The 143,698-nt window shown below is 42.3% G+C and overlaps 4 protein-coding genes and 1 long non-coding RNA gene across 11 annotated transcripts; 2 read left to right on the top strand and 3 right to left on the bottom strand.

Moving 5' to 3' along the window:
- Positions 1 to 24,414: 24,414 nt before the first annotated feature.
- On the top strand, positions 24,415 to 68,932 carry MTAP (methylthioadenosine phosphorylase). 2 transcript variants are annotated; one of them, XM_059142449.1, is made up of 8 exons: positions 24,415 to 24,643; positions 36,613 to 36,699; positions 38,020 to 38,188; positions 41,349 to 41,516; positions 55,589 to 55,691; positions 60,194 to 60,433; positions 64,730 to 64,852; positions 67,444 to 68,932. In XM_059142449.1, exons 3-8 carry the CDS (start codon positions 38,085 to 38,087, stop codon positions 67,480 to 67,482), a joined length of 777 nt encoding a protein of 258 aa, XP_058998432.1. In that variant the 5' UTR covers positions 24,415 to 24,643; positions 36,613 to 36,699; positions 38,020 to 38,084; the 3' UTR covers positions 67,483 to 68,932. The 2 variants fall into 2 exon arrangements, with proteins under 2 accessions (XP_058998432.1, XP_058998431.1); XM_059142448.1 differs by lacking the exon at positions 24,415 to 24,643 and adding an exon at positions 24,653 to 24,892 and having other exon boundaries at positions 38,130 to 38,188.
- Positions 60,965 to 86,550, bottom strand: LOC131812653 (uncharacterized). Its single transcript, XR_009346428.1, has 3 exons — positions 86,496 to 86,550; positions 78,419 to 78,562; positions 60,965 to 62,941 (listed from the first exon to the last, which is right to left on the bottom strand). It is a non-coding gene; the product is annotated as an uncharacterized LOC131812653 (long non-coding RNA).
- Positions 86,551 to 92,298: 5,748 nt separating this feature from the next.
- Positions 92,299 to 119,799, bottom strand: LOC131812651 (cyclin-dependent kinase inhibitor 2A-like). Of its 5 annotated transcripts, none has more exons than XM_059142454.1 (3): positions 119,664 to 119,799; positions 94,604 to 94,910; positions 92,299 to 92,437 (listed from the first exon to the last, which is right to left on the bottom strand). In XM_059142454.1, the coding sequence occupies exons 2-3, from the start codon at positions 94,905 to 94,907 to the stop codon at positions 92,412 to 92,414; spliced, it is 330 nt and encodes a 109-aa protein (XP_058998437.1). In that variant the 5' UTR covers positions 94,908 to 94,910; positions 119,664 to 119,799; the 3' UTR covers positions 92,299 to 92,411. The 5 variants fall into 5 exon arrangements, with proteins under 5 accessions (XP_058998437.1, XP_058998435.1, XP_058998438.1 ...); XM_059142452.1 differs by having other exon boundaries at positions 119,565 to 119,704; XM_059142455.1 differs by lacking the exon at positions 119,664 to 119,799 and adding an exon at positions 98,686 to 98,710.
- On the top strand, positions 118,607 to 125,241 carry LOC131812129 (uncharacterized). The gene is made up of 4 exons (XM_059141231.1): positions 118,607 to 118,619; positions 119,577 to 119,819; positions 119,895 to 120,536; positions 120,773 to 125,241. The coding sequence occupies exons 1-4, from the start codon at positions 118,607 to 118,609 to the stop codon at positions 121,297 to 121,299; spliced, it is 1,425 nt and encodes a 474-aa protein (XP_058997214.1). The 3' UTR covers positions 121,300 to 125,241.
- A 3,249-nt stretch (positions 125,242 to 128,490) lies between these two features.
- On the bottom strand, positions 128,491 to 134,120 carry CDKN2B (cyclin dependent kinase inhibitor 2B). Of its 2 annotated transcripts, none has more exons than XM_059142450.1 (2): positions 133,511 to 134,120; positions 128,491 to 130,980 (listed from the first exon to the last, which is right to left on the bottom strand). In XM_059142450.1, the coding sequence occupies exons 1-2, from the start codon at positions 133,664 to 133,666 to the stop codon at positions 130,720 to 130,722; spliced, it is 417 nt and encodes a 138-aa protein (XP_058998433.1). In that variant the 5' UTR covers positions 133,667 to 134,120; the 3' UTR covers positions 128,491 to 130,719. The 2 variants fall into 2 exon arrangements, with proteins under 2 accessions (XP_058998433.1, XP_058998434.1); XM_059142451.1 differs by having other exon boundaries at positions 133,393 to 133,528.
- Between the last annotated feature and the right edge of the window lie 9,578 nt (positions 134,121 to 143,698).

Genomic DNA, 143,698 nt, shown 5'->3' with positions numbered 1-143,698 from the left:
CTGGAAAAATACACTTTATTCCTATGGGAGCAAGGCAAGGGGGGAATGATACAAATCTGCCATGACAGAATGAAGAATTGAGACCCCAAACTCTACCTATCCTCAATGACCCATCTGCGTAGGGCAGATGGTGAAATGGTTCTTGGCAGGACTGGGGTAGAGGAGGGTTAAAAAAGCAAACTGCAGTTAAAATGGCAATAAATCAGATTAGGCAGTTATAAAGTCATAAATTGTGTTTGCTAGCATCCTTCATTCGTGTGTTTGTAGGGTAATTACAATATATCCACACCTTCTCCTGTTACTCTGTTTCCTCCCTGTGAAGACACTCTGCTGTTAGCACTGAAATGTTTTAAAGCAGTCCTAGCTCTGGAGTTTGAAAGAGGCTGAATTTGAATCACAGATCTACTGTGGATTTGCTAAGTGTCCCTGAATGAATCCTTCTGTGTTTCTTGACCTCAATTTTGTCATCTCTAAATTAGGATAATATCTGTGCTGTAGAGTTCTTGGGAGGATTTGATATAAACCTACAATCCTTCTGGCCCATAGTAGGGATCTAAAAATGGGTCACTGATTTTCTTATCTTTTCCTTAGCCTTTCTCCCTTTTCCTCGTCCTATTATCCAGCATCTACCACAGAAATGTGTTTGTTGGTTCAGCATGACCAGTGGACATTTGACCACTTATCACTAGACAAATAATTTGGACCCTAACATTGGTGGGGGGTGAGGGGAGGGTGGTATTAGAAACACACCATCTGGAGGCTGGCAAATATCTGGCTTTGCTGTCATTCCTGTGGGATATCGTTGGGGAAATGTTTAGTACAGAATTTCAAGGCATGTCAGTGACTAATTATACAATCAGTTTTCATCTAGGCCACAAAGAAAAACGGATTTCACCCCCTGGCAGGGGGCTTTAGGTGAATAGGGTTTAGAAGCTTTAAATATTTCTTTAGAAGAAAAGATCTCTTGAGATCCTATACTTTACGTCTGATTTAATATTCAGCCCCACTTCAGCTTCCTAATATACATCATCATTTCAACTCCCTGATAAATTGTGCAATCAGCGGACTAATATATGGTCTGTTTCAAGAAGCTGTGGTTCATCTTTTCTTCACCACTGTGTTCTTAGCCCTTGACACCATGGATGTTCTATAAATACTTAACAAATAAGCAAATAAAACAATTAATGCCTAAACTTTAATTTTAAACAAGCAGAAGGATTTCCTAATTAAAAAGAAACTAAATCCATTAGTTTCATTTCTCAACTCCAAATGTATTTTTACTACTGTTTTTCATATTGTCTTTAAACTTATTTCAAATCATGGTCAGTCCTAGGCTAATCTTTGAGATTTACTGTGGACTAGCTCAATTTTCTACTTTGCGTGCATGTAGCATTTAGGGGTTAAAGAGGAGGCCATTATAATCTACCTGGGATATATTTGAATTTTTAAAATGAATAATAATGTTAAAAGGAAGCTCCCATTATTCCACACTTCAGTCTTTAAACAATTGGTCTTCAACTCTTTAATTCTTGTTAAATGGAGGCACCTGGGTGGCTCAGTGGTTAAGCCTCTGCCATCAGCTCAGGTCATGATCTCTGGGTCCTGGGATCGAGCCCTGCTATGGGCCTCTCTGCTTGGCAGGGAGACTGCTACCTCCCCACTTTCTGCCTGCCTCTCTGCCTACTTGTGATCTCTGTCTGTCAAATAAATAAATAAAATCTTAGAAAAAAATTCTTTAATTTTCATTAAGTGATATAATTGCCCTGGGAGTTATTTATCTTTATTGTACTTTCTTTAGAATTAAAAAAAAAATGTTTGGCAGTCATTTAAAGGAATTATCATAAAATCATACTTCAGAATTTGAACTAAAGTACTAGCAGTTCAAAGCTTCCAAGGAATTCACTAATCTGTGAAGTTGTATATGTGTGTGTATAAATATAATAAGTGCAATATATTATAATTTGTTCGGTGGTATAAATACATATGTAACACATAGCTATATATAATATTTAATCATATAGTTTCATATGTAATGTGTATATAATGCAGAAGTATAAATGTAGTTTCAAACAATGCATTAAATCTTGGAGTGTTCTTTCCATGGAAAGGTTTCTAGGTAACATGGACTTTTATTATAATTAATTTAATTTGAAAAAGCTCGTAAAACTATAAAGAAAAAATAAAATCACCAATAAGGGGGATATTCCTATCATCTTTTTTGTCACCATCCAGGAAAAAAGAAGGCCTATTAAATTTTTGGTGTATTTGTTTTTTTTTTCCCTTGAGAAGATATAGACAGACAGATAGATATGAAGAGATATATATATACACAAAGAGAGAGATACAAAGAAACACACACAGACACACACACACACAGAAGGAGAGAGAGGGAGGGAGGAATAAGGAGAGATGGGGCACGGGAAAATTAACAAAATTGGAGTCACACAGCATCAACAACTTCATTCTCGGCTTCTTTGACTCAACAACACACCGTATACAGACAGCATCATTTTAGTAACTTTATATAACATTCTATACTGTGTATTTACCCAGCCCTCTCCTGTTGGAACTTCAAGGTGTTCTAAATGTTCTAAGGCTCCAAACCAGACAGTAATGATGCTCTGCTCCCAGCTGCGTCATCGCATCCAGCAGCAGGCTTCAATCTAACTGAGTCCTCCTGCCCTTCTTCATCATATTTATAAGCCCAGCCAACCAGTTGGTCACTAATCAACCAACAGATTGTTGCTTCTTTGTCCAAGGTCCCACCCCTGGTTCAACCAGCCAGGGTCAGCAAAGATCCTGTGTTCACAAGGTGGACAACAGCGCCGCTATGGTGACTGCAGTTGCGTTCATAGGCAGGTGAGATGGTTTTAGATGGCACAGACTCCCATGAGGAGTCACTGGTTTTGTTTTGTTTTGTTTTGTTTTGAGTTTTTTTTTTAAAGATGTATTTATTTATTGCGGAGGGAGCACGAGCAGGAGTGGGGGCAGAGGGAGAGGGAGAAGCAGGCTCCCCACTGAGCAGGAAGCCCGATGCAGGGCTCCATCCCAAGACCCTGAGATCATGACCCAAGCAGAAACCAAGTGTCAGAAGCCCAACCGACTGCACCACCCAGGCACCCCAGGGTGACATCGAGATGAGACCTTTAACTGTGTGCCTCAGGCAAGGGTGAGGCCATTTACTAAAAAAGAGAATCTATGTAAAGTGCAGATGGGAGAAGAAAAATTCAATCACTTTGGTTTTAACATGTTATGCTTTTTAGCATATAAGGGCAAGAATCCAGTAGGTAGTGAGATTTTCAAGTCTGAATCTGAGGGGGAAGGAGGGAGAGGGGTTCTCACCAGCAAGAAGATGCTACTTAAAGCCAGGTGCCTGGATGAGCTTAGCTAGGGAGTGATTATAGCCTGTGAGGAGGGCAGGACCAAGAGCTTGCAGCTGGACCACTCCAACATGGATGGCTCTGGAGGCTAGGAAGGAAGAAAAGGTTAGACAGGAGGATGGCCCAGAGAGTGCTGTGTGCAGGGAGGGCTGAGAGGAGTGTTTCCAAGGGGATGATGTACGTGCCAGATATGCTGGGAAGTTGCATAACACAAAGATTAAAAATTGACTGCTGATGCTTGCCAAGGGGGAGGGGGTGGGGGCAGCCAAAATGGGTGAAGGGGAGTGGGAGATACAGGCTTCCAGTTATGAAATGATATACATCACAGGAATAAAAGGCACAGCACAGGGAACAGAGTCAGCGGTGTTGTAATAGCATTGTGTGGTGACCGAGGGGAGGAGCTACACTTGTGAGCACAGCATAACTACAGAGACATTGAATCACTTATGCTGTAGGAGGAGGAGGAGGAGGAGGAGGAGAATGGGGCCAGGGAGGGGAAGGAGAAGAAGGAGGAAACCGACCACTGCTTTTGGCAATATGGAGATGGCTGGTGATGTTCGCAGAGCAATTTTAGGGAAGCAGTGTGGACCAATCCCTACTGAAGTGAGTTAGAGCCGTGAGGTCAGAGAGTGTGACAGGGAATACAGGAAAGTCTATTAAGTTTTGTGCAAAGAGGAGCCCAGGAAGGGAACCAGAGGAAAGGTTTGCTACTGCGCTATTGAGATGGGAGGTCTGTCTGTACCGACGAGGGTGGTCCCGTGAGGCAGAGAAGTGAAGGTGCAGGGAATGGGCTCAGAGTGGAGAGACGGTCCTTAGGAAGAGCAGGAGCTGCTCATTCTTTGGACCAATGGGAGGACAGAAGATGAGGGTGTGGCACAAGGAGGCTGGCGGATTGTGTGGCGATGCATGCAAAGAACATGTCCTTTCTCCTGTCCCATCTACTGGGCTGCTTGCATGCGGGTGTGCAGAAGACAGAGAGGAATATCGCCAGGGTCTGGGTTTTGCCAGGGAAGTACAGCGGAGGTGGAGACAGTCGAAAGAGTTGAGGAGGCATCCAAGGACATTGTGGTGACATTCTGTGGCATCTAAGCTGGGTGAGAAAGTAAGTCAAGAGGGGAGAATTGGGCAGGGGAGAGGTCATGAAGTGGATCCCTGAATACTAGAATGGTGTTTGGGGGGTGAGGAAGAGATGCTGTGGATATCACAGAGTGGGGTGATGGAAAACCACATTTTGGAGTTTACTGATGTAATAATAAGATCTAAGGTGTAACTGGCCAGAGCAGATGGGTGTGGGTGGGAGGTGGGTGGAGAGGAGCCACTGGCGTGAGGTTAAGATGCTGGAATTGAGGGACGCCTGGGTGGCTCAGTTGGTTGGACGACTGCCTTCAGCTCAGGTCATGATCCTGGAGTCCAGGGATCGAGTCCCGCATCAGGCTCCCAGCTCCATGGGGAGTCTGCTTCGCTCTCTGACCTCCTCGCTCATGCTCTCTCTCACTGTCTCTCTCTCAAATAAATAAAATCTTTAAAAAAAAAGATACTGGAATTGATGTCCTAAGTAAGGGGTTCAGAATCCTGCCTGCACGTTCAGATCAACCAGTGAGCTGAACAAACAAACCAACCAACCTAGTGCCTGCATCCCATCTTGACCAATTCAGTCAGTATTTCTGGGGTTGGGGGCGGGCCTGAGCACAGGTCATCTTTAATAACATCCTCAAGTGATTCAAATATGAAAGCTGATTTGGGGACCAACCAACAACACAGACATTGAAATCACCAAAAATGATGTCAGGAGCAGTCATGGTTGGAAATGCAGTGAGCCGGTTGTTAAAATCAGCCAGGCATGAAGCAGAATGACAGGTGGGTAGGAAATGAAAGCAGTCTAATACCACCACAAGAGAGCTGGCGTGTCTGAAGGAGAAGCCGGGATGAGAAACAAGAATACCTATTTCCCATTCCCACCCCTGGGACACGGGCACGCGGGGTGTGGAAGCAAACATGGCCGCCAGGTCTTAGAGAGAGAAGGTGAAGGTATTCGAAGAAGCGTGTGGGAAGGGGATTCAGAGAAGGGTTTGAAGGGAAGAGAGATGTTGCTCTTCAAGCTCTGAGTTCCAAAGGCCACACTGGAAAGGACAGCAGTTTGGGAAGGAACAGGAGAGTGGCTCATCCAGAAATGTATGGATGAGAGGCCCTGTGTTGGTCTGAGAGGCTTGCACTTGTGGTGACTAAGGCCAGTGAGGGTATGAGACACAATCCTTAGTCCCACAGCCTCTTAGGGAAAGGGGGAAATTAATTCTAAGTGCGGCTTCCTTCCTGGGATAGAGTGCTTAGGTAGTAGGTGGTGATGAAGCAGATGGAGGAACTGGGGGGCTAAGGTAGTGGGAGGGGAGCCCGTGTGTCTCTAAAGCCCTTTTCTGTCAGACTGGAGACAGTATCCAAGACGGTAGGAGGATAGTCCTACAAAGAATAAAGGATGGGCCTCTCTTAAAATCCTGGACACAAGCAGTTAAATGCTTTGAATCTCAGGACTTGAACTACATTGCAATTATCTGTTTATGTGCCTGTCTACAAGTAGGCTTTCAACCGCCTCAGCAAAATCTTTTTCTTATTTATCTTTTTATCCCCAGCACCCTAGCATCGTTCCTGGCACAGAGGAGATACTTAATGTTTGATGTACTGAAATGAAATGCTTAAAAAGCCAAAGACAAAGTCTTTCTGTGTCTAGAGTGAAATAACCAAGGGAGACACGTATTTTGCTAGAATTTCTGGATCATAACCTTACCAGGCTGGACCTATTGCTAAGTACACTTATATTTCTAACCGTAAACAGCACTTTTATTTTTTACTCATTAAAAGAATTAAATTAAAATAGTTTCTGCCAGGAATTGGTGCCATAATATATGTGTTTAAGTAATACATTAAGAAATCAATATTTCTAGCTTGCACTAAGTACATTAAGCATCCTTAATTCGGGAGCACCAACAGTGTCTGCACTTAAGATTAATTTCATAAAAAGAAAAGATAAATTAGATCAGCTAAGCCAAGGAGACAATGAGACCTCAACATGCTCTTCGGTTCTAAACTCTTTGCTCTCTACTCAGAGGATCAGCTATCTGTTCTCAGCCTCTGAATAGAATCCTGCTGTAGTTCTCCCTTATTTATAATACCTTATCTCAAAAACACAAATAATAGTTGTTTAACGTGGTAGTTTGCTAGAATGTTATTTTTCTAAAAATCTTCCTTATGTTCTATATCAAAATAAACCCCAAAGTTAAGAATCTACATGTGAGAATAAAAAAGAAAAATAAAGAACAAGGTAATTCTGGGGTGTCTGGGTGGTTCAGTCGGTTAGGCCTCTGCTTTGGCTCAGGTCATTATCTCAGGGTCCTGGAATCAAGCCTCGAGTTGGGCTCCCTGCCCAGCAGGGAGTCTGCTTCTCCCTTTCCCTCTGGCTCTCCCTGCCACTTTAATCTCTCTCTTTTTCTCTCTCTCTCATGTGGATAAATAAAATCTTTTAAAAAAAAATACAAGATAATTCTATCTTGATGCAACCTAGATGTAACAGTAGAAATTAAAAGGAAAATTTAGAAAGAAATTTATAAAATCACAAATTTGTAAATCACAAAACAATAATTAAAAGGAAAAATATTTTCATCAAATGAGAAGAATGATTGATATCCATATTCAAGTGTATTAAGAAAAAAATCCTAATAAGTATTCAGAGGCTATGAGTAGTGACTTTCACACAGAAGGAGATATAAATTGTAAAGAGAATTAACAAAACACAACAATCAAAATAATAGCTTAAGCCTGTCAGATGAGCCAAACTGGTTTATTAGTAATCCACATGCCAGTGAAGATGTGATACAATAGACTAGTCTCCGCTACAGCTTGATTTACACAGCGTTAACAGAGCTGTCTCGCTCTCTGTTCTCTGGAACAATCAGCTCTACCGTCCATGCTGGGGTAAAGACGATATTCATGTGCTCTCATGTACCCGGTGAGCACTGCACTCCATCACAGGCGAATGCTCCCATGCTGGAGAAAGAACAACAATTAAATCACAGAAAATCATGTTTCCTGTGTGGATAAATGCAGAGGAACCGGCTAGAGACAAGGTCTTACAACAACTGGGTATTTTTTTTTTCACTTATCATAAATAAAATCCTTCAGGAAATCCTGCCTTGAACATTTTTGCTGGATGTCATAGCATTCTCTCTCTCTCTCTCTTTTAAGATTTTATTTATTCGTTTGAGAGCGGGCACAAGCAGAGGGGAGGAGTAGAGGAAGAAGCAGGGTCCTCACTGGGCAGGGAGCCTGATGTGGGACTTGATCCCAGGATGCTGGGATTATGACCTGAGGGCAGATGCTTAACCAACTGAGCCACCCAGGCGTTCCGTAGCATTCTCTTTCTACTTTCGCTCAATAACCAAAGCTAAATCTGAGCGCCATCCTGCGTAAGTACAGTTTAAATTCCTTTTTAGTGACAGAATCCACTGATTTCTCTTGCAGGATGCGGTGAATTTTTAGCAGACCCCAAATATGGATTCATTACTCCAAACTAGTCCTTTTCGCTAGCTCATTCCTACAAATCAATATATTTTTTTTTACTTTTAATATATTCAGATTTAAATATTTCAGGGATTTTTCCTACAAGTCCTAAGCAATGACAACAAAAATATGAGACAGGAAAAGAAGGAAAAAATGAAGACATAAATATTAATTTTCAGCTAAAATAAAGCCCCATAGAATTACCTTTGGGTTAGAAATTGCTTTTTTTTTTTTTTAAGAGTTTATTTATTTGACAGAGATCACAAGTAGGCAAAGAGGCAGGCAGACGGGGAGAGGGGGAAGCAGGCTCCCCGCCGAGCAGAGAGCCCGATGCGGGGCTCGATCCCAGGACCCTGAGATCATGAGCTGAGCCGAAGACAGAGGCTTAATGATGAGCCACCCAGGCATCCCAGAAATTGCTTTTATTCTCTGGGAGTGCGAGTGCTCACAACTATTCGGACTTGGCAGATTTTTTTCCCCCCAAGATTCTCATCTCGGTGACCCGGGTAGTGTATAAGATGTCCAGCAAGTTGTTCAGCACGTAGGAGGAAATCACTGACATCCTCCCCGTGTACCAGCGGCCAAGCAAATCCATTTAGAGGCTCTAGAACTGCCTTCTGAACGAGTGACCAGCAGTTAGACAGTGTGGCCTCTGGGACAGAATGGTGTCGACAGACAGAGTTGAAGCTTTGCTGATGCTTCTCAAGTTGGCATTAAGTCATTTCAACTCTCAGTCTTGCATCCTCTGAGTGGCCGGATGAGGAAGAGAACAATGGTTAAAATCTACTCCAGGGCATTTTTATGAAGCATTTTAAGATTCTCCTAATGGGATTTTTTTTTTCCTACAAAGGGCAAAACACTTAATTACATTTACTATCTTTAATGCTATAGTAAGGGGGAAACTTTTATGTATATGTATTTAAAGAAGCACTGCTATACTGAGGAAGAAAATGTATACATAATATACATGACATATATTATCCGATGCTGGTTGAGACTTCCCTTAAAAAAAAATAGTGTCTTAAATTTATTTTAAAAAAAATGTAGAAGTTTAGAAGATGTTTTGTAAATACATTATGATTTGGTGTAAGATTTGTAACTTAATTTGAACAAAGGTAGAGGAAGGATCTCACAGCTCTCAATTTTGACGTTAAGATACATTTTCTTCAGTGTGTTTGGTTTTCCTCAAAGTGATCTTGAAATGAAATGAATGAGCATCTGCTACCTGGCATGGGAATGAAAATTTACTTGCTTCGAGCTATGGGAGTTTTGCTAGGATTTAATTTCTATATAAAGTGGAAGGTTAGAATGTATTCATCTCTACTTGGTCCTGTCCAGCTATAAGATAGTATCTCTTCTCTAGGAATTATTCCTAGGCATTCTCACAGAAAATTTGGGGGGGGGGGATGAACTCTCATTTCCTTCTTTCCAAAACCTAATTGTTTGAGCCTCCCCCCAGATCAGAATTCATGGCTGCTTCTTCTGGGCCTGGAGCTGCCTACTCTGCCCCTTGAGTTTGCTCATGTGCCTCTGCGCTGAACTGCAGTTACTTATTTGCAGACTGATTTCCTCCACCAAGTTATAAACTCCTTGGGGGCCAAAAGTGGTGTCTTCTTCATTCAAGTGTCCCCTTCCTCCAGGTACTTAAGATAGCCAAGAGACTCCCTAAAGGGTAGAATTTCCCAGAACTTCCCACGTAACAGGCTTCCTACATTTGTTCAGTGAATATTAGATGTAACTCAGAAGTTGCAACTTGGTTTCAGAGATGAGCATAGCTCAGTGGCACAGTGGGCTTTCTCTCTCCAGCCCCTGACGCCCAGACCAGCCTGCTTCCCGTCTTATCCTTCTGTTTTCTCAGCACCTCAAGCAGTGCCTGGTAGATCATTATCACCCTTAACACACACAGTTCTTACTGCATTCCCAAGGTTTTACAAGTGTTAACTTGAACTCTCACCCCAATCGGCTATTATCCTCCTCATTCTACAGATGAGGAAATTGAAGCAGAGAGTGTGACAATATTCAACACCAAAATAGCGTAGGGTCAGAGGCCACGCTTCCAGACCATATTTCCTCCTGCAGGGAGCAGTGTTATTCTTTGGAAACAAATTGAAATCTAAGGGTCATTTCCTGGTAGCCGACCATTCTTCAGGATTGCGAACCCTTTTCAATGTATGTTTCAGTTGCTAATCAAACAGAAGAGCTCAGAGCCTGTTTTGCCAAAAAGGCCAAACTTTATTAAAATAGTGGTGTTCAAAGACTCTAAACCCGCCTTGCTTTCTGAACCCATTTTCCCTCGATTCAGCCCTGGTGAAAAAACAGAGTGCAGCCTGACCCAGTGATAACCCCATTAGGGAGTTTCTTTCGGTGCAAACAGCAATTTAAGCAAATATGCCCTTCTGTTTTTTCTAGTGCCCTTTGTTATTGTAGTAAAATCCAAATTGGGCTTCATGTGGGAAATCAAACAGCCTAAGACAGGGGCACTTTTCATTACACGCAGAAATGCAACAGAATACTTTTTATTCCCATCCAAGCAGTTATTGTTTATCTGCACAGCTAAGGAATAGAGGATCGAAAAAGCAGCCAAGTGCTAGACCGGCCCCTGCTCCTTCACCCAGATGCAAGTCTCCCATCCCATGTGCAGAATCCGGGCAAGCGCCGTGCCTCTCCGAGCCAGCTGGTCTGGGATTGCCCTTGTGGTTCAAGTACTCCAACTACAGACGTTGTTCCTACTTTCAACCTAATTTTTAAAAGCCAACTAAAGTAGTTAAATGTTTAAAAAAGGTGAAGACCCGATAAAATGTAAAAGCAAAAGCCTCTGAGTATTCTATTGACACTCAAATAAGGTAGCCAAGGGACAACGCAGGAAGCCATTTAGTGCTATTAATCAGTAATCTGGCAGCATTGTGTAGGTGTGCGAGTGTCTTTCCCTTGGCTAACATCTATGAACTGATCATTGAAAAATCTGATAAAGGAACATTCTAAAAGCACACAGTGAAATCCAAATGATTCCCATCAATTACAGCTCACCTTTTGTAAGACTTACACTTGACATTTTTAAAACGTTTTCGTTATCGCCTTGCTTCCAAATGAACAATGTACCTATGGTTAAAATTCTACCTTTCTTTCAGACCTAGAAGATTTCATCCTTTACTTCCTACTGATTTTACTTCTCTAGTTTTTAAAATAAAGATTTCCTGCCCTGCTCTGTGCTCAGTTTGAGATTCTTTCTCTATCCTCCCGCTCCTCCCCCTGCTCCCTCTGTCAAATAACTACACACACACACGCACACACACACACACACGCATACATACATGCATGCAATCTAAAAAATAAAGATTTCGTGCCCTCTAAATGCTTTATTTTTAATTTAGAATCTTGTTCTGTAATCCTGAGCCTGAGAAGTACTGCCATCTGCTGGCCATTGGTATATAGTGCAGTATGAACAGTTTGAGGTCCTTGAAGAGAGGACTGTGGAAAAGCACTTGCGTTGTTAGAAGCAACCCACGTAGAGTCCACTTGTCACTTTAGAATTGACTTTAGAGCACCTCTGTGTGTATGTGTGTACGTTTGTCTTTCTCATAGAAAGTCAATAAGACAATATTGACTTGCTAAGTTTAAAAAAAAAAAAGCTAAGTTTTGCTGCCCCCTGCTGTTCAAGTGCCAGCATTTCTGAGCTTTCATTCTTGCTGAAGCTAAAAGCATAATTAATGTGTTTGTTCTTCTACTTATTTATTCATATAGCCGTTCAGTCGGTTATTCGTTTAATGACTGAGTAGAAGCCGTACTCTGCACCTATGCCCCATGCTTTGTGCAAGATGCCTGAGACACAAACCTGACCAATGAAACAAGCAAAGAAAAACGAAGAATTTCAAGGCAAATGACATAAGGATCTGTTTTAAAGTGTCCCTAGATCTAGTCCATAAATTCAGTTGTATCAAATCTGTGACCCCTGCCTTAATAATCGTCTGAGGAAGAAAGGGACAGGGAAGGGAAGGGGGCGGGAGAAAGAGGGGGAGTAGAGAGTGGACGGGCACCTTGAGCATGACTGGGACCCAGTCGCGGCCGCACCCTGGAACAACCCTTTGCTTCCTTTTTACTTTAAGTGCATTATAACCGTAAAACTTTTCAATAAAAAGCTGAATGAACTTAACAGGAGTGTGTTCCTTTTGGAGCAAGATTTGTGTCTAACGTCTTAATTTATTTCTGGCTGTTATGGGCAGATGGTCTAGAATAAAATATTACATCTGGTATAAAATCTGTGGGGAGGTCTCTGGAATTCTCAGCAACACCATGTTTCCTTTTACTCACCTGTGCTCCATTTGGCCAAAAAGAGACATTTTCAGTTTGACCAGAAGTTACGTCAGCGATGGCCGACACTCATTACCTACTCTTCAATTCAGCCACTTGGAATCTATGGCAGTACCACAGAGCTGCCATATCTCTGGGAAATAGTATCCATGGACTTGAAACTTGGCACCTCCTCCCCCTCCACCTCCTCCCTGTGCACTTTACCTAGCTCACTAGGGGTTGTCTTTCATCACCTCTTCTGGGAACTTTGTCCTGATTCTTCCTGAGCTTGACCAGTCTGATTAAGAAATCCTGTCTTCCATTTTCCCTCAGCACTTTATAAATACATTTTTCCACTGCACTCTGTAAAATGATTATTTAATTATTAATAAGCTCCTCTACAGCCTCACCCTCCTTCTGGATGACCTTTTCCACCTCCTTGCCTTTATGGAAACCTAGTCAACCATTTCCCTCCATGACTCTCTCCAGGGGAAGCCACATGTTGTAGCATTCCCCATATATCACGGGACTGCTGGTTCCTCGCTGCCAACATCCGATTGGCTTGCTTCCTGATGTCTGTAAAACTAATACTGTTGAGAGGTCTCTGACCAGCCTTGTGGCTGTCTCTTGCCAGCCCCTCCAGCAACTGGATCCTGGCTCACCACCTTCCCCTTTCCCAAGCTCTGTCATCGTTCCAGGAGCTGCAGAATGATCTCAGACACTGCACACAAAAAACACCTTCTGTCCTATCTGATGACTTGATTCAGTTGCTCACTTTTTGGATCTTGCCATGCCCTGGGGTTACAATTCTTCTAAAACCTGGAGTTTCAATATCTCCCTTCAGAACCTGCCCTCTGTCCATCTTTCACACCCTTCATTCTACCGCCTCAACAAAGCTGAGACTTCTTTGAGCTGTTCATTCAGCATCACTGAGCTCCTCCTTGGCTTCTGCTCCCTGTAAAGCTGGATTCCCATGGTTGAAAATGCAAAGTCATCCCCAATACCCTCCATTACTTGAGATTCTATCAAGTCGGACAACAGAGGCCTACCAGGGGAAATTATACACCCCTGCAGACCGGTACCATTTCAAATTTGTGGCTCATAATTTGACATGGTCTCTCAACCATGCCAAAAGTATGCCATCTATCTTCAAAGCCAATTTGTAACCCTATCTCTCACTTTGTTGAGAATATTAGAACATCAGGAGGGATCTCCTATAGGTTCACAACAGCTATCTTGAGCCCCCTGTCTTACCTTCTTTTTTCAGACCCATATCTCCTTCCTCTGATATAGAACTATGCTCCCCATCAGTAACGTCTGATCCCATTCCTCTGGGATACTCTGGGACCCTGCCTCATTAGACGTCCCTCTCATTCGTATCTTCCATTTTTTCCGTCTGTGTGAACTTCTCTCCCTCTGCTTACAAACATATTCAAAACTCCCTCATCATGAAAGAAAAGAGGAAGAGAACCAACATTGACTTCCTATCCTATGTTTCAGTGTCTCTCCTTTTTCATCCAAACTTCATGAAGGAGGTATCTGTTGTCTCTTTTCCTCACTTCCAGACCATTCCTGATGCTCTTCAATCTGGTCAGTTTCTGCTCTGGATGGAATAATCACTGTGTGTTGTTTTTATGTTTCATATTCTGGAGTCAGATGGAGTTTGGAGCTTGGTATGTATAAAGAAGTGCTTATTTGGTTTTAAAATTAATATTCAATTTATTAGGGCCACAAAATAAAAAACAAGTCATAAGTGTTTCTTAAACATTTATGTTCAATTTACAAATTGTTGTTCTATTTCTATATTGGGTACAATGAGAAATATTATCTTTGGTTTTTCACTGATGATTGTATTAACTATTATTGGTTAATATTTCCATAATAAACAGAATACTTTTCCTCAATTCTCTTTTACAATTATATTCAATTCAATATTTTAAACGTTTTTCAAAAATTTTCCATATTTTATTTCATGTTGAAGCATTTCACATTCCTGATAGGACAAATTTATAACACCTATAAGCAAAGAATTTCCAAGAACACAAATATTTTTAAATGAAATTATTTAAGTACTTATAGAATTACCTATATTACTCAGAAATATGGTAAATCAATTTTAGGGGGTTTGGGGGGGGGGGGCGGTTAGCCACAGCTTACTGTCATCAGGCCAGAAAGGAAATGCAAAGATTTCAATAGCAGCAGCTTCTTTTACATTCAGATATTTCCCAACTTTGTCTATTCATCCCAACAGAAATCATTACTTCTGCACCATGAATAGTTGCAAGAACCACTGAATTCTCTCTAATTTATAACCAGCAATCACAAAGGCTCATAATGGCATTTTGTAAGTTTTGTCCAGGGAAGAAAGTTGATCATGGCTTATCTTACTTGAGATTATTTCTTAGGAAATTTGATTATCTGATAAATGTTATCAAAAATAGTATAATCACGAGGTCCCTTGGGGGAGGCTCAGTCCATTATGCATCTGACGTTGGCTCAGGTCATGATCTCAGGGTCCTGGCATCGAGCCCTGCGTCAGGCTCTGCACTAAACTCAGGGGTCTTCTTGAGATTTTCTCTCTCCTTCTCTCTCTGTCCCTCCCCCTGCTTGTGCTTTCTCTGCCTTTATTACAAATAAATAAAATCTTTAAAGAAAAAAAATAGTATGGTCACCACGGAAAAGTCAAGGCTCTCAACCAACTGAACGCAACAGCCCCAGACTGTTCCCCAACACAAAAGGGAACCAAGGGTCATGAGAGAAAACCAAATATTTATGGAAAGCATTCTGTCAACATTTCCTTTAAAATGTGCAGTCTTGTTATTTGAATTGTAAATTACCACATTTAAAGTAAAGTGCTCACGTGATTCAGTTACTAACTTATTGCTTAGATCTGAGCATTTGGAACCTACAAAAACCTGCTTGGAGCCAATGACACCAAGACTCAGGGATTCACTTGGCACTCCTTTTCTCGGACCATCACTCTTCGCCCTAAGTCCTCCTCATCCAGCTGCCCCAACCCTGAACTGCAAATTCACTATTCTGAAGTATGTCACTTTCTAGAAAAATTAAGAAATATCAGAGAACATTCAGCTTTTTCAAGTATAAAGTCAAAGTTCACCATTTTAAGAAGACACACCAAGGAATTCGACTGTTCAAAATGGAAAATCCCCTAGCCCCATCATCAGATATATACTATGTATATATAAATATATAGGTATATGTGTCATATGCATATATGTGTATACATCATACATATACACGTATGCACATATAAATCATCATATATAAATCTATGTACATCTTATCGTGACCCAGTGTCTCATCTTTGTGGAAAATGGAAAATGACCTGACATTCCTTAATCTGAATTTTCTTCTTTACAAAATGGGCACAATAATATCTACCTTATCGATTTTCTTAGGAGATTAAATCATTAAATGTAATTGACACGTAATTAATATAATTGACATGGTAGATATTATTTCAGTAAATGTCCTTTCAGATAGTGAGTTTTCTTGCTAGTTCCGGTTCGAAAGGATAGCTGACTATTTCCTTAGAATTAGAATGTAAAATGGGGAATTAGAAGGAAGTATTTATACATGTATCTATCTGTTTAATGTGGGTTTTTTTTAAAGATTTATTTATTTGACAGAGAGAGAGATCACAAGGTGGGGGTGGGGTGGGAAGCAGGCTTCCTGCTGAGCAGAAAGCCTGATGCGGGGCTTGACTGGAGCCAAAAGCAGAGGCTTTAACCCACTGAGCCACCCAGGAGTCCCTGCTTAATGTGTTTTAATTTCAGAACACGGGGCAAGTCAAAATGCTGAAATATGAATGGCTCAAACTTATAAGGAATTAAATAAATACAAGTTAACCACAAAATGGATTTTATATATATAAATATAATGCTTCTTTTTGGTGAGTGTGCAGGAAACAATTTCACTTCCTTCCCAGCAGTGCAAGGTGGCAGTAGTTTTCTCTAAGATGATTTGACTCTATGAAGTGCTTGCAAATGCCCACTCCTTTTGATTCCCCACTCCCACTTCTAGAAATTTATCCTTGGGAAAAAAAATTACATTTAAACAAATATTTATATAAAATAGAAATAACACAAACATCCAATTAAAGGAAATATTGATTAATTAATTGGCTACACAAAGTATCTTTTATAATCCAATATTGCATAAAAATGTATAGTGAAATTATCTTTATCTTTTAGCTTGAAATCAATTGTACATTAAATTAGAATAATAGGAGCGCCTGGGTGGCTCAGTGGGTTACAACCTCTGCCTTTGGCTCAGGTCACGATCCCAGGGTTCTGGGATCAACTCAGCCTGCTTCCTCGTCTCTCTCTGCCTGCCTCTCTGCCTACTTGTGATCTCTGTCTGTCAAATAAATAAGTAAAATCTTTTTAAAATAAATAAATAAATTTGAATTATAAGGCTAATCTGTGAAACTCTATGCATTTGATACACTTTACAAAGTTTAAATAAGAAACAGAAATTTAACATGAAGGTATTAATATGTTTATTTCGTTTCTAAATTTCATCTAAAACTTTCCCTGGGATTGCAAGGCACTTACTTAAGGATATCATAAAATTTATTTTTAAACTGGGACACTTCGGTGAGGGAAAGTAGTAATAATAACAAGAATTAAAATGCATTAATTGGTTTATATCAGAGATCAACTACAATTGTCCCAAGCAAACCAGGTCATCCCATATTTACCCAAGTATAGGGAATAGTTCACTATTCGGGTGAGCAGACCTTCCTGGATCATGTGTTCATGACCACATATAGTTAGAGAGGTCAGAGTTCAGACCAGGTCCCAGGACCTGAGTTTTACCTGCTTTCTACATGGTTCTATCAGTGCTACAGGTAGACCCCCGAAGTCTTTTTACAATGGCTGCATCAGTCAGGGCCTTCAAGTTGATACGCTTCGTAATGATTTTGCAATTTATACCTCTTAGGTTCTTATTTAATTCTTTCTTACTCCTTTTTATTTCCTGATTTGAGTAGGCCGAGTTTCCTACCATCACCAGCATAAATTGCTTTTAATGTTTCCAACCAGCCACAACTCTGTAAAGTTATTTTAATGTCATCTCATTGGCTTTGGCTTTTCCTTCCTTTGATCTGAAACCACAAATTTTTGTTCATACTAAAGATAAAGGTCACCAACAACTTCCTAATAATCAAACAATCAAATCAAATCAATCATTTTCATTCCAGATCTTAATGGGCCACATGGTAGTTAATCACCTGAACCACTCTCTCTAGCAACTTCCGTTCCTTTCATACCACCCTCACATACACACAAACACACACACACACACCCTCACACACGCGCACGCACGCACTTGCGCGCGCGCACACACACACACCCATCACTTCCATAATTTCTGGGCTCATCCCTTCAGACCCAGCTCGAATATCACTTTCTCCAGGAAGAGGAGGTACTGAGCCCTGCTCTATACTCTCAAGGGACGGAGTAGGCTGTCTCAAACCTCATTGTACCACTCCGTCTCATAATCTCTGGGGCCTGCAGCCAGACTGGAGTTTCTTATGGGCTGAGAGTGTAGAAGTCACGCATCTTTCTATCTTCAGAACTTAGCTAAAAACCAGTGCACGGTGGGAAGCATAATGTAGGAATCAAGAGTTCAGGCTTTGCTGTGACGACAGATTTAGGACTGAATCCCAGTTACCCCAGTTATAAAAATTTGAGAAAACTTCATGTGACAATAGTGATACTAACTCCCGTCCTTGTGCTTTCTCCAACTTCACATCCCATCCGGAGTTTGATTATGCTAGTTTGCTTTAATCTTGTACGACCTGCAGGCCCCGGGAGAGGTAACATTTTATTTTATTTTTTTAAGATTTTATTTATTTATTTGACACAGAGAGAGAGAGATCACAAGTAGGCAGAGAGGCAGGCAGAGGGAGGGGGAAGCAGGCTCCCTGCTGAGCAGAGAGGCCGACATGGGGCTGGATCCCAGGACCCTGGGATCCTGACCCGAGCCAAAGGCAGAGGCTTTAACCCACTGAGCCTCCCAGGTGCCCGAGAGGTACATTTTAAACCACTATTGGACATTTACAACTTAACAGGAATAATAGATTTGATTGACTTCTCGATGGGGCAGGGAAGACCTGAAGGCCCCAAACAATCAAGGAAGCTTTTGCTAAAGGCAGATCAGCCCAAAAAAAAAAGAAAGAAAGAAAAAGGTCAGGGTAAACCAATGTCTCTTAATCTTATCTGTGGAATGGAGGTTAGAACAGCGTGTGAGGATTAAAAGAACAGATTGTTTTCAATAAAGATTAACTATTTTATTGCTGCTTTTGAAGATACACAGAAGACAAAAAGGACCCCACCCCCAGTTTACTTTTAAGACTTTATTTTTTTAAAAAAGACTTTATTTCTAGAAAATACATGGATTTAGCAGTGAAAGATATGCTATTAATTTCCAATAATTTAATTTTTCTCGGCTGCCCCTAGGCGTGCTTTAAGTTCTAAAAGCAGAATGAAGAGCAGAAACCATTCAAGGACCCAATCTCTGAGTCTCTCATTGCCTTAGTTTGGGCTGCCGTAACAAAAACGCCACGGACGGGGTGGCTTAAGCAAATGTTCCTTGCAATTATGGAGGCTGGGAAGTTAAAGACGTAGGTGCTGACGAATTCAGTTCCTGTTGAAGGCTTGCTTCCTGGCTTACAGATGGCCATCTTCTCATTATGTCCTCACATGGCAGAAGGGGCTGGGGAGCTCTCTTGGGTCTCTTCTACAAAAGCACTGGTCCCCTGGGGAGCCTTGGTGGCTCAGTCCGTTAAACTTCCAACTCAGGTCATGATCTCCTGGGTCATAAGATGGAGCCCCAAGTCCTCAGGCTCTGTGCTCAGCAGGGAGTCTGCTTGGCGATTCTCTCCCTCTGACCCTACACCGACTTGCACACTCTCTCTCTAAAATAAGTAAGTAAGTAAATAAATAAATAAATCTTTTTAGAATTTTTAAAAATTAAAAAAAAAAATACAAGCACTAATCTCACTCATGAGGGCTCCACCCTTATGACCTAATCACCTCCTAAGGATCTCACCTCCTAATACCCTCAGCACCACGGTGGGGTGGGGGGGGGTCACGATTTTGACACACAAATTTTGAAAGGACACAAAGATTCCCTGCATAATACTTGTCATAGTTCTGACTGTGACACACTGATCAGAACAGATTATGTTGCAACTGCAGTATTAAAATATATCCAAACATTACAACTTCCTGCTCCTTTCCTATATGGAGCACAGGAAGGTTCTTGCCTCCTTAGAACAAGATCAAACATCCTCTCCCTCACCAAGGGAGGTGCGTCAGGTTGTAGCCTGCTTATCCCATTACAGAAATAATAATATCTGCCCCACACGATGTGAGGTTCCTGGGATTCCAAGATAGAGGATCATTCCGATAATCAGAGTATGTTCTTGATGAGCATTATTCTAGGGACAGTGGAAAACTAGACATGATTTTTCTTCCATAAATCCAAATTATATGCAGCTTGAGTCATCTTCCATAGGGTCTCCAGAAATGAGAGGATAGTGAACACTGAAGAAGAGATAAGATGAGTTGGAATGAAAGCTATTTCTACCCATTTCTGGGGTCAAGTGGACTTGGAACAGAAGGAAGAGATGGAGAAAACTGGGTGAGTAGCACTTGACTGGGTTGCAGCAAGACAGTTCAACAGTGGGGCACCGCCAGCTGTCTCCAGCACACCGAGTTAAATATAGACCGTTGGAATTGACTTGCTTGTCTCATTTCAAAGCATGTGGTTCTTCCTTCAACCAGAAATACAGATGCCAAGTTATATTTATTGTTGGACACTCTGCTTTCATTAAAGTTCATTCTTAGGGATTGCTATCTAAAATGTGTTACAGATATTTTTTAAGGAAGTTAATTTCTAATTCCTTTTACAAAGTGTCCTGCAATAAATGCATTATAAATATTAGATTTAAGCACTATTTTCTTCTCTTGTGACTTAAACCTATGCTTCTTTACTCTGACAACAGGAGCATGAAGCATTTTTCTTTATTTTTTTCTTAAAATTTTAGTCTAAGTAATAATCACTGACCTATAAGAGAAGTATAAGCAATTTAGAAAGATCAAATTAATTAATCCTTCTGTGACAAAATAAACCCCAGTCTCTAGTACCAAAATGTTCATGTTAAATGGTATTACGGCCTACACTAAATGGTGTCAGAGAGAAGATACGTAACTGTATTTTTAAGAAACTAATAAAATAGTTTAATTCATTCAGTTATTTCCTACAATCAGGAGTGTTAAAGAACATTAATTATAGATAAATATTTTATTTACATACCAAATTATATATATATATATATATATTTTTTTTTTTACAAAACATTACCTGAAGGCTGGTTTTGTACATATTTACATACCTTTTCCTTTTTATCCTAATAAACACGAACCACTACTCCCCATGGCTGGGGAAAGAGAAGTTAATTATTTTGAACACTGCCTATGGAAAAGTTTCTCTGAACACAATTTTGTTAAGGTTTGTCATATCTATTTGGGGTTAATTTTTTTTTAGTGGCCACAGTGTATACAATGATGACATTAAGGTTTCTGAACCTGAATCTCTACCAATTCAGACATCTCTGGGAGTCTTTGTGCCTTCATCAAGGGCTTGCCTAGCTGGAAATCCGAAGGGGCAACAATTGTTAAAATGTATTATTATTACTATTAATTTTCTTGTTGTCCTCTGAAGATATTTTGTTGACAGTGTCCTGCTACATCCAGAGTAGCTTTCCCTAGCTTCCAGTGCCAGCCTGGAATGGCCAAAACGTCCCTACCCATAGTACCTGTGATACAGGAATACTGTAAAAAAGATCGAACCCACAAGAAATCGGGGCTCTGCAGGGGCACTCTCTGGTTATTTAGAATCGTTATTTTGTGAGTTGTTTCAGCCATCACAATTCGACAGCTTTAACATGCCCACTTGAGGAGTCCCCATCCAGCACGGACACGCTGGGCAGGAGCAAGAGATGTGATTATTCGATGGGAAAGCTGCTATGGTTGACTGAGATGATACACTGCACGAATTTGTGTGAAATTTCCTCTTGGATATTTGGTGATCCTGGGATACTTAACAATCTTTCAAAAGTCTTTAAAAAATAGCATGTCGTATAGTCATATTTAAAGACACAAATTAGTGGAGGTTCTCCCCCTACAAAATGACCGTGGGACAGTGAAGAACCATTACTCGAGACGTGGTATGGACATCTATGGGCAACACCATCTCTGTACATTGCTGGCTAGGAGCTAGAAGCTGGGGAGGTGTGCATGAGGGACTACCCAGAAAGGAAGAAGCTATTGAAACATCTGTCCAGTGTTGTAATCAGAATTGTTGTGAGGTGGCCTGGGTATTCCTTTAGGATTATCTTAGAAAAACAAGGGTACAGGTGAACAGAGGGAATTTATGGGACAAGAACATTAGGGCAGAGCAAGATGTTACTTTCATAGAAAGACTCTTGAAATACCTGTTGTCCTGTTGAGAATTCCCCACACTGATCAAAAAGAGACCACAAACAATTAAAAATTTTGTCTTCCATTGATTCTAGGACCTGTTAAGGAGAAATTATCTAAAACAGGGAAATAAGCCAAAAAGATTACTGTCTATCTTTTCAAAGACACATTAAGGCCTATCCAACAAGTCTGCCCAAGGGTCATCTGCTTCCAGGGTGGGTGGCAAACAATGGCCCTCACCCTTAGCCAAACCAGCTGTTTCTGCATAGATTCAAACTAAGAATGATTTTTACAATCTTAAGTGGTTGTGGGGAGAATCTAAAGAAGAATAATATTTTGTCATATGTAAACAATATATAAAATTCAAATTTTAGTTTCCATAAAGCTGTATTAGAATATAGCTATGTTTATTTCATTAGACCTTGTCTACGTTTTCAAGCATCACACACTCCTTGATTTTTGCCTCTTAATGGACAAGGTTTGCAGACCCCTAACTTAAGGGCTCTAACTTTGTTTTATTTTTCTTATTGAACAGTGTTCAGATTCTGAATACATTACTATTTGTTATGATTGATTGCCTTTTTTTTTTTTTTTTGCAAAGCTGAAAATGGTATCTGTTGGTAGACAAGGCACCCCTAAAGGCTGCAGTTTTATTTTTTTGTAAAACATAAATCAGTTTTGTATCTAATTTTGCTATCTTATTCTAACATTCTCTTTTCTGTCGTTTCAGCTTCTTACATCCTCCTTTGAATTAGCTTTGCCACCTCGCTAAGTACATCTTCTGACACAGGCTGACTCTGTATTCATTTACTATGTTTTTAACTGACAACTTATTTTGACACATTCTTCTAAAATGAATTCTTATGAAAAGAACCCTGTAGGAGCACATGGGTGGCTCAACTGGTTAAGCATCTGTCTTCAGCTCGAGTCATGATCCCACAGTCATGATCCTGGGATTCAGCCCTATGTTGGTCTCCCTGCTTAGTGGGAAGTCGGCTTCTCCATCTGCCCCTCACCCCACTTTCATGTTCTCTCTCACCTTCACTCTCAAATAAATACATAAAATCTTAAAAAAAAAACAAAACTGTAATGGCTGTTGCAGGTTCAAATGACCTGTAATTTGCCAGTCCCGTGCTCCTAAGTATTTGCATGCTTTTTTTCTCATAATACATAAGGATGAAAAGTGCAGTAGTCCCCTTGGGAGGTGGGTGAATTTGTCTTGAACTACCTGTCACACACACACACACAGTGCCTGACAACCAGCTGGTGGGTGGGTGCTTGGTTTCTTACAAGAGATTAGAAAATTGCTTAAATTTTGTCTAGAATTGCTAATTTCCCCATAGTAATGGCTTATTAATTACATCCCTTAAAAAAAAAAAACAAAAAAATCAAATTTGGGACAATTTTCCCTTCACAGACATCCCATGTTCAAAAGCAAATGATTGAGCGCAGACCTGCAAGTTACAGTAGAAAAGTCCAGAAGCCAGTTTACCCCCTTCCGAGTTTCCACCTCCTTCTCTGAGGGTCTCCTAATGTTTCCAGGATGTAAACTGTTTACAGGGTCAAACGTTTGTTAGAGACACCATACTGAGTAGAAACTGGACTTGCTGGTCACATCAAAGCACAGAAACTGATCAAGGACTCCTAATCACCAAGACCCCGTAAACCCGAGGGTAGCAGGTCTCCCCAATAGTTACCTGCTGATCAGTGGGCTTCCTGCTCCCCAGTAGAGCAATCAGCAGAAAGGCTCCTAAAAAAACACATTTGAGGGACTTCCAGCCTTCTGCCCTTTCAAAAGAACGCCCCAATCTTCTACTTTCTATTCCTTAGCCATTTCATTTTATAACTTAAGAGAAATTAAAACACACACACACACACACACACACACACACCAACTTTACACTGTTGGAAAAGTTAGACCTAGATCAAAATATAACAATGGAGTGAAAGTCTTTACTATTTCGGTAAACAGGTTGTATGGGCGCCCCCGGCCCCCAGAGATATTTTAAATGAAATTGTGCTCGTGTCTGGTGTCCGTGTTTCGCTGCTGGAGAGAAAGAGGGCAGTATATGCTCCCACAGCCATCCTCCCACCCCCGGGTGATGTGCAGTATTTGTGCGACTGCACACGACTGCCATCCAGCATTTCGTTTTGGAGAGCTTAATCCATCAAGGGAGGATGATGAACTAGATTATCCCAGCAGGGAAGGGGTGGGGACTTTGAGAAGGGATTATCCAAGTGGACAGCTGGTGCTGTGCGCTCGAGGGGGCGGGAACGACGAGTGTGGAGCGATGAACCCACGCGTCTGGCTTTTGAATCTAGGTGTACCGGACATCCGCCGGGGTGGGAGAGCTCAAACATGGCCTTGGCCGCCTCAAGCCAAACTGGGGGGTTGGCAGTGTCTCACCCTCTTAAAAGCCTCCTCCTCACAAATTTAAGACGACTAAGCACATCAGAAAGGTTACCCGGTAGCAGGTTACTCTGTTTCTTTCCTTTTTGTCATGCCCGAGTCTGGGGTACCCCAATCTCTGCGCGGTCCCCCTGCAATTAGGGACAGCAGCAAACCCCTGGTGGCGGTGGCGGGAAGAGCAGGGCGCGGCCGCCGCGCGGCCGCAGCTGGAAGGAAGGTCGGCGCACAGCCAGTTCCCTCCGGAGGAGTCTCCCTCCCGCGAGAACTTCTGGAAGGCGGACCGGCCTGATTCCCCCCGGGAGGCCGAGAACGCAGCTACGGGTGTGCAGAGTGCGGGGTGGCGCTCTTCCTCGTAGGGATCTCGCAAAAGTTAACGGATCTGGCTCAAGGGCACGCACAGAGCGTGGGCCAACACCAAGGCTAACCAACGATCTCCGTTACTATCCTAGTCGTGAACCCGTTACTTAGAACCGAGCTGGAGAAAGAAACCACGGAGAACCGGAAAGGTCTGCAAAAGGGGCGGGACGCGGGAACCTCGAATTGAGTAAGGGGGTGGCGGGGGCGATCCCACGCTAGCAGCCAATCCAGCTGTCCCGGGGAGGAAGAGGAGGAGCCAGGGCCATCCGCGGGACTCCGCACTGTTTCGTCCCGCGCTGCCGCTCCGACCTCCTCCGCTGCTGGGCCCCGCGAATCCACCACCGCAGCCGCCACCCCACGCAGACATGGCCTCGGGTGCCACCCCCACGGCAGTGAAGGTGAGAGGAGCCGCCCCGGCGGCTGCGGTCCGCCCTGCTCAGTGCGCTCGCTCCCGCCCCGGGGGACCGCGCCCCAGGGCCACGCGCCTGGCCTGTGCGCCCCCACCACCGCGGCCAGGGTCTGGGGCCCGGCCCCGGGGTCGCTTGCCCAGGGGCGGGGGTTGGGGGAAAGGGAACGTTTGCAGTCTCCCCCCACCGCCCACCATCACCACCACCTTGGGCTCAGCGAACCCGCGCCGCGCCGAGAATGGGCAAGCCCCTTTGGAGAAGAGCAGAGGGCGGAGGCTGCGCCCGCCCCCCAGCCTTCCCCGGCACTACTCCTTTCCCCCGGGCCCGCGCGGGGTGGTCGCCTGAAGCTGCTGAGACCAACTCCTAGTGCCTGCGGGACTCAAGTCTTCCGCTCCGACTCGGCTCGCTGAGCCCACGTGAACTGGGTGCTTGCTTTTTTTGCAGGCTTCCGGCTTTTTTCTTATTCTTCCTAACGTAGAGCTTTTCTGGCCTGAAGTTTTGCCTGCAGCGCAACGCTTGGGGAATTCTGAGACTTTGGGACCTCACCGAAATGGAGCACAGGGCCGCTCCCTGATTGGAGGCCTCTGGGTTTAAACTGCATTGTTTGCAACCTTGAAAGTTAGAGATCAGTTTCCTTGCGCCCTCGGATCGCACAGGTCTCTGTACAAGGCGTCATTGTTCTGTGGGAGCTTTGGCCAGAGGAGTGCATGAGTTCTGAAGGGTGCAGCGAGCTTCCCTGAGGCTTTTAAACACTTACATCCTGGTTAGTGTCTTGGGAGAGAGTGTGTAGTATTACAGTGCAATGGAAAAATTGATGCTAAAACTCAGGATCTCTTCCAGGTTGTTGATTGGCCAAGAACTCAGTTAATTTGACTTTCGAAATTCTTGGTGGGTGGGATAGAAATGTCTGGGGTAGATCCGTCTTCATTCTTCCTGATGAATCAGCTCCCGATTCCCGCCTCTGTGTTCGTCTCTTCTGGGAGCAGGCAGATCTCTGCCCTGTGTATTCAGCTAGAATGATGGGTTTATCAGGCTCTTAATGAGACACTTAACAAGGAGAAGGGGTAGGGTGGAGAGTGTTGCTTTCTTACTCAGAGACATGAAATTCGTTTTTCCTTTTGAAAAGAATCTTGGATTTAACAAATACTGGCAGAACACCTCTCCCTTATCAGTAGCAGAGAACAAGGCAGAACACTGTTATGATGCTTACCTGAAGCTTAGGGGTCCTTCTCTAAGTGGGGTTTTCCTGCAGGGTCTGCCTGGCTAGTTACAATGATCCGTCTGTTACCTGACTGAAACTTAGTAAATGTCAGTGCTTCTAAGGGGGAGGGGAAGCAGAAATTAATTTTCCCTGTCTTTTCTCCAGCTGCTATTGTCATAGGTCTTATTAGGCCACCCCTTCTAATGGGTGAGCAGGAGGTGATCACCTTTTCCTTGCAGGAATATGCTTAAAGTGACATTGAAAGCAGAGAAGGATGATTTTTCAAAAATTTTTTATTTAAATTCGATGTAATGATCATATGCTGTATTAGTTTCAGAGGGAGAATTCAGCAATTTATCGTTTGCATGTAATACCCAGTGCTCATTGCATCCTGTGCCCTCCTGAGTGCCCATCACCCAGTTACCCCATCCCTCATCCACCTCCCCTCCAGCGACCCTCTGTTCTTTCCTTAGAGTTAGAGGAATCTTTTATGCTTTGCCTGGCTCACAGAGGGATGATGTTGAACATGGTCTCACTTCAGTCTTGTTTGGCATTCTTCAGCGGCGTAGCTTCCAGGGCAAATTAGCGTGGTGCATTTAACTGCAGAATGGGCGCTGATTAGGGCCCTGCTGTAAATATTGAATGACGTATATTTTTGGTCTTGGTGAGCTGCTGAGTGTAAAATTAAGAGGGACAAACAGTGCTAGGCCTGCCTGCTGATTGCTTTTTTTTTTTTTTTAAGATTTTATTTATTTATTTGACAGACAGAGATCACAAGTAGGCAGAGAGGAAGGCAGAGAGAGAGGGGGAAGCAGGCTCCCCACTGAGCAGAGAACCCAACGCGGTGCTCAATCCCAGGACCCTGAGCTCATGACCTAGGCCAAAGGCAGGGGCTTAAACCCACTGAGCCACCCAAGTGCCCCTGCTGATTACTCTTTGAGCTTAGAAAGGTGACAGCTCCATGATGGCAACACTGAATGCCCCAGACTGCTGAGGGGGCATCCAATACAGGGGACAGCAGGTGCTAGTGCACAGAGCAAACCAGGGTCATAAAAACCATACTCTGTCCCCAGATCATAGACTGGAGAGCTGGAACATTCTGAAGACCACATAGCTGCACAAACCCCTTTTCGTAGACATCAAGCTGAGGCCTGGAGAGGTCAACGGAGGTGTCCAGAACAACGCTGCTGGACCTGGATAGTGACAAAATTGGGCCTAGAGCCTGGCCTTCCACCAACCAGATACTATGAGGCGGTTCTGAAATTGGACATAGGGTCTCTGGGCCCTGCTTTATTGTGTGAATAGAGAGATCATGCACCTCCCCGCCCCGCCCCCACCCGGTGCCCCCTGGGTGCTCTCCCGTGGTGTTAATGACAGCTGTTGTCTGGGAGGACCTCGGGGAGACAGCGTCCCCCAGCGTCAGCCATGGGGAGGTGGTCTGCATGACCATGAGAGGGCCAAACAGGTCTTTGGCACCCTGACAGAACATTCTGAAGGGCTCTTTCAGTGGCCTATTGCTCCCCCAGGCAGCTGCCCAGCCTTTGCTCTGGCGGATTAGACATAAGCCTTATTAATCATGGTTGTTACAACAAGGAGGACATATGGTCCCATCAAAAGTGGGTAGTGGGCTATTAACAAAATGGTATGAAGAGAGACAGATAAGTCATGGCGTCTAAACTGGAATGAATGGGCCTTTTCAGCTCTCCTTTTGATGCCTAAGAGTGGTTGGCAAAGGCCTTCATGCAGGAAGTCCTTGAGTGACCCTCAGAAACCAGGGGACAGCTGACCCATTGGTCCCAGTTGGAAGCCAGAGAACCAGCGAGCCTTCATTTTTATGCTTAGGGCCACGGTGGCATTTTGGGCAGGACAGCATTGCCGGACCTGTGGTGCATCCTGCCCCCCTCCCCACAAAGTGCCGGTAGCCCGCCCCCCAGTCCTCGTGGCAGCCAGAAATGTCCCCATGGGTTCCCAGAAACTCCCAGGAGAGCTGGTACACGCCCGGGTGAGGGACCTGGGCCAGATCCCTGAGACCAGAGACTGCCTGGTGAGGAGACGTGAGAGCAGCCTGGTGTGTGTCCTGAGTGGCAGAGAAAGAGCAGGAGACAAGGGGCCTTCTGTTGTTGCCTGGAGGGATCTTTATTTTTATTTTGTTTATGCTGGATGTGGGAGTATAGACGGAAACAGTGACAGATGCTCATGTATCATTTCACTTGATTCTCACCATTGCACGGAGTAAGGAAAAATCCTAACCTTCCCAGTACAGATGAGCAGACAGGAGATAGAAATGTTTGTGTGCAGTGGACCATCGTGCTTCACTGGGACTGTGATGGCGGTATTCTAGTCTGGGTCTCAGAAGCATCTAAGGCAGTATTGGCCAAAGTGTGTGATGCATCTGCACGCACCTGGGGATGTGTTAGAAATGCACCTTCTCAGGCTCCATCCCAGTCCTGCCGAATCGGGGGTCCAGAGGGGAAGCCCTGCAGTCTGGGTTTTAAGAGCCTCAGTATATTCAGATGTCCGCGAGAGTGTGACTGCTGCCGACCTAGAGAGCTTTGAAGGGGCGAGGCATCTGCATTTTTATTTTTTTTTAAATTTTTTTAAAGATTATTTATTTATTTATGTACCAGAGAGAGAGAGAGAGAATACAAGCAGGGGGAGCTGCAGAGGCAGAGGGAGAAGCAGACTCCCTGCTGAGCAAGGAGCCCGATGCACAGGACTCCATCCCAGGACCTCAGGATCCTGACCTGAGCCCAAGGCAGATGCTTAACCAACTGAGCCACCCAGGCACCCCAGGCATCTGCATTTTTTAGCAACCTTATCAGGTGATTCTTGGCATATGAATTTCTGTGGCTGCTGTAACAGTCACCACAGACTGGGTGGCTTAAAAGCCTGTCCAGGTGTTCTGTCACAGTTCTTGAAGTTAGAAGTACAGGATGAGCCCTGCTGGACTCAAGCCTGGGTGCTAGGGCACCTTCTCTTGGACGATCCAAGGGAGCGTCTGTTTCTTTGCTTTTCCAGCTACTAGAAATCACGTTGCCTTCTTCCTTACGTGACTGTCTCATAAGGACACTTACAGTTACATTTAGGGCTGATCCGGATAATCCAGGGTGATCTCCCTCTCCCCAGACCTTTGACTTCCTCAGGTGAGGTAACACGTGCAGGTTCTGGGAATTAGGACACAGACAGGACCTCTCTCGGGAGCGCTTAGCTAGCCCAGACCATGGAAGTTCATGGTCTAGGCCCTGGGGTGAGGGTACTCAGTGCCGGGAACATGTTTGAACTACCCGAGGAGCTTTAAGGAAACAAACCTTGCCCTGCCCGATTTATGGAGTCTCTAAAATCTGGGACCCTTGCTTTGGTATGGAAAGCTCCCCGAGAGACTCTCAGATCCAGGAGCTGCCCTAGGGGGAGCCCTGGGAAGATTCCTGTTGTCCGGCAAGTGGAAAGCTCTACAGAATACAGGAAGTGTTGAGGAAAAGCCTTCTCCAAAACTGGCAATTTCAGGAGGCAAACTGTTTCTTCAAGAGGGTATCCATTAGAGTAACATCCTGACTTTGCGAGGGGAGGTCTGTTAAGTAAAAGCAATGGAGTTCTGAGCCCTAACATTTTCTCTGACCAGAATATCATATTCCTGTGTTAGTGTGCTAGAGCCGTGCTAACAAAGAAAGTACCACACTCTGGGTGGGTTAACCAACAGAAATGTCTTTCTCTGGAGCCTGGAGGTGGTGGGAGGGCCAAGATCAAGGTAGGGGACACCATTCAGAGTGGATTAGGGCTCTCCCTTGGGAGTTCATTTAACCTTAATTATCAAAGATCCTCTTTCTAAAAATCGTTACATTCTGAGGTATTGGGTGTTGGGGCTTCAATGTAGGTTTTGGGGTAGGGACAGTGCAGCCTGTAAGCAGCACCTACAGGGGTGGCTCACAGAGAGGTGTGTCTTGTCGGAAATCGAGCCACCAGCAATCTCTGTGGACCGTATTGCAGGTTTGGAACAGGCCACCCAGACTGAGACATTTGGCCAGTCTCTCCCCACACAGCTGGGCTTCCGGGATTTTACAAGTTCTCCTGGGAGGCTTTGAAGCCAGGTTGGCTCAGTAAAGGAAGAACGTTTGTCTGTTGGCTTGCCAGATATGTCCGTGGCACCAGAGCTGAAGCCCTGAAGTGCTCAGGGATCGCTGCCAGCTTGAGCTCTGGTCCTTGCGCCTCATTGTGAGTGAGGCCCTTAGAGGCAGCCCACCTCCCTGGCATGAGCTAGCCTCAACTGCTTGGGCTTCTGTGTTTTGAGAATGCCATCATGGAGTGCTAGGTTCTTTAAGGTAGTGTATCTGGGCCTCAAAGTGATGGTGAGGGGCTATTGAAACCAGTTGGGATATGTGAGGTCTCCTGGGTCCAGGTACTAGGGGAAATAGACACAGGGTAGGGGTTCATAGGAGCCCTTTCAGCCTTGCTGGACATAACCATTCTGGCCAGATTAAGCCAACATTTAGATAAAGTGCTTTTGCACTCTCAGGGAGGAAGTCAAACCCTCTTCTCTTTTAAAGGAAATTGACTCAGTGGTCTGTCAGGGAGAAAGTGTGGGATGAACCAGTAGCTGTTAGAAGTTGGCAGTGACTGTGACTGACGAGGGGCTCTCTGTTTCAGAACTTTATCTCATGTAAGGAAGTCCTGGCTGGGCAGGATTGGACCAGAAATTCCATCCCAGTCCTCAAATATATTTCTAGGCAGTCTAGGATAACCTGGACTAAAGGGCTGAAGCTTCTGGCCCAGGAGGCCTGTTAAGGTCGTGTCGTTGCTTCCCGAGTGTGTATGAGGTCACTGATGGAGAGGCCCCTCTCTTTTGAGGTATTTGCTTAGATCTCTCGCTCTGTGACCTTGGCCCAGAACTTCGCCTCTCTCAGCATGTTTCCTCAGTACATGGAGAGAGTAAAACTTTCTTGATGGGGTGTGATATAATAAAGGACTCCTTTTTTATTTATTACAAATTATTTATTTGTAATAAAGGGGATATTGGGAGACAGTTCATCATAGCAGTTGAGTGTGACATGGTTCCCTTCTTATGATTTGTTCTTCAAGTTTCTTAATTTGATGCTTTTGCTTTGTCTTTGGGAAAATGGGTATAATACTGGAGGGCGTATCTTACGGGGTGGTTGTGAAGATCAAATGAGGTAAAGTGGCTGGAGCACTTAGCACAGTGCCTGGGACATCTAAGTACTCAGACACAGTGACTTTATTAGCAAGGCAGGTAGGGATCAGCTATTGCATTTAGAGGCTGCAAGGTGACACATAATTAGGCCAGGGTGCTTGAGAGTTCCATCGTAGTTGTACTTTGCTGTGGAGCCAGCAGGTGGCGACATTGCCCCATCCTGACACGGATGGCCTCCCTCTGCTGCAGGAAACTGGTTATAGAGGTCCCTTTCCCGGTGTGGCAGTACGCAGTTGCTACACTTGTCCTGTGTGCCTGTATGATTTTCTGGAGCCATTTGGGTGACTGGACATGCTCACCTACAGATAATTCCAGTGCCAGAGACCCCATCCCAGCCTCTGGGGGGCGCAGCAGCAGCTCTTGCTTTCATGCCAAGTGCATGTTCCTCTGGAGGGCTGAGTTACCAGCTACCTAATGCAGTCATGCAGTCGAGGTGCTGTGACTGAAGCTTGTGGCTGCTGACCGTGGGCTCAAGGGCACTGAACTTGGGCAGGACCCCTGGTCGGCATTTCTTAATATACTGCTACAGTGCTGGGCTAGCTTGCCCCAAACTGAGAGGTGGTTCAACAGAGTCAGTTTTGTTGTGTATGTACAGGTCTGAGAGTCCAGTGTTGAATCCAGATTGTGAGATGCCATGGCCTAGGGTGCATCCAGAAACAGCCAAGTCCAACTGGTAATAAAGCCTTGGGGGGGGGCAAAGGTTTTCAAGAGCAACAGAATCCCCCAAGATTAGGCTGAGAATAATTTCAGAGTCAGCAGTTTGGTTTTGTGACCTGCGGTGATGGTGCAGAGATGTATGAGATGAACAATCAACTGGAGAAGGTAGCTGGAAGAAGGGTTAGGATTGTATAAAACCAGTTTACAATTTTTTTCTAGTGGATGGGCATGATTTAAGTGTACTGACTTAAATGAACACTTCTGTTGGCTTAAAAGCCGTCATACTGGCTGGTTTTAGGATGATCTGTGGTGGCAAGATAGGAGAGAGAGGTGGGGTTGCCTGGGTGTAACCTGCTGTGGTTTCAACAACATGCCACAAGGTGGCACCAACTTCAAAAACTGGTTTAGTCACTTTAGGAAGTGGTGGGGACACTTTTAAGGTTCTGAATCCTGTCACTAGCAGTTCTTCAGTGAGATCTCAATAAATTGTCCCTCCTGTTTTTTGTTTGTTTATTTGTTTGTTTGTTTCCAGAAAATGGGGGTGGGGGGAGGCAGAGAGGTAGCCATTCATAATACTTAAAAAATCAACTTGTGTAACCTGATCTAAAAATTATTCAGGTGTTAGTGACTTCTTAACCTAGAATTTTTTCTCAAGGAGCTGCTGTCTTTCATGAGTAGAAATTTTGCTCAAGTGGTAATAGATTTAAAGCTTTGCATTGAAAAAAAAATGCTCAGGTCACTTTCCATTTGGTTTCTAAGAAAGTGTCATCTCTCTAACCTGTCACTGATAGTTTAAATACGAATTTTCCTTTAGGAAGTATCAGCTCAAAGAAGCCTTAATTATTTCCGTCATTTAATTTTTTAGTTGACATTCAGTTAATATTTAGCTGTCTTTGTAATTGTTCTTGTTTGTGTTTCTTAGTCACCAAATCAGATTAACTCTGGAGTTGCAGAACCAGGTTCCTGTAACTCGGATTAGCCCCTGGAAGACAAGGGCTGATGAGTTCATCTCTGGAAAATACAACACAACTCTTGAACTTAAAAAAAAAATTCAGAACTGCCTCTGCATTACTTATTTATATTTACATGGATAGGAAGAATAGTTTGATTTTATAAATATACACGAGACCAACTTTCCATGCTCTTCCAGACTTTTCTATCCGTGAACTCTTACAACTCTGATTTTAGTGGCATAGGAAAGAAATTTTTCTCCTTTCTTTATCAAATGGTATAATGAGGAAGACACATGACCAGTTGGGCATACAGAATATTTTTCTGTCCTGGAAGTCTTTTGAACATTCCTTGTTCCATTTAGTAGAGAAAATAAAATTTAAAATTGGTTAGAAAGTACTATCTGCAACCACGTGCCTGTATTTTAGGTTTGGTTTTGTAACTTAAGCTAGCTAAAGTATCTTTCTGTGCTAATTTGTTAATTGTATGGTAAGCAAAACATGACCCCTGCTTTGGTTAATTCTGAAGTTTGAGGGCCCTTAGATGTTTATTGAATGGGTGATTGTTTTTCAGTAATGTGCAGTTTTTTAAAAACGCCTGGGGCTGGGAGGTGTTAAGATGGTGGAGAAGTAGAGGATCCCAAGTTCGCGTGGTCCCAAGAGTTCAGGTAGACAGCTCTCACATCATTCTGAACACCTGCTAACTCAACTGGAGATCAAAGAGTAGCTGCGACTCTGCAAATAGAAAAGCGACCACTTTCTGCAAGACAGGAGGTGCACAGATGGGAATCTGAGTTCTAAGGAAAGATAAGTGCGACGGGGGCGGGGCGCAGAGGGAGCCTCTGTCTGCCGGCTACCGGCTACTGGCAGGTGATAGAGCAGTGGAGCACAAAAATCCGAACTTTCAGAAGTCCGTTCTGATGAGGGACTTCCTGCCTGAAAGGTACTTGGGTGGCAAAGCAGGGAGGAATCCTGGGTGGTGACAGTGTGGTCCCAGGATCTCCAGGGTCACAGGAAGACCGGGGGTGCCTGAGGGCAGCAGAGCTCCCAGGCATCGGAGTGGGGAAGCCGGCTGCCATCAGAGCCCAGGAGTGGCTCTCAGCTTGGGATTGTAATAAACAGAAGCACAGCAGGATCAGGCCACCGCTCTGCAAGCAGCCGCCCAACCAGCAGCAGAACCGGCAGGAACCCCCTCTCTCTGCAGTGTAGGGGTAGAGGGAACATACCTCAGTATCACAGAAGCCATCTGCAAAAACCCCACAGCTAATAACCTCCTCAATGGGGAATAACTGAGAGCTTTTCCCCTAAGGTTAGGAACACGACAGGGATGTCCACTATCACCACTGCTGTTCAACATAGCACTATAAGCCCTAGCCTCAGCAGTCCAACAACAGAAAGAAAATAAGAGCATCCAAATTGGCAAAGAAGCCATACTCATTCTTCCCAGACGCCAGGACACTCTACGTAGAAAGCCCAAAAGACTCCACCCTAAAACTGCTAGAACTCAAACAGGAATTCAGTGAAGTGTCAAGATATAAAATCAATGCACAGAAGTCAATCGCATTTCTATACACTAACAATGAGGCAGAAGAAAGAGAAATCAAGGAATCAATCCCATTTACAATTGCACCCAAAACCATAAGATACCTAGGAATAAACCCAACCAAAGAGGTAAAGGATGTGACTCATGAAAGAAATTGAGGATGGAAACACATTCCATGCTCATGGAAGAACAAAATCTGTTAAAATGTCTACACTACCCAAAGCAAGCTACATATTCAGTTCAATCCCTATTAGAATACCATCAGCATGTTTCGTAGAGTTAGAACAAACAATCCTAAAATTTGTATGGAACCAGAAAAGACCCTGAATAGCCAAAGGAATGTTGAAAAAGAAAACCAAAGTGGGCAGTATCACCATTCCAGACTTCAAGCTCTATTACAAAGCTGTCATCATCAAGACAATATGGTACTGGCACAAACACAGACACATTGATCAAGAGAACAGAATAGAGAGCCCAGAAATGGATCCCCAACTCTATGGTCAACTAATCTTCAACAAAGCAGGAAAGAATGTCCAGTGGCAAAAAGACAGGTCTTCAACAAACGGTTGTTGAGAAAATTGGACAGCCACATGCAGAAAAATGAAACTGGACCATTTCCTTACACCACACACAAAAATAGACTCAAAATGGATGAAAGACCTCAATGTGAGACAGGAATCCATCAAAATCCTTGAGGAGAACACAGGCAGCAACGCTGCAGCAACTTCTTCCTAGAAACATCGCCAAAGGCAAGGGAAGCAAGGGTAAAAATGAACTACTGGGACTTCATCAAGATCAAAAACTTTTACACAGGGGCACCTGGGTGTCTCAGTGGGTTAAAGCCTCTGCCTTTGGCTCAGGTCATGATCCCAGGATCCTGGGATGGAGGCCCACATCCAGCTCTCTGCTCAGCAAGGAGCCTGCTTCCTCCTCTCTCTGCCTGCTTCTCTGCCTACTTGTGATCTCTGTCTGTCAAATAAATAAATAAAATCTTTAAAAAAAAAAAAAAAAAAAAAAAAAGCTTTTACCCAGCAAAGGAAACAGTCAGCAAAACTAAAAGGCAACCTACAGAATGGAAGAAGATATTTGCAAATGTCTTATCAGATAAAGGACTATTTTCCAAATCTGTAAAGAACTTAGCAAACTCAATACCCCCCCCAAAAAAACCCAAAAATAATCAGTCAAGAAATGGACAGAAGAAGACATGAACAGATATTTCTGTAAAGAAGACATCCAAATGGCCAATAGACACATGAAAAAGTGTTCAACATCACTTCGCTTCAGGGAAATAGAAATCAAAACCACAGTGAGAGACCACCTCTCACCAGTCAGAATGGCTAGAATTAGCCAGTCAGGAAAGGACAGATGTTGATGAGGATGCAGAGAAAGAAGAACCCTCCTACCCTGTTGGTGGAATGCAAGCTGGTGCAGCCACTCTGGAAAACAGCATGGAGGCTCCTCAAAAAGTTGAGAATAGAGCTACCCTACGACCCAGCAATCGCACTACTGGGTATTTACCCTAAAGATACAAATATAGTGATCCAAAGGGGCACGTGCACCTGAATATTTATAGCAGCAATGTCCACAATAGTCAAACTATGAAAAGAGCCCAGATGTCCGCTGACAGATGAATGGATAAGGGATATTACTCAGCCATCAAAAAGCCCCAGGAAGTCTTGCCATTTGCAATGATGTGTATGGACCTAGAGGGTATGACATTAAATGAGATAAGCCAGTCAGAGAAAGACAGATACCTTGTGATTTCACTCATATGTGGAATTTAAGAAACAAAAGAGATGAACATAGGGGAAGGGAAGGAAAAACAAAATAAGATGAAAATAGAGAGGGAGACAAACCATGAGAGACTTTGAACTCTAGGAAACTAAGTGTTTCAGGAGAGGGGTAGGGGGCTGGGGTAACTGGGTGAGGGTTGTTAAGGAGGGCAGGTTGATGTAATGACCACTGGGTGTTATATGCAACTGATGAATCCCTAAATTCTATCCTGAAACTAATTTAACAAAAAAAAAACAAAAGCAATAGGGTTTAGCAGGAATGGAGATGAGTGTATGTATGTGAATAAATGGATTTGCTTGAATTAATGATTTTGTTTCTAGTGAAAAATGACCAAATATATTGTCTTTTTATTGTCTCCTTCAGATTGGAATAATTGGTGGAACAGGCCTGGATGATCCAGAAATCTTAGAAGGAAGAACTGAAAAATACGTGGATACTCCCTTTGGCAAGGTTAATATCCATCCATTCCGCGGAGATGTGCCAGCTTTTCCCTTTCTTCTTGCTGGTTCAGTTGGTTGAACGTCTGCCTTTGGCTCAGGTCATGATCCCAGGGTCCTGGGATCGAGTCCCACATGGGGCTTCTTGCTCATCGGGGAGCCTGCTTCTCCCTCAGCCTGCCACTCTCCCTGCTAGTGCCCTCGCTCTTTCTCTTACACATAAATAAAGTCATATATATATATATACACACACAGATAAATATATTTATATAAATTTATTTATAAATATTTGTAAAAATACAAATATATATATATATATATTTTTTGGTCTTGGCAGTGCAGGGCTGTCTGCCCCAAGCTGAGGGCCCAGCAGTCCTGTCATTGGTTCTACCAGCTGAGACAGAGTCCCTAAGAATGCCTGTGAGGGACCTCACAGGGTTGAGAACATGCACACATAACTTCTCAGTTTTTATCTCTAGAAGCCAGAGACTCCTTTCTGAGATAGCAACTGTGCGTCTTCAGATCACTGGCATTCAAATTAGTTTCTAATTCGGGGCCTATAGGTCTTCCATATTAATTATGCAGACATACATCAAGCAGGAACAAATAATGCAAAGTGGCCTTTTCTTAGTAAGTCTGGCCCAAGGGGCAGCTGAGTGCGGGGTGGGGGGATTTCCTGAGAATCCAGAAAGCAATAGCGTGACCAAACTGGAAAGAAGACACTTTTCCTTTTCTGTTAAATGGGGCTGCTGCTTCTCCCAGCTAGGATGAGATGTCTGCCTTCCCCTCACTCCGTAGTGCTGCTTCCAGACACAGTGGGTCTGGCCCTCCTCCGAGGATCCCTGTATCCGGCAGTTGCCACCCAGCCCTCCTTTCCAGCCAGGTCTTCGACTGACCTCATGTTCTCTACGTCCTGCTCTCAGCTTAGCTCATCTCATGGCCTAGTGTTTTCTGACCCCTCTCCAGTTCTCAGGACCTCCCCGTCCATTACCTCAGGTCATCCCATGGCCACCTTAGACTTGGTGAACATGGCAGACGGTTCTGCGGCTGAGCTCTTCACTTCTGTGACAGTTCCCTCCTTACTGCCTTGCGCTCTCACACCTGCCCTCTCGGACCTGCCCGATACCCTCGACACATCTGTATTTGACCAGCGTGACACCAGAGTCCCCCGGGGTGCTTGCTACAAATAGATCTTACTAAGTGGTACCTGCCCACGCACCTGAGGCCCCCTCTGGCTCCGGTAAACCCCACGCCTGCAGAGGGCTCGGTGTTTATGGGGGGATTATGTCGGTCAAATCTGGACTCCCTTACTTCCTTCAAGTGTATCTTACAGGTTTCTGTGGATCTTGTTATGGCCCAACGATTGAAATGGCAGTTTTTTAAATTGTTTACATGTGAATGTTTTCAAGTCCTTGGCTTGTAACCGTTCTTCCTTACGTTCAGCCTTCTGATGCCTTAATTTTGGGGAAGATCAAGAATGTTGATTGCGTCCTCCTTGCAAGGTAAGTTATTTTAAGCTTTTTGAATGTTGCTACTAACAGGGTTTAAATTTAACTGAGATCCTGGAGAGAGTGGTGGTGTGCTCTTGAGTTTTTAGGGATGGTAGACTTGGAGTATCTTGTCACCTTTATTTACTGCTTACAGTTTTGGGGTAAATTATAGTGATTTTGGAGGTCAGAGAGCTCACCCCACTCCCCTTAGCCTGGGAAAGCGGTTGGACTAATCAGGAGGCAATAGAAAGGGTCTGACCAAAATTGAAGCTTCTGGTTTCAGTTCTGTGAGAGGAGAGGTGCTTTCCCTAGTTTATTATTTTTCTTCTAATTAACAAGATAAACTGCTTTATTCACACCCCTTGTGTGGTAATAGAATAGCTACAGGTTTGCAGGGAGCGGGTTCCCGGTGATATCCACACTCTGTGTCCTTGACAAGACCAGTGCCATTCCGCTGTGACCGGCCGGGAGGGAGTGTTGGCACTCAGACATTCGTTTTCTCATGCTGTGCACAAATTACCACAGGTTGAGCCGCTTTGAACACGGACGGTGTCCCACATTTTCTCAGCATGGGGAGTGTGGGATAGGACTTTAGCTAGGACCCCTGCTCAGGGTTACACAAGGTCACACAAAGTTTCCTCAGGGGCTTGTTCTCTTCTGGAGCAACAGGTTCTCAGTCAGGCTTACCCGCGTGTGGGCAGAATTCAGTTCCTCACAGTTGTAGGCCTGAGGCCTTCAGCTCTTGTAGGCTTGTCCACGGTCCCTGTCATATGGTTCCTTCCTGTGACAGTGGCTTATTTCCCGGAGGCCAGCAGGAGGGGCTCTCTGGGGCCAGCTGGCGAGGTGGCCCCTGATCGTGGGAGTGACCCCCCCCCCCCCGGCACCTTTGGTGGAGCCCATTGGCAGGAAGCAAATCACAGGTGCACCTGCAGTGGGGGAGGAGGGAACGACAACACTGAGCACGAAAATGGGGATCAGCCTAGAGTCTGTCTGCCACACTACATTTTGGAAACAAAAGTGACTTGCTGAATCCAGTGAAACTAAGTTTTAGTTTCAGATGGTCTCATGAGGTCAATGTCAGGCAGCCTTCCTTGTTGGTCCGGGGTCATTGCTGGAGGGTTGATTCATGTTTTTTCCAGGCTCCCAACAGAAAGCACCTGGTGATGTGGCCCTCCAGTGAGGGTTTTGTCACACTCCTGCCCGTTGAACTGAACTGTGTTGGATTGTGTGTGTCCCTCGAATGCAAGTGTTTAATGACTTTGGGTTTTTGAATTTCTTTTGAAAATTCTTATTAGTGTTTTGGAGACCAGCCTTAGGAAAATGCAGACAGTGTGTGTGCATTCATGGACCTCCGCCTTCTGAGAGGTCATCTGTGCGCTCGTGGTAAGAACCCTAACAGGCTGTGCCTGTCTGAAATTACGGTCAAAGCGTTTTGATGTTTTTCCCAATTCTGCTGGGGAACAGAAAAGACTAATAAAGTTTTCCTTCTACATGGGATGATGAAAGCTATTTAATAACAACCCTATGGTGTAGGTAATATGATTAACCATTTTCTACGTGGAAAAAATTGGATGGAGAGCGTGGAGTGGCTATGAGGAGGTCACATCACTAGTAAACGGTAAAACTAGGATTGAACTCAGGTGCTTTTACTGCAAAGCCCAAACTTAATCATCATTGTAGAAAGTGAGATTTTTGTATTTACCTACTTCCTGAAAGCCTGTTTCTGCATTATCACACGTGAAGGACACTGGACTTGACAGTTGGCCTCTCCGGGGTGGACAATTACACCATTGTATTGGTAGTTTTTCAAGCAGGCCAGAATGATTTTAACTCTATGAAATACTGCTTAAGTAAGCCTGTCACCTAACATGTGAATTTTTAAAAATAATTTTAGAAATTGGGTTCCCTTGACTGGCCATTTACTGATGCTCCCGGTTGTGTTCTGCGTCCCAGAGAGGAGCACAGACGAGGGCCTCAACCTCTCGGACTGATTCTAGCAGGAAAGATAGACACGGAAAAGGAGCTGTAGTTTGAGTTACCATCAGAGGCTAGAAAGAAAAGGGGATAGTGGTGTACTTTGACTCAGTGGTCGTGGAAAGCACTTCTCTGTGTGGAGTGGAGACCTCGGTGGGCTCGAAACCTGAGCCAGGAATGAGCGAGAAGGCCGGTGAGGCTGACATGGGGTAAGAGCTGAGGCTGTGTTAGGACACTGGTGCCTGAGTGACATGAGAGCTGTGGTTAGGTGTTTGGATTGTATTTGAAGTGTGGTAGGAAACCGTTGGTGGTTGTGTTAGTTTGCTCTAGCCGACACAGACTGGATGGACACACAGATTTGCTCACAGTTCTGGAGGCTAGAATTCCAAGATCAAGGTGTCAGCAGGATTGGTTTCTTCTGAGGGCTTGGGGGCGGGGAGTAGGGAAGAACTATTCCAGGCCTCTCTTGTTTTGGCTCATGGATGACCATCTTCTCCCTGTGTCATCACACCTTCTCCCCAGTGTGCAAGTCTGTGTCCAGATTTCCTCCTTTTATAAGGACACTGGATTGGGGTCCACCCTAAGGACCTCATTTTTTTTTAACCTCATTACCATATGAAAGACCCTCTCTGCAAGTACATTTGCATTCTGGGGATTAGGACTTTAAAATATGAACTCTGGCAGGGGGAGGGGGCACCATTCAGCCACTAACAGTGGTCTTGCCTGAGGTGACTAGTTCTTGGACGAAACCTGCTAGTGTCCTAACAGCTGGGAGCTCTTAATTTTGAGTTTATTTACTAACTTATTTGGGTGATCAGACAAAGGAATGAAGAGAGTCAGCTGGAGGCTTGAGTTTCTCCTTCGATTTTGTGTCTTTCTTCACTGGCACCTCTTGTTTTCCGTGTTGTGGCTTGTGTGAAACCATCTGCCTCAGATTCTGGGGTGTTGGGATGCTAGAGGACAGACACAGTACATCTTCCATATGGGCTCTTGATAGGAAAATAAACACATACCACATAAAGGTGGCCTGCATATGAAGACCAAGTGGTTTGTATTTACAGTAGGCTAGTTATGCCCTGGCCTCGGCCCATAAAAGTGCTTTAATGGAAAGGACTGGAAGGCGCCACCATAAACTGAGTTTTCTAACAGCATTCGAGTGCCCCGCTCGCTCACTGGCTGCATGTGCTCCTTCCCACAGGCATGGGAGACAGCATACCATTATGCCTTCAAAAGTCAACTACCAGGCAAACATCTGGGCTCTGAAGGAGGAGGGCTGTACACACATCGTAGTGACCACGGCCTGTGGCTCCTTGAGGGAGGAGATTCAGCCCGGTGATATCGTCATTATTGATCAGTTCATCGACAGGTGAGCAGGCCCTCTAAGGTGCTTAAGGCTCGGGGGAGATCATTCCCAGTTCAAATGGAGGTTGTATGGGGGCTTGGGAAGGAGCGGAGGGCAGGCCCACGGATGTGCTTGAAGTTTTGCCTTGTGGGAAGTTGTTAAACAGCTGCAGACCAGAGTAAGAATCAGCTGTCCGGTGACCAGTTCCCCGCTCTGCCATTCCTCAGTTCGCTGTGGTCTGTAATGTGAATAGATAAGAATGCCCGCCCGTAGACACAAGCAAATGGCTTCATGTTTCCTTAGTTCCGCTGTCTGGACTCCACTCCCCTTCTCCCGGTTGTCTTCGGGACTTTTTTTAAGTTGTCTTTTTCAAGTAAGATTCCAGAGGGGGTCCAGTCGTGACATGTGTGAGCTAATAATGTTTCAGCCACCACCTTTTACTCTTTCTCTTGTCCTGTAGCGTCCCTATAGCAGATTTTACAGATTGCTTCCTTAAGTGTCAGTGTCTTCTCCTGTCCCCCGTGTTTGCTATAAACAGCTGGTAAATCTGGACCTGAGGAGAGCCAGGTCCACGTTCTCGGCAAGAACCCTCCCTTCTGCATTATATCGGCAGCCTTGTCATGTCTGGTTGTCTTTACATGGTGTTACGATCGACCAGTTGGTTCAAGAGCTGGGGGCTTTTTTATTATTTAATTGTATAAGTAATATATAACGTTCCTTTACCAAAAAAAAAAAAAAAAATTTAGCAGTAATAAACTGCCATGATCCTAGACTTTTTCTGAATTTAGAAGTTGTTGAAGAGTGGGTCCCATTGGTTAAGTATCCCGACTCTTGATATGAGCTCAGGTCCTGATCTCAGGGTCATGAGATCAAGCCCCGCATCGGTCTCCACCCTCAGAATGGGGTCTGTTTGAGATTCTCTCGCTCTCTCCCCGCTTTCCCCCTGCTCCCTCTTTCCAAAAGAAACAAAATCTTAAAAAAATAATAATAATAAAGTAGTTGAAGTCACAAGTGAAATGAGTGGTCTCCTAGGGGTCCCTTTCCATTGCCCCCAGGCCCCCCACAATTCCTGGTGAAAGGAACCACCTCCCAGAGTGGTATTTCAGAGGGAGACAGGTAACTACACTCTGCGCCTTGAATCGGTGGCGGGGAGAAAGGGCGCCGAGTTTAAGCCATCCAGTGGCTCCTGCTGCAGTCCCGAGACGATCACCTCCGTCCATCCTACGTTCCCCATCTGCTGTTGCCGAGTTTTTTCCACCCAAGCACTGCTCCCACCTCTTCCACAGGAGGGAAGTGGATTCAGTCCAGTTCTCTGTGTTTTCTGTCCGTCAGGGAACTGTTCTAATTTAGAGTCCATCAGAAGCATTCCTGATGGTTTCTGGTGGAGTGAAACTGTTAGGTGGAAGTGTATGAAACTGACCATTCTCTAGGTTAGAAATGGTTGAATATCAGCAGTTTCTGGTGGTTCAGCCTAATAAATAATGGGGGCAGATTGAAATTCGTACATGCCCTTCACCTGTCATTTTTCCTGTTACTATTTCAGCACCTGACACCATGTATGTATTGTTCATCTTGCCTTCTAGAACATAGGTCGTGTGAGGGCAAAGACTATTTGCCACTTTACCCCTAACACACATACACATGCCTGTAGTTGCTCGGTTAGTATTTTTATGATACTTGTTTTTTTGTTTTGTTTTTTAGATTTTATTTATTTATTTGACAGAGATCATAAGTAGGCAGAGAAGCAGGAAGAGAGAGAGGAGGAAGCAGGCTCCCTCCTGAGCAGAGAGCCCGATGCGGGGCTCAATCCCAGGACCCTGGGTTCATGACCTGAGCTGAAGGCAGAGGCTTTAACCCACTGAGCTACCCAGGCGCCCCAGAAGAAACGTTCTCTTAAGAGGAGGAACCCTAAGGGAATGTCATTTAGAAGAAATCTCAAATTTTCTATTGATGACATATTGCAATAGTAACATTTTGGATTTATTGGCCTAGATGTGATATTGAAGCTAATTTTACCTCTTTTCCTTTTTTTAATGCATCTGTTGGAAAATTTAAGATTGTACTGGGTGGCTTGTGGTCAGTTGCTGCTGGTCGCTGTTTCTGAATGATAACTGCTGCTGGCCGAGTCAGTTCACCAGGCTTGGGCACATACATGATTTACTGTATGTGTGTCTCATAAGAGAAGAGAATCAGCACTTTTTGCCTTATGAGTAGTGGCCTTCTTGTGTTGTACTAATAATGGCACTTTGTTTAAGGTGAATCAGGTTCAGGCAGGCACCCAATGTGTCCTCTCGGTGCCCCACGCTGAGCTAGAGGCTGAGCTGCCTGTAGCCAAACACCCCGCCCCAGCTTGGGGAGCGAAACCCCAGCATTCTGTGAAGCCGCCCAGTGGATTAAAGCCACGGGGACGGGAGCCCTGGATCAGGTTTTGTCTTGGCTCTGTTTAGCCTCAGACACATTGGTGGCCCGTGGCCCTATCTTCAGAATCCAAAGTTGAGCTCCGTTCTCCAGGGTCTGACCTGGAAACACTTTTGCTTATTGCTGCCACTCTTCTGGCACATTCTCCTGGAACAAATATCCTCGTGCTAACAGGGCCTTCAGAGGTTGAGAGGGATCCTTTTACTCTCCCTAACATAAATGTGTGATAAAGAGTCAGGATTGGGGTGGGGGGGCTCCAGGGTGGCTCAAGTTGGTTAAGCTCCTGCCTTCGGCTCAGGTCATGATCCTGGGGTCCTGGGTTCGAGCCCCGCATTGGGCTCCCTGCTCGGCAGGGAGCCTGCTTCTCCCTCTGCCTCTGCCTACAGCTCCCCCTGCTTGTGTGCTCTCTCACTGCTCTCTCAAATAAAATATTAAAAACAAAAAAAATTCAAGATGGAGTAGTGTGGCTGTTCTCGCTTATTAGACGGCAGAACTAAAGCACATTACTTCCTCTGCCCTTGGTGCCCAGAGTAGGGAAGACCTCCACCGACCTGGTCCCTCAGCCTTGCTGTGCATACCTGAGAGGCCATCTAGGTTGAAGAGTGACAGGTGGCTCTGACTTCATAGTTGTTTTTAAAAAACATTTGGATTTCTACTCTAAAAACGGAATATACCTTTAAAGGAGTCTGATGGGCTGGAAACTCTTTTAATAAGCTCATTGTCTTTTGAAAATAATTTGGTTTTCTCTCTGCTGTGTTCCTGCCTGTGAGGAGCTGAAAGCCTGGGCCTGAGAGAAGGGTAATTGGGTGTGGCTGACCTGGAGAGAGCAGGACAACAGACCGGTGGGGAGGGGAGTGGCTCCAGGTATTTTTGGGGTGTGTGCCCTTGTGCATTCTCTTCCTCAGACACACAAGGAAATGCCTTACTTAATATTTAAAGTCAAAATAATCTTCTTGTGTTTGTGATTAGGGCAGCTGTAGAAAGCAAAACGGATCTTGCTCTAGAATTTAAATACCAGACACGTGTTGTTGGTTTTGTGATTTTCCCATTCTTACTGGAGAGGGATAGGTTACTTGATTGTGCCCTGGCCCCGGGTCCAGGGCTCCCTGGGTTATGTTCCTCACAAACCAAAATTAAAAATAGCACCTGATAACCAAGGACATGGAGGATGCTCGCCCACAGTGTCTTTGGTGCCTCATACCTCCTGATGAATGGGGTTTGATGAATCCATTTCTTTTGCCTCAGTGGAGGTCCTTATTTTAGAGCCACAGGTCATTTGACAATTTGGGATCAAACCTGATTAAAAGTGGAACTTGTTTCTCTTCCGGTTGGTCATTCCACAATCCATCTGAACCCGGGAAAGAATTTGTCTGACCTTTTGTCTGTCCCAAGAGACCGTTTATACTTTAAAAGGATCTTACAACAGAGATGCCCCAAGATTCATAATTTGGAGCTTCTTCTGGGGTACAAACCTTTGTATGTGCAGCGTGTTCCTGTCACCCCCAGTTACTCTCCACACTGTGCAAGGTAGCCACGGGTAGAGGATGCCAGCAGTTCCACATGTGACCGACCTCCTCACCATCTGTCCTGATTGTTACTGTGGAAAGGAGTTGAATTCACCAGATATCTACAAGCTCTTGGAAAAGATGCCCACATTCTATTAAATTGTTTTTTTAAAAGATGCAGTTTAGTAGGACCCATTCACCCACAAGGGCTGTGTGAACTCTCTCAGGCTGTGCCCAGCAAACATATCTGTTAAGGACAAAGATAGGATTCTTACATTTATTTATTTGTTTGTTTATTTTTATTTATCTATTTATTTATTTATTTATGATTTTATTTATTTATCTGACAGACACAGTGAGAGAGGGAGCACAGCACTAGCAGGGGGAGTGGGAGTGCGAGAAGCAGGCTTCCCGCCTGCCAAGCAGGGAGCACAATGCGGGGCTCGAACCCAGGGCCCTGGAATCATGACCTGAGCCAAAGGCAGACACTTAACGACTGAGCCACCCAGGTGCCCAGATTCTTACTTCCTAATAGTAAGAATGTTTTACAGATAAGGACTTTTTTTTTTTTTCAATGAGACAAATACAACCAAAAAATTACAATGAAAAACATCAGGGCGTGATCCCTGCCAGCAAATGTTTTCTGCCCAATGCTGTTCCCACGTTGGCCTGATGTGCCTGAGGCCCCCAGTTAGATTCTGCTGGAAGAATGCAGTGGGAGAAGCCCCAGTGTGGAAGTGTGAACATCCAGAATTGTTTCCTGGCTCTGCCCCCAGATTCTTTGGTCACTTAGCGTCCTTGCTGCTAGGTGAGGGTGCTGTGCTCTGATGTCTGAGCTGTGATGTCTTCCCTTTTCAGAGAGTCCTGCACTTGCTCCATTAGGGAAAGCTTTGACTAAGTCTGGGGGCAATACTTGCTGGTTTATTCACAGGAAAGTCCCCACTGTAAAACATGACAGTAAGGGATGATGTCATTTTGTTTCCCCTCCCAAAGCTCTGGGCTTCCCCTCTCGGATTCAGTGCCATGATGTAAGATTGCTGTTCCCCACCCCTGTCGCGGACTGGCCTGAAGGTTGGGGTGTGCTCTGATGTCCATTAATCACCAGTCTTTGGACCTCTGGGGCAGGGTGTGGATTTTTATCCGCACTCGCTGCAGTTATGGTAAGCAGTTGCCCAGCAAGCCCTCCTTTGGCTCTTTTCCCATGCCTCTTAGCAGCTATTTGAAAATCTTCACTGTTCCCATGGCGTCCTCCCCATCTCCTTCACTCTTGGTTGAAAATGTCTCTTCTTTATGTGAAAACAGAAGCTATTTGGCCTAAACTGACCATGTTCCTTCCCCTTCCCTCTCACCAGTTTACTTGCATGCCTGCCCTCTGTCATCTTCCTGCCTGCACCTGTCCCTGGGAGCCAGGCGGCTACTCCCATGTTCCCGGGACTTCCCGCATTCTGCTCTGCAGCCTGACTTTATGTCCTTTCTCTTAATAAAACTGCTGATAAGCTCCGAAGTTTTGAACTACTACTAAGTGCCACAAATCACTTAATCCTGCTCACCACATACGAGGGTAGTTTTCCTGGGTTATAGTCCAGGAAACTTAAGACTCCAACATACCGGTCATTTGCTAGTAGGTGGGACCTGTGGATGTTGAATTCGGTTAATGTCCAAAGCCTGTGACCTCACCCACCCCTCACACACGGACTTCAGTCCTGCCCTCCCCCTTCACAGTCACACTGGCCACTGGATCCAGGACAGGGTCCCATAGATACCTCATGCTTTATAACTCAAAATTAAATTATCCTTGGGGGGTGCCTGGGTGGCTCAGTCAGTTAAACATCTGCCTTCAGCTCAGGTCACGATCCCGGGGTCCTGAGATCGGGCCCCACATCGGCTCTCCACTTCCTGGGGAGTTTGTTTCTCCCTCTGCCTCTGCCTGCTGCTACCCCTGCTCATGTGCATGCTCACTCGCTCTGTCAAATAAATAAAATATTTTTTTAAAAATTTAAAAAATGGATTCTCCTCCTTGGATATCTTCCATCCCTATACTCTCACTCTCACTCTCACCCCACCCTGGTTCCCTGTTCCCTACTTGGAAAGTTGCTAGGTTGATACAGCGGTGCTGCTGTCCACTTGGTGGCTGCTGCTGTGGCCCTGCGTCGCCGGTACACACAGAGTCTGTCTTTGGGTTATACCTGTGCTTGCTTTGAACCACCTTCTGTTCTCCATCCCCACTGCTTTCATCTGGTCAGTGCTTTTCTTCCCAACCCTTTTTCTGCCCAGCATGCCTCCTGCAAAGCCAGTTTTGACATTACTCCCTGGAAACACGAGAGAAAGACATGATCAGGAAAGTGCTGGAGCACTGGGGTGGCTCCATCCGTTGAGTGTCCAACTGTTAATCTTAGCTCAGGTCTTGATCTCAGGGTTGTGAGTTCAAGACCTACATTGTGCTCCATGCCCAGCATGGAGCCCACTTAAGAAAAAAAAAAAAAAGGTGCTGAAAATGGAGCATCCACATGTCTCTGGGAGGGCTTGCCTCAGACCCTTTATTTGGTTGGGGTTTTGTTTTTTTTTTTTAAGATTTTATTTGACAGAGATCACAAGGAGGCAGAGAGGCAGGCAGGGGTACGGGGCGAAGCAGGCTCCCTGCTGAGCAGAAAGCCAGGTGGGGGGCTTGATCCCAGGACCTTGAGATCATGACCTGAGCAGAAGGCAGAGGCTTAACCCACTGAGCCTCCCAGGTGCCCCATTGGTTGGGGTTTTACCAAGCAGTGATGAGTACCAGCCCAGACTTCACATCACAGTCCAGGGGGAATGAGTGTCCTACTAAGCTCTGTATGCAGAACACCTCAGCACTTAACTGTAATATGATGTCATTTTTTCCTATTTCCTTTTCTCATCAATGCTGATGATCTTTGACATGTACTTAGAAATATCTTGTCACTTCCGCCGTAGTTTCTAACATAGCCTTTGTACTGCCCATTTCCCTCTCCCCAGTGAAGTATTAATGTTTATTATCTGGTTACGTCTATTCTTTTGAACGTGAAGTTGTTATTTCTGGATAATTTTGAAGTGAAAGAAAATATTAAGCTCTTCCCACATGTCAGATGCTCTTAGGTCCTGGGTAATTAACCTTCACATACCTATTGCTGGTAGAGATAGTTACAACTCTTGTCTTTTTTCTTTTCTTTTCTATTCTTTTTAAGATATTATTTATTTATTTGACAGAGATCACAAGTAGGCAGAGAGAGAGGGGAGGAAACAGGCTCCCCACCAAGCAGAGAGCCCTATGAGGGACCTGATTCCAGGACCCTGGGACCATGACCTGAGCTGAAGGTAGAGGCTTTAACCCACTGAGCCACCCAGGCGCCCCTCTTTTTTATTTTCTTTCCAAGATTTATTTATTTTTAGAGAGCGAGAGCATGCGAGACAGGGGCAGAGGGAGCGAATCTTCAAGTAGACTTCGTGCTGAGCTTGGAGCCCTGCACGGGGCTCCATCTCACTGCCCATGAGAGCATGACCTGAGTCACGGTCAAGAGTTGTTAACTGAGTGTCCAACTGAGTGTCCCAACTTAGCCACCCAGGTGCCCCTTTTTTAAAAGGTCGTGTGACTCAGTAAGGTTTAAAATATTTATGCCTTTCCAACGAGCCTTCCTTTTGTGGTTTATAGTTCTAAGAATAAAAGCACCAAATGGTGTGTGTATTTTTCTAGACACATGTAACCAGGATGTGTTTGTGTTGTTTCTTAAGAGCAGCCTAAGGCAGTGGTTGAACAGCTATCCTGTGGAATGCGATGAAGTTGTAAACAGGATTTGTTCAAGTTACATAACACTGACCTGGAGCCATGTCCATGATACTTTACAGTGAAGCAAAGCTGCTTCTGTAGTCCTGTGTTCCTCATGCTGCGAATTATCACAGCACTAGGAAACATTGTGGATATACCTTTTATGACCCCCCTTGTACAGATGAGAAAACTGAGGCCCATAGAGATTTTACTCAGCACGTATGTCAGAGCCAGGGTTTTACTATTATGTTGCCGGTCTGCATGCCCTGTTTCGCAAGTCCTCATGAAAAGTATGAAATGGGAGGAGAAAACTGTACATGTTTATTAAACAGTCTTGCCTCCTCACTGGGATTTAAATACAGGTTTTACTCATGTCCTGTGGCACTGTAAGCTCTCATTAGGTCAGAGCAATGGAGGGCTCTTCATTACGTGTCCAAATTTAGAAGCTCTCAGCCCCTTCTGGTGAAGAGAACGGATTCATTCCATGTCATAATGGGTTGCCATTCATGTTGTTCGTGTCAAAATTTCCGGTACTTTTCCCCACTATAGTTTTACTGGCTTTTTTTTTTTTTTTAAGATTTTATTTATTTATTTGACAGACAGATCACAAGTAGGCAGAGAAGCAGGCAGAGAGAGAGGAGGAAACAGGCTCCCTGCTGAGCAGAGAGCCCAATGCTGGGCTCGATCCCAGGACCCTGGGATCATGACCTGAGCCGAAGGCAGAGGTTTTAACCCACTGAGCCACGTAGGTGCCCCTATAGTTTTATTTTTATTTATTTAAGAGAGAAGAGTACAAGCAGGATGGGGCAGGAGGGGCAGGATGGAAAGGGAGAAACAGAATCTTAAACAGACTCCATTCTCGGCTGAGAACCCAGACCTGGGGCTCGATCTCAGGACCCTGAGATCATGACCTGAGCTGAAATCGAGTCAGATGCTTAACACACTGAGCCACCCAGGCTCCCCTCCCCACTTCAGTGTTAAACTCTCTTCTTCTCCCTCAGCACTCTACCTTTCTCCTTCAGATGGGAACCCTAACTCCATGACCTAAATCTTCTAGGATTTGACCCTTCACTTATACATATGCTCACAACAGGGGCACCGGGGTGGTGTGGTTGGCTGAGCACCTTCTGATTCTTGGTTTTGGATCAGGTCATGATCTCAGGAATGTGAGATTGAGCCCCGGGTTGGGCTCTGCATTCAGTATGGAGTCTACTTGAGATTCTCTTTCCCTCTCCCTCTGCCCCTCCCACTTGTGCTTACGCTCTCTCAAATAAATAAATAATAAATAAACAGGGATGCCTGGGTGGCTCAGTCATTAAGTGTCTGCCTTCGGCTCAGGTCCTGACCAAGTCCTGAATCAGGCTCCCTGCTCAGCGGGGAGCCTGCTTCTCCCTCTCCCACTCCCCCTGCTTGTGTTCCCTCTCTCTCTCTGTCTCTCTCTGTCAAGTAAATAAATAAAATCTTTAAATAAAGATAAGTAAACATGCTCACAATAGTGCTGTCCAAGTGTGCATACCCACACATATATATACACCTGGAAATTTAGAAAGCTTATTCTTAATCATATTGATCTTAAAATTATGCATATTTCCTAGAATATAAATATTCTTTTGATCTTACTGGTTGGTGACTTGACCTTACTTTTTTTTTTTTTTTTTTTTTTTTTTGCTATCTTCTATTTGTATAGTTTAAAAATTTTTGACTTAAATTGTCTTTGGTGTTACAGTGTATGTTAAAACTAAAATGCTGTCCAACCTAACCTGTGTTTTAGAGCATTTACAAGTAATACATACTTGTAATGAGATAAAATGAAAACAGCACAGGAGGGTATATGGTAAAAAGTGAAACCCTCCTCTGTTTCCAGTGGGTGTGTCCTTACCATAGCCCTTTGAAGGGAAATTGGGTGAAATCTGTCCATTAAACTTGAAATGTGGGAGGCCTTTATATCAGTTCCTTGACAGTTTTTGAGGAACCTGTATAAGGTAGCTTATTCAGAGATATAAGTTGTACCATTTTTAATTGCCTGTTTTTTGTATAATAACTTAAATATACTGATATATCCATGGCCTTCTATTCAGAACCTTAAATAAATTTCTATGTGCTGATACAGAAATGTCTTAAAGATCTATCATCATTAACTAAATTGAGCATATTGTCCATATTACCTACCATTTATATATTTTTTAACACACACAAAAAAATGTTTGTGTGACTCTGTAGGAATTCTAGAAAAAGAACAGTTTGTCTTTTTCTTCTATCCTAGCTCACAATGTGCAGTCTTCCCTTTAAACCATCTCTCTCAGCTTCTCACACGTGTCGTCATATGCCACTGTGTTCCTCCTTACATACTCTCTTCCATTGTTGGCAGTGTGATTCATTTAAGCTGCTTTCTGAGTGAAAGTGGGTTGTTTTCAGTTTCCTGTTTGTATTAACTTGAGTTGGTTAACATTGGTATGCCCAGTTATCGTTGTGTTTGTATGAACATCCTCGTGGCATAAATTGCTAGAGGAACTAGCAGGATGGCCGTGACGCCTTGCTATATAGAACACTTCCACTTTCCCTCAGAACTCAGGCTTTAATAAAAAGAGGGTGTGGGGGCGTCTGGGTGGCTCAGTCAGTTGGGGGTCCGAGTCTTGATTTTGGTTCAGGTCATGATCTCAGGGTTGTGGGATCAAATTCTGCTTCAGACTCTGAGTTCAGTGGGGAGTCTGCTTGAAAATTGTCTCTCTCCTCCCCCTGCTCACATTCTCTCTTTCTCCCTCTCCTTGTCTTTGGGATAAATAAGTCTTTAAAAAAAGAAAAGAGGGATTGGGAGGATTTTTTTGGTTTAATTTTGGTTTCTTAGAAACTGAGTTTGAGTTTGTCCATGCGCATTACTATTTAGATACCTTTTAAGTGATGTGGGTGGAATCATTTCCCCAAAACCACACTACTTATAATCAGCCGTCGGCCCTGCTTTGCCAGTAGATTAATTGAGTCATGTTCCTGCATGTTGAGGCTTGTTGGGGACATGTGCTGCCTCACAGATGTGCAGTTGTGTTTGCTTCTGCTGTAGGACAAGTGTTCTTGTTATTTGCAGCTCCACTTTTCCTCAGGGGAAAATTACTAACAAATGGCTGTCCGAGAGCCGACTCAAGTCTTCTAGTCAGTTATCAGCCGATTCAACAACCTACCAGTCTGTCTTTTTCTGGGCTTTTCGCTGTTCTGTGTGTGAAAAGTGCTCAGTGTTCTCTCCTTGGAAGTCTTGAACTCACTGCTCTTGCCAGTACACAACACAGTTTTGCCTCCTTCACTGTTCCATGCACAGTTTTTTGTTCGTGTGCACACTTCAGTTCCCTTAGTATGTGTCCCTGTTTGAGAGCCTCAGACTGTTTTCTTGTGGACCTTCAACTTGAGGTCCATACATGCGTCAAGTCCTAAGGTGGGCACTTGAGAAGTACAGCAGCAGATTTTCCATAAATGGTGGTTGCTAGTGCTGAGCGCTTGCCTTCCGTGTCTCATTCAGTCTTCACATTGACCTTTAGAAGGCAGGTGGTATTCTTTATTCCCCCATTTTAAATATGAGGAAATGGATACAAATTGAGGTAGAGAGATCAGACTGACTTTTCTCTGAGGCACGGAGTTACTGAGTGAGCGATAAACCCAGCCAAATCAGTCAGTCCCAGAGTGTTTTCCCTTGGGGTCCCAAGCTAACAGGGAAGTGAAATTCGCAGTCCCCTTGCCTCGCTGGGAGGGTTTGCTAATGAAGCTAGAGTTGGGGCCAACCTTCAGCATCATTTCTTTATAACTGGTGGAAGCCATAGCTGGGGTTGGCTGAATCTTAAACCACATAAGCCCATGTATTAGTGTCCTGTTGCTGCTGTAACAAATGAATGTTGACCCTTATACATCATGGGGATAGGGGTGCTGAGCCCTATTCAGTTGAAAATCCATGTGTAACTTTTGACCTCCCAAAAACTTAACTGCTGATAGCCTCCTGTCGACCAGAAGCCTGATAACATAAATAGTTGATTTACATACTTTGTTACATGCATTGTGTCCTATATTCTTATGATAAAGTATGCTACAGAAAAGGTGTTATTAAGAAAATCATAAGGAAGAGAAAATATATTTATACACTGTACTTTTTATGGGAAGAAAATGTGCTCCATTCCCCCTGCCCCTCATGATTATAAATCCCATTGCTCTTGGTCAGAATTGCATTCAGCATCAATCATGCCTTACCATTTTATGCTGGACAGGAGTATTGCTGTTTACAGTGATTTTAGTTTAAGTCGTTAAATCTTTCATTGAATGCGTTGACACTTAAGTTAGTTATGTGAACAGGACAGATAGGTGGGCAGGCTGTGTGAAGAGGTGTTTTCTCACACGTTCCTTCTCCTGGATCTTGACAGCACAGCCCTGAAACCATTAGAAATATTGGTATTAAAGTGTTCATGTCTTTCTCAGGGCGCAGCCCTTCACTTGCCCCTGCAGGGCTGAGTTCTCTGAGGCTCTGGCCTCAACCGTAGATTCTCCTTGGGGCTGGCTCCTTGTTTGTCTCTAGCTTCCGACCTTGCTTCCGAGCTGCTGGCAATCGTCTGGACATCTTGGTTGACTCCATGTCACAATGCCTGTGCATATGGGTGGATGAACTACATTTTATGATTGGAAATAGAGAATCAAACAGATACAGCAGTTGTAGCTAGTAGTTAAAGAGCTTTGCTTAAAGAGAAAAGTGTAAGATGTTCCACTTGACAGAGGGAACGAACTGTAGTTAATTAGCACTGTGTGTATGTGACATAACATAAAGCATAACTAATTCATGTTTTGTCTTAAGGTCGAAGGTCAGAACAAAGAGGAATGATCAGGCAAAGAAGGAGTAGAAAGAGAAGAGAGAGAAACAGAAGGTGGGGGTGTTGTTGCATGAACATTTATGGGGATATAGTTGCTGGAGGTTTTTGTGACTCCGTTTTCCTACTTCATCACAGTTGTAAATGGGGATATTGCTAATACCTGACTCACAGAAGGCTGATACCAAGCCAGGACTAGAGTACGTGGCACCATTTTATTGGTTAGTTTCACCAAAAGAGGAAAGCCTCTGTTCATGGGGAGTAGGACAGCCATTTGACCTGTTCTTCAACCCCATCTGGAATTGCTTGAGGGTCAACTGGGCCTTCCCCAAAGACAGAGGACAGAGGGCTGGGAGGAGCACAGGCAGGTTTTCATCCCTGCGGAGCATGGAGGCTTCATTATGGAGCCAAGTGGCTTTGGTGCCAGCTAAGAGTCACTGTTTTCTCTGTGACAGGATGGAAGTAACTGATGAATTCTGGTAGGTGGATGCACCAGCTGGATAAATGGAACCATTATATTTCTCCATGCTCTTCCCTTCCCTCCCGCTCCCAGAAGGAGACATGAAGTGATCCAGCTTCCCCTGCTTTCCCTTGGTCTGTCCCTCCCCGGCCCTCCCCTCTATAGGAAAGATGAAGACTTTCTTTCCTGTATTACTCATGAGTTCAAGTTGAGAACAATATAAAGGACACAGAAAGTACTTTATTCTGAAAACTTCAGGTGAAAAATTGCAGGGTGACTTGGCTGTTTTTGAACTAAGGTTTCAGAGCTTATTACAGTGGGTAGAGGAATAAGCTAAATGAGGTGGCAACGAGATTCCTGAAAGTGGAGCAGGACAAATGGCTCTTTTCGTCAGTGGGCCAAAAGTCAGGGATGGAGGGCAGGAACTACCCTCATGAGAGGCCCATCAAATGCAAGGTTAGAACCTTGTTTGGAACTTGAAACTAAAAAGTACTAGTTAAAAAATTAAAAATAAGTAAAAAAAAAAAAAAAAAGACATTTTTGAGGCCATCAGGGAAATTTGCATCTCCTCTGTTAGTTGGGATTGAGGAATTGATTTTTATCAAATGTGATCATGACATTACAGTGAAAAATCCACATATTTTGGTTCTTCTGAAGTTGGTGTGAAACAACAAAGTCTGAGATTTGCAACCATGGAAAAGCTAACAGATGAAGCAAGTGTGATAAAGTTTGCATTGTTGAATCTAAGTGGTGGATATCTATGGGGTTCACTGCACAACCCCTCTACGTCTACAGGGATTGTGACTTCTTTGGGCCTCCCGAGCCCAAAGTTGAGTTGTACCTACAATCTGCTGTGGTTGTCCTGTCGGTCACCGGACCACACACTTAAATTCCTGTTGGAAAGTATGTTGCTACCAACCCAGAGCCAGAAAAGCCGGACACCATCCTGTAAGCGGCTTTTCCAGCAGTTTCCTTCAGCTTATCCATAGCTGTTGATTCTAGAGCAAGGACCAAGGTGTTGACCTAGGTACTGTGGATTCACCGGCCCCCACAGGATGGACTGAGGGCTTTTTTAAAAAACAAAACCTTTTCACTTTATTTTGTAGGACCACTAAAAGGCCTCAGACCTTCTATGATGGAAGTCATTCCTGTACCAGAGGAGTGTGCCATATTCCCATGGCTGAGCCGTTCTGCCCCAAAACGAGAGAGGTTCGTAGTCTTTCTGGAAGGTGTGCCAAAATAAGTCATAAGGGCTTGGGGTGGCATCTAGAGAGTTCAGTTAATTAGCTAACAAGCAAGTGGCCCTCTTCCCCACTCCAGCTTGCTGCTTCTACAAGGTTTTTAGAAGACTTTCCCTTTGTTAGTACTGCCTCCACTACTCTCAGTCATTGATAAGCTGAGCCACTCAAAGTTGCAGCCTATCTTTTTCATAGGTTTTGATTTTGCTGTCGGAATACTTTTTATATCATTTAGTGTAGGACAGCCTATTAGTCAAGAGTGGACAGTCTGGAGCCAGATTACTTGGGATCAAATCTCTACTCTTGTTCTTAATAGTTGTGTCTTGTTGGATAAGTTATTTAATGCCACTGGGCCTCAGTTTCCTCGTTTGAAAAGTGAAGGTAATGAGAATGTATACTTCACAGCACTGTGTGAAGGATGAATGAGTGATTTGTGATTTATAAAGTGCTTTGAGCTGTACCTGCCAGTTATGAGACATCAGCAACTGCTAACTGCTTTTAAGAATTCAGTTTTTGATAAAGATTGGCATCATTGGCCTTTGAGCTGAGTTTGGCTATTACTCTCCAGCCTTCTGAACTCCAGGATTACAGTAAAATCTTTGAACTAAGGGGATAGCCCTTTAGTGGAATTATCTAAGCATTGTACTCATTCAGATAGTTTTAAACACTGCATATGGAAAGTAGATGATTTAATGCAGCTTTTGTGTTCAGCCTTGCGTAATTATGTAAAAGTATTTAACTTAGAGTTAACAACAAGGGCTTCTTAACCTCACGGTGGTCTTGAGCCTGGGTCAGAGCCTGGGTAGAAAAAACATTTGTCACATATTTGGGGTTAATATTTTGTCCCCGTCACTTCTACCCCCAAAATATTTTCACCTCTAATCATTTTAGGAGGTAATCAGAAGCAAAGTCTTTCAGAAGAAATCTGAAGCCAGGACTTAGGGAGAGCCTTTTTAGATAGACTACTGCTTGTTGATTCTCTCTGATTTGTGTGAAAATACTTTTTACTTATTTTTTTTAAATGGCAGGTTAAGTTTGTATTTGAGTATTTGGGATATATATGTTTCTAGGTAATTATTAACAGAATATATCAGAACGTTGCTGCTAGTCTTTCCTTGGAACGCAGATCTGTCCACGTAATACATTTGCTTTCCGGGGGTAATTAGATGTGTGTAAAATTCTTGTCCATTTCTAAATGGGGGTGGCCTAAGAATAGGCCTGAGATCATGTACCATAGAAAACACTGAATTCAGGTACCAGCAGTAGAGGGGAGGGAGGGGAAATACTAATGATGTATGCGGAAACATGCAAATGTGGTGGCTTGGCAATTGGGGATCATTTCCAATAGCAGTTGGCCTCCCTTGAGACCACTTTAACTCAGCTATTCTTGGTCTAGCCAAGCCAGGGGGGACCCCCACCCTCTCCCATGTAAGACTAAAAGAATGCTAGCAAAGGCGATTTAAGAAGTGGGACACCTGGGTGGGAAATGAGAAATGGGGCGCCTGGGTGGCTCAGTTGGTTAAGGGTCTGCCCTCAGCTCAGGTCATGATCCCAGGATCCTGGGACTGAGCCCCACATTGGGCTCCCTGGTCAGCGGGAAATCTGTTTCTCCCTTTGCCACTCCCCTTGCTTGTGCTTGTGCTCTATCTCTCTGTCAAATAAAAGAAATTTTAAAAAGAAAATGGGGAAAATAAGCCTTCGGAATATAACTTTATTCCTACCTACTCTGAAAGAGATTTATAAATATTGTCCAGAAATGTAGAGTAGATGGTGCTGCCCCTTGGCGATAATCACTTTAACTTAAAACATTCACAAAGTACATAACGTACTTTTGTGTGCAGATGAGAAAGGATTGTCAAGGTGAATTGTCAAATGGTGAACAAGATTTCTGCCACATATGTTATATATAAGGAGGTAAATATGACAATATCCACATGCAGATAGAATGTTTTTAGAAAATTTACCCAAAGAAGCTTGTGGTTTCCCTTGGGAAGGTGAAATGGTTCCCCAGAGCCTGGGTAGAAAAAACATTTGTCACATATGTGGGGTTAATATTTTGTCCCCGTCACTTCTACCCCCAAAATATTTTCACCTCTAATCATTTTAGGAGGTAATCGGAAGCAATGTCTTTCAGAGTCTAGACACATAAATATATATAGCTTGGTGGTCTGATACTGTTAATATATTTGAAGGATGGTGGTAGACTCAGGAGCTCCATTTAATTATTGCTAAAAACATGCAAATGAAAGCATGTTTGCCTCAGACCCACAGATCTCTCAGCCTGTGGTTTGTATTACTGATAACATGATGTTGGAGCTGTCTGTTCTTGTGGTTGTGGGGGTGCAAAGTGCTGGTTCAAGTGATAAGACCCCATGTCTTACAGATGTGGTTGGTCCACATCCATAATCCTTCACTTCCTTTTCCTCACCATCATGGCACCCCCAGCTAGGGGGATGTGAGAACGGAACATGCCACAGCCCAGTGTACAAGGTGGTTGTGGTATTCCTCCAGTCATTTCTGGAGTCATTGGTCAAGTTTGGCCAAAATATATGGCTTGGTTATTCAGGATTTTAAAAGACATTGAATGAAGATGAGACTGGGCTGGCTATATTTTAATTTGGGGGTGGGGGAGGGAAAGGTGAAGGATAAGTGATTTAGGCCCTTGAATTTATAACCTGTACTCAAGGGGAAAGTTTTTATTAAGCATAATCTTATTTTCAGCATACATAGTATAAATAAACATGATATAACATCAACTTACACATTGTCTGTGATTTGTCACACTTCTAAATTTGGTGTTGCCAAGGCTCTTATTAAAACTGTTTCTCACATTGCTGTATCATAGTGAAAATTATTTTTTAAAAAAATAGGTTAATTTGCTTATGTGGTTCCAACATGTGCAGGCTAGACTTTGGCCTAAAGTGGAGCCTTTTATTGACGTTGAGTCACACCATTTTATATATAAAGTACTTCAGGAATCTTTGCCAGTTATTTGGCAAACAAGTATAGAAGGTGCCAGGATTAGTAATTGTTAGAAGAGTGGTTTAGCTTTTATCCAGTGTTTACAGTGTGCCTGACGCAATCCTTAGCTGTATTATTCTTTAGCTTATTTAATCCTCACAGTACTTCTGTAATACAATCTCATTATTCCCATTTTACAGATGAGAAAATGAAAACATACAAAGATTAAGTGAATTTTTAGCAGTACTTAAGTGGGTTAACAGTTAAATTTTTTTTTTTTTTTGAATTATAAAGGAATGTTAAAGCACAGGCTAGAAATTAAAGCCTGAGAATTAGATGTGTGTTATTAATTAGTCACTGGAGAAAGTGATCAAACTTTTATTTTTTTTATTTTTTTAAAGATTATTTATTTATTTATTTATTTATTTGATAGAGAGACAGGCGGGGGGGGGGCCCAATTCGGGACTCGATCCCGGGACCCTGGGATCATGACCCAAGCCGAAGGCAGAGGCCTTAACCCACTGAGCCACCCAGGCGCCCGTGATCAAACTTTTAAATAATTAAAACCCATGCGTGGCCTTGCCATTAAAGTAAGATGCCATGATAAGTTTATCCCTACAGAGAAAAAACCAGCACAGTCCCATTCTGTTTTTGCCTTTGGGAGAGACAAAAGGCAAAAGAGATTATGAAGAAATCAGTTTCTTTGTTCTGGAGGTGGGGAGATTGGAGAGAGAATCGTAAGCAGGCTCCACACCCAGTTCGGAGCTAGCCACAGAGCTTTATCTCATACCCCTGAGATCATAACCTGAGCCAAAATTAAGAGTTAGACACTAACCAGCTGAGCCACCCAGGAACCCCCAAAATCATTTTCTAATTAAAAAAAAGCTTCAATAAAAGTCTTTAGATTTTGTGTTAAGACCAGTCAGGAGCTTGGAAATCATTCTTAACGTGTCTTTGAGGAGATGTGAATAGGATTGGCACCTTATAAGCTCAGCCTATGGGGTAAATGACTCAGACTCAAGTCCCTGTTCCCAACCCAGCTTAGTCTCTTCAAGCTGCTGAGGAATCACTATTTGCTCTTGTAGCTGTAAACTGTGTGTGCAAGGGCTCAGGGGAACAGGGTTATATGATGGGGTGAGGATCTAGGAAACATCCTTCTGTGATCTTCCAGGCTGTCTGAGGGACTGCAGGTACTAGCCATTTGTCAAACATGAGGGGGGAAAAACCAAAATAGTTGGGGTGCCTGAGTAACTCAGTTGTTAAGCGTCTGCCTTCAGCTCAGGTCTTGATGCCAGGGTCCTGGGATTGAGCCCCGCATCCGGCTTCTTGCTCAGCGGAAAGCCTGCTTCTCCCTGCCCCATTCCCCCTGCTTGTGTTCCCTCTCTTGCTATCTCTCTCTCTCTCTCTCTGTCCAATAAATAAATAAAATCTTAAAAAAAAAAAAAAACAGCAAAATAGTAAGCTGTTAATTTACGTTTGTATGTTTTGAGTTTGTGGTTCTTTGTTTTCTAGGTCCTCATAGAGACTGCTAAAAAGTTAGGACTCCGATGCCACTCAAAAGGGACGATGGTCACAATTGAGGGACCTCGTTTTAGCTCCCGGGCAGAAAGCTTCATGTTCCGCACCTGGGGAGCAGATGTTATCAACATGACCACAGTTCCAGAGGTGGTTCTCGCTAAGGAGGCTGGGATTTGCTATGCAAGTATCGCCATGGCGACAGATTATGACTGCTGGAAGGAGCACGAGGAAGCGGTAGGTGGAATTCTCTTCCCAACATGTACGGCTTGGGTTTCCGGGCCCTGTGGGAGCTGTTGAGAGAGTGTCTTCACCATTTGTTCTCTTGTATTAGTTCCAGAAAGTGCCTTTCTGCCAGGTTTTAAAGTCAGCCCTGAATATATGGTCAGGTATTTTCTTTATAGTTCTCTTTTAAAGATACAAAGATCTCCACAGAGAAGAAAAAGATACTTTTATCCACAGATAAACAGTACATCGTGAACATGTAGGTGTGACGGGAATCATAGTGAGATTGGGCCTTATTTTAAGGATGAAAGTGTGTTTTGGTTATAATTTCCTTATCATGTGCTACTGGTTATTGTGTGTGTTTTCATTACCTCTGCCTGGTAAGAGTACTTTCTCTATTTAACCTACCATGACTGCATGATGTTGGTGTGGGACTGTGACAGCAGAGAGACAAGCCTGTGAGGAACGACTATTTTGGGGCTTTTTGAGGGTTAGTGAGGAAGGGCAGAGATAAGCCAACCATTGTAAGAAAGCTCAGGGCTATAGAGTTGGTATGGTGAGGAGCACATAGCCAGTTGACCCAACCAAATATTTGAAGTCTGGGAAGCCTTTCCGGTGGAAGGGTGGTGGGAAAGACAGGCACACTTGGGTGGGGTGGAGAGGAAGGAGGGAGACAGCACTGTGTAGACCATGTAAGTATTTCACAGGGGAGGTCAGTGAGGGGTTCTGGGCTGGAAAGATACCGATGTCTAGCTGGTATGTGAAGACACTGGACCACTTCAGTCAGGCTTCCAAAATAAATATGTTCACTGTGGAAAACTTCAAACGTCAGTAAAAGGAGAAAGGCTAGTATAAGGAACCCCCAGTTACCCATCATACAACGTTACCAGCCACAGCCAGTCTTATGTCCTATATATGCTCCTATTCACTTTTCTCTCCCCTGCCGTCATGATTTTGATGTATTTTTCCAGGAAAAAAAAATTTTTTTCCAGAAGGCCTTTATTAAAAAATTAAATAATAAAATAACTACAATACCACTACTGTACCAAAAAATATTGATATTACTTCCTTAGTATAACCAAATCCAGACTGTTTACATTTTCCTTCTTGTCTGACATAACCTCATACTCCTTATAATCCACATATTGCATTTAAACGATCTGCCTCTTAAATCTCCTTTCATCTAAGATTCCTCTGTCTTTTCACTCCTTGCATTTCACTTGAAGGAACTGGATCATTTGTCTTGTCCGGGGAGGGGGGTGGCACCTGGGTGGCTCAGTTGGTTGAGCACCTGACTCTTAATTTCAGGGTCATGGGATTGAGCTCCCTGTCAGGCTCACCACTCAGCAGGGAGTCTGCTAGAGATTCCCTCTCTTCCTGGCTCTCTGCCCTGCCTTCTGCTTGTGCGTGCGCACACACACGCACCTTCTCTCAAATAACTAAAAATCTTTAAGAAATAAAATAGAGGAAGAGCCAAAATTACAGTCAAGAGGTTTTAAAGTAAAGAACAAGTGTGGGGTTGTCTGTTGTGAGCACATTTATGGAAGGTGACCTCTTCTCCTTCCCACCGTCTCAGAGCGGCTTGTTGCACTGTCCGTTTTCCTATAAAACAGTAAGATACCCTTATTGTCAGTCCATCTGTGTATATGGAGTTTGGTTGGACTTGAACACAGTTCTTTGTTTTGTGTGAATACCTTGTACTGACTCCTCAGTGTAATAAATTTGTTGCTGACTACTGGGGTATTTTGTGTATAAGAAACTTCGAGATCCTGACACAGCAGCATCTGGTCTTAACTTCGCAGCTCTGGTCACCTAAGGGACGGCTCAGCTTCATGGTGTTGAGAAGCTGCTTCCAGTTAGTAGGAGGCTCCAGCCTCTGCCACTGCCAGAGAGCAGGTTCCTTCCTGCCTGTGGCTTTCTGCTCAGTCTGGTGACACCTGTCTCCTCTGCAGAGCACATGGTGCTTCCTTTACTACGTGAGGTTTGGAAAGCTGTCAGTTGGAGCCACCTGAGTTGAAAGCAGAGAGACTGAGCTGTGTGTCAGCGGTAAGGCATGAAGGCAGATAATGATGCTTAGTGCCACAAGGAAAGCACAGATGCAGGTGGCGTCATCAGCCAGCCATGCATGTCACTGTGCTTTAAACCAGATGTGCAGCTTGAGGCGGTACAAAGATTTTCGAGTTGAAGACACCCACCTTCAGATTCCTGTTGCTCCATTTACCTGGAACACTGGGCACATTCATTGATCCATTTACTCTTCGGTGGGATGGAGCCTGAGGTGAGGGGTGGAGGTTGTTTACTTACAGTTCTGACCTTGCAGGATTTCTGGGAGAATGGGACCAAATCCTGTATGTAGAGCAGCTCCTATAGCTTCTGTAGTTCACATGGCCACTATGATGGATGGGGGAGGGTGTGCGGAAATGTTTGAGAACTTGACATGTGAACTGGACTTTCAACAGAGGGTTTAGATTTTATTGTGAGGAGGTTAGTACAACAGGCATTTTGGGTGGAGCCCAGCACCTGGAATAAAGACAAGAAAAAGAGATCAGAATCTGTACAGAAATACCAGTCAAAGGAAGGGGTGCCTGGGTGGCTCAGATGGTTAAGCGTCTGCCTTCAGCTCAGGTCATGATCTTAGGTCAGGTATTTTCCCAGGGTCCTGGGATCGAGTCCCACATCGGGCTTCCTGCTCAGTAGAGTCTGCTTCTCCCTCTCCTTCTACCCTCCCCCAACTCTTGCACTCTCTCTCGCTTGCTCTCAAATAAATAAAGTCCTTAAAAAAAAAAAAAGAAATATCAGTCAAAAGAAAAATGTGAAAAGTATAAGGAAAAAAAATAAATACAAGGTAAATTTCTTGGGTGCTTCATGAGCCTGCTTCATGAGCCTGGAAGACTGCTTCAAGCAAGCCTCTGCATGTTCCTGGCAGCTCCCATCTGGTGACTGCATTATATTCCCACAGTGATGGGACTCCCACCTGCTCCACTGCTCATCAGTTTTTTTAAACACACCTCAGGTTTGTGGGATGGATCTGGACTTTATATAAACTCCAGGAAATAGAAAGGTGTAATATTTGTGCCCCTCAACTTCAGATACCCTTGAGGTGTGGCAAGTACTCCACCTCTGATCATTGATTTTATATTCACAACTTTTTTCGACATCCTTATGAAGCAATTTCAGTCACATACAAAAAGTCAATGGACAGTATGAGCTTTTATGAATCAACATCCAGCTTCATTTGTGAACATACCAGCTTAGGGCCAGTTATATTTCATCTGGACTCTGATCCATGATTTTAGCCATAAACATCTAACATAACCACCTTATCATTGTCACATACCAGCAGTAATTCCTTAATACATCAAAGCATAGTTAATGTTTCTAGTTATCTCAAGTATCACAGTTTTTTTACTTCCAAGTGTTCTGAAAAGAAACTGTCCTCTAGAGTTTCCCACAGGAAACCTTTTGGATCACTGAACTCATCTCCTTGGGGTAGTTTAACAGATTTCTCAGTCCTCTGTATTCTTTGTAAATTGACAGCTGGTTCCAGAGATTTGATCCAATTTAGATGTCAAAACTGGTGTTCAGTTTTCCTGTCAGGAAGCTCATTAAAGTGGATTTTTTGTTTGGTTTGGGATTTTTGTTGTTCTGTGATGTTAGCCACCCATCCATTAATTCACTGGGAGCTGTAGAAGTGATAATACTCTGATTCCAGCATTTCTCTTCAATAACTCAAAGTCTTCTCAAGAAGAGCCATGTGCTGGGGCGCCTGGGTGGCTCAGTGGGTTAAAGCCTCTGCCTTCGGCTCAGGTCATGATCCCAGGGTCCTGGGATCGAGCCCCGCATTGGGCTCTCTACTCAGCAGGGAGCCTGCTTCCTCCTCTCTCTCTCTCTGCCTGCCTCTCTGCCTACTTGTGATCTCTGTCAAATAAATAAAATCTTTAAAAAAAAAAAAAGAAGAAGAAGAAGAAGAGCCATGTGCTTATCTTATGATTGGTTAGCCAGTGTAGGAACAATTTTAAAACTGGAATCCATTTTTCTATGGACAGGAGGAGAATTGGCCACATCTTTCCAGACCATGCTAACACATTATACATCTGAGACCGTGTCTTTTCAGAGATGTCATTGGGTTTCTCCCAAGACCTCCCCGGCTGGGACCATGTCTGCCTTGAAAAATGCAGAACTGGTGTTCAGGGGATTGGAATTGGCATAAACTGACTTTATGGATCAGGAATGAACTCAGGAAAATGTTCTGTGGAGAACGGTAGGATGATAAATTGCCAGTAACGTCCTGTGCTGTTGTTTCTCTAGGTTTCGGTGGACCGGGTCCTAAAGACCCTGAAAGAAAATGCCAATAAAGCCAAAAGTCTGCTCCTCACTACCATACCTCAGATAGGGTCCATGGAATGGTCAGAAACCCTCCATAACCTGAAGGTAAGTACCCTCGGCCATCTGCAAGCAGACACTTGCACAGCTGCCTTTCTCTCTTACTTGCATTTCACCCTTGGGCCGCTCGTCTTGTATTTTCTACTAGTCCAGAAATTCTCTACAAGTTTTCATGCTCTTAACCACCATACTAACCAGTGTGAAATTGAGTAGTTACATATTTGGGCAAGTAGTGCAAGTTGAGGTGGTGAGAGTTTTACTATCTAGTCTGCTAACCTCTTAACATTGTCCTGCTTTGCAGGGCATCCCTAAATAATGCTTCAGGAGGTTGAGAGTGCTTGTTCTGTACATGGCTTACATTGCTGACAAAACTGCTCTTTGGCAAAGTGTAGGCAGCCTTTAAAGCCAAAGCACTAATAGGAATACCAAAACGGTGCCAAGGAATGTCTGCTTAGTGTTGACATTGTATCAGACTAAGACAGTGATTAATGATAAACATTGGTAGCTTTTCAACTCTAGTATTAATTCCCAGAATATAATTTAAACTGAGTGCTAAAGCTCAGAGATGCATGAGCATCTCTGGATTATTTGGATATTTTGTGACTCTGTTGATTAACCACGTTGGATAAGGTGTTGCCTCAAGCCAGTTAGATATTACATTCCCCTAGTATCCAGGGAAGGTAGCCAGCCTGTCCTAAGGTCTAGAACACACCTAGACACTTGGGTCTTATGACAAGTAGTTGAGAGATGATTTGAAAAGTTCATAAAAGCCCTCCCTTGCCTGAACTGCTAACCAGCAAGGAGCCATGGAACGAGAGCCACAATTTTAGTATGATGAAGACACTGTGTGATGGTCAGTGATTGACAGCTGCTGGGCACTGAGGAGCCATGATTTTAATTGATACCGAATGCCTAGTGGAAGTGCTGCAGCCCAGCTAATTTCAGACTATCAATACAAAACCACTGATAGATACAAAGAGCCGGTTGTCACAAGCAGATACAGCAGGCTGCAGTACTCCTCCATGTAACAAGGTATCTCTCAGCTCTATGCCCTGGCCAAGTCAAGAATATTGGAACTTGTATTCCATCTTTTCCCACTAGACTTAAAGTCCCTAAGGGACAGGAAACACATGTTTGGTTTCAGCCTATAGACCTAGAAGCTAAATGTTTTTTAATGAGTAAACGATAGCCCCTCTTTCCCCCATGAAGTGTTTCATCATAACTGAAATACAGGCAAGCCTTATTATAATTATGAAGAAAGGGGAAATAAATTAATTTCTAAGAACTGAGGAAAGTCAGTTTAAACTGCAAACTGGTACATTGCCCTGAGTGCAGTGTAATAGAAACAGCAGAACGTTAGCCTGTCTAAATAAGCAAGCTATTGATTATAGGAACTGTGACTCATACTTTGCTACTGCAAAGGCAATTGTCACCTGCAGGTTGTGATGGGCTGTTGTGGTTTTCTTTGTTTGTTTGTGTTTTTTTTTTTTTTTAAGTTTTTCAACTGACCCCATTTTAACCACAATCTTTTTTGAATTTAAAGATAATTTCTCAAGCAATAAATGTATTGTTTCAGCTTCATTTTTAAGTAAAAAATGCTTGAATGGGGTGCCTGGGTGGCTCAGTGTGTTAAAGCCTCTGCCTTCGGCTCAGGTCATGATCCCAGGGTCCTGGGATCGAGCCCCATCAGGCTCTCTACTCAGCAGGGAGCCTGCTTCCTCCTCTCTCTCTCTGCCTGCCTCTCTAACTACTTGTGATCTTGTCTATCAAATAAATAAATAAAATCTTTTTTAAAAAAATGCTTGAATGGTAGAAATTCATGTTCTCCTTTCCTGTGAAGTTACTGAAAGTATGTAAAAATAATGTGTTTATGTATGTATGTATTTTTAAAGAGGGTTAATGTGTATAGCTTTCATCAGATTCTCAAAGACATATATGATCTAAAGAAAGAAAATGAAGAATTGCTGCTCTAGACAATACTGAGACTCACGGCCTCCATTCTGTTGCATTAAGGAACACCCTACTAATAATCCCTTATTCTGGGGTATTCTGGGGTAGCATGTTCAGTCCCCTCTACACTGAAATGTGTATTATCCATTCACTCATTTCAGAAACACTTAAGGGAGCACCCACTATATGGTCAGCCATGGTTTACAAAGATATATAAGACTTAGAGTGATGAAGAGGATCCTGTTATGTTTAGAGATACTAATGTACTAAAATTTCAAGGATTTTTATCCACTGGCATAAGGTGAATGACAGAGGTTGATTTACATTAATCCAGGCTGGAGGTTGGTGTATGAAACATATCCTAGTGAGGTGAAAAGGGGTGGAGGTCCGTGAGAATCTGAACAGCCCTCTTGAAATAAGCACAACTCACTCTACAGGAAAGGAGAGAGAGGAACTAAGAGTTAGGGGCTATCACTAGTCCCACATGTCGTTGGTTGCTTTTAAAGTTTGGTGAACTTGAGAATTTCCTGGGGAGTTTATTGAATGTGTGTATACCATGACTCCTCAGTCTCTGAAATCAAAATATGATTTTTAATTAAATACTCCTGGCGATTATCCTGATCTTCAGAATCCCTACCTACAGCAAATGCTTGGTTAAATGTGACCTGTGCCTGTTTTCTTCCTTTTAGAATATGGCCCAGTTTTCTGTTCTATTACCAAGACATTAAACCAGCATGGCTGCGTAGGTGACAGGAAGACTTCCTAATTTGAGTCATTTGAGAAATTTCGGCTTAACTTGGAAAAAACATGGAAAAGGCATGCAGCCCTCCTACCCTTGCCTGCTAAGGAAGAACATGATAAGACATGCATGTATCAAAGAAGCCTTCTCGAAGGCTTAGACTGCTTCGGAAATGACCGGTAAATGTGGAAAAATTCTGACCCTTCAGGAAAAAAAAGATAAGACCCCACCAACCCTTCCCCCAGTAAATTTGTAAGAATAAGCTTTGGAGGTAATATCCAGTTCCTATGTTACCAAGGAAATACAAAGAAGAAATGGGAATTCTTAGGCTATTTATTGGTGTTACTATAAATTTGTAGTCTTTTTGGAGGGCAGTTTGCTAAAATGTATCGAAAAACTTAAAAATACTTATACCCTTTGTGCTGGTTACTCTAGGAATTTATCTTTAAAAAATTATCAGAGGTACAAAGAATTATATATAGGGAAGGACCTCTAATATACCATTAGTTATAATAGTAAATATTCAGAACAATCTGAATATCCAACAGTTGGAAGTACCTTACAGCATAGCTCTAATTGGGTTGTGAAGAGCAAACTGAAGATCATGTTTTCACATAATATTTAATGTCCTAAAGAAATGGTTGCTCTATAATACAAAATGAAAAAAGGAAATGTGCACACATTTTGCATTGCTAATTTTGTCTTAAAGTTCTACATAAATCAGAAAAATATCAGAAATGGATATATAATCTTTTGTTACTGTACTTGGGGTTGGGACACTGAATCATTTTAATTTTCTTTATATTTTTCTGTGTCTTCACATTTTTCTACAATGAATATAATCAAATAATAAAGTTGTCTTAAAAATAAAAAGGTCCAGTTCTTGAAAACATACTGATGTGAAGCAGAATTTAAGATGGTAATTCTAAGAAGAGTTCTGTTTGAGTTCTGTCTTCAGATTGTGTTAAAAAAGAGGATCATTAATAACTGTAGAGTGAGAACGATACTTGGGCCTGCAACAACTTGAGAAAAGCTGGGTGTTTAATCATCAGAGAGTCTGAAACTATAAAAGACTAGACATATATGCTAGTGTGTCAGGTATTTTTTAAATTAATATTTGACCTTTGTTTCTACTTTTTATGCATTAGTGAGTTATTTTACATGCGTTAGTGGTTTGGAGTGTTTCATAAAATGGAAGTTTGCTTCTTCCTCTGCTTTTTGTTGTTCATTTTATAGGATTGTGTTTTGTTTTCTCTCACAGGGAGATCCTTTTTTTCCCTCAGATTTAAGTACTATTCACTGTGGTCTATTACTGGTCCTTTAGTCATATAGCCTATCTGTTTAAAGAGTCTGTAAAGTCAATGTTTTATGTCTAGGAGACTGTCTTCGAGATAATAAGCTGCTAATTGTAAACAACAAAATAAACCAGTTACTCCCCAGCATTGATATTGAGCTGTTTGGGTTACATGGGATTATGAGTCTTGCACTCCCCAGCACAGGGATCCAACCCTGGTCACACATTAGAGATACACAGATGATAGAACAGGCCTGAATTCAGGGCTTCCTGTCACTGTAAGCCCTGCACTACTCTGTAATACCATATGTACCTTCTTTCCTTCATTCTTAGTACATTTCTGAGGATGTCAAGGCAAAAACATGTGGGCATTTTTCTTGCTGCCTTCAGAAAATACAGGTCTCTCTGATGGCTTTCAGGGATGTCTTTCTTCTTTCAGTAGCCTTTTCTAGCAACCTAATTTTCAGACTTCTCATATGGAGTATTTTTCTGTTTTGCTGTTTTTACCCATCAGCCACTCCTTAAACAAAGCCAATATAATCATCTGGATACCTCTTTCTTGAGGACTTGGCTGAGCATTTCTTCCTGGATTGTGTTTTACTTACCTCATCTTTAACTTTTCTTTTTTAAGCTATACAATTAAGGGAACACGGCAATCGGTTTGAGTATTTCAGTTTCCCCAGTGGATTATGGGCATAATGGAAAAGTTGTAGCTTAGGGACTTAGCCCTTTGGAATAGTGCCAAGTTATTGAGAAGTGCATTTGCATTTACTTAGAAAACTTTATTGGTAATGCATTGTTTTGCATTGTTTTTTCCTAATTTTGTGGATGAAACAGAATAGTTCATATGTAGAGTGTAACCAAAAAAGATGGAGAAGGCTGAATACCGAGGTTATATTTGAGACCTGAAATGTTTTGCACATCAGCCCCAGTCATTCTGGAGTTGTTTGTAATAGGCAAAAGCTTAGGAATGGCTAAAATTCTCAATGGTGGCATCTAAATAAGGTACATCAATTCAAATAAATGATGCATTATCTTTATGCAGTAGTATGGAATCATGGCTGGTTAAAGTGGAAATCAGAAAAATATGTGGAGTGAAATAAGAATGCAGTTCAGATGTGTGGATAGCATATTTATGCTTTATTTTCCTAGAAAGTTTCTGATAAGAAACTTAGTAATAGGGGCTGCTGGGTGGCTCAATCAGTTAAGCATCTGCCTTCTGCTTAGGTGACGATTCCAGGGTCCTGGGTTAAGCCCAGTCGGGCCTCTTGCTCAGTGGGAAGTCTGCTTCTCCCTCTTCCTCTGTCCCTCCCTCCCTCTCATTTTCTCTTTCTCTCAAATAAATAAATCTTAAAAAAAAAAAAAAAGCATAGTGATAATCTCTGAGATATGAAGGGTGTGAGCACTGGGAAGATCATAACACATAAGTAATGGTTAAATAAATTGAGTATCTCTAACCATTGAAAGGAAAACAATTTCAAATATTTGAAAGGGCTCTCAGTTAAGGACTTCCCCATCTCCCTATTTGATAGACCTCCATAAAAGCAGGAACTTCATCTTTTTCACTTGGGATCTTCAGTTCCTTGTACTCAGCACAAGTTCAACGAATATTTGTGTACATGAGAATCAAATCCTCTTTCCTCTGTGACTCTCACCTGGTCCAAGACCTCACTCTAGTGGTTGCCTACCTCTCCATGCTCAAATTTTCCCTCATTGTATCATTTCTTCCAGGGCAAAAGTTTAAAAAAATTTTAATTTGTACCTACCCCATTAAAAAAAAAAATTCTTGGACACAAATCAGTGTGCTCTTTGTCTTACTGCTTTGCCTTTCATTGGTATATAGCTCCCAAAGATCTCTTCTGTCTCCAGTTCCTCTTCCTTGTTTCTTCAGTTCACTTCAATCCAGATTTTGCCAGCACCCCACTTTCAACACCGCCACTACCACTGTCAAGGTCACCGCCTTACTAAATCTTCTGGTCAGTTCTGAGACTTCATCTTTCTTTTCCTATCAGCAGCATATGATACATTTATTTAATCCCTCCCTTCTCCTTGATAAATACTCTTCACATGGCTTCCAAGGACACCACACTCCATTTTCTTTCTACCTCAGAGGTTGCTACTCAGTCTTTTCTGGTTCTTGCTGTTCTCAGATCTTTTAAAGTTACCTGATCCAGGCCTCAAGTCTTGGACTTCTCCATCTTCACTCATTCCTCAGTGACTTGTTCCAGTCCCCAACCTCCCACCCCCACCCCCAATCTCTCTCAGCACTCCCTCATCTTGGTTGTTGGCAGTTTCATCCTTCCAATCCCTCAGACCAAAAACATAGATTTACTGTTGACTCTTCAAAACCCACATTCACACTAGGAATCACAGCACATCTCAAATTAGATGCTTAATTTTTATCAGCAATAATCTGATCTGTATTAAATTTTATAAATTTTACTATGAAAGGTAGATCCAGGCGTGCCTGCGTAGCTCAGTTAAGCATCTGCCTTCTGCTCAGGTCATGATCCCAGTGTCCTGGGATCCAGGCCCACATTAGGATCCCTGCTTAGTGGGGAATCTGCTTCTCCCTCTCCTGCTCCCCCTGCTTGTGCTCTCTCGTGCATGCACTCTCTCTCTGTCAAGAAAAAAAGTGGTTTCTGCTCTGGACTTAATAAAATCTATTTTTTAGATAATTTTTAAAATTCTTTATTTGACAGTGCAAGAGACCACGAGCAGGGGAAAAGAGAGAGAGGGAGATGGGGAGAGAGAGAGGGAGAAGCAGACTCCCTGCTGAGCAGGGAGCCTAATGCAGGTCTCCCAGCATGCCAGGATTATGACCTGAGCTGAAGGCAGACACTTCACCAACTTAGCCACCCAGTCACTCCTAGAATCTATTGAGAACAAAAAAAAAAAAAAGGAAAGGTAGATCCATATACACAAGTCATTGCAAGTATATTGAAACACCAATTTTTAAATTTCAGTTGAATTAAAATCATATACTAAAATTATAAATTCAGGGGTGCCTGGGGGGCTTAGTCAAGCAGCCAGCCCTTCATTTCGGCCCAGGTCATGATCTCAGGGTTGTGGGATGGGAGTCCAGCAGGAAGTCGGCTTGTCCTTCTCCCATCCCCCGCTCACTCTCTTGTCTCTCAAATAAGTAAAATCTTAAAAAAAATAAAATTATAAATTCAGTTTCTCAATTAGCTACATTTCAAGTGGTTGACAGTCACACATGTCTAAATGGCTCCAGTATGGGACAGAGCAGCTCTGAGACCTCAGGTCCAAGCCGGCTGGTCTCCCTCTTGTTTCTGCCCTTTGTTGTGTCTCCACCTGAAAGACTCTGGTCCACCACCACCCTCCTTCTTCTGGCTCACTGGCTGGCTGGCCTTTCTCTGTGTTCCCCAAACACCCTGTTTTGTTACAGTATTTGTCTATTAAAGTTCTATTGTGGTACTTGTCACACTATAATTGCTTGATTCATTGTCTAATTAGCATAGTAACTGACACATAAACATTACTATATACATTGGTTAAATATATAAATCTGTGACACTTCTGCCTGTGGAGATTTCAGTCATGCTTCCATTTCCAAATCACTTCTCCCTACGCCTAGAGTTTGGCTCCTTGTAACAGTTCAATTCATGATAAGTATCATAGCGTCCTGGCATGGCAGAAACCAAAAGTCCATGTTTACCAAGAAAGAAATGAATATATATACAGATATTATGTTGGTGCCTTAATGAATGTTACTAGAGCCCTCTACCTGTTCTCTTCTACTTTCCCAATTTATGTCCCCTTGCTATCTTAGAGGTAGGGATTAATCAGGGTTTAGTATTACTTAAGGGTTTAAGATTACTACTACTACACTTCAGGGTTTAAGATTACTAAAATGGAAGGAATTAGGAATTCTGGGTACCGAATTTTGAGTTAACAAAAAAGGCATATAAAATTTATTCTGATGCCTTGACAATTACTTACATCCTTCCCTTGTTCATCTTGTCATGTAATTTGTCTTCCCGAGGAGACTATAGGTTTCTTTTTTTTTTTTTTTTAGATTTTATTTTATTTATTTATTTGACACAGCGAGAGAGGAAACACAAGCAGAGGGAGTGGAAGAGGGAGAAGCAGGCATCCTGCTGAGCAGGGAGCCTGATGAGGGGCTCGATCTCAGGACTCTGGGATCATGACCTGAATCGAAGGCAGACACTTAAAAACTGAGCCACCCAGCTGCCCCTAGAAACTGTGTATTTCTACAAATGGTAGACTGATTCCTAAGGGCCTGGCCGATGCCTTACATTTAATGAGCAACCAGTAAGGGTGCCTTGGTAGCTCAGGTGGTTAAGCGTCAGCCTTTGGCTCAGGTCATGATCTCCAAATCCTGGGGTCAAGCCCCATGTCTGGCTCCCAGCTCAGTGGGGATTCTGCTTTTCCCTCTCCCTCTGCCTCTCCCCCTGCTTGTGCTCTCTGCCTTTCTCTCTCTCAAATGAATAAATAAAATATTTTTTAAAAATGAGCAATCAATAAAAAGTTATTGTTTTTACCTCACTCAGTAAGCTGAACACAGAGAAATTGAACAGCTGATCATATCAGCAGGATCTTGAGGAAATAATTTTTGAAAAAGTACAATACCTAAGTGTTTTAGAATTCAATACCTAAGTGTAATTTTAAAAATGTGTGCTTGATTTCTTAGGTATTTTGTTGCAGAGCACATTTTTTTTTTGAAAATAAAAAAAAAAGCATTTGATGATTTCATTTAGGGAAAATTAACAGGAAGTTGTCAGTGTTTTCAAACGATGCCCTCAGCTTTATAGATGATTCAGGTTTAAAAAGTCTACACATCGGAATGTGATGATGCATTCATTAACTGCTCTTTTTGACCTCATTTTAGTTTACAAATTCCCTCCCTGTAAGAATCAAGATCACAAGGTTAAAGCAGGAAGGAACAGGAAAGTCAATTCCAAATGTATACACAAATACAAAGAATAGTAATGAACCTTTATCTATTACCCAGCTTCAAGAATTATCATCTCATAGCCAATGTGCTGCTTCTATATTCCCACCCCCTATACTCCTCCCATGTGATTTTGAAGCATTTCACATACACCATATAATTTCTTCCATGAGTATTTCCATGTTACTTCTAAGGGGTAACTATTTTTAAGGGAGCCGCAATTTCATTAGTACACATTTGAAAATAAATTAAAATTCTCTCATGGCACCAAATATGCAGTGAATATTCAAAGTTCAAATATCTTGGGGTGCCTGGCTGGCTCATTCAGTTAAGCGTTTGGCTTGTGATTTTGGCTCAGATCATGATCTCGGGGGCATGAGATCGAGCCCTCAATAGGCTCTGCACTGAGTGTGGTGCGTGCTTGAGATTCTTTATCTCCCTCTCCCTCTGGCCCATCCCCACTCAAATAAATAAATAAAATTTAATTATATAAATCTTAATACATACACAGAAAGCATTTCATAAAATTTAGTAATCAGTCATGGCAAACAAGTTTAGTAAACAAGAAATTCTTTAGAATTTAAGAATAGATCAGATATATACTATGAAATACATACTGGATAAATGGTTAGAAACAAAGCTGTAAGAAAAGAAAATATAAGGAAACAATGAGACTCTATCTTAAAATACCAGGCAGATTTTTAAAAAACTAAGCGAGCACCTGGGTGGCTTAGTCGTTAGGCATCTGCCTTCAGCTCAGGTCATGATCCCAGGGTCCTGGGATCGAGCCCTACATTGGGTTCCCTGCTCAGTGGGGAGTCTGCTTTTCCCTATCCCGTTCTCGCCGCTTGTGATCCCTCTCTCACTGTCTCTCTCTCTCTCTCTTTTTGCCAAATAAATAAATAAAATCTTTAAAAACAAACAAAAAACAGTACTAAAGGAAATTTAAAATATAGTCAATACAATTAAAAACTCAAAAGAATAATTCAGAACATTAGAGTTGGAGAGAAAATTGGTTAGCTGGATTATAAACTAAAAATAAATTCAGAATACAGAGAGAAATTGAGATGGAAGACATAGCAGAAGTCCCAGTATAAATCTTACTGGAGAGGATACATGTTCCAGAAAGAGGAAATGAAGAAGATGGGTAGCGTTCCTCTGACTCTCAGCATAACAGCATAAGGAATTCTGTGGACAATCTCACCAGCAAAATCAGTGAAAATTATTTCAAAACAACTAATCAAAATTTCTGGATATGGCTGAAGAACACTTGGCAACAAAATAAACACGCATCCAAGAGAATTTACTAGAACATACTAGGAAGGATGGCCATCTTTAGTATTTGAACTGAAAAATCTGCTTCCCCTTTCCTCCCTTCCAGTTCAGCAAGATGGAAACTTTTTACTTTAGACAGGTGCAGCGAAGAACACAGAGTTTCATCTTCCCTTCATCATCCTTTCCAGATGGAGAACTATCATCCCAGGAGGGGCAGGATGTCAGTATTTCTCATTCTGTCCCCCACCTGTCTACAACTGAGGCTATGTTAAAGGCAAGTGTCAGTGAGAGATGATCCAGCCCCTGAGGAACTCTACTTTGTAATGTGGTGTTACTGGGAATACAGGGACACTAATCATCCTTCCCTCAGCCTGTAACTTAGGGAGAGTCAAGCAAAAAAAAAAAAAAAAAAAAAAAAAAAAATAGCTGAAGCTACTGCCCTCCCATCCCCACAACCAACCACCACCACTGGCATTCAGCTCCTCAGCTGGGAGTGTCATTCAGAGAGAAGCTTGCCATTATTCTTACTTCCAGCTCCATAGCCATAACTTAAAGAGATTTTGCCTTGAAGAAGAGTAAGTAATAAACCAGAGAACTCCAGCTCTTTACTAAAGGAACTGCCTTCATTTGCAACAGAGTGTGGAGAAGGTCAGGCCTAAGGGTGCTCCTCCAAAACAGTGAAGGTAGTAGTAAAGGGCAATTTGGATGATCGGGAAGGGAAACTTGGATGATATTGGTAGAATCATTTTGGCATATAAGCTAAAATGGACCAGCTTATGGTCCAGGAAAAACATTGCTGACAGAAGACTGTCTGGGATCAGAACAAACATCAGTAACCAACTTCAGAACTACTCTTTCGAAGGAGTCCCAATTTCATTGGTATAGTTTATAAGCATGTATGCCCCAGCGTATTGTTGTAAGCAATTAAAAAAAAAAAATCACCCCGCAATTAGTTTAACAGCTGGGTATGACCAGGGAAAGGGACAACCATAGAGAACCTTGAAAAAAACCACTGTTGGGAACGCCTGGGTGGCTCAGTCAAGCGTCTGCCTTCAGCTCAGGTCATGAACCCAGAGTCCTGGGATTGAGCCCCACATTGGGCTCCCTGCTCATCGGGAAGCAGAGAGCCCAATGGGGGGCTGCTTCCCCCTCTACCACTTGTGTTCTCCTGCTTGTGTTCCCTCTCTCCCTGTCTCTCGCTGTCAAATAAATAAAATCTTAAGAAACAAACAACCACTATTAACCCAGGGTGACTGTGCCCATAACCCAAGGATATGCTCTCTAAAGAACAGTATCAGAAGCTTACTGGTGCAAGAAACAAATAGACTCCAATAAAATAAGGTGTTACCAAACTAATAAAGAACAATAAGGAGCAGCAGAGGGGAGACACCAGTATTCAGTTTGCTGCAATATATTATCTAAAGTGTCCTGATTCCAATAAAAACAATTAGTCATGCAAGGAAACAGGAAAGTATGACCCATATTCTGGAAAAAAGCAGACAACAGAAACTGCCTGTAGAGCAATCAGATGTCAAGTTTAACAAAGTTTTCAAAGTAGCCATTATAAACATGTTCAAAGAACTGAAGGGAACCATGATTAAAGAGTTAAGACGGTATGATGAACGCATTGCAGCAAAAAGAAGATACCAATAAAGGGATAGGAATTATTTTTTAAAAAAGGAAATTCTAGAGTAGAAAAGTACAATGACTAATGTGAAAAATTCACTAAAGTGGCAGCAACAGTAAATTTGATTTAGAATAAATAACTAGCAAATTTTAATAAAGTTCAATAGAGATTATACAACCTGAAGAGCAGAGATAAAAGAACGAAGAAAAATGAAGAGAGCTTCAGAGCAAAATAAACCTACAGCAAGATGAAAGGGAATAGATCAGAATGGAAATTAATAAAACAGAATAGGAAAAAATACAGAAAATGAATTAAAAAGCTGATTCTCTGAAAAGAACAACAAAATTCGCAAAACTTTAGCTTGATTAATCAAGACGAAAGAGATGGCATTCAAATTGCTGGAATTAGAAATGAAAAATGAGACATTACTCTTGTCAGAGAAATAAAGAGGATTATAAAAGAGTACTATGAACAATTCTATGCAACAAATTAGATATTCAAAATAAAATAGGCAAAGTCCTGGAAACACACAAATTTCTAAATTGACTTGAGAATAAAAAGACAATCTGAGTAGGGGCGCCTCGGTGGCTCAGTGGGTTAAAGCCTCTGCCTTCGGCTCAGGTCATGATCCCAGGGTTCCGGGATCGAGCCGCGAATCAGGCTCTCTGCTCTGCAGGGAGCCTGCTTCCTCCTCTCCCTCTCTCTGCCTACTTGTGATCTCTGTCTGTAAAATAAATAAATAAAAATCTTAAAAAAAAAAAAAAAAAAAAGACAATCTGAGTAGACCTACAGTAAGAGATTAAATAGGGGTGCCTGAGTGGCTCAGTGGGTTAAAGCCTCTGCCTTCAGCTCAGGTTATGATCCCAGGGTCCTGGGATTGAGCCCCACATCAGGCTCGGCTCAGCAGGGAGCCTGCTTCCCCCTCTCTCCCTCTGCCTGCCTCTCTGCCTACTTGTGATCTCTATCTGTCAAATAAATAAATAAAATCTTTTTTAAAAAGATTAAATAATAATAGATATAGAAAAAAACATCTGACAAAATTCAACACCCTTTTGTGATAAAACTGTCAATAAACTAGGAATTTAGAGAAAATTCCCTTAACATAATAAAGGTCATATATGTATAGCCCACAATTAACATCAAACTGAGCAGTGAAATATGGAACGCTGTTTCTAAAACTGAAAAATCAGCAAAAAGGCAAGGATGCCTATTCTTTCTACCTCAATTCAACATAATACTGGAAATCTTAGCCATCGCAATTAAACAAGAAAATAAAAGGCACCCAAATTGGAAAGGAAGAACTAAAATTATCTCTGCAGATGGCATAATCTTACATGTAGAAAACTGTGAAGACTAAAACAAAACAAACAAAACCCCCCCCAACTATTAGAATTATTAATTCAGTAATGTGGTATGATACAAAGTTAATGTAGAAATATCAGTTTGTTTCTATACACTAATGGTGAACTATGTAGAAAGAAAAAGTCCCATTAGCAATTAGCATCAAAAAGAAGAAAATGCTTGGGACGCCTGGGTGGCTCAGTGGGTTAAAGCCTCTACCTTTGGCTCAGGTCATGATCCCAAGGTCCTGGGATGGAGCCCCGAATCCGGCGCTCTGCTCAGCAGGAAGCCTGCTTCCTCCTCTCTCTCTGCCTGCCTCTCTGCCTCCTTGTGATTTCTGTCTGTCAAATAAATAAGTAAATCTTTAAAAAAAAAAAAGAAGAAGAAGAAAATGCTTTGAAATAAACTTAGCTAATGAGATAAAAGACTTGTAATGGGGGTGGGGGGTGTACCTGGGTGGCTCAGTAGGTTAAGCCTCTGCCTTCAGGTCAGGTCATGATCCCAGGTCCTGGAATAGAGCCCTGCATAGGGCTCTCTGCTCAGCGGGGAGCCTGCATCCTCCTCTCTGCCTGCCTCCATGCCTACTTGTGATCTCTCTGTCAAATAAATAAATAAAATCTTAAAAGAAAAAAAAAGACTTGTATATGGAATACTTCAAAACATTGATAATGAAGGGTGCCTTAGCTGGCTCAGCCAATAGAGCATGTGACTCTTAATCTCAGGGTCGTGAATTCAAGGCCCACACTGGGCACAGAGCCTACTTAAAAAAATTGATAAATGACATTAAGGAGACATAAATCAATGGAAAGACATCCTGTATCCATGGATTAGAATAATTGATATTGTTAAAATGTCCATGCTACCCAAAGCAAATCTACCAAATCAAAACATTCCCTATCAAAATCCTACTGGCTTTTTTTTTTTTTTTTTTTTTTTTCAGAAGGAAAAAAATCCTAAAATTCAAATAGAACCACAAAGGACACAACCAAACAATTTTGAGAAAGAAGAACAAAGTAAAGACATCACAATCAAGAGGGACTATACCAAACTAAAAAGCTTCTCTACAGCAATGGCAACAATTAGCAGAGTGAAAAGGCAACTTATGGAATGGGAGAAAATATGTGTGAACCATATATCTGGTAAAGGGTTAATATCCAAAATATATAAGAAACTCCTACAACTCAATAGTAAAAAAAATAAACAACAACAAAACCACAGAACTTGATTTAAAAATGAGCTAAAGAGGGGTGCCTGGGTGGCTCAGAGGAGTAAGCCTCTGCCTTCTGCTCAGGTCATGATCTCAGGGTCCTGGGATCGAGCCCACATTGGGCTTTCTGCTCAGCGGGGAGCCTGCTTCCCCCTCTCTCTCTGCCTGCCTCTCTGGCTACTTGTGATCTCTCTGTTGGATAAATAAATAAAATCTTTTTTTAAAAAAGAGCTAAAGAGTGAATGGACATTTCTCTAAAGAAGACATGTAAATGGTTATCAGGTATATGAAAAAATGCTCCAACATCACTAATTACGAGGGAACATAAATTAAAACAACAATAAAATATCACTTCACTTTGTCAGGGTGGCTATTATAAACAAAACAAAACAAAAACCCACAAGTGTGGGTGAGGATATAGGGAATGTGGAACACTTGTGCACTGGTGGTGGGAATGCAAAATGGTGTAACCACTATGGCAAATAGAATGAAGATTAAAATTAAAAATTAAACTACATGATCCAGCAATCCCACTTCTAGATATTTCCAAAAGAATTGAAAGAAGATCTTAAAAAACATTAGCATTCCCATATTCATTGTAACACCATGCACAATAACCAGGATGTGGAAACAACATAGATACTCATCAACAATAAATGGATAAAGAAATTGTGGTATACACATACAATGGAAAAGAAGCCTTTAAAAAGAAAGCAATTCTTTGGGGTAAATACCTAGTAGGGCAATTGCTGGGTATTTACCGTAGAGATATAAATGTAGTGATGTGAAGGGACATGTACACCCAAATATTTATAGCAGCAATGTCCACAATAGCCAAACTATGGAATGAACTTAGGTGTCCATATATAATGGAATATTATGCAGCCATCAAAAAATGAAATCTTGCCATTTGCAAGGACGTGGGTGGAACTAGAGGGTATTATGCTAAGAGCATTATGCTAAGTCAATCAGAGTAAGTATTTTGAGGAATTTGAGAAACAAGACAGAGGATCGTAGGGGAAGGGAGGGTAAAATGAAACAAGATGAAACCAGAGAGGGAGACAAACCATAGGAGATTCTTAATCTCAGGAAACAAACTGAGGGCTGCTGGAGTAGAGGAGGGTGGATGGCATGGGGTGGCTGGGTGATGGACACTGGGGAGGGTATGTGCTATGGTGAGTGCTGTGAATTATGTAAGACTGATGAATCACAGGGGCACCTGGGTGGCTCAGTTGGTAAAGTGTCTGCCTTCGCCTTAGGTCATGATCCCAGGGTCCTGGGGTTGAGCCCACATCAGGCTTCCTGCTCAGCTGGGAGCCTACTTCTCCTTTTCCCACTCCCCCTGCTTGTGTTCCCTCTCTCAATGTGTCTCGTTCTGTTAAATAAAAAAAATTAGAAAAAAAAAAAAAGACTGATGACTCACAGACCTATATGCCTGAAACAAGTAATATATGTTAATAAAAAAAAAAAAAAAAAAGAAGGCAGTTCTGCCATATGCAACAACATAAATGAACCTTGAAGACATTATGCTATGTGGAATAAACCAGTCACAGAAAGACAAAATATTGTATGATTTTATTTACATGAGGTATCTAAAATAGTCAAATTCATAAAATCAAAATGTGTAACTGTGGTTGCCAGGGGCTGGAGAAAGGGGAAATGTAATTATTAATCAACAGCCGTAAAGTTTCAGTAATCACAAGATGAGTACGTTCTAGAGATTTCCTCTACAACACTACAGTCAGTAATACCATATTGTGTGCTTAAAATATTGTTAAGAGGAGTGCTTGGGTGGCTCAGTCAGTTAAGCATCTAACTCTTGATTTTGGTTCAGGTCATGAGCTGAAATTTGTGGGGAAAAGCCCCACGTGGAGCGCTACACTAAGTCGGGAGTCTGCTTGATATTCTCTCTCACCCTCTCCCTCTGTTCCTCTCCCCACACCTGCCGCATGCATAAAAAAATTTTTTTAAAGATTTTATTTATTTGACAAAGAGGACAAGCACAAGCTGGGGAAGGAGCAGAGGGATAAACAGACTCTGCACTGAGTGGGAAGCCTAACATAGAGCTTGATCCCAGGACCCTGAGATCATGACCTGAGCCAATGTCAGACTGCTTATCCAACTGAGCCGTCCAAGGCACCCTAATAAATAAATCTTGAAAAAACACTGGTAAGAGGGTAAATCTCGTGTTAAGTGTTCTTATTAAAATTAAAGCTTTTTAAAAAATGATTTATTGGGACATCTAGGTGGCTCAGTGGATTAAGCCACTGCCTTTGCCTCAGGTCATGATCCCAGGGTCCTGGGATCGAGCCCCACATTGGGCTCTGCTCGGCAGGGAGCCTGCTTCTTTCTCGCCTCTGCCTGCCTCTCTGCCTGCTTGTGTGCTCCCTCTCTCTCTCTTTCTCTCTGACAAATAAATAAATAAGTAAAAATCTTTAAAAATAAACAAATAACAATTTTTTAAAAAGATTTGTTTATTCTAGAGAGAGAAAACACACACACAAGGGGAGACAGAGGGAGAGAGAGAGAGAATCCCAAGAAGAGTTCCCGCTGAGAAAAGAGTCTGATGTAGGTTGAGATGAGACCCTAGGATCATGACCTGAGCCAAAAGCAAGAGCTGGGTGGTCAACTGACTGAGCCACCCAGGCTTCTCCTAAAATTAAAGTTTTTAAAAAGAATGCTAAGATGGGTCTACTGGGTTAGAATTGATGTGTTAACATGGCTGTGTTCCCTTTTGAGACTCTAGGTATAATTTGTTTCTTGTCTTTGTGGGTGACTCTCTAGAGGTCACCCCCATTCCTTGTTTTATTGCATCCTCCTTCCATCTTGAAAGCCAGGAACATTAAGCTGTGTCCTTTTCACACTGCTATCTCTCTGGTTCTCTCTGTTCTGGCTCCCTCTTTTATTCCTAAGAATTGTAATATGTTGGGTCCATCTGGATAATCCAGAATAAACTCTCTATATGTGGCAGACTGATTAGTGTCCCCCCAAATACCTGGAATTCCTGGAACCTATGCTTGTTACTTTTATGGAAAAAAGGGGACTTTGCATATGTAATTAAGTTAAGGATCCTGGAATGAGGAAATTATCCTGGATTATCTAGGTGAGCTAGAATCACAAGCATCCTTAAATATAATCCTTAAATATAATCACAAGCATCTTTATGAGAGAGGCCAAGGAGATTTGACAACAGGAAGGTGAAGGAGATATGATGACAGAAGCAGAGATTAGAGAGATGTGCTTTGAAGGCAGAGGAAGTCATGCAATACAAGTAGCCACTTGCTGAAAAAAGCAAGGTATGGGACTTTCCCCCCAGAGCCTCCAGAAAGAACCAGCCCTACATTTTTCAATCTAATCCAGTGAAACTTACTTCATTCAGTCTTCTGAACTCCAGAACTTTAAGTGTGTAAAAACTGTGCTGTTTTAAAGCTACTAAATGTGTGGTGATTTGTCATAGCAGGAATAGGAAACTAATACATCATCTGAAATCTGCTGATTATCAACCTTAATTCCATCTGTAACCTTAATTTCATTTTTCCTTGAAACCTAATATATTCACAGGTTCTAGAGATTAGTACACACACATCTTGTGGGGAAAAGCATTATACTGCTTACCACAACTTGACATACATGGAAAGTAAATTCTAGGTAGATAAAATATGTAAATGTCAAATAATAACTGAATATATAGGAGAATGTGTGCGTACAATCCTGGGTGTGTAAAATACCTTAAACATGACAACAAACTTATTTTTTTAAAGGTTGATTGGCACATTTGTTTCAATCAAAAAAATTTAAATTCTGTAAGTTGAATATATATTATTCAATGTATATAATACCATACACAGAGTAATAATACATGCAACAAGCTGGCAGACATTTGTAATGTATATAACCAAGGACTAATAGCCTCAGAGGAAAAGGAAGAAAGAAAAAGTAAGTGTCTGAATATATGAAACAGATGCATGTATAACTATGTTCTTTAGGGCATCATATACTTGTAAAAATTGAAAACAAATGACCATCAGTAGGGGAATGATTAAGTAATTGGTACACTTTTCCATATGATAGGCTATCTTCAGCAGTTTAAAAGAATAGGGGAGAATCTTTATGACTTATAAAAATCTCCAAGACATATTGATATTTTAGCCAGCTACAGAACAGTGCAGACTTTATGATGCATATCATATAAGGGGAGAAGCAACATGCACCAAACAAAACCACAAGTCTTAAAGGATCTCCCCCACCTTTATGAGAGTATCAGCAGATCCCCCTGTGGAGCAGCAAAAGGAAACAGTAGTTTTGTTCTGTATGACTCGAATGCACATTCACTCATGTATAAACTGCCTAATATAGTTTAAAGCGCAGAGTTTTTTCTTGCTCATCATTGTATCTAAGTACCTAGCTCAGTACTGCAAAGGTAATGTTTGTTTAATAACAGAAGTCCAAGGGGGTGGGACTTAACTGCTAATGCTAAATCCTATGCTGGTGAGAAGTTGGGTGGTATGCTTAAATTCTTCCTGCTTCAAGTCCAGCTTGGTCCTTCTCTGGGAACTATTTTGGGTAAACTGAAGGCTCGAGCCAGGGGAGAGAGAGAGTGTGTGTGTGTGTGAACTAATATGTATAATAATTTTTATGTCTAATCCAGGCAACAACTCTGAAAAATAGTCACCCTTGTACCCATTTTACAAATGAGGAAACTAAGGCTTAGATAAGGCCTCACTAACTGAAATACCCTGATGTCTCTCCTTTTTTTATCTTCCTGTTAATGCAACATTGACATTTGCACAATTCTTATGAAATAGAATGTGGTCAGTTCTAGAAAAACTTCCTGCTACCAGTGCTTGGCTTACTTTAATAGTTATTTATTTATTTGTATTAGGTAGTTCAAACACTTGATTTTAAAACTGGTCGCAAATTATATTCTGTACAAAATAAATCTCCTTCCACACGGCCCCCAGCTCTCCATGTCCTTCCCCTGAAGTAACACTCAACAATATTTTGCATGTATTTCCAGAAATATTTTATGTATGAACAGCACATATACAAATATTTCTAAAATTTAATTTGAACTATTTTACATACCTTTTCCTCTACCACTCTCTTTTTTTACTCTCACAATGTATCTTGAAAATCACATTTTTGCTGGATCTGTTGCGTTCTGTTTAATAGCTATATATTATGAATATTAGGGAAGCCTCATAAATTCATTAATCCCTCCCCATTTATGGCCCTTGAAATTGTCTTATGTGTTTTGTTATTACAAAACTATAGTTACTATTCTTACACATGGGCCATTTTGCACACATATAAATGTGTCTTCAGAATAATTTCTAGAGATAGACTTACTGAATCAAAGAGATGTCCCTGTAAATTTTTCATCAGTACTGCTGATTTTTCTCTGTGGTTGTTATATAAATTTATCCCCTTCAGCAATATTATCCACACTCTGACACTACAAAAACACTTTGCACAAGAGAAAAAGAATGAAAAGAAAATTGATCTTATTTGCATATAGGCTTATTTTTAACCTTGCCCAGGGGTTGGTAACACAGTTGCATCAAAGACCCATTTCCTGGGACAGTACTACCTTCTAACTGAAATTGTGAAATCGAGTCCCTTCTCTTTCTTTTACTTTATACATGATTGATCTACTTCATTCAGGATGGTCATAGAAATTATTAATTTTATTCTTCCGTAAAGCAGAAAACTCTGCTTGGGGGCTGACTGGTCCCTCACTTTCTCATTGCACTGGATCACTTTCTGATTGCACATTCCAGAAGTATCCACCTTTAGTTCAGTGGTGGACCCAGTGGACAACTGCCCCTTTCTGAGAACTATTTATTTGAGGTAATTTCCCTGGCAAAACGAGATATACACAGTCTCCCATTTCTCTCTTCCCTCATTTCATCAATCTCATTTCAAAGATCCTTAGGAAAACATTTTATTTGATTATTGTTTAGCTGAATGCTAAGTAGTTTTCTCAGTTTCCCATCTATATAGATTCCTTGATGTGTAAGGTCAAATTTTATTTTGCCTTACTGTTCCTATCTAAAGCTTGAGAGTATGGCAACTAATAAAAACTTTTTACATGTTAGGGATTTCTGGGTGGCTCAGTCATTTAAGCGGCTGCCTTCAGCTCAGGTCATGATCCCAGGGTCCTGGGTGCCAGCCCTGCATTGGGATCCCTCCTCGGCGGGGTGCCTGCTTCTCTCTTTGCCTTTGCCTGCCACTCTGCCTGCTTGTGCTTTCTCTCTCTCTGACAAATGGATAAATAAAATCTTTAACCAAAAAAAAAAAAAAAAAAAAAACATTTTACAGGCGCCTGGGTGGCTCAGTGGGTTAAGCCGCTGCCTTCGGCTCAGGTCATGATCTCAGGGTCCTGGGATTGAGTTCCGCATCGGGCTCTCTGCTCAGCAGGGAGCCTGCTTCCTCCTCTCTCTCTCTCTCTCTCTCTGCCTGCCTCTCTGCCTACTTGTGATCTCTCTCTGTTAAATAAATAAATAAAATCTTTAAAAAAAAACTTTTTACATGTTAAAATAGCTTTAAAATAGTATAAAGATTTATCAGACTTGGTTACTTAGAAGTTGGGTTAGAAGAATCCTCAGATTTATTTCCTGGGTTGCTAACTTCGTATTTCATCTGTAACAACAGTTTTCACACCTAAGCCAGTGAAAACAATAAAAAATCAGTCCATTAAATGATTTATAATGAGAGGAACACGTTTCTCTCTGTCTTTCTCTTTCTTCATCTCCAATAAAGAGAAAGCACTGGGTGCTTGGGTGGCTTAGCCTGTTAAGTGTCAGCTTTGGGCTCAGGTCTTGGCATCCCAGAGGCATGGGACCAAGGCCCACATGGGGCTCCTTGCTCAGCAAGAAGCCTGGTTCTCCCTCTGCCTACCGCTCCTCCTACTTGTGCGCTCGCTCTCTCTCGCTCTCTCTCTCTGACAAATAAATAAAATCTTTGAAAAAGAAAGAAAGAAAAAATACTATCACTAGCGTCTTCTGGGTAGAACATGTTGATTTGTTTTCTTGCTTATTAAAAATTATCTTTGGTGATCTTTATGAAATCAAGAAGGCTCAGCTTGGTGGGGGAACAGGTATGGTTTTAGTCTTTTAATAATTTTTCCCCTGCAGTAAGAACTAGAACAGAACATAGGAAAACTTATAACCACCACATATACCTCCTGTTTTGTTTTTGTTTTTAATCTTTCTTTTGAGATTATGAGCCCTTTACTCCTATTGCCTAACACAGTGTCTGACATACAACAGATACTCAGTAATTATTTCTGGAATGAATTAGTGAATGGGAAAATTACTTACAGTGAGAGTTCTTCACTATCTCTCCTTCAGATCTCACTGTTTTTTTTTTTTTTTTGTTTTGTTTTTGTTTTTTTTTTTTTTCCCCTAGTAAACAGGAGTGCAAGTACGATCTGGAGTGGCTACATCATCCATCTAAATGGAGAAAGAAGTTAGGGATAGACTGTTCTCAGAAAAACTGTTCAGAGAAACTTTAAAGATAACTTAATCTCAAAAGAGTAGTTCAAAGAGAAAACATTTAAGAGCTATTTTCTCAGACTTGTTCTTTGGCTGCAACCTCTCAAGAGAAACAGTTTTCTAAGACCAAATTATCTACAGATATGACTGTGGCAACGCCCAAGTATTGTGTCCGCAATTTGATGAAAAGAGGATTGAGAATTTAGAAAACGGTCCTTCCGACAATTCATTTAAAGAAAAGCTCGAGTAGGAAAAAAGGTGGCTTATGCTAATGAAGTATTCACTTAAAAATATGTTTATTTGCGGGGCTCCTGAGTGGCTCAGTGGGTTAAAGCCTCCGCCTTCAGCTCAGGTTATGATCCCAGGGTCTCGGGATCGAGCCCCGCGTCGGGCTCTCTGCTCCGCGGGGAGCCTGCCTCTCTGCTTGTGATTTCTCTGTCAAATTAATAAAATGTTTTTAAAAATTTGTTTTAAATATTTTTATTTGCTTATTTACTTGAGTGTTAGGGCTTAAACCAGGGCTGTGAGACCTGAAACGGAGATGCAAGAGGTGGGGAGCCAACCCTTCGCGTCCGGCCGCTTGGGGGTGCGCGGGCCCAGGTTAGATCACCGCCGCTTTACGTCTTAGAGGCGTGGCCGCGTCCAGGACCGCTTCCCGGTTCCCAGTTCGCCGGGGCCAGGCTGCGCTCCAGACTTAGCTTAAAAATGCTGCAGTCCAGCACCGCCTTTTCTGTTTTATCCTTGCTCCCCGCCCGCCCGCCCGCTCCCCTCACCCCTACACACCCCACGGCTGGTTGGCTCGGACATTTGGTCAGTTACCACGGGAAAGCCCCTGTCTCAGCGCGGAGCTGCGGTCTTGCTGCCGCGCCTCGCTCTTTTTTCTTCCTCTCCCGTTCTCGCACCTTCCTCTCTTTCCCCCTCTCTTCCTTTTCTATCCATGGAAAGCCCACCTCGCGTTTCTCAAACGCACCTATGCGACCCAGGCCCATGCCGAAGCTTCACTCCCAGATCCCTCCGCGAAGGCGCGGGCGGGCGCGCGGGCGTGGGCGTGCGCGCGGGACGGCGTGCGCGCGGGTGGCGTGCGGGGAGACGCGCACGTGGAGCCTCGGCGAGCTCGCGGCCCCAGCGGGCCTCGGAGGGAAGCGCCGCCTGACCCGAGGGCCCCCGGGGTTTCCAAGTAGGCGCCAGTGCAGTTCCTGAGGCGCCCACGCCACAGCGGAGCCTGCTGGCTAAGGGTAGGAGAGTGACTGTGTGTGACTGTGTGACTGTGTGTGAGTGTGTGGGTGTGGGGACTGGCGGACGCGCACGCGCGCGCAGGACAGTTGAGTAAGGAGGAGTGAGCTCCTACAATCCGGAGAGGGGTGGAGAGGAGAAGGAAATGTGGGAAACATTTGAAGGGACATAGCTTAGTATCAGAGCTAGATATATTCAGAGAAGTGGTGAGGGACAGACACCCACATGGTGGTAAGGTCAGTAGTGGGGCACTGAATCACAGTCAGGCGGGATGTATGGGGGAAGGAACTTGGCCGATCAGAAGCAGTTGGCCTTTATACTCTAATAGAAAACAAAAAATAGAAGTGACATCAGTGCAAATAGAAGGGTTGGAAGCGCCAAGAGCCCATCCCTAAACAGAAGCACCAAAAAGATCAGCGTCAGAATTGACTTTGTGGGAACTCTAGAAAGTAGTTGCAGGTTTGCAGCAACCTAGGAACTCTTGATCAAGAAACAGAGGACTTATACACAGCATAATGGGGACATTACTGGCAACCTTAAAGGAATAAAAGAGATCATAAAACTATGAACAATGAATGCTAACAAACCTAAATAAAACAGGCAAATTCCTTAGAAACACACAACCTACCTAAACTCAAAGAAAAAAAGGGGGGTGTGGAATGCGAACAGACTTATAACAAAAGATTGAATCAGTCCTCAAAACTTCCTGACTGAAGAAAAGTCCAGGACCATATGGCTTCACTAGTGACTTGTATCAAATGTTTAAAGAACAGTTAACACCAGTTCTTCTCTAGCTCTCCTAAGAAATAGAATATTGAACAATTCCTAACTCATTTGATGGGGCCAACATTACCCTGATACCAAAACTGGGCAAAAACATTACAAGAAAAGAAAGCTACAGACCAATACTCCTTGTGAATATAGATTAAAAAAAAAAAAAAAAAAACCCTCAACAAAGTCTTTGCAAATCAAACCCAACAGAATGTTAAAATAATTACACACCATGATCAAGTAAAATTTATCCCAGAAATGCAAAGCTTTTACGTATAGAGGTCAATCAGTGTAATATATTAAAATACAATGAAGAAAAAAAAATACCATCATGTCAATACAGAAAAAGAATTTGAGAAAATCCAACACTTTCGTGATTAAAAAAAATTTCAACAAAATAGGAATGAACAGAATTTGTTCAATCTGATTAAGGGCACTTTTGAAAAAACTGTAGGCTAACATCATAATGGTGAAAGATAGAGATTTCCTGCTAATATCAGGCAACAAGAAAAGAATGCCTGCTTTTGTTTCTTCTGTTCAAAGTTTTACAAGCAACATTGTCCTGAAAGTTTTAAACCTGAGAAATTAGGCAAGGAAAAAAGAAATGAGGCTTCCACATTGGAAAGAAATAAGTAAATCTCTCTTTCTTTGCAGATATCATGATCTTATATGTAGAACATCCTAAAGAATCCACTAAAAAACTATTAGGGTTAATAAGCAGTGTTAGTGAGGCTGCAGGATAAAAGACCAACACTCCAGAATCAATTGTATTTCTATACATTAGCAGTGAACCACCCAAAAAGATTAAGAAAACAATTCAGTTTTCAGTAGCATCAAAAAGAATAAAATAGGAATAAATTTAACCAAACATGTGCAGTACCTGTGCACTGAAAATATGAAACATTGCTGGAATTAAAGACTAAATGAATGGGAAAACATCCTATGTTCATGACTTGGAAGACTTAATATTGAAAGATGGAAGACCCAAAATGATCTACACATACAATGCAGTCTCCATGAAAATCCAGTGACCTTTTTTTTTTTTTTTTTGGTAGAAATGGGAAAGCTGATCCATAAATGTATATAGAATTGCAAGGGACCCTAGATACAAGCTTAAAACAGATTAAAATAATTTTGAAAAAAAAAAAAAAAACAAAGTTGGAGTACTCACAGTTCTCATTTTCAAAGCATACTAGAAAGCTAAAGTAAAATAGTGTAGAACTGATATAAAGACAGACATACATTTCATGGAATAGAACTGAGAGTCTAGAAATAAGCCAATAATACCTCTATAGCAATTGATTCTTGACAAGGCTCCTAGATCATTCAATTGGCAAAGAATAGCTTCTTTAACAAATGGTGCTAGGACAATTGGATATCCATGTGAAAAAGAATGAAGTTAGAGTCCTACCTCATACATACATACTCAATCAAAATTAAAGTTTTTGTGCATCAAAGGACACTATCAAGAAAGTGAAATGACAGCACATAAAATGAAAGAAAATATTTATAAATCATATGTTTGATAAAGGTATAATATCCATAATATACAAAGAACACTTACAACTTAAGAACAAAAAGAAAAAACAACTCAATTTAAAAATGGGTAAAGGACTTGAGTAGACATTTCTCCTGAGAAAATATGTGAATGACCAATAAACACATGAAAAGATGCTCAATATCTATGGTCATTAAAGAAATGCAAATTAAACCCACAATTAGATCCCACTTTATACCCACTAGAACGGCTTCTTAAAAAAAAAGAAAAACACAGAAAATAACAAATGTTATTGAGGATATGGAGGTATTGGAACCTTGGTATATTGTTGTGGGAATATTTAATGGTGCAGCTCCTGTGGAAAACAGTTTTACAGTTCCTCAAAAGGTTAAGCACAGTAGTATTACATGAGCCAGTCATTCTACTCCTAGGGATATGACCCAAAGAATTGAAAACAAGTATTCAAACAAACACTTGTATATGAATATAGTACTGGGCACAACAGCTAAAAGGTGGAAACAACCCAAATATTCATTATGAGATGAAGTAAGTAATGGAATACTAGTCAGCCATAAAAAGGAATGAAGTCCTGGTACATGCTACAACATGGAAGAACAGCAAACACATTACGCTAAATGAAAGAAGCCAGACACAAAAGGCAACATATTGTATGCTTCCACTTATATGAAATGTCCAGAATAGATAAATCCATAGAGACAAAAGATTAGTGGTGCCCAGGTCTTGAGGACGGAGAGGATTTAATGAATATGCTTAACAGGTGTAGGGTCTCCTTTGGAAGTGATCGAAATGTTTTGGAACTAGATAAATGGTGATGGCTGCACAACATTGTGAGTTTATTATATGCCACCAAATTGTACAGTTTAAAATTGTTAATTTTATGTTATATGAATTGCACCTTGAAAAATAAGTCATGGAGTTATGGTACCGCTACTGCAGAGGAGGCAGCATGACCTCAGCTGGGTCTCAGCTGAAGTTGGAGCCATGTCCCTCCCCCTGTTGTGGTAGAGAAGCTGGAGCTGCTTTTGGTTTGGGTGGTGTTCAGTAGCTACTTCACAGCCCTCTGGAGCCACTGTGGGGGAGTTTACAAAAGCTAGGCGGGACATGGTTGGGGGCAGTTAGTCAAACCCCCAAGCAGGCTGCGGAGCCGGCTCTGTGGTTGTGGACAACCCTGTGCTGGCTCTGTCACATGCTTGCTGCAGAGCTTAGGGCAAAATATCCCAAACCTGGAGAGGCTCAGCTCCTACAGCCAGGTAAGTAGTGTGAGTCTGTCAGTCTGAGGTCTCCATAGAGTTTCTCTTCACCAAATTTTTACCTCATTTCATCCATCTTAAGACCCAGCTCTTGACATTTTATCATCTGAAATCTAGAAGTCATAACAGTCCATGCTGTGTACTCTTACTGCAGCCTACACGTGTCTTTTGGGAAAAAATACTAGCTTCCAATCAGTGAAATTGGTGTTAAAATGTGTAGTCATGTGTTAATTGATGTCTTTCTCCTCCCTCCTCATGGTGAGGTTCCATAAGGGGTGCTCCATAAATGTTGGCTGAATAAATGAGTAAACAAAATAATACCTTTTTTTTTCTTTTTTTTTAAGTGAACCTTGGCACTACCACTTGATGGCTGTTTGACACAGGAAAGGCCATGTAACCCATTTAAGTTTCGGATCCGTAGTTCACTAAATGTCTGTAATAACAACAGTGTCCTGCGGGGTTCGAGGCTGGAAAGAGGAACTGCCTACAGAGGCCTAAAGGACTTGTTCCAGGGGCGCCTGGGTGGCTCAGTGGGTTAAAGCCTCAGCCTTCGGCTCAGGTCATGATCTCAGGATCCTGGGATCAAACCCGCATCCAGCTCTCTGCTCGGCGGGGAACCTGCCCCCCCCTACCCCCTCACCCCCCCCCCCCACCTCTCTTCCTACTTGTGATCTCTGTCAAATAGATAAGTGAGATCTTTAAAAAAGGGGGGGGGGGAGGACTTGTTCCAGAAGATTACAGCCCAATAATAAAAAGGCAGAAACAGTGTTGATTTTTTTTCTTTTATAACAGTGTATAAATGGAAATACAAATGGAAATTTAGGGGGCGAATTAGGCAGATTTATCTGAAGCAGTCTACAGTTTAAAAAGCTTTATTTGATAAATGCCAATTAAAGCCAGCAAGGGTGGGATGGGGTAATTCACTTTGGTTGATTGAAGATCAGACCATTTTTGAGGTGTCTTTAGATCTCAGTCATTCTTGAAATCCTGGCTGTCTGCAGATGGCAGAAAGAAAAAACACATTAGAAACTAGAAATGTGCGACCTATCCCTCCTTCCCCTCTTGGTCTCCCCCGTCCTGTATTCCGACGCTTACGAGCAAGGTTCTCAGCCGGCTTCGCTGGCCTCTAATCCAGGTCGACCACCTCTCAGCACAGGTCTGTCCGTGAAGGCTGGACCTTGCCAGCCGCCCTCTTCCCCAGCCCCGCCGATAACGCATCGCGTCCACTGCGCGGCTGGCGAAGCTCGCCGAGCTCGGGGCCCGCCAGGCGAGGGCAGGCAGGGCGCGGCCACGCGGGGCGGCGGGTTTGCGATAGGGAAACCCAGGTATATAAGGCGTGCTGAGGGCATGCCACACACAGTGCCAGGCGCCGGCCATGAAAATGCCGCCTGGCTTTGCGCCTATGGGCAGGCGTCTCTACCACCTGGCGCGGAGCGACTCCGCGACACGCGTAAGCTGGGGGCCCCTGAGGAGCCCGAGCGGCCGGGCAGTATAGGAACATTGGGCTCCAGTCCTGTCATCTTTCCCCCCAGGGTCCTCCGCCCGAACCCGCTAATGGCTTTCTAAAGTTTCTCAAACAAAATCCAGGTTTGGACCCAACATCCTTTCTTTGACTTTCCTCTCTGATGGCGCTGCGTGCACGCTCCAGCCCTCTTTCTGTCCTCCCAAACCGCCAGGCTTTGCCCTTGAGAGTGTGTAGGCTTCCAGTAGCGAATCTCTTTTTCATCAGTCAGGCTCTCTGACACTCTGAGCCCCTCTTCCAGATCAGACTTCACTCGTATCCGTCACATTGGTCTTAACAAACTAAATCTCTGAAAATACGTTTATTGCTTTAAGTAGGTTTCCCAGAATGTAAGCTCTATGAGGGCAGGACTCCTGTTTTGTCTCATTTACTTTAAATGGAGCTGATTATGTAGTTGGATAAAGAAGAGGAAGGAGGGAGGGGAGAGTAGGAAGAAAGGAGTGGACGGACTTGTGTGCTTGGGTCAGAGCTCCTAGTTTTGCTTATAAAGGGTTACTCTCTCTGCCTACGGCCCAGTTAGTCCTCCAATCCTTCTCGGCTCTTCAGCTCCTCCCCTTCTTGCTCCGCGCAACCGGCGCTACGATTGGTCCCTTGCCCTGCGCTGTGTTCCGATGCGAACTGCGGTTGGTGGAGAGGGAGGGTGGGCAGGCCAAAGGAGATGGAACTTCCCACGCCGAAAGCGCAAAACTCCCTGCATCTCTGGTCTAGGGTTCAGAGCGAGCTTCTCCCCTGTGAATTCTCTGGCCCCACTAAGGCCCAGAGGGTCTAGTGCCCCAGTTCTGAGCCCAAATGGGATAGATCTTGGAATCTTAAAAGTCACAGTTTACCTTAAATATCATGTTAATTTCATATATATAAAATAGTTCTCCTTTCAGAAAAAATCAGTAAAGTTGGTATTTCGGGCAAGTAGGACTGGAGGTGGAGAAGGGGTGCCGCAAGAGAAGAAGGCGGCTTTGTGGTTGTAGAAGGAGAAGGCAAAGAGGATCACATGGCCATCTCCCTTTCTCAGCGATCTCTCTCGAAGAGAGGATAAAGCTTAAGAGAGGGTCTCTTTCTCAGAGAATGTAGCAAATCCCCGTGTACAGACTGCCAGGGTTGGAGAGGACTCTCTCCCTTGGGCAGCTCTGGAAAACACCACCGCATAGAGTAGAGGGTCAGATTTAGTCAAATTTTGCAGTAGAGTTGGGGGAGATGGATTTCTGCCAGACGATGCCACGTGCAAATGCTTGTGGGGTTGGTCCAGCTATCTGGATATGCTAATGTGGAAACCGAGGGTAGCTGAATGGATGCTGCTGCCTGCTAATTTGGAGGAAGAGGGGCCACTACACCCTAGCCTCCTGAGTCATCAATATTACAGTCTAGGGCTTGAGCTCGGGAGACCACCAGTGTTTGCGGGAATAGGGGCACGGTTTGTGGGATAGGCTTAAACTTGTGGAAATCCATCTAGGCTATTTCCTGTCCGCAGCCCAAGCGACGCAGTCCATTGGGACAGTGGAATTGTCTTACAAGGTGGCAGCGTGAGAGCTGAGGCGAGACCCAAGACCTTGCTCTCCCGAAGCCAAGGTTCTTTTCTGAAAAAGAAGTATGCAGTGGGCTGCAGAAGCTCTCCGAGTTTCAACTCTTAACTCTGCCACCTCACCTGCAGGACCTTCCGCAACCTCTGAATGGGAGTGGCTACCACCTTCGGTGGCCCCCGAGGCTGCGCCCAGGTACTGGGCGACAGCGTGGTGGCCCCGCTCCTCAGCCAGGTCCACGGGCAGGCGGCCCCAGGCATCGCGCACGTCCAGCCGCGCCCCGGCTCGGTGCAACACGACGAGCGTGTCCAGGAAGCCCTCCCGGGCCGCGTCGTGCACAGGTCGGGTGAGAGTGACGGGGTCCGCGCAGTTGGGATCGGCGCCGTGGAGCAGCAGCAGCTCGGCCACGCGGGTGCTGCCCATCATCATGACCTGCCAGAGAGAGCAGAGTGGTCAGGGCAGGGACGGGTGGCAGGGGCAAGAAAAAAGAAGCTAGGGTGCCTGGGTGGCTCAGTGGGTTAAGCCTCTGCCTACCAACCAGGTCATGATCTCAGGGTCCAGGAATCAAGACCGGCATGGGGCTCTCTGCTCAGCAGGGAGCCTGCTTCCCCCCCCTCTCTCTGCCTGCTGCTCTGCTTACTTGTGATCTCTCTCTATCAAATAAATAAATAAAATCTTAAAAAAAAAAGAAGAAAGAAGCTATTTGTGAAGCCTCCACGCTGTGCAGATGCCCAGTACAAGCCACAGGTATCTAGTTACTCTATTTGCTTTCAGTTACCAGCTCCCTTAGCCAGTTCTACTGATTCCATTTTTCTCTACACACTGAATTCCATTATATCCTCCAAACTTTTGCGGAGTTCCAGCCACACACACAACATTGCCAGAGTCAAAAACAATAACAAAAGGGTGAAAGACAAACTGGCTTCTAAGCCTAACCTCCTCTTTCATTTTGATTGCCCCTCTCATTTTGATACAAAATTATGTAAGGCCCAGAGATTTTATATGGTTTTCTGCTGTATATCCAAGCCCAGAACATGGTAAATGTTAAAAAGTGAAAATGAAAACAACAACAGACCTTTAAATTCTTATAAAATTTTTAATTTACACTTAGCTTCCCAAAACGTTGAATTCTGACCAGCCCCCAAATTCCTTCTTGTGGTAAGCTAAATGATGCTCCCAAAAAAGTCTACTAACTCACACTTGAAAGCTGTGACTATATTACCTTACATGGGAAAAGAGACTTGGCAGGTGTAATTAAATTAAGTATTTTGAAGAAGATTAATGTGAATTGTCAGGATGGGCCCAATGTAATCATAAGTTTCCTTATAAGAAGGTTACAGAAAAAAGAACTAAGAATGGAGGTCAGAGAGAAGATGCAGGGGCCATGAGCCAAGGAATGCTGATGGTCACTAGAAGTTGGAAAAGACAGGGAAACAGATTTCCCTCTAGAACTTCAAAGAAAAAAAAATGCAGCCCTATGGATCCATTTTAGACTATTGACCTCCAGAACTATAAGATGATAAATTTATGTTGGTTTGAGACACGAAAGTTGTGGTAATTTGTTACAGCAGAAATAGGAAACTAAGAAACTTCCCAAGTTTAACTCTGAGATCAAACAGGAGGTGCTCCCCTCATTTTGTTCATAAATCATCTTTGAAACAAAGTCATTACCAAAGGGGAATTTTTAAATAGTATCCACAATCACAGCAACCTTAAGATTTGAGTGTTGCATGGTGGATAGTAAAGACAATTCTTTTTAGGTCAACCATTATTAGATATTAGCTAGACAACAGTGACTGTATACAGAAAAATTCCTTATTTTTAACTACATTCTACATTAAACATGAATTATTTAATTTCTCTAAACCAAGGAAACATATTAAGTTATACTATAGTGGTTGATTCTTGTCCTAGAGAAAGTGAAACTGATTTAATTTTCAAAAAGATAGAAAATATAAGTGAACCAAATTACAGCTACAAAAATAAAAACTTGCAGTGGTTTAGAACAATTCAGTGTTTTAAAAGAAAAACTTAGTCCATTACTTATTTATGCAAGACTTCTAATAGATTACAGTGTCAGTTTCTAGAACAAAGGGACCACACCCAAGGATGCCATAATCTTGGGAGCTGTAAGGCAAGTGCCAGAGTTAGAAAACTCATGTCTAAAACCTCTACTTAGAAGTCAACCTCATGTCTATGTATAATGCAGATGAAAATATGATAGATGAAACATTTTTTGAATCCAATGAAATATGTCATCATTTAACTGATTTTACAGGTTTTCATTATATTTTTGCAGTATTGAAGTATGAAAGGAAACCTAACATTTAAATATTTTAATAGCAATCCAAAGCAAAAAGAAAAAAATCAAATGAATTTTTGTAGAGTGCTTAAATCCATTTGGTAAGATATTAACCTTTATTAAAATTTTCTATGAACTAATTAGTTTTATATTAAACACAAGTTTGGTTAGGATTCTAAACCAAAATCATGACCCCTTTTCTCTATGTTCTTATCTTCCCTAGTTTAAAAAAGAATTGTTAAAACTAATTATCCAATTCTCTTTTTTTTTCTTTTTGATTTAAACACATGAAGTCTCTTCTAACATATTCCAGAACTTCAAGGTTAAACTCACAGTCACCAAGCAAAATTTTAGGGAAATTAGGAATCATGCATGCATACTTTTTAAAGGACTCATGCTTTTCTTCTACCATCACACGATCTCTCTCCTCTCAAAATCTTTTCACACTTTAAATCCCAAATAATCTCAGACTTTAAGGCATTTTGGTTTTATTTTTATATCTGTATTTTAAAGTATAAAATTTATCCTGTGTAGCATAGTTTCAGGAAAGGGAAGATTGACTTGTGAAATCCGTGAAGTTGCAGGTACAGTTACTTTCCTTTGTCTTGTTATGCTGGAATGTGTGCAGTAAGCCTTTGTTTCACATACATTTAATTTTTCAGAATCAGAAATCACTATCGACATTGGGAATAAAACTAGGGTGGTGACTGCCAAGAAGAAATCGTTTTTTTAGCCTGGATTTAGGAAGTTAGTGACGGCAAACAACCACCACAAATAATAAACACCCCCCCCCACCTCCACTCCTACACACAACTGAAGTGAGGAGGGGAGAAACGACATTTTTGAACGGTGAGGAATTGAAAACTCTGTCCCAAATAAGTCAATCTATAGCAAGAAAGTAAAAAATAAGAAAAATAATAGGAGATACCTTCAAAATAGTAACTAAGTTGACATTATTTCAGGCAAGATCACACAAATGTTTTTCTTCATATATATCTGTGTTACCAAAATTCTTAGAACAAGCATGTATTTTCCTTACTCGGTTAAAGTAAAAATAAACACAATAATATATAGTTGCTTCTGGATAATTTCAACTGATATTTATTCAATTTACACGGCAGAAGGTTTCCATTGCAATCCCCCCCCCACACACACACACACCCACCACCACCAAAGGCAGATGATCAGCTCCCTTCGGGGATCTTTGAGTTCCGGGCTAGTGGGTCAAACAAACCTTCCATTCTTTAAAATCTTGCTTTTTACCGCAAACTTTCGCAACCGTGTATCAGATAAAGAACATACCTCGGACTGTATTAACACGAGTAGGTTCACCGCCGCCCCCCCCCCATCTCCATACCACTCTAGGAAGCTTCACCCCACGTGCCTCCTCGTTTTGCTCCGTGGCTTCCTAAGCCCCCAGGACGTGGACACGGGGAAGTCTCGGCTCCAAAGTCCACCTGAGAACTCACCAAGAAGTCTCCCCTTCACGGAGAATCGAAACGCCGGCCTGGTTCCGACTGTCTTACAAACCTTGCGCTCCAAAGTCGCCCGCCGTTCCCCCTCCTCCGGCAGGGCGGCTGGCTCACCCACCTGAATCGGGCTCCGACCCTGGCGGTTCAGCGCGTTGGGCTGCACCCCAGCCGCGAGCAGCGCCCGCACCTCGTCAGCCCGGCCCCGGGCTGCGGCCGTGGCTAGCCTGTCTGCGGAGGGCTCCATGCGGCTCCCCAGCGCTGGCCCCCCTGGCTGGCTCCCTCCTCCCTCCCCTCGCCTCCGCCGCACTTGGGCGCCAGTGGCCCGCCCCAGCCTCGCGTGACCAGCCCGCCCCTCCTCTCTCCACCTCCGGGACCGGCGGAAGCCACCCCCAGACTCTTGCCCCCTGGAGGAGTCCTGCGGGAGTCTTTCCACCCGGAGAGCGCCGTTCTGCTTCCCCGAGGCGGCGCCCTTCGCTCGGAACTCGCTGTGAACGTGAAGCCCGCCCCGCCGCCCGAAGTCGCCCCTCGCGGGGCCTCTGCTCTCCGGGCTTGCCCGGGAGGCTGGCGCCGGGAGCGGGACAAGGCCGTTGGGGGAGGGCGCCCGGGACCCGCCGCCGCCGCCCCCACCCCCACCCCGCGGCCCCCGCCCGCGTCGCCAGCCCTCCTCCCGGCGCTGTGCTCCCCCTGCCCCCAGCTGAGACTCGCTCCAGGTCTCAGAGCGAGTTCAGTGGGTTAAGGCGACTTTGCTCTCCTGTTTCCTTCCTCCCCTGCACAACCTCTCGCATTTGAAAGCCGCGCAGGATTCCTAACCGCTTATTTCCAACCAGGGTGTTTGATGTCGTAGGCGAAGCATTGCTTCCTCTTTTCATCAGGAGAAACAGCAAACTCCTGGCGATCAGGGCCCTGCCGTGTCACTGTGAGGCTTCCCTACTCTTAGACAACTGTACCCCTTCTACCGTTCCAACACCTGGGTTCACATGCTGAGTCCACCATGCTAAAAATCCTTGCTCAAACATTCATTTGGGGGAGTTTGCCCACCTGCCAGCAGCCTATCCTCACTACACACACACCCCCCACACACCCACACACCCTGTGAAACGGATGGCGAAGGCGAAGGTTTCCCAAACTTGTGCAATGCCCAGTGCTAGTGCTTTTTGTACAGGGGCTGGTTCAGAGAAGATGAGGTCTGTTTTAACAGAGATGATGGAGATTTCTGCCAACAAGCAGATAGGAAGCTGGCGAGAGAGTTATTGGGCTGACAGACTCCGCTCTTAATAAATAATTACTCCTAGACAAGAAAAAAAGGTGTTCAGAGCTCTAGAAACAGAGTTGCTTAGTGAGTCAGAGTCTCTCACATTCACCTCGTGTCCAGAGCCTCCCGGGAGAACAGCGGAAAGGCACGCTCCCCCATTGGAAAGACTCCCGCTCCTTTCCCGCACCCCCCCCCCAACCCCAACCATCTCTTTTTCCTACTGGAAAAAGCTCACAGTTATCTTAATTATTAAATGGGAGGCTACGAATCGTCCCTACTTCATCGGGCTGTTGTGAGTTTTAAATGAATTGATGAACATATTTAGAACAGCGTGGCACATCTTGAGCTAATACCTTAGCTCTTAAATTTTATATTTTGAGGATTCTCTTATAGTCTTGCTGTGAGGCACAGAGAATAAAATGCTTTGGATAGAATTATGAATATTATATGAAAGGGAAGGCCAAGAAGACCCTAATCACTGAAAAGATAAAGGACACCCTCCACTGCCCTCATATTTAATGAAAAGTTCAACAGAACTAAGAGCAAAAGAAAATCCAGCATGGTTCTAATTTTACCTGTGGTTATTACTTTTTCCTGTGGCTAATATATTTTTAAATATAGATTATTTTTAAAAATTGGATCGCTCAGGATTTGCTGATGCCTTAAAGCACATGCTTAATCTTTACTAGATAACACAGCCTACTCAAAATTTATGTTTCAATCCCTGGTTGACTTCTCTTCAAGCCCCCAAAACACATTCAGTTGCTGTTAGTTCAAGCAAAACATGGAGTTTTAAAATGATACCCACTGGAGAACCTGGGTGGCTCAGCCAATTAAGTGTCTGCCCTCAGCTCAGGTCATGATCCCAGGGTCCTGGGATAGAGCCCCAAGTCCAGTCGGGCTTCCTGCTCAGTGGGGAGTCTGCCTCTCCCTTTGCCTCTCACCCTGCTTGCTTGTGCTCTCTCTTTCAAATAAATAAATAAAACCTTTAAAAAAATAAAATGAGGGGCGCCTGGGTGGCTCAGTGGGTTAAAGCCTCTGCCTTCAGCTCAGGTCATGATCTCAAGGTCCAGAGATCAAGCCCTGCATCAGGCTGTCTGCTCAGCAGGGAGCCTGCATCGTCCTCTCTCTCTGTTTGCCTCTCAGCCTACTTGTGATCTCTGTCTGTCAAATAAATAAATAAATCTTTTAAAATAAATAAATAAATAAAATGATGCCACTTAAGGGACATTTGGCTGCCTCTGTCGATGGAGAATATGATTGTTGATTGCTAGCTTATGAGTTTGAGCCCCCATTGGGCTTAGAGATTACTTAAAAAAAATTAAATGATGCCAGTTAAAACACTTATGGGATGTAAAATCTGTTCTAAAAATATGAATTGTTGTACTTTCTACATTTTCTTCCAGACACCTCCCAGTAATCTGGGCAACAATGGTATGGGAAATTCAAACTGTGGTTGAGAACATAAAATTCTTTAACATAGCTTAAGGTATGGTATGACAGGGAAGGGGGAAATAGTGGTTGTGGTATTGGGAAGGAGGGAACAGATTTCCCTTATAATGTGTCTGGCTTTAAGACCCATATCAGTATTAGTTTCCATCACTAAAATAATGGCTCTTAATCTTGGAGCAGGGGGAGTAGGTTTTTGATAATCTGTTGAAAGCTATACACCGTCTCCTCAAAAAATAAAGTATGCCATAATTTTTTAAACTAGTGTGTTCAGTTGCATATGTATTTTTAAAAAGATTTATATGTTTATTTTAGAGAGAAAGAGCTCCTTCCAGCACAGGCAAGCAAAGGGTGAGGTGGGGTACAGGGAGAGGGAGAGAGAGGATCTCAAGCAGTTTCCTTGTTGAGCTGAGGAGAGATGTGCTTGATCTCATGACCCTGAGATCATGATTTGAGCTGAAATCAAGAGTCAGATGCTGAACTGACTGAGCCACAGAGGCAACCCTATCTGCACATGCATTTCTGAATATAACTTTCAGGGAATTCAGAAGTTCTTCTAAAACTCACCTATTGATTCCTATTTGAGAACTCTTATGCAATATATTTACTGTTGTTGAAGGAAATGCATGAGGGAACCAAATAGAACCACCCTTGGATGAATTATATACAGACATGGAGGCAGACTTTTTTCAACAACAGGTTTTAGACAGGTATATCCTAGCTCTGACACCTGCAGTAGAGCTCTCAGAAGGTTATGGCATCCTTGGGTGTGGCCCCTTAGTTCTAGAAATTGATCCCATACTGCATTAGAAATCTTGTGTAAATAAGTGATAATAGTAGTGTAAAACTTTCTTGGTTTTTCTTTTAGAGAACCTACCATACTCCCAACTTACTGTTCCATATCAGCTCAGACCTGAGGGCCAGTACCTTAGAAGAAATAAAATATAAATCCCAGGATCCTGGTACTGGTTTTTTCAGCCTCAGATTGCCCGGGATTCATAATATATTTCACAGGTTGATTAAATGAGATGATGAAGCCAAAGAGCTTTATGAATCCTAAACTTTGTTCCATATTATCATTCCCAAAATTAATTTTCCTCCTCCTTGAGAATGTCATGGCCTTATTTAGGTTTGTGCTCCCTTGGCAGTTTTGCAAATCTATGCTATGAATTTTTAACTTAGTTCAATTTTGATCTGTTTTTTTAAGAAGAAGTGTAACACTCATTCATTTATTCAACAAACTCAGAGGCTAAGGGTGGGGCGTGGTGGCAGTGGGGTGTTAAACATATGGGTTCTAGAGTAGGGCTGCTTGAGTTCAAAGCTGTACTTTTCATTTAAGGCTCTATAACTGTGAACAAAGTTATTGCATCTAGGTTTGTTTTCCCATCCGTATACATGAGATAATAATAGTACTTGCTTCAAACAGTTGTTGTAGGTATTAAATTGGCATTACATGTAATGTGTGTTGAAGAGCAAAGGGAAGCAGAGGATGACACAAGAAAATGAAAAGGGAACCAAACTTCTGATGGCTTGGGCAGAGGCTGCATGGATGCTGAAAGCAGACCCAAGCCTTGGAGAGAGGCCTAGGAGTATGAAGACAATAAAAGGAGAAGAAAGATGTTCCAAGCAGAGGTGAGAGCATGTGAAAAGGCATAAAATTTGGGACCACTGAAAATCATTCACTGGGATATGGCAAGAAGCTAGAGATATAAACTCGTGGAAAAAGCCTTTCAAAGGAGCCTGGGAAGGGCAGCTCAGACTGTCAGAAGGAAAGCCAGGGATGTATGGGATGGCAAGGAAGTGGGGACACTATGTGGACTGTTTTTCCCCAGCTTAGCCTTGATAGTTCATAGCAATATAGTGTGACGGGAGGTAGGTGGAAGGGTGAAGAGAACCTAAGCACTCACAAGGAAAGGTGCCAGGTGAAGAGAAGGACAGCTAGAAGGACTCAGGAAAGATAAGGTGTTTCTGAGGACCCCAGGTCCCTAAAAAGGCAAAAAGAAAAGGAATACAAGGCACAGGGAGTGGTCATAAATTTGGACACAGAAGATATAGCTAGATTTGAGAAAGGAGAAAAGGTCAGGGCAGGGAGGAAGTTGAAGCACTTCCTTTCATGAACGAAGAGGCTGGCTTGTTTGCAGTGAGGATAAGATGGTGGGTTAGGAAGTGAGAGTAAATGGCATATCTTTGTCAGGGCTAGTATCCAAAATATATAAAGAACTTAGCAAATGCAATTACCCCCCAACAAAAAAACAAATAATCCACTTAAAAAATGGGCAGAAGACATGAATAGCCATTTCTCCAAAGAAGACGTATGGATGGCCAACAGATACATGAAAAGATGCTCAACATCATTCATCATCACGGAAATGCAAATCAAAACTACAATGAGATATCATCTCACACCTGTCAGAATGACTAAAATATTTAAAAAGATTTTATGTATTTGACATAGAGAGCAGCAGAGGGCAAGAGAAGCAGACTCCCTGCTGAGCAGGGAGCCTAATGTGGGACTTGGTGCCAGGATCCCAGGATCATAACCTGAGCTGAAGGCAGATGCTTAACTGACTGAGCCACCCAGGCACCTCAAAATGGCTAAAATTAACACAAGAAACAACATGTATTGGTGAGGATGTGGAGAAAGGGGAACCCTCTTACACTGTTGGTGGGAATGCAAACTGGTGCAGCCGCTCTGGAAAACAGTATGGAGGTTCCTCAAAAAGTTAAAAATAGAGCTACCCTGGGGTGCCTGGGTGGCTCAGTTGGTTAAATGTCGGGCTCTTGATTTCAGTTCAGGTCATGATCTCAGGGCTGTGAGATTGAGCCCTGCATGGGGTTCCAGGGTCTGCTTTGAGATTCTCTATCTCCCTCTGTCCCTTCCTCTCTTAAAAAAAAAAAAAAAAAAAGAAAGAAAAGAAAAAAGAAAAAGAAAGAAAGAAAAGAAAACAAAGAAAGAATTACCCTTTGATCCAGCAATCATACTACTAGGTATTTACCCAAAGAATACAAAATTCTAATTCAAAGGGATACATGTACCCTGATGTTTACAGTGGTGTTATCTGCAAAAGCCAATTATGGAAAGAGGCCAAGTGTCCAGCAACTGATGAATGGATAAAGACACACAGACAGACACATACACTGGAATATTACTCAGCCATCAAAAAGAATGAAATCTTGGCATTTGTAATAATGTGGATGGAATTTGAGAGTATTACGCTAAGGGAAATAAGTTGGTCTGAGAAAGACAAATACCATATATTTCACTCATATGTGGAATTTAAGAAACAAAAAAATGATCTTAGGGGAAATAAAAGAGAGTCAAACCAAGAGAAACAGACTCTTAAGTATAGAGAACAAACTGATGGTTACCAGGGGGAGGGCGGTGTGGGATGGATGAAATGGGTGATGGGGATTAAGGAGGGCAGTTGTTATGGGCACCAGGTATTGTATGTAAGCAATCATACGATCACTAAGTGTACACATGAAACTAATATTAATATTAGTGAATCGCTAAGATGTACACCTGCAACTAATATTACACTGTATGTTAACTAACTGGAACTTAAATGAAAATTACATTTAAAAAAGGAAGTGAGAGTGGTGAAGATTTAGAATATCTGTGATGAGGAGAGAGGGATGGGCTGAGTAGGACTTAGAGAAATATTTCATTAGGCTGGAGAACCCAGCTGAGGGTGGAGATCATGACACAACAAGAGAACCTATTTTACTTAAAGAAAGCCTCTTAATGGTGCTGCCCCAGTAACCCTACAAATCAAAGGATTTGGTGGAAAGGGTGGGGAAGTTTGGGAACACTGAAAATAATTCACTGAAATGGCCACGGTCGCCAAACTATGGAAAGAACCAAGATGCCCTTCAACGGACGAATGGATAAGGAAAATGTGGTCCATATACACTATGGAGTATTATGCCTCCATCAGAAAGGATGAATACCCAACTTTTGTAGCAACATGGACGGGACTCGAAGAGATTATGCTGAGTGAAATAAGTCAAGCATAGAGAGTCAATATTCATATGGTTTCACTTATTTGTGGAGCATAACAAATAGCATGGAGGACATGGGGAGTTAGAGAGAAGGGAGTTGGGGTAAATTGGAAGGGGAGGTGAATCACGAGAGACTATGGACTCTGAAAAACAATCTGAGGGGTTTGAAGTGGCGGGGGGGTGGGAGGTTGGGGGAACCAGGTGGTGGGTATTATAGAGGGCAAGGATTGTGTGGAGCACTGGGTGTGGTGAAAAAATAACGAATACTGTTATGCTAAAAATAAATTAATTAATTAAAAAAAAAGAAAAGAAAACAATTCACTGGGATGTATGGGGAGAAGTTGGAAAATAAAATGGAAAAATAGCCTTCGGGGCATCTGGGTGGCTCAGTCATTAAGTGACTGCCTTTGGCTCAGGTCATGGTCTCAGGGTCCAGGGATGGATCCCCGCATCAGGCTCCCTGCTAATCGGGAAGCCTGCTTCTTCTCTCACTCCCACTCCCCCTGCTGGTGTTCCCTCTTTTGCTATGTCTCTCTATCAAATAAATAAAATCTTTAAAAAAAAAAAAAAAGCCTTCAGAGGAGCCTGGAAGGGGCTGCTCAGATTGTCATTCTAGATGTGACTATCACTTTAACACATCACCAGAAAGAGATACAAAGATATTTGAGAAGGTAATATCTTGAAATTAGGTTCTGATTCTGACAAGGCATTGCAGGATTGGCAAGGTATGATATGCATTGTGTGCAAACATATAATGTAATATTACTTTATTTGGAAAATAAAAGTTGTTGGAGAAGTAGCTCTGAATTGAGACCAAGTGACAGTCCTGATGTACCTAGTGAACTGCTTTTTTGACTCTGAATTCCTTCAAGACTATTTTTAGCTTCGATGTCCATATCTTTAAAATGAGATCTATCTTGCTCTATTCTTTGTACTTCTTGAGGTTATGATATCAAGGGAAACCCACACAAAAGCTGTGTTTAAAAGCATGAATCTCTTTACCATATTAAATATTAATATTGCCATTAAATGGTTGCCCAAAATACAGTTTGAAGTTAAAAATAAAATATACATAGTACATCTCTGGAAAGATACGGAAAAATCTGTTAACTGTGGGGGAAAGAAATGAGGAACTGGAATGGACCCCAGACTTTCTTTTTCACATTCTGCAACTTGTAATGCTTGAATTTTGTACTATGTGCATACATTAGCCATTCTAATTAATTAAATGAATATGATACATTTATTAGACAAGACTTGCCTTTCTGGAAACCATCATTCATAACTTTGACAAAGAGTAACTGAAGAGAGATACTGTATGTCAGGCGCTTGGCTTTAAGCTGGGGGTGCAAAAGAAGGGTCCTTAGTCAAGAGGGTGTATTGGTAACAACCATGAACATGTTTGCTTCTCTGGAGGGGGAAGGTGGTTTTGAAACAGGATGAGCTCTTGAGGGGAGTCTACCATCAAGATAGAGGAGAAGGAAAATGTACTCTGGCAACTGACACCTCAGACCTGTGGTACCAGAGAAAAGATGTTGTATTTCAGGTTCTGGAGAGGATCCCATTATTAAGGAGAGGTTCTTAGGAAATAGCTTATCAGAGCAAGGTAAGCTCTGTAAAAGAGCTTCTGGACACAGCTGGGTTAAGTCTTTAGAGATGGACTCTAGGATTGAATGCTGGGTGTGACAGGATTATTTGAAGACTAAGGCAATGGGAGAATAATGTCATGTCCCCCTTTAATTTAGAAGAAATTAATAATGTAAGGAAAAGAGAGCCCCGGGCCTAGCTCTACCACCTATCACCTCGAGCAGGCCATACATTATACAGGCTTCAATATCCCCATTTACAAAGCAAGTATATTAATGACTGTGCCTCAAAAGATTACTGTTCAACCAAGAAACATGCTCGTTCCTTGAAGAACCCGTGCATAAGAATTCTGAGGTTTCAGTGTCCAATCTGGATATTTTAAATGGGAAGCAAGGCTTTCCTTACACAAAAAATGGTAAAGAATTAAAGACTAGGTTTTCCTTTATTTATTTTTCCACAAGAAGAAAAGGCACCATTAACATGAAAGCGACACCCCTGAGAAAACAGAGCAGACCTCCAACAAGTTTGCTGAGAAAAGGGGATCCAGGATGGATCTATGGAAGATCCAAGATGGAAGATGTTTCCTTCTCCCTTGTAATATTCTCTAATTGAATTCAATATAGCACAACTACTGAATATTTGCTATAAGTAAGGCATTCTTTTAGGGACTCCATGACATCTCCATTCACTCAGAATTACTATAATTTTTCTCTTTTTGCTCAGACAGGACTTTGGCAAGGAACACGAAACTCAAAATGACTTCACTTATAATGAACTTGATGCATAATTATAGGTAAGTCACAATTTTTCAACTTTAGTTTCCAAAGTATTAGCTGGGTATAGAATCTGCATTATCTGTCATCTTCCCAAGATCATTTTGAGGACGGCTTAGAGGTGTAGTAAATGTTATATAGCAGATGTCTTTTCCCAATTGTGTGCAAAACAAATGTGACTTTAAATCCATGTAGGGAGTTAACTGTTAAAAGAATCTATAGAGTGGATTCTTATGAAATGAGGAATCTTTGCAGCTCATGAAAACAATCATTCCAGAATTCAGCTGTTTTATAAATGTCTGCTTTTGCATATTGAGAAGTTTCTGAAGTGAATTATTTATATCTATCTGTTGCTATTTGGCCAGTTAAGAAAACTAAAACATTAACATAGCTTGTGTGTATATGTACATCTATCTATCTATACTATGTATTTGTGTGTATAATTTGTTTACTTGCACAGATTTTGAGAATTAGCCTCATCCTGAGGAATAAAATAAGTAATACGGCATATAATTAAGAGAAATAGGGACAATAGGAAATTCATTCAAAATTGCCAAGAAAATCACAATGGCTACCATTTATTGAACTCCAACTATGTGACAAGCATTAAACAGCTTTACATATATCAATTCTAATCCCAAAACTGTCCTGTGGGATAGAGGGTATTACCCCTCCTTCATAGATCAGAAAAGAAAAGCCCAGGGGCACCTGGGTGGCTCAGTGGATTGAGCCTCTGCCTTTGGCTCAGGTCATGATCTCAGGGTCCTGGGATGGAGCCTTGCATCGGGGCTCTCTGCTTGGCAGGGAGCCTGTTTCCCCCCCTCTCTCTGCCTGCCTATTTGTAATCTCTCTGTGTGTCAAATAAATAAATAAAATCTTTAAATTAAAAAAATAAAAAAAGCCCAGAGTGCTTAAGGAACAATGCACAAGGAGATAGAATTTGAGCTCAAGGTCAGCAGTTGTGTCTGAGTGGTCCACACTCTTCCTGGTGTGTCTCCCTGTTGATTGATTTGTAGAGTATGGGGTGGGCAACTAAGCAATGTTTTCTTTTCTTTGAGAATTTTGCCCACCAGCAGGTGGCAAATCCTGGACTGAGGTGACAGGATCTCCATTTCAGGAACTACTGTGTTTCTGAGTGGCGTATTGGTGGTTAATAATACATATAATGATAGAAATTTGGACTTTCATGTCCTTTCAGAGTCACTCCATGATTTTTAAATAATTTTTTCCTGATTATAGTTCCCATGTATCAAAATTTTTAAAGGAATAAGATAAATAAAGAAAATGAAAAATTACACTGCGCAGAAGCAATGACTGTTAAAATTTTGAAATATTTTCTTTTTTTCCTTGATTAGTTCTTGCAGATATAGTACAATTCTGAAATAAGCTTTTCCTCTCACTTATCATTAGAACATTTCCCTAAATTCTCTTAAAAAATCACTTCATAAACACTACTTTTAACAGTTGCAACACATTCTATTGAGATAATATTATAGTTTACTTAGTGATATCAGATATTTTAGGGGTTTCTAATTGCTACAATAAAGAGTATTGCAGTTTTTCCAAAAGTATAAGAGTTCTTGCCACATATTGCAAATTTGCTTTTCAAAAAGTTACCCCCTTGATTTATAAATAAGAAAATGGAAGGGTGGCACATTACCATTGTTGCACAGTTAATAAATATTAGTTGCAGTCTTGAAATTAATCCTCTCTCCATAATTCTTCTGTGGCTACAGCTACTTACTCTGAATTGGACAGACATGGTTGGTGAGAATGTCCAACATATCCTTAATTGTCTTGGAGCTGAACACAAATGAAGCATGGTAATGAGACAATCTGTCTCAATACCCTCATAGACCTGACCTTTCCTTTACTAGCTCTGTGGGCTTGAACAATTATGGAAACTTTTTTAAAATTTAAGTTCGGTTAATAAACATATAATGTATTAGTAGTTTCAGAGGTAGAGTTCAGTGATTCATCAGTTGTATATAACACCCAGTGCTCATTATATCATGAGATTCTATCTTCCCACCTCTCAAAAGGGGGGAAAACAAAGCTTACCTCATAGGGTATTATATTATATCATAATATAATATATTACATTATATATTATATATAAATCTATTTTATAGATTTATAGACATAAATCTATATTATATTATATATAAATCTATTATAAAGAATAAAGAATGTCAGATATATAAAAATCTAAGCATACAGTAGACTCTTACTAAGTAGAACCTCCTTTCTTGGACACTAGTTGACATTTACTATCTCATGTTACTGATTTAGGCCATCAAAGTCAATTTCTTCTGGGGTATTTCTGTCATGGTTACTACACATTCTGATGGGTACCTGTGGTTTGAACAAGCCAACTCCCTTCCACAAGGGATGATTAATTTTGTCTTCTTTGAATTCTAACCCCCTGAGAACAGAGCTGTGTTAAAACAAAACTTGCACAAAACCTTCATTAAATCATGGGAAGTAACAACAAAGTGTGTGAGTGTTCAGTGCTTTCCTTTCACTCACTACCACCCACCGGCACTCCTTGGTGTGCAGGTCCAAGACCAGGTACAGTGGGAACAATACAGGCAAAACGGAGGGATATGAAGTTTCCTTCTCTAAACCTCTGTTCCTAACCCCCCTCTTTTTCCTACTGATGGGATAGATTTTCTCCTTTCAAACACATGTTGCTCTCTTAGTTGCTAAGCTTGGACACATATACTACTCTATTTTTGCTTATGCTGCTGATGTTATGGATGTGCTATTAGAAAGCAAAGAAACTATTGAAACTCACAGAGAAATAATATTGTATTAAATTTTTCACTCTTGGGGGTGGGAATTGATTGTTCATGGTTGATTGGGTTTAACAGTGACTTCGGATATTCTAATTTCAGGGGGAATCATCTAAGTTGAAGCTTTCTTCTTCAAATGGAGAACTGGTTGCCCTCTTTAAGAGTAGCCTGCTTTCTTGGGGGATCTATAGTCCTACTGTTATGTTCAAACTTTTTTTTTTTTTCTTTCTCTGGATTTCTGAAGCCAAAATGTCACCTGATATTATAAAAGATTATAAGAAATAATTTTTGTTTGGGGGATCACTCTTCCTCAAGTGACATTCTTCACCTGATATGTGATTAAAGCCCTTTAGGAGGAATTAACCTCATAATGCATATGTATGAATTCTGAATAAATCAGGAAATGATTCCTATTCATGTTTAGCACCTTTTACTTACAGATGTAACATCTCCACTCACATTCTTCTTTGAGTCTTTGGGTTAAAAGTACAGTCTTACATTTTTCTTTCTTATGGGTGAGATGATAACCTCTAAACTCCATTTTTAAAATGGCAATGAGGAGTGCCTGGGTGGCTTAGTTGCTTAAGCATCTGCCTTCAGCTCAATGATCTCAGGGTCCTGGAATTGAGTCCCGCATCTGGCTTTCTGCTCAGTGGGGAGCCTGCTTCTCCTTCTCCTTCTGCTGCTCTGCCTGTTTGTGTCTCTTGCTCTCTCTGTCAAATAAATAAATAAAATCTTTTAAAAAAATAAAACAAAATAAATAAATTGGTAATGACAATATAATACATTTGTTACTTTGCCCCAATTTTATACACCTAAGTCAATTTTGCCTTAAGGAAGTTAACATAATATATTTAACCTTTTTGTTATCCTTCTAAATTTAAATAACTGCATGCCACCTTCCAAGGCAGAGATGCTGAAGATTCTGAGGATGACTTTAATGTTTCTATTCCTCTTTCCTTGTATTCTCTTTCTCTCTCACACACAGAATTCTTTATATTATTTTTTTTTCTTTTTACAAAACATTATGCCAAGACTATTGATTCAGATGTCAGACTGGTGGCAACCTTCTGGAGGAATTAAGAGTCTACGATCTCAGTGCTCCCTCCAGAAATTATTGTTATATTGAGTTTTTTTTGATAATTGAAGGAAGATCAATAAATTTTTTCAGCTTTTTAAAATTAATTTGATATCTCATCTTAGAAAACAGAGCTTCATGAATATTATTTAATATCTACTTAATGCTCATGAATACTATAGTTCAGAATCCTACTCTAAAGGCCATAATATAGGGCTTCTGTACAGGTATGGGTTTTAAAAAAGTAGGCAAATTTACACTGATTTCACATGGCAGGGATTTGAATTAATAAATATATTTTTATTATAATATGTACATCCTTTAAAATGGATTTCAGAAATTTCCAGTTAATCTGGATAATTAAAGTCAAATTAAGTAGGCATTTACTGTAAAAGTAAACTAATGTGCTTTTAAGGGCATAGTTTCATTTGGCACTTTAACAACAACTGGCAAATACATGCCAACTGAAAGTTCTTAATGTATCTTTACATATACTATTACATCTAGTTTTCATTAGATGAATGCTATAGGCTACAGGCTCAGGTTTACAGATGAGGAAATGGAAACATGGAGTATTTAACACTGTGCAACTAGTAAGTAAAGGAAACAATCTAATCCCAGGTCATGTATTCCAAGGAAGTGACTTTTCTACCTCATGCTTTAAGTGATTCCTATGGTTGTGCACAGGTTTCCCATTTATTGCTCTTGAATCATAGTGGAAATAATGTATACTTTATATATATATATACATATATATATAATGCCTCCACTTACAACTTTAAAATATATATATATATATACATATGTATATATATATATGTATACATGTATACATGTATACAGTGTATAAAATGAGAAAATAAAATGAGAAAATAAAAATCTCTAAAACAGAAGGATAATGTGACAATTGAAGGAGATGATGTGAGTTGATGTGCTCTATTACTGTTAAGCTCTTTATAATTATTTTGAAGGAATAGAGGAAGCAAACCTTTGGAAGAAAGTTTCAATAAACTTCTTTTAAAAATCATATGTTAGATAAAATATATTCAGCTTCAGTTATTCAGCATGTAAACCGAATGGAGTGAAATTCAAGGTGTCCCATGTTCTGTGGACATTTAACAATCATTTCAAAGTTAAAATATACTATTTCTTCCACAGGTAAGAAAGATTTGCATCTGTGGGGAGTCATTGTTCTTTGGATGGCTGCTGTTTCTTTAAATTGGGTGAAAGAGTTGTACGGTTGCTGAGTCAGTTCATCTGGCAGCCTCGAGATTTCAGAGCAAGAAAATGGTGGCATTCAAAAAAAAAGAAAAGAAAAGAAAGCAAAACAGAAGCTTCCCTAATACACCAGCAAAGTAAGTATGACATTAGACAAAATGTACTTTAGAGACAGAAAATTATAATTTGGAAGGCATAATAATTTAGTTTTTCTTATAATGGCTAATGATTTTTTTAGCTTGCATTAGTTACATATATTTCTTCTCTGGTCATTGTACTGTTACACAGATACAGAGACCCCTAATTTCTGTATCCACAAGTGCTTTATTCTGTTATGCCTACATTTTACTGTGATTTTGCTGTGATCAATAAATGTCATTTAAACCTGTGAAACATTTGTTTTGTTTTTCCTCTCTTACATAATTTTAGGTTGTTGGTTTTACCAGCCTGGTTTCTGTTCGGATAATAAAATGAACTGAAAGAAACCACTTATATTCTATCTATCTACCTATCCATCTTGAATTATTCAACAATGTAAGCAGGGGTAAGTATGTACAGTGTTTCAAAAAAATATATCATAAATGTTTATGTGGAAATTTTCTGTCTAGGGCTTTAACACACAAGTATAATTATATTCTACTACATCCTTTGCCCCAGAATATGTTCTGACAGTAAAAATCTGGCATCTAAGAGATAATCTTCCAATTCAGATGAAGGGTCACATAATAATAAAAAGTCTCCTTTATTTAGGAAATTAGCTCCTTCATTGATTACTCAGACTCTCAGTATCCTTCCTGGGACTCAAAGTGTGACTTGACCAATTCTAAAATTTAAATCTTACCTAAAAGGCCAAAGCCTTGATTTAAAAATAAATAAGCAAAAATAAGGTTTAAAAAGCAACACTGTCCATATTTGCCAATGATGTTGCAGAAAGGGCACCTGTAACAGACTCCCCCTCAAGGGCTTCTTAAAATGCAGATTCTTGGGTGCCTGGGTACTCAGTGGGTTAAGCCTTTGCCTTAGCTCAGGTCATGTTCTCTGGGTCCTGGGATCCAGATTTCTGGATTTCTGCTCAGTGGGGAGCCTGCTTCTCCCTCTCTCTGCCTGCCTCTCTGCCTACTTGTGATCTGTCAAATAAATAAAAATAAAATCTTAAAAAAATAAAATAAAATGCAGATTCTTGAGACTTACATCGAATATGCTATATCAGATTTTCTGGGAGTGAGCCCTAGAAGTGTATATTTTAAACAGCAGTTCAGGTAATGATGCTGTGAATAAGCCTTGCCTTAGTTCCTTGACTTCTCACTAATCTCATGCTTAAATTGAGAAAGTAAAGGGATATTTATTTACACCACTCTGATTGCACAATTTTATTAGTTTCAGTTTGTTTAAGAGATTACATATCTTTGTTCATGTAGCTCTGAACCACTACAAAACCTTTCTTCTTACTGGCTTTAAAACTATTTAAATAAATTCTGAGTTTTTGTTTTTTTTTTTTTTTTTTTGAGGTGAAGGGAAAAACTATGATCTTGTTGAAGAATTAAGTCACTTGTGATAAAAATTTTTATATTTTCTTTTTTATAAAGCCTGCAATGAGAAACAAAGATTTTCTTCAATTTTCCTTTCTCTAAAAAACAAATGCTACTGACCCTTAGTAAGTTCAACAATTGTCAACGTAAGTGCTTTTGCTGAATACATTGAAATAGCATGAAGTAGGACCTGGTGAATCTGTGCAGGTCCCGAGTCGGTGGGTATTTTCCAGGCTGGAGGAAAGCCTTATAGAGAGGCCTTCTTTCCCTTACTGAACAAAACCTTTATTTATTCCCAAGGTTTTCTCCATTTGTTGGCTTACCGTCATAGAAGTTGATCTTGTATTAATACTTTTTTTTTTTAACGGAGGGAAAGTTCTCAAACAGGAGGAAAGCTGCAGTATGAGAAAAAAACAGTTGAGAGAAGAATTTGAGGCAAATTCTTCATCACTGGAAAAATACTAGGGGTCATTCTCCTTACCGTCTTGTACCGCAGACAGAGTAACAAGGAGGAGGGAGTTTTTCAGTAGTTCTCTTTGGGCGCCACCTGGCACAGAAGGGATTGGCTGCCGAGAGTTTTGGACATTTTCCCCACGGCGTCTCAGAATCAACCTGACCCACTCCCTGATCTTCCCTTCCAGAAGAAAGGGCTAGCCAGTTCCTAGCTGGAGCGGTGACCAAGAGACATCCTCTGTCCTACCTTGCGCCTCTCCTAGTGCAAGACCAGGAGACCACCTCAGCCTCTGCCTGCCCCCACTTCCTCCTTCACCTAGTGAAGCCCCATTCCCGCTCTACGTGTAATCCCTTGTGTTATTCTGACCAAATCCTACTTGAGGAAATATTGGGGTGTGAGACGAGGCCCAGGGGCGGCTGAAAGCAGAAGGGGTGCATTCGCGGAGTGGGGTGATCAGTGGGCTCCGCCTCTCAACTCTTGTTTCGAGGGCTCTACCCCAGCTGCCAATCAAATTTCCGGCATCCGCAGCGTCCCTAGGAATTGAGCGGGTGGGGAGAAGGTAAGGTCCGGGAGGCTGGTTGCAGCCGGGAGGCAGAGGAGGCAAGGTTGCAGCAGCTTCGACTCGAGTATCGCTTCCTGCTGGCTGGCGGGCCATTTCTCCCCAGCAGGTCCTCGGGAGGCCCGCTGCGACCCTCACCCGGCTCTGGGAGGCGGTGAGCCTCGGCGTGAAGTGGTCGGGAGAGGACCCGTGAGAGGGAGTCCTAGAAGCCGGCTGGAAGTATGTGACAGGAGGCCTAACACCCAGGCCCTTGGGAAAAAAGGCACAGCTATGCATCTAACCTCTAGGTAAAAACGAAGCTTGTAAGCGGCGTGCGTCAGTCTGAAGCCACAGCTTTGTCTCCAGACTTTACAAGAACCTTCTTACACATGATACTTGCACAACTCAAGTTTCCTTACTGCCTCCCCCAATCTAACGCTAAGCAGGCTCTAGTTCATCCGTAATACACGGATCATTTCAGGCTTTGAAAATGACCTATATTTTTTTTTACTGGTGATGGTCAGGACACTTTGGAAAACTCGAAAAGTATAACGAAGAAATTATAGATTACCATTCCCAGTGTCCCCCCCCCCCCCATCTAAGGAAAGCACTGTAGCAAAATATTTTCGTACATAAACAGGGTGTGTGTGTGTGAGTGTGTGTGTGTTCTGAGAGAGAAAAAGAAGAAAAGCAATACTAAGAATTGTTTACTGTTTTAAATCTTGAAAAATCACCTACTCTTTTAATGCCATCATTTCACAGTCCATTAAACATTCTTCAAAAATGATTGTCCATAATAGTCCAGAGTCTAGAATATTCCAGACCATTATTCCAGTGCATAGTTTTGTGCAGCAATTTATCATCTTATTGCTAGTATTCAAGGGATTTTTAAATTCTTGCTACTATTTGTCCATTGATCTTTGTCATAATCTTTCTTTTGTTGGATAATACCTACCCAGAGAGTAACTGAATAAAATGTTTGAATTTTTTTTCTGATTAAAAAATTTTTTTTAAAGTAAACTCTATGCCCTATGTGGAGCTTGAACTTATGGGACCCCAAGATCAAGAGTCCTGTGTCTTTGGGACTGAGCCAACCACGGTGCCTCCAAAAATGTATGAATATTTTAAAAGTTCCTCATACCTACAATAAGACTGTCCTTGCCAGTAGAGTGTTTAACAAGTGCATGAAGCTCATTAGTCAATAAACAGATACAATATTAGTAATCATGATGTGAGAATGAGAATTTTGAAATCTGTAGATTTTTAAAAAAAGCTATTCAATACTATAATTTTATATTTAGAAAGTGAAAGTATACCCACTGTTTACATAACTTAAACTGTAGAAATAATAATTCTCATGTAGAAATAATAGTTCTCATGCAGAAATAATAATTCTCAAGTTAGATTTTGTAGCAGATAGAAGGATTCTCTGGCCTAAGGTGTTTTAATATGTAGGGGGGATGTGAGATTGTTAAGCTTCTCAAAAAGGATGAAAACTAAAAAGAATAAAAATACTGGGTCAAATACTCAGCCTTATTTAAGAAAGTATTTTTGAGATAGTTTGGATCACTTTACTAACAGGAGTCATTCACATGTTGGAAAAATGGTTTAGCCTCACTCTAGCATAGTCGTTACAAATGATGAACTAACATATAAAATATTATGGACATAGACCAAGTTATGTCCTCTCTATCTTAGGATGACAATGGACTTTTTAAAATTCAAGAGTCCCCAAAGAAGTATATGGATATTCAATTTTGGTTACTCAAAGTGTCATTGTTTCTTTAGAACATCATACAACCTGGGGATCACGAACACATTGGGAATAATGGTTTATGCTAGCTGTACAGTGCCTACCTTGAGAGAACTCTATGCTGTTAAAGGTGATTAAAAAAAAAAAAAACACCCTAAGGGTTCCCAAATAGGAGTAAACAAATAAATACTTCATGCCACAAAAATATGACTGTTTTGTAAACACACCAAGATAGAAGTAACAAATCAATTAATGTAATTCATCAGGCATGTGTGAATAAGAAACTAGTTATATATATTATATATAATTTTATTATATACATTTTCTAGTCACATAAAAATAAAAATAAAAAGTCATAATTAACATAGTTGCAGAACCCTTAAAAATAAAAAATAATTACACCTTATATATTTGTATTAATTCATACAAATAATTTTTAGCATTGCTCTTAAGAAACTGAATGAGTCCCAACGTAATTACCATCCATATATATTTTTAAGTCAGTATAACCAGAGGCATAATATATATTTATTGAAATATAATCAAACATTTATAATTAATAATTCCATATGTCACATATAGTGTATAATTTCACAAATAAAGTTGGGTAATTGCACAACTTTAAAAAAAAAGATTTTATTTATTTATTTGATGGAAAGAGAGACAGCGAGGGCAGGAACACAAGCAGGGGGAGTGGGAGAGACAGAAGCAGCCTTCCAGCCAAGCAGGGAGCCCCTGTATGGGGCTTGATCTGAGGACCCTGGAAATATGACCTGAGCCAAAGGCAGACGCCCAACCATCTGAGCCACCCAGGTGCCCTGCACATCTTTTTAAGACATATTCTATTCTAAGTTGCACTCTAAGTTCCAATTTTTGTTAATTGAGGCACCTAACTAAAAATTGGACCAGATATTTACTAAAAATTGGGCTTTTTAAATAGCCAATGCATTTTTAAAATAATTTCACATGTTATCCTTGAAAATTGATTTATACTCAAGTAACAAGAAATAAATGGATACTTTCAATGAAACTATTATTTTTCTATTTTTAACATCTCAAAAAATATAAAATGAATACTGTATCTAACTTAAAGTAGTTCTATTACATTGTGTATTCCTAAAAATAGAAAACACATAACTAAGATTACATAGATTAAAATTTTCTACTTTGTTATTACAGATTTCAAGAAGCACCCTAACAGTTTAAGTAACATAGCTTTAAGTAGAGAGTAAGAGTAACAACTCTGATATTAAAAAAATACGGTGGCTAAACGTTTGCTGGTCAGAATAAAGCACCTAAAACAAACAAACGAACAAACAAAGTCTTGTTAATGTTTTAAAATGAAGTGAAGGGGCATCTGGGTGGCTCAGTGGGTTAAGCCTCTGCCTTCAGCTTAGGTCATGATCTCAGGGTCCTGGGATCGAGCCCCATCAGGCTCTCTGCCTGCTTCCTCCTCTCTCTCTGCCTGCCTCTCTGCCTACTTGTGATCTCTTTCTCTGCCAAATAAATAAATAAAATCTTTTAAAAAATAATAAAATGAAGTCCAGCAACATAGCATGTTTTTCAAGCTCTTTTCAAGCTCTTACTAATTCTTAAAAAAACCTGAAGTTTCATAATAATATGAAAAAGAAAGTAAGTATTTACTCTATAAGTTGTTTGTAAATGTTCTAAAATATTTATTTTTAAGTAATTTCTACACAAACATGGGGCTAGAACTTACAACCCCCAGATCAAGAGTTGCCTGCTCTATGGACAGAGCCAGCCACGTGCCCCTGCTTGGAAATTTTTGTAAATTGAGGCACCTAACTAAACACCCCCTAGTTTGAAGCTTTACATTTATATGACAAAGGCCTATTAACGTTACAATAAAAAAATAATTCCCCTTCCCCTGGCCTTTGTTTTTTCAAAACATCTATTCCCGGGAAAATGGATGCCCCAAGTAAGGTCACAAAAATGAAACCTCATTAAGCTGCTTTTAGATTTATATCCAGATTCTAACTAAGAGTCTGGATATTGTAGCAATATATATTTTCAATTATTCTGGTCATAGGAAATTACACGGAGTAAAGATTTGTCTGATGTGAGGACAAAACTACCTAGGATTTTGTTTTTCAAGAAGTAGGCCTCATTTTTAAAAAAGTGTTAATTGTGGCCTGAGATGATTAGAACGTGATGGGTTGTGATTTCTCATATTCACCACTGCAGGTCTATTTTTTGCTAAACATTTTGCTAAGTATCATCCCGAGCAGTCTGAATCTGTTAGGGCTCCAAATATGATCTCCACCTTACTACCAAAGCCCAACTCTCTACTGACCTCAAAGGCAAGTGTTTGCTCCTCCGATCAGTGTTGCTATTTAGGGAAGTCAAGCCATGTGCGACCCCCCCCCCAAAAAAAAAAAAAAAAAACATCCTCCATCTACTGTAAGCCGAGAGGGTTAACCTGGCTGGGGAGAAAACAGGTGGCCCCCATAAAACCGAGACCGTTAGTAATACTTTCCTCTAGGGCGAAGTAAAGCGCCCTAGAAATACATCTTCAGTGTGTGTGTGTGTGTGTGTGTGTGTGTGTGTGTGTGTGTGTTTACTGACTCCCACCCAGGAAATTCAGGAGTGCCTGACTTCTAGGGTGGAATAGAATCTCCCGGTTCTCCCGGGAGTTTTCATGGGATTGAGGAGGCGTGTGAAGGGGGCTCTGGGCTCAATATATCGGGAGCCATACACCCCTAAGTAACTGTAACCTGAATGGGGAAAGAGAGGAGAGAGCTTCCACCCCTAAAAACCTCCTCCTCCTATCCTGGTCCGGAAGATGGTTTATCTGTATTAAATCATAACAAACAAATTCTTCCAAGGGCCGACTGCGCCCGGGACTTTTCGAGGCCTTTCTTACCTGCTCTTCCAGGATGCGGCTGCTGCGCTCGGCGACGGCTCCTCACTAGCTTTAACACCAGGGCCGCAGCGGCCCGCACACCCGGCTCTGCCCACTCACCCGCTGGCCGCGTGATCCGCACCACGAAAGCCCTCACTCGCGGCGGGCCACCAGCGCGCCGAATCCGCACTGTGATCAAAAACGCGCGCACCATACTCTCGCTGCCGCCACCTCCGCTGTGCTCCGCGACCGCTGCGCCGCCTTTTGGCATCAGAGGTAGGCAGAGCCGCGTCCGCCCCCCGATCGCCTAGGGGACCCACGCACCGCCCCCCGCCCCTCCCCGCCCCGCAGGCGCGCCCCCGCGTTCCCTGCGCGCCCTCGCGCGCCCCCCCGACCTCCCCCGGGCTCAGAACCGTTCAGCGCCCGGCGCGCGCGGGAAAAGCCGGCGGTGGAGCCCGAGGGCTGCGCGCGCGCGGGCCGCAAGCACCCAAGGCTTGCCTCCGCTCCTCCTCCTCTTTCCCGCCCGATCCGCGCTCTCCCCCACCTTCCCACCCTCCGCGCCGGCGCCCCACGAAGTGACAGCTCAAGGGCCTGTCGCCAGAACGCATCTCCAGGCCCCCGCCCCCTCGCAACATTTGTCACCTGACACGGTCGTAAGCAGGAACCACCGCCTTGCGGCGGCTCCCAGTCCTGCTCGCGCCCCGGTTCCCCTACCCGCCTTCTTTCATCCCTCGCGCCACTGGCTAAGGCTCTTCCATCTATCCAAACCGGATTATTTAAAAGAGAAAAAGAAAGGAAAAGCAAGGTCATCTCCGCGCCGCATCAGCCATTCAGGACGCTGGATGTTGGTTTTGAAAGAAATGGCGCTAAGCTCCACTTCTACATTTGGGAAACGAGCGAAATTAAAGGAAACCGCTGCCTGCAGCCGAAGCGACATCTGGACACTGAGTGGCGCTGGCGCCGCGGGAGCAAGCGGGCCGGGCGCCCCACCAGGTAGGTGGAGCCGAACCCCAACGCCGGGGTCCCTGCTGGGTCGGGGGCTCCCCTTCCACTCTCCGCTCCCCGCGTCGCCGAGGGCGCGGGGCTGGGCGGAGAAGCCAGGCAGTTTTTATTTTCGGTTTTAACCTTCGACAAGCAGCGCAACATCTGAACGCTTCTTCCTCTTTCCTCCGCTCGCGGCACTCCCCTCCCCCACGGGCTGCTCCCCGCTTTTCCCGGTTTCCCCGCAGCCACGGTTTCCCGGCCCGCGGCCCTCCTCCTCCTCCGCCATCCTCCCTGCGCTCGGACTCCGTTCGCTCTCGCCGCCAGACTCCTCAGCGTGGTCGCTCCCCCGCTCCTCCCTTGCTCCGCCGCCGCCTCTCGTCTTCCACGCCACGGATTATTTACTGCCCGCCACCGTCCCTCCTCCCCCTTCCCCGCCGTGGTCCACTCGGCACAGGAAAAGCGGGGGAAGGAAAGGAAGCGGCAGCATAAAGGAGGGGTGAGTCGAGGAGACAGAGGCGGCCTGAGGACGCGGAGCTCAGCTCCCGAGCGCAGTGCGGCAGGTCCCCGGCGGCCGGGCTGGATGGAGCTCGGACGCGGGCTCGCTGGCTCCTCGAAGGCGGGAGGTCGAGCGCAGGACGCGGCTTTCAGGCGGGCGGCGCTGACCCGGTGCCCCAACCTCCCCGGCCTGCAGTCAGTCGCGATCGATCTAGAGCGTCGCTGGCTGCCGGCGCGGCCTGGCCGGCTGGGCGTGTGGCAGAGGATGTGGGACTAGCTAGGCCCAGCCTTCGCGGAACCTTAACGGTGGCCTGCCGCGCTGCGGCTTCTACTTGTGCCCGGGCCTGGTGGCTGAGTTGCAGACGAGGACCCGCAGCACCAGAGCCGACAGGGCCTTAGGGATCAGGTGCCAAGCCCCGCGGTACTTGAAGGAAGGGAGGTTTGCTTTGCCCGAGCCGCCGCACACTCCCGAGAGGCCGGGTCTGGCGACAGGCTTCTTCCCCTTCTCCATCCCTCCCCACATCGCAGGACTTAGCCGTGGATCGGGCCGGCTGGTCGAAGTGAGACTTAGGTACAGTTTTAAATAGCTGTTCCAAATGTCTAGATCTTCACAAACGCACCTCTCCGCTCTTCTGTAGGATTCACTCGGGATTTCCCGAACACCGTGCTCCTTGCTGGGGCTACTCGGCCCTCCTGGGTCCGGAGTGAAACCCCTCTCGCTCTTCATAAGGCTAGCTCTTTCTCCTTCAGATCTCTTCTCAAGTTTCCCTGCTCCGAGACTCTCCCTCTATCGGGCCCCATATTATCATCATGGGTTTTGTTTTTCCTGTATTTAGCGGACAGAAATTATCCTATGTAATTGTTTGTTTGTGGTTTTGTCTCCTACAGTAGTCTGTAAACTCCATGGGAAGCAAATCCTGCGCTCTTGCGCTACACCGACGACCCTACCCCCCAAAATACTCTGAATACCCCCTAAAATATACCAAAAAATATGCCCCCCAAAATACTTCAGAGGAGAGATGAATTAGTAAAAATATACAATCATAGTGAGGGGATTTTATTTTATGGCCCAGAGAAGGGGCACTTTAGAGGGTGGGTAGTTCAGAGAAAGCATCTCAGAGGAAAAATGCTCCCCTGTTCCAGCCCAGCCCTGTTCCAGTTCCAGGTAGGGATGGAACAGGGGAGCATTGGGAAGGAACTCCCAAGGTTGAAGGAACCTTGGAGAAGTGAAAGAATGAGGGTTTCCAGGCAGGGGATTAGCTGTGGCAGTAAACCATGTAAACCATGGAAGAAGACATGTGTTGCACATCTCTTGAAACTATTAGTGTTCTCCAGAGAAACATAACCAACAGGATGGGTGTGCATGTGCCTGTGTGTATTATTTATTCTAAGGAACTAGCGAACCTGATTATAGGGGCTGGCAAGTCTGAAATCTGCAGGACAGGCTGGTGAGGCTGGAGACCCAGGGAGGAGCTGAGGCTACAGTTTTGAGTCAAGCCGCCTGGAGAAAGAATTGTTTCTTCTTTGAAAAGCCTGTCTTTTCACTTAAGGCCTTGGTCAGTTCTGCACACATTAAGGAGGGTAATCTGCCTTCTTCAAAGTCTATGTATTTAAATGTCAATTGTACCTAAAAAGTACCTTCCCAGCAACATCTTGACTGGTGTTTGACAAAACAGCTGGTACTGTAACCTAGCCCAGGTGACACCTGAATATTAAATATCATATAATCCCATTATGTCTGTGGGGGCTGCTGACAAATTTAAATTCAGGAATCTGTCTGTATTGATTGGGCCTGTATAACTTTGAAAAGAAATTATGTTATGTTAGTCCCCATACAGTAGTACATCGTTAGTTTTTGATGTAGTGTTCCATGATTCATTGTTTGCTATAAGGCTCAGTGCTCCATGCGATCCGTGCCTTCCTTAATACCCATCATCAGGCTCACTCACCCCCCCACCCCCTCCCTTCTAAAACCCTCATTTTGTCTCCCAGAGACCATAGTATCTTATGGTTCCTCTCCCACTCCGATTTCTCCTCCTTCATTTTCCCCTTCCTTCTAATGTCCTCCGTGTTATTCCTTATGCTCCACAAATAAGTGAAATCATATAATTGACTTTGTCTGTTTGACTTATTTCTCTTAGCATAATCTCCTCCAGTCCCATGTTGATGCAAAACCTGTAGCCCTATCATCTCCACCCAGACTTGTTCTGGGCATAGGGAAGTTGCCCACTTCAGAGAAATGCCGTTTGAGTAAGAGCATTAAGTAAGGTCATTATAATAAGCTCCACGTTCAATGAATATAAGTTTTAAAATTTAAACTTACATTCCATCTTGATTTTCCCCTGCTGCCCAACACCTGTGTTTTGTAAGTTGTGGCATGCAGGGGCAATTCTATGCAGTTTTAATAGTAGACTAAGGAGAATACAATTATGAAGATGAATCTTTAGCAAAACAACCAATTTGTGGCATTACAAAGACTTTTGGAATTCCAAATGACTTTTGGCTGTGTGCTCTTCAAAAAAATGTATGTTCAAGGACCGAGCATTAGTATGTGCACACACTTTTACCTGTATTACTTATTGTATCCTCACAGTGGCCCTTTGAATTTGGGATTACTACTTCCATTTTACAGGTGAGAAAACTGAGGCCCAGAGGGGCTCAAATCTTGGACAGTCTATGGCCAGCAAATGCTAGGGCTGGAATCATCAAGAAGGTTTTTGCCCTACAAGCCTTGTGTTCCTTCTGTTGTACTAAAGGCTGGAGTCAATAGGGACTGAGTTATCAGTGGGTCATTTGTGCAAATAGAGAATCACCGAATGTGATTTATTTTCTTTGCTCTTTTCCTTGGGCCTAAAAAATGGATCTCTCTCAGTGTTTTTCTTATTCATAAGTTTAGGGCATAGATCTTAGATTTTTTTAATGGAGGAAAATTATTTTCTATTTTGGATCAGCACAGGCAGAGATAGAAGAGGATATTTTACTTAATATGACTTGTTTTGTACCACTTACCTCCCCTTCGCATCGTGTACAGTATATTAATTTCTTCTCTCAGGTAACTCCTGATGATCAGATTCATGAGAAACTTTCATAATATTGCACATGTTCAAACTGAACACCCCAAAGATAAAAGACAAAAGTCACCATAAGCAAGATTTCAAAACTATCATTGAACGTATGACAAAAGATTAAGTTTTAGAATATATAAATAAATACATATAGGAACAAAAAGGTAAACCAGTAGAAAAATGAGCAAAGAATACAATGGGTAGCTTATAGTGGAGCATATACGAATGGTTAGAAAAATATATGAAAAGATACTCAGTTTTACTCATTTGTAAAGAAAGGTAACAGAAACGGTGACTATCTATGGGTGTGGCAAAAATTTACAAAGGAGTGTTAATGTTGGTAAAGTCATTAGGAAACAATCACACACACTATTGTAACTTGGTGTGATTGTTTTGGAGGGCAACTTCAGAGTATTTATAAAAATTGAACATGCATATATGTCCCTTTGACTTAGCAATTCCTCTCCTATAACTCATGTAAGTATGCAAAGATACACATACATAAACATGTTAGAAATAGATATACCATATATGTACAGTGATATATATGTATGGAAAGGGATATGCATGCATGCATGTATTTGTATTTATATTTGTATTTTTATATATATGGATAAATGTTTATACACACATATAAAGATATATGTCCCTTTAACTCAGCACTTCAACTCAATAACTCATACCAGCATGTATGTATACATATATATGTATATATATAGACACACACTCATATGTAATATTGAAGATATACAGACATACACATATACACATGCACATAGAAGTTTGGAAAGATTTGACACAAAGACACACATATGCACACACTTTGTGTGCATGGGTGTGTGAGAGAGAGATGTATTCCTTTTTTTGGAGAGAGATGTATTATTAACCCTTGAAGTTTGTCTCCTATAAATTTCTGTAGATTGTTCATGTAAGGATGCCAAAAATATTCCTTATAGCGCCATATATAGTAGCAAAAAAAAAAAAGCAAGAAAGGAAAAAGGAGATAAATTATGTGTTTGTCAATAAATTTCTTTTTTAAACTGGGTTTCATCCATAAAATATAAAATTATACAGCCATAAAAAAATGAACTGCATCTATCTGTACTGATAATGGAAGTTGTCAAAGATCTATTACTAATAAAAAAAAAAACACAAGTTGTGGAATAGTATGGTCCCATTTATGTTTTCCAAATGTGTGCATTGGGTGAGAGGTGTTTGCAATTGTATGTACGTATATTTCTGGAAGGTTAATTTAAAAAATTTAAAAATAGTCATTACCCCTTGGTAGTGAGAATGGGGAGGGGTAATGAGATTTTAGGAGATTTTTACTTAAGTTTATTTTTTGTACTGTTTGAAAGTGTACCACAAGCAAACATTTTAAAGTAACCACCAAGGACAGCTCACACCTAGAGATGCTAATTCTGTAGACCTGATGGTTAGTACATCTAAATTTTAAAACATTTCTCTATGTAGATGATTCTCAAATGGAGCCAAGATTGAGAACCATGTCCCTATCTTTACAGGTCTCCAATGACTGGCAGGGACAGCACTATCTTTGTAAAGATATAAATAATACCTGAGGTGAATGTAAAATGAAATGTCATTTAATTTTTTTCTAGAGAGGGGATGACATTACTTTTGTTGTTGTTGTTGTATATGATGAGATTTCGGCAGATCAAAAGGCTCCTGCAATCCTGGATAGATCTGTCTGTGGTAACTCTATTAAAGGCAATCCAGAGATTAGAGAGTAATCAAAGATGGCCGAATATTTTAGACAAGGTTAGTGTTTATAACTCCAGGTGGCATTTTGGGAGGAGATACAGGGGTTACAGAGTTTCTCCTGTGCCCGAGGAGAGGTGGTGGAACCCAGCAACTCAGACCCACAGGCGCTGGAAATCTAATGCCCAGGGCTTCTGAGTGGAAAAGGGATCAACAGGTGTTTGGGCTTTCTTTGTACACCTCCACTATAACACGGATAGCTGTGAGTAGGCATGTCATCTTCATGCATCTCTCAGGGTTTTTTTCCCCAGCAAAATATTTGGTTTCTATTTAGTTCAAACTTTAAATTAGTGAATCAGAGTTGGATGCTCAGTTTTGAGGTACCGGTTGACTTATATTAGTGAGCTTAGTATGTAATCCATGCTAGTTATGTATCATTTCACTAGCAGCACTAGTTTCAAGGCAAATTTGTGATAAAAATAATAATGAAGTTATAAATATATGTAAATTTAAATATTTAAATTTATAGTTAAATTAAAATTTTACAATTAAATACATATAAATTTAAATACTTAAATTTAGAGTTATATATATTATACATGATACATATTATGCATAATTCTATAACTAAATATAAATGATATACAAATTGTACCACTTCTAAAAGTAAAGTAATACTTTTCCTTATACAAGAAATGATAGTAAAATCTGAGTACAGGAGTCAAGAGGCAAGAAAGGAGCCATCCTATTTGTCATAGCTGAACTTGAGACAAGTTTTATAGAAAACCAAGGCAGTAGGCAATGAGCAGATTCTCATTATTTTAGGCCTGGGATCATTTCACAATTCCCATCAATATGTAGATCAAACAAGTTTGTTTTGTTTTGATTTGATTAATTCTGTTGAATTACTGGCCCTTCTTCCACAAAACACCACAGGGCAGTTCCTCCTTGTATTCCTTTTGTTGCTTTCATCTTCTTCTCTGCCCTCCTGGAGAGCTGGCAGGTGCACATTTAGGTGATATAGACGTCTTCCCCAACCAGCTGGTTTCTACAATCTCCTAGGCAAAATTTAAGGACCTAAAGTTTCAAGGAATCCAAGAGAAACAAACCAGAAAGTACAAATCCTTAGAAATGGGTCTGTCAGATCCATGACAGCTGTTTCCGGAGTTACTTATCTTTCTAATGACTACATATTTTAGCATTTTCTCGCCTTTAGCACTTTATTCTTTCTGGTACCCCCAACTCTCTCTCTCTCTCTCTCACACACACACACACAAACACACACGCGCAAACACACACTCTCTCTCCCTTTTTTTAAGTAAGCTCTACAGCCCAGCCTGGGGCTTGAATTCACCACCCCAAGATCAAGACTCAGAAATCAAGAGGTACCTGGGTGGCTCAGTGGGTTAAAGACTCTGCCTTCAGCTTAGGTCGTGATCCCAGGGTCCTGATCCCAGGGTCCTGGGATTAAGCCCCATCCGGCTCTCTGCTCAGCAGGGAGCCTGCTTTCTCCTCTCTCTCTGCCTGCCTCTGCCTACTTGTGATCTGTCAAATAAATAATAAATCTTAAAAAAAAAAAAAATAAGAGGGGTGCCTGGGTGGTTCAGTGGTTAAGCCTCTGCCTTCAGCTCAGGTCATGATCCCAGGGTCCTGGGATCCAGCCCCACATCCGGCTCTCTGCTCAGCGGGGAGCCTGCTTCCTCCTCTCTCTCTCTCTCTGCCTGCCTCTCTGCCTACTTGTGATCTCTGTCTGTCAAATAAATAAATAAATAATCTTTAAAAAAAAAACCAAAAAACCACTTTTTCTTTCAGAACATTTATATTAGTTTGTATTGCCTACTTCAGTATTACTTTATAAATCTATTTGTTCTACTTGCTTATCTCATTTTAATAAATTAATTCCTCTAGTGGCTTCCATTGGCATAAGAGAAATGCAGAAAGCAACAGGGAAAATGAGAGGTGAAAACAAAGTGAGAAAGACATTAACTTTCAAACTATTAATTTGCAAAGCATTCTTTCTGCTCCTAGTTCTTACAAATTTATCTGTAATTTTTCAAGTAACTGGTGGAGGTGGTGCTTAAATAAGATTTTTCCCCCCTCCCAGGGCTCCAGAATTCTTTCCTCTCTATTCTTCTATATATCTTTCCTCAACTTGTGATATGGCACAATTATTACTAATAAAATATAAGACCTCACTCAGTCATCTATGCCACAAATTCATAAAGGGGTAAAGCCTTAGTGATGGTAGGGAACTTTGGAGTACTCTAGTCTAATGCCTATCTTTTATAAAGGAGGGAAATTGAGACTAATCTAAGTCACAAGACTCAGTTTGTGTAGTTGGAGAACTAATACTGGGACCCAGGTCTTCCATTTTCCAATCAGGTCCTAACTACATTCCCTCTTTCTTCCCTGGCATTATAAGTAGAACAGAAGAAGATCATGGAAGTATTGTGACATTGTTGCTCCTTCAACTAATTTTTAAAATTAAAAATTAAAATTGTATCTTCTTACATATGATCTATCATCTGTCATCTCCATGTTCATGTCTATTTGCAGCTTAGTGAATTGAACACTAAGAAATTATACCAACCCTCAAATTATTCAAGTTTTCACAGAAGACTCAATAGGTTGTTAATAATGAAAACTTTGGATGTCAGAATTTGGAGTAATTAGCTGCTAACATATACACGGAAGCAGAACTCTTTTATTTCAGTTTTAAAAATAAATTAATTAAATAAAATCTCTGCATCCAGTGTGGTGCTTGAACTCATGACCCCAAGATCAAGAGTCACATGCTCTACCAACTGAGCCAATGAGGCACCTCAGACCTTTTGTATTTTAAGTGACAATGAATTTTGTATTTTGTACATAAGGCAGTCCACAGAATTGCTTCTTCAGATGACTTCTATCATTTTTCCAGATCACCAATTCTACTTGCTCTTCTTCAGGTGGAATCTTGAACCATGTCTTGAACATTGGAAAAATTATACCCTATTATAAAAAAATTATCAACTAATATTTCTCTATCTTGTTCTCATCTGGAAAATGACATCTATCAGGTTTAAATATTAAATGAACAAATGTATTTTAATATATGCCTGGAACAAGTTAACATCAATAAGTGCTTCCACATTTTTCCCAATAAGAAATGCTCTGATTCTCAACTAACTTTCCCCAGTAATGTGTTCATCTGGGTATAAAGAACTGATGGGGAAGTAAAGATTTTTAAATTCAATTTAATGAATCCCCTTCTTTTGGTCTCTCAAATTAGTTTTTTTTTCTTCTGTTTCTCTCTCTCTCCCACAATTCATAAACCTTTTCCTAGTATATATAGCAGTGTTTTAAAATCAATTGTTGCTGGTATCATTTATCAATAATTATTACAAAGAGTGAGAGAAATGAACCTCTTTGAGTCTTTAACATTTCTCAGGAATTAGTGGTAAATCCATGATCATACATTTTTAAACCAAAATATCCACATCTTAGAATCCAATCTACTGTTTTTGTTTATTAAAGCATTGATGTATCAGTTGTTCCAATGCTGTAAGGAATCAAGCAACACTGGACATTAAATCTCAAAGCCGTGCACTTTTAGTTTGTTCTGCAGATATGAAGACATTCTGTGAGCCATCATCATCTATTTTCAACAGTTTTATATTCAATTTACTCTTTCAGCCACACTTTGGGAAATACCCCAAGAGAGTTTACTGGGTAAGTGCATCAGTTTTTTACAAGATAATTGGAATATTTCATAGTTTGATCCTCTGACACACTCTAGTAAAGGATACAGTCAGAAAATTTAACAAAGAAATAAATAGGTTAAGGATGAAAGGGTCTAAGCTTTGGCACTGTGCCAGAGCTTGATTTAAAAGCTATAGTTCTTTACCCCCAGGCGCAAGTTACTTTGTTATTTAAAGCCTCCCCAGTAAGATTGTTACTGAAGAACAACTCATAAATACAAAATATTGCAAAATCTTTTCATCTCATGGGGGAGGGAAGTCCTTTATCCTATCGTATATAGATGGAGCAAATCGTTACAGTTAATCGTGACAGTCGCTCTTACTGCAATCCACCACATCACCCTGTGCGCTGACTTCTGAACTCTCCAAGAATCTCCTGTGGATTGAGTAACAAACAGCTGGCACCCGCCCCTCTCCAGAGCTGTTCTGTGTCTTCTTGACCCAGGGATCCTAGAACCTGTGGGCAAATTCCAGGTGGCTCTGGAATCCTCCTTTCCCGTCACTATCCGGCGGAGCTGGGTGCAAGTCCCCAGGGCTTCGCAGGGGACTTGGATGGCAACACACAGCCTGTAAAGCCCTGGGCACCTGCTGATGCTGTCTACTGTCGAACTCATCTTCAGCATCTTCGTTGTCATCTCAGTCTTCAGAGTTCTCCTTCTAGCCCCAGGCGCCTCAGACCTAAAGTAGGGGCTTCCAGTACCCTCTTTCAAGGTCAGTGGGACAAACGTGTCTTCGGCCTCGAGCTCAAATGCCTATCATGGCCGCCTCCCACTCCGCCGCCAGCGTCTTTCCAGTGAAGTTTGGCAAACACCTGGGGTCGTTAGGGACTTAATGGGCCGTTTTTTGCCAGAAAACCCTGAAAAGTAAACGACACCGACACCCGGGGGCTTCACATTCAGCTCTTGAATCTCTCTGGAAGTCCATTTGCATCACCTCTGCGTTTGGCTGCGCCGTGAGTGAGTGTGAGGGCAGGATCCAGAGGAAAAGAACAAAGACAAAAAAAAAAAAAAAAATTGTATTCACTGTCTGCTTCTCCTCCGGGACGGTGAGTCAAGTCTCCTGGAAGGCTTTCAGGCTTTCCGCCGCTCCACATTTGTAGCCTCCCATGCACTAAGTTGGGGGTGGGGAACAGGGGAGAAAAGAAATGTTGTGGGCGGCTGGGGGTACCTGTCATCAGTCTCCTGCAGCTGCACGCAGGTACCGGGCGACAGCGCGGTGGCCCCGCTCCTCAGCCAGGTCCACGGGCAGGCGGCCCCAGGCATCGCGCACGTCCAGCTGCGCCCCGGCTCGGTGCAGTACCACGAGCGTGTCCAGGAAGCCCTCCCGGGCCGCGTCGTGCACAGGTCGGGTGAGGGTGGCTTCGTCCGCACAGTTGGGCTCCGCGCCATAGAGCAGCAGCAGCTCGGCCACGCGGGTGCTGCCCATCATCATGACCTGCAGAGAGAGAGAGAGAGCAGAGTGGTCAGGGCAGTGAGATGAAGGCCTGGGCCGGGACAGGTAGAACCATTTCAAATAAATACCTGTTCACGGAGTAGCCACCTAATGCAGGGGCGCTTACAAGTCTCAGGAGTCTGGTTATGCTTCCTGTTTTGATGAAATCCCGACACCGTCCCCCACCCCGCCCTTATAACTCTTTACTCAGCCCTAATTGGGTTTCATTTTTCTCCAAGCTGCAGAGACAAGCAAGAGCTGATAATAGAGCGCTAATAGTTGTTGTGTGAAAAAGAAAATTTTGATTTCCGGCAGAACAGAGGAATCCATTTTGTTAAATAATTTATGGGCGGAGTTAAGTTTAAAAGCTTTTACGGGGCGCCTGGGTGGCTCAGTCCTTGAATTTCTGCTTTTGGCTGGGGCCATAGTTCTGGCGTCCTGGATTTGGGCCTGCATTGGGCTCCTTGATCGTTGGAGGCCTGCTTCTCCGTCTCTCACTCCCCCTACTTGTGTTCTCTCTCTAGCTGTGTCTCTGTCAAATAAATGAAATCTTAAAAAAAAAAAAAAGAAAGAAAGAAAGAAAGAAAAAGTTTTTACAGAATTAGATTATTTCCCTTGATGTCTCTTCCACATCAGCCATAATCTGGATCTAAAAATATTTAGGAGGGCAGTGAGCTGATATTTTTGAGAGAATAATGCTTTAGAGTAGAAACAATGTTTTTTTAGAGTAGAAACAATGTTTTAAGTTGTTTAGTTTTTCCTTGTAAACAAACATGTAACATAAACACTATATTTACATTGTACAGGATTTTATAATGTAATAGGATTTTATAATGTTAGATACTAAATAATTTGCTATGTAAAAAAGAGCTCAGATGTTAGTCAAATCAGAGCAATACATTATTTAGAAAAAAAGATGTTTTGGAGCTGTAAACCTGTAGCATCCACTTGTGTATATGTACATTATACAAGCATTTACTTTTTTATTTTAAAAATAAAAGTTTTTGATAACTAAATATCCAAAATGGAGTTATTTGTTCTTGTGAGCTTATGTATTTAAAAATGTGCCATGTAATTTAAGACAGTACTTTTTGTTTCATGAATATTAGAAACATCCATTTCCTCCCTTAAAAACCGTGATATGTTATCATTTCCACTAGTGATGTGTATCAGATATTTCACATATAGAGGGAAGAAAAAGTTGTTCTTAGTATCTCAGAGAATGATGGATTAAAACTATAATTAAAATCTCTTTTGAAATTATTAATATCATTTGAAGTCTTTAAGAACTACTTTACAATATTATGCTGCTTTAAACTATTCCTCATTTCTTTTTTTCCCCAAGATTTTATCAACTTATTTGAGAGAGAGAGAGAGTGAGGACTCGTGTGTGTGCACTTGAACACACACACACACACACACACACACACACGCAGGGGAGGTTGGAGAGGGGTAGAGACAGAGACAGAGGGAGAGTAAGAACCAGACATTCGCTGAGAAGGGAGCAGAGGCAGGGCTTGATTTTAGGACCCTAAGATCATGACCCCAGGAGAAGTCAGATGCTTTACCGACTGAGACACCCAAGCACCCCAAGCTGTCCCTCATTTCTTATAACACTTTTCTAAGAATGCGAAAGAAATGAACATATATTTCTTTAAAAATCTACATAATAAGATTCCTTAATAACAGCTTGGTTCTAGAATGTGACATTGAGATGAATACTAACCATTATACTCAACAGTGAAGCACAAAATATTACCTTGGGTTTTAAAAGAATTAAAAAATGCCAGTACTAATTAAAGGGATTCATAAATATATTGAATAAAGGATTTTAATAATTAAGAGGCTAATTATGTATGTAGACCCTCTGCCTAACAGTTGCTGCAGCATGCTTTTGTAACCTAATCACTGATAATTAAGCAAAAATCTATAGAAGCATATTTTTTCTCATGTAACACTCGAGACACTGCTAACGTAGGAAGGATTAAGTACTGTGGTCGAGGAATCCTGACTTATCTCTTTGTATTCAGTTTGCCTCTATGAGAAAAGAATACAAAGAATTTCATATTGCAGCCGAGAAGTGCACGGTAATTTTTTTTGATGCACTATGATTCTGCGTGATTCCTCAAATCTAATCCAGATTGTGTAATTTGTCATTTGATTATCTCTATCAATGCAAGTTGACAGAATATTTACTGAAGGACAGAGAAGACAAACGGTTTCCTCCCCAAATAACCTCTCCTTTTCTCCCCAGTTGAACCTCTCCCTTGCGTTTGTGATCATGAGATGGGAGAGAGAATATGGACATTTTTCCCGCTACTAAAAAGAAAAACAAGCTGAAGAAGCAGTTTCTTTCAATCCGTTTCTTTAGGATCCTTGGTGGGGGAGAACCTGCTTTACACCTGGGCTCCACACCTCAACGAAGAGAGACACAGGTACGTTGGTGAAGGTCTCGGTCCCAGCCGCGTCCCACGGAGGCCGCTCCCCTTTGTTCATGCGCCCCCTGCCGGCAAGGCCCCAGGGCCCCAGCTACCTGGATCGGCCGCCTCCCGAAGCGGTTGACTCCGTTGGGATCCGCACCGGCTTCCAGGAGCTGCCGCACGGTCTCCACTTGCCCCCGTGCGGAGGCGCTGGCCAGGCCCGCGTCGTCGCCGCCACCACCCAGCATGCCCTTGTCCTCCTCGCGCATTTCGCAGCCCACAAACGCAGACCGGCCCGGATAATCCACCGCTGGCCGTGAGCTTCGCCACACTCCTCCCTTGTTCCCCTCCTCGCCCTGGCGCCCTCTCCCCTGCGTGGGAAAGCTCAGGTCAGCTTCAGCCCTCTTTCGCTGTCCTTCTGTCGCTGGGAGGCCCGTGCAATGGCCTAGCCACTCGTGGTTAAACTGGGCTTTTCCCGGCTGGCTCCCGGGAAAAAGCGCCTCCCGTGGCCGCAGCCGAGCGTAGGGCGCCTCCGGCCGCCGAGCGCGGGCGCGTCGCAGCGTCCTCTCCGCAGAGCCTGCTCCGGCTAGGTGGAGAGCCGGCTGGGAATGAATCTGTTTCCAAGCGGGCGGCCGGGCAGGGCATTCCCCACCCCCTTAGGCTCCGCCTCCCGTCCGGCTGGCCAGCGCTGGCACTTCCCACTGTGCGGGAAGGGAGGCCGGGCCCGCAGATGACGTTACAGGGACGAGGCGGTGGCAGGCGGCAGGGGGGGTGGGGACGCGGCGGGGGCCCGATGGGAGGGGCGGGAGGGGGACGGGAGCCTGGCCAGACGGTCCTGGGACGCATGCGCCAGACACGGGCGCGCCGAGCCGGCAGTCCTGCTCGCCCAGCGTCCAGCAAAGACCTTAGCCAAGGTTTTGGAAAAGTTGAATCAATGCACTCGGCTCCTAATCCCCTCCCTCCAGCAGGCGGAGCAGAGGATTTCTATTCCTTCAATCCGGTGCCAGGTGGTTTCACTCTGGAAACGTTAGTCGTTCCTTGTGCAATTGAATGACTGGCTAAGAGAAAGGCATTTAAAGTAACTTTGTCTCCCTTAAGATTTCTGAAAGTGACAGTTTTGCACCTGTCATGCCGGTTAAATTCATCCCCAGGGAGTATTTGAATTTCAGTAGCTTCGCATCTTGCATCAAGTTTAGCACTTCTCTTTTGGGTGTGTTTTCTTAGTTGAATTAGTGAAAAGTCAGTCACAGTGAAAAATCCTGAGAATCCTGTTTTGAATGTGCTTTTTATTCTTTTCATCTTTGAATAATGGATACACACATACACAACACCAAAAAACGAACCTAGTTTGAGAATGACAATGTCAACCTGGTACATGTGAGACATTTAAAAAATATAAATACATATTTTAAGAATCTGAGATTCCAGTTTCATGATATTTGAATAGTATTATTTTTGTTTGCATTCTTACCTACTTAAACCCACTTCGCAAGTATTTGATTTTTATTTATCATGAGCAATAAAGGAAATTTATGCAGTAATAATGAAGCATAATAAAACAGAGGTGTGGTGCTGGGCCTGTCATTAAACAGGCCGAACCTGTCATTAAATCCTCTTCTGAAGATTTAAAGGCCAATTGCTTTTCTTCCCAATCTTCCTAGGTGAGTTTGAATTAACATATGCATTGCTTTAAAGATTTAAAAAACTATGACAGATGTTTGATTAAAATAGGAAGAGAACCACAAGTTATGTATCTGTTGCCTGAAAGCTTTGGTGTGGAACTATATTAGACTGAACTTCTTCTAACATGGAACAGTTCTTATTTACAAATTAATTTTGGTTCAGAGTGCAGAGGAGTGCCTAAGGAAGAGCAATTGCTTGCTTACTCATAAATGAGAGTTTGTTTCACATGTTTCTTCTAGCATACCTTAGCTTGGACTCCCCCTTCCCATTCCATTGAAGAATAAGGAAGCGCTCTTCAAAGATAGGGGAGCCCATAGAAGTGGTGGTTAGGGATGAAGATCTACTGACAGAGACACAGTTGAAATCCACCCAGATAGGGAAGGGAAGGAGGCAGCATTAATAACCATTTTTTCCTCTTACCTTACCCCCATTTCTTAGTTTTCAGTTTCTTAATTTCTCTATCTTTCCCTCTTATTTGAACCTCTATTCTTATCTGAAAGAGAAAAGTCCTTTTATTTGTTGATGGTGGCTCCGTTCCTTGGTCTGGCCAGAGGAATAGAAGTCTACTTCTGGTTGAAAAGCATAGGGGCACCTGGGTGGCTCAGTAGGTTAAGCCTCTGCCTTTGGCTCGGGTCATGGTCTCAGGGTCCTGGGATTGAGCCCTGCATCGGGCTCTCTGCTCAGCGGGGAGCCTGCTTCCCCCTCCCCCTCTACCTGCCTCTCTGCCTACTTGTGATCTCTCTCTTTCTGTCAAATACATAAATTAAAAAAAAAAAGAAAAGCATAGATGAGCTGTTTTTTTTTAAAAAAAAAAAGATTTTATTTATTTATTTGACAGACACAGATCACAAGCAGGCAGAGAGGTAGGAAGAGAGGGTGGTGGGGGGGGGGCAAGGAGGCTCCCTGCTGATCATGACCTGAGCTGAAGGCAGCGACTTAACCCACTGAGCCACCCAGGTGCCCCAGATGAGCTGTTTTTGACCAGTATTTGGGGTCAATCCCCATTGATGGTGTATTGGGTATTACAGGTGTGTGTGTGCAGAATGGAAGAAGGGAGAGGAAATATGGACAGTGGGAAGCCAGAGTTTTGAAATGGATGGCATTGTTTCTTTGGCAGTCACTCTGAGGGTTTGAGTCATCAGACTGATAGTGGTGGGTATGGTAACGAATGGACTTAGTCCAGAGTATCTTAATCAGAACAGCCTAACTACCCTGAAATTTAGTGCTTGGCCAAACATAACAAGGCAGGTTGCCTTTTAAAGGTTGCCGTTATCACTCGGCATCAGGGAAATACAAATAAAAACCACAATGAGATACCACCTCACACCAGTCAGAATGGCTAAAATTAACAAATCTGGAAATGACAGATGTTGGTGAGGTTGTGGAGAAAGGGGAACCCTCCTACACTGTTGGTGGGAATGCAAGCTGGTGCAGCCACTCTGGAAAACATCATGGATTTTCCTCAAAAAGTTGAAAACAGAGTTACCCTACAACCCAGCAATGGCACTACTGGGTATTTACCCTAAAGATACAAATGTAGTGATCTGAAGGGGCATGTGCACCTGAATGTTCATAGCAGCAATGTATATAACTAAACAATGGAAAGAACCTAGATTTCCATTAATAGGTGAATGGATAAAGAAAATGTGGTATATATATATATATATATATATATATATATATACACAATGGAATACTATGCAGCCATCAAAAGAAAATGAAATATTGCCATTTGCCATGACGTGGATGGAAGTACAGGGTATTATGCTGAGCTAAATAAGTCAATCAGAGAAAGACAATTATCACATGATCTCTCTGATATGAGGAAGTTGAGAGGCATGGGGGGGTATGGAAGGAATAAATGAAACAAGATGGGATCGGGAGGGAGACAAACCATAAGAGACTCTTAATCTCACAAAACAAACTGAGGGTTGCTGGGGGGTGATGGGGGTTGGGATAGGATGGCTGGGCTATGGACATTGGGGAGGGTATGTGCTATGGTGAGTGCTGTGAAATGTGTAAGCCTGATGAGTCACAGTCCTGTACCCCTGGGGCAAATAACATTATATGTTGATAAAAATAATTTTTAAAAAATACAGGAGTATTGTTGGGGTCTTCTAACGGATCCAGTAATTAAATTAGTTCAACAAAATTTAGCTCAGTACGTCCTATAATCTAGGAGTACACAATTGAATTAAAATATGGGTGCTGGCTTTTAAGAAAGTCTCCGTAGTGTCACCCAAACTAGTAAATAGAGAGTTTCAACTTAATGCAATAACATTACTGAGGATGTATCTATAGGGACTAAGAAGAGGGGAACTTAAATCAAGATGGAGATGCAAAGGGTTTCTTAGAGAAGTTACCAGATGAAGAGTCTCTAAAGAATGCATCAGAAATTGTTTCCTATGTTCTACTTTGAGCTTTGTATTTCTCTGAAACTAACAAAGCCAGCTTGAGCCAATTTTTGAGCCACCTTCTTAAGTGGTAAGCATGGCCCAAGTGTCTGAAAAATGAAAATTATTTGGAGTAGATAAAGAGATGAAAGAAAAGTCAATTAGCCAAATGACTGAGGGAAAAAGGCAATTAGCCAAATGACTGAGAATCTTCCACGAGGCAGATATGTGAGCTTCACTAAGTAAGCTGATTGGAAAAGAATTTTGGGCAGGGGAAATGCTGCCAGCGATATGCGCGCTTACTAGCACCACGGACAGCGCCTTCCTAGTAAGCGTTTCTTGGTGGTCCTAACCCACTCCAGACTGAGAATTCCTAAGAAAATTCACACTTGATCTTTCAAACCCCTTTTCTCTCTGGAAATCCAAAGAACCACATGGAAGCTCAATGGACTTCTTTACAAAACATCTTTACAATGGACTGCTCAATCTGATTTCCAAATATTACTGGATTATTTAATATTCTCTATGTAAAGAACATGAAATAGTCTCTATATTTAAAAGAAGAGAGGAGACATACACTTAATGTCTACTCTGTTCCAAGTGATTTACAAGTATTATTTCATTTAAGTCTCATAAAACTCCTGTGCAAAATGTATCAGTTTCTCAATTTTACAGACAAGACCAAAGGATCACAGAAATCCAGTAACTTACATACTGATTAAGCATCGATGGAGATAAGGTCTAACCTGTGTGGCTTCAGAGCCTCTACCCTTAACACTACATAGTGTTTTTAGCAGCTGTCATGGTAGGCCTACTGGAAAAAAAAAAAAAAAAGTGCGATGAACTGGCTTATAATTATTTTCCAGCCTACATTGTGTTTTCCAGATGGTTCACCTCACAGCACACCTTTAATAGACTTCAAAGATGACATTTCACATATAATACAATAGCACATTTGTCTTGGACAATAGGGTGAGCTAATGAAACATTTGCCTCTCCCTGAAACCCAGCTGTCTCTAGGAGGAAACACAACCCATGGTTAATGCTTTAAACACATTTAAGAGATGAAGTGGATGGGAACATATTGGGCAGCTGAAACTTAGAATTGTCACAGCTATGCCATTTAATTTATAAGAGAGAAAAGAGAAAAAGTAAATGGTAAATTGGCATAGAATTTTGGAGGTATATAGAAGGGAATGAATAGAGAGATGTCTGGGTGGCTCAGTCAGTTAAGTTTCTGCCTTCATCTCAGGTCATGATTTCAGGGTCCTGCGATCGAGTCTCACATCAGGCTCCTTGCTCAGTGGGGAGCCTACTTCTCTGTGTGCTGCTCCCTCTGTTCATGCCCTCCCTTCCTCCCTCCCTCCCTCTCTCTCTCTCTCTCTGACAAATAAATAAATAAATAAATCTTTAAAAAAAAAAGGAAATGAAGGAGTAGAATCAGTTTCAATATTATAAATTATACAAATTCCCAGTGATAATGTTCATATTCTATAGCTGATAAAACTATGTATGAACTCACTATGAAAGTGTGAGTACACATCAGTTGAGTAACCAAAAGAAATGGGGACATAATTTTGCATATGATTGGAGCCAAGACTTCTAAGTAGGGAGAGAATGTAATTCAAAATTATTTGGGGGACTTTTTCAAACTACATATGACCCACCTCCCATCAGCAGGCTTGATTCTTTTCCATTTCCTCAGTTGAGATTTATGCTTCAGGATTCATAGTATATCACTTTCTGTATTCCCATATTTCTTTCTTTTTTTCCTTTTTTAAGAAAAGATTTTATTTATTTGAGAGAGAGAGAGTGCATGAGCAGGGGAGAGAGACAGAGGGAGAGGTAGACTCCCTGTTCAGCAGGGAGCCGCAGGGAGAACTTGATCCCAGGACCCAAGGTCACAACCTGAGCTGAAGGCAGACACTCAACCAATTGAGCCACCCAAGCACCCCTCCCACATTTATTTAAGTTTAACTGAACGGATATTTTAGCATCTGTATTAGTTTTTCAAGGCTGCCATAAAGCAATACAACAGATTAATTGGCTTAAGTAACAGAAATTTATTTTCTCACAGACCTCACCTCCTGAGGTCTCTCTCCTTGGTTCGCAGGGGTCTCATTCCTGCTGCTGCTTCACATAGCCATCCTGTATGCATGTAAGTCCCTGGTAATCTCCCTATGTATCCAAATTCCCTCTTCTCATAAGGACGGTACTCGGATTTCATTGGGACTCACTCCAACAGTCTCATTTTGACTTAATCACTTCTCTACGTGCATTACCTTAAAATATAGTAGCATTCTGAGATACTGAAGGCTAAAGATTCAAGTAGGAATTTCAGGGGGGACACAGTTCAGTCTATAATGGAGTCTTTCCAAATTTTTACACATTTCATTTTTATTAATAAGTTATTTGAATAAGGATGAAAATAATGTCAGCATATTGAAATTTGTTGATATTGATAGCAGTCTTCTTGTGTCTCTTTTATATTTTATTTATTTTTTAAAGATATGTTAATATCTTTAAAAATAAAGGGAAAGGATATAAAATCAATGCACAGAAATCAGTTGTATTTCTCTACACCAACAACAAGATAGAAGAAAGTGAAATTAAGGAGTCAATCCCATTACAATTGCACCCCAAACCATAAGATACCTAGGAATAAACCTAACCAAAGAAGCTAAGAATCTATACTCAGAAAACTATAAAGTACTCATGAAAGAAATTGAGGAAGACACAAAGAAATGGAAAAATGTTCCATGCTCCTGGATTGGAAGATTGGAAGAATAAATATTGTGAAAATGTCTATGCTACCTAAGGCAATTTACATATTTAATGCAATTCGTATCAAAGTACCATCCATCTTTTTCAAAGAAATGGAACAAACAATTCTAAAACTTATATGGAACCAGAAAAGACCTCGAATAGCCAAAGGGATATTGAAAAAGAAAGCCAATGTTGGTGGCATCACAATTCCGGACTTCAAGCTCTATTACAAAGCTGTCATCATCAAGACAGCATGGTACTGACACAAAAACAGAAACATAGATCAATGGAACAGAATAGAGAGCCCAGAAATAGACCCTCAACTCTATGGTCAACTAATCTTCGACAAAGCAGGAAAGAATGTCCAATGGAAAAAAGACAGCCTCTTCAATAAACAGTGTTGGGAAAATTGGACAGCCACATGCAGAAAAATGAAATTGGACCATTTCCTTACACCACATACAAAAATAGACTCAAAATGGATAAAGGACCTCAATGTGAGAAAGGAATCCATCAAAATCCTTGAGGAGAACACAGGCAGCAACCTCTTTGACCTCAGCCGCAGCAACATCTTCCTAGGAACATCGCCAAAGGCAAGGGAAGTATGACAAAAATGAACTATTGGGATTTCATCAAGATCAAAAGCTTTTGCACAGCAAAGGAAACAGTTAACAAAATCAAAAGACAACTGACATAATGGAAGAAGATATTTGCAAACGACATATCAGATAAAGGACTAGAGTCCAAAATCTATAAAGAACTTAGCAAACTCAACACCCAAAGAACAAATAATCCAATCAAGAAATGGGCAGAGGACATGAACAGACATTTCTGCAAAGAAGACATCCAGATGGCCAACAGACACATGAAAAAGTGCTCCATATCACTCGGCATCAGGGAAACACAAATCAAAACCACAATGAGATATCACCTCACACCAGTCAGAATGGCTAAAATCAACAAGTCGGGAAATGACAGATGCTGGTGAGGATGCGGAGAAAGGGGAACCCTCCTACACTGTTGGGAATGCAAGCTGGTGCAACCACTCTGGAAAACAGCATGGAGGTTCCTCAAAATGTTGAAAATAGAACTGCCCTATGACCCAGCAATTGCACTACTAGGTATTTACCCTAAAGATACAAACGTGGTGATCCAAAGGGGCACGTGCACTCGAATGTTTATAGCAGCAATGTCCACAATAGCCAAACTATGGAAAGAACCTAGATGTCCATCAACAGATGAATGGATCAAGAAGATGTGGTATATATACACAATGGAATACTATGCAGCCATCAAAAGAAATGAAATCTTGCCATTTGCGACAACATGGATGGAACTAGAGCGTATCATGCTTAGTGAAATAAGTCAAGCGGAGAAAGACAACTATCATATGATCTCCCTGATATGAGGAAGTAGTGATGCAACATGGGGGCTTAAGTGGGTAGGAGAAGAATAAATGAAGCAAGATGGGATTGGGAGGGAGACAAACCATAAGTGACTCTTAATCTCACAAAACAAACTGAGGGTTGCTTGGGGGAGGGGGGTTGGGAGAAGGAGGGTGGGGTTATGGACATTGGGGAGGGTATGTGCTTTGGTGAGTGCTGTGAAGTGTCTAAACCTGGCGATTCACAGACCTGTACTCCTGGGGATAAAAATATGTTTATAAAAAATTAAAAATTAAAAAAAATAAAGGGAAAGCTTCTATAAAGAGAAAGCTTCCTTTGCTATCTACTTGTTTGCCCTCGGGTGTATATAAGAAAGACAAGGTAAGTACTTTATTTTCAAATTTATTTATAGGTTTTAAAACTAACGATTTGAGCTTCAGCATCTTTCAAAGGTGACTAATGATTTTTGACTAATTGTCAACTTGTGAATTTGAACATAATTGATGTGTTTTCGTCCACTATAATTATCATTCCTATTGATGCTCAAGGCCCATCTTTGGCCAGTGAGAGCCTCTGCAAGTCAATTCCTGAGTCTTTTTAATGTGACTCCAGTAATCTTTGACAGAATCCTTGATTTTTGGTATGACAATGTATTTCAGTTTTATCTTGTACATTTCATGTGCTATGTATAGAACCAACCATTTCTCCAAGGAGCATCGATTCTTTTTAGTGGAGAATGGTATTCATTTATTTTTATTTTTAATTTTTTTTCCAAGATTTTATTTATTTATTTGACAGAGAGAGATCACAAGTAGGCAGAGAGGCAGGCAGAGAGAGAGGAGGAAGCAGGCTCCCCGCTGAGCAGAGAGCCTGATGCGGGACTCGATCCCAGGACCCTGAGATCATGACTGAGCCGAAGGCAGCGGCTCAGCCCACTGAGCCACCCAGGCGCCCTGTTTTTTAATTTTTAAATTAACATATAATGTATTATTTGTTTCAGGGGTACGGGTCTGTGATTCATCAGTCTTACACATTTCATAGCTCTCTCCATAGCACATACACTCCCAATGTCCATCACCCAGCCACCCCATCCCTCTCGCCCCCTCCCCTCTAGCAACCCTCAGTTTGTTTCCTGAGACAATGGTATTGAAAAAGTACATCGTCAATGCTGAGGACCTTATTGCTAACCAGGAAGCCATTATATTTCAAGGCCCTTATGTTCACATATAAAACATAACTTTAGCTTCTTAGCTCAGAATATTTACACACATTTTTCACCTTCATGAATGTCCAGGGGATTACTGAAAGTTCAATGGTGTGGGCCTTTGGGCCTAACTTTGAGTCCAGAGGGCCCCCAAGTCATTTGTTACAACCAAAAATGCCACTAAGAATATCCAAAATATACCTGTTGGCCATCTGTCTGTCTTCTTTGGAAAAATATCTATCAGTTCTTCTGCCCATTTTTAAATTGGATTGTTTTTTACAATTTAGCTGTGTAAGTTCCTTGTAAATTTTGGATGTTAACCATTTACCAGATTTGCAAATATTTTCTTCCATTCCACAGTTATGTTTTTTTTTTTTTTTCATTTTGTTGGTTTCCTTTGCTGTGCAGCTGGTTTCATCTGATGCACTCCACTTGCTAATTTTTGCTTATCTTGCCTTTGCTTTTGTTGTCGAATCCAAAATCTCATTGCCAAGACCCACGTCAAGGAGCTTAGCCCCTATGTTTTCTTCTAGGACTTACATGGTTGCCGGTCTTATAGTCAAACTTTTAATCCATTTTGAGTTGATTTTTATGTATGATGGAAAACAGAATCCAGTGTCATTCGTTTGCATGTGGCTGTCCAGTTTTCTCAACACCATTTACAGAAGAGACTGTCCTTCCTTTTTGTATATTCTTGGCTCCAGTATCATAAATGAATTGACCACATATGCATAGGGTTATTTCTGGGCTCCTGTTCTATTCTATGAACCTGTATGTCTGTTTTTATGCCAATGGCACATTGTTTTGATTTCTCCTTCTGCTAATTTATTATTAATATACAGAGATGTTCCTGAATTTGTATGTAGATTT

Source organism: Mustela lutreola, chromosome 12 (genome assembly GCF_030435805.1).
Source record: "Mustela lutreola isolate mMusLut2 chromosome 12, mMusLut2.pri, whole genome shotgun sequence".
In the NCBI taxonomy this organism is placed as follows: domain Eukaryota; kingdom Metazoa; phylum Chordata; class Mammalia; order Carnivora; family Mustelidae; genus Mustela; species Mustela lutreola.
Note: the sequence above shows the minus strand (reverse complement) of the source record. Positions and strands in the feature narration are given on the sequence as shown.

Excerpts from the sequence above, each read along its gene's own strand:
- MTAP (XM_059142448.1), top strand. The coding sequence starts at position 24,860 with ATGGCCTCGGGTGCCACCCCCACGGCAGTGAAG. Across the intron at positions 55,692-60,193 it reads TCTGCCCCAAAACGAGAGAG|GTCCTCATAGAGACTGCTAA; the intron begins GTTCGTAGTCTT and ends TTTGTTTTCTAG. Across the intron at positions 60,434-64,729 it reads GGAAGGAGCACGAGGAAGCG|GTTTCGGTGGACCGGGTCCT; the intron begins GTAGGTGGAATT and ends TTGTTTCTCTAG.
- LOC131812651 (XM_059142456.1), bottom strand. The coding sequence starts at position 98,496 with ATGGAGCCCTCCGCAGACAGGCTAGCCACGGCCGCAGCCCGGGGCCGG. Across the intron at positions 94,911-98,370 it reads AGGGTCGGAGCCCGATTCAG|GTCATGATGATGGGCAGCAC; the intron begins GTGGGTGAGCCA and ends TCTCTCTGGCAG. Across the intron at positions 92,438-94,603 it reads GGTTGCGGAAGGTCCTGCAG|ACAGCCAGGATTTCAAGAAT; the intron begins GTGAGGTGGCAG and ends TGCCATCTGCAG.
- LOC131812129 (XM_059141231.1), top strand. Across the intron at positions 119,820-119,894 it reads GCCGCCTTTTGGCATCAGAG|GCGCGCCCCCGCGTTCCCTG; the intron begins GTAGGCAGAGCC and ends CCCGCCCCGCAG. Across the intron at positions 120,537-120,772 it reads CGGGCCGGGCGCCCCACCAG|CCACGGTTTCCCGGCCCGCG; the intron begins GTAGGTGGAGCC and ends GTTTCCCCGCAG.
- CDKN2B (XM_059142450.1), bottom strand. The coding sequence starts at position 133,666 with ATGCGCGAGGAGGACAAGGGCATGCTGGGTGGTGGCGGCGACGACGCG. Across the intron at positions 130,981-133,510 it reads TCGGGAGGCGGCCGATCCAG|GTCATGATGATGGGCAGCAC; the intron begins GTAGCTGGGGCC and ends CTCTCTCTGCAG.